Source organism: Amphiura filiformis, chromosome 8 (genome assembly GCF_039555335.1).
Source record: "Amphiura filiformis chromosome 8, Afil_fr2py, whole genome shotgun sequence".
In the NCBI taxonomy this organism is placed as follows: Eukaryota; Metazoa; Echinodermata; class Ophiuroidea; order Amphilepidida; family Amphiuridae; genus Amphiura; species Amphiura filiformis.
This window is the reverse complement of record NC_092635.1, coordinates 36,212,653-36,356,831: the sequence shown is the minus strand read 5'-3', so window position 1 is coordinate 36,356,831 and position 144,179 is coordinate 36,212,653. Positions and strand designations below refer to the sequence as shown.

The window sequence follows — 144,179 nt, the reverse complement described above, 5'->3', positions numbered from 1 at the left end:
GAGAGAAGGATATTGTATGAATATCTCAAATATCTTATCAGGCAAATACAAGTTCTGGTTTTGCATTCAATGCTTATGCCTGTTTAAGAATTAATAATGCTGAAAACCTGGGCTGTAAACTAATCATATTCAGACAAGCAATTCCAGAGATATATTTTGTTGCTGAAAAAAAGAAATGGACCATTTATACCATTCAGCAAATTACAGCGGTGTTCGTCTGCTCTGTCTGATTATCGCGTAAAAAGAACTAGGTCACGCTTTGCTACGCAGCTTGACCAGCGAATGAGGTGCCGATGTGATTCAATTAGCCAATCAGAACCACATTTCCGTATATGCCATAAACTGCGCCAAATTGGCAGATCGCTGAAGTTCTCTGCTGAAAACTATAGTTAGCCTTGTCTTAAAATCAATTTGACATGCATCTATAATTCTGATTGCTTAATCTCACCATATAGTTCTGTGCTACTGTAACGGTGCTCTGATCACTGGTTGATCTGGTTTCAAGTGGAAAATAAGTTGTTTTGTCTTTTGTCTTCTTTTTTTATCCATATTATTGTATTATTAACTGGTAAAATACAGTAGTTGTTGTTCATATGATACTTTTGACCATCTTCGAAAATTACATAAAACCGTGAAAATGTACATTTTAATGATCCTTAATTTGAGGAGCAAATTTTATATTAATAATGTTTTTTGTGAATTTTTGACAAGTGCCCTGATTACTTGTGTTGGGTCACAAGGAACAGATTAAAAATATTTTTGTGTAAATCAAAACTTTTGTTGGTTATTATGAAGTGGATGAACAACAATAACAGTACCAGTTTTATTGTAATATTAAAGTGTATACAACTTCAAACTGATAATATGAGGTATATATTGTTCAGTTGATAACAGACGATCAAGAGTGCATGCACATTGTTTTTATGTTACGAAAAATGTTGCAAAGTGCAGTGATCATGGAATATTATAAGAGCTGTTTGCTGCCCTCTGGATTTAATGTGTAAAGTTTGGACAGTCAAATGTTTTACAATCTGGCTGCATGTACATATTTAGCGCCCTCACTGAAGTGCAATATATATTTTAAAGGAGTATTTTCAACCGAGAATACTTCCAATAATGTAAAAAAAAAGAAGCTTGTAATGGTGCCTTTGAAGACTGAATATTGGACTCTTCTAAGGAATTTTCTTGAATATGCTATGTTTTGTTAAAGTATTCATGCATGTACGAATTTTGGACATAATATGTAATCTATCTGTATATAATACAAATATGTATAACCATGAAATTATTGTACATTGAGTGTACATACTAATATACTTATAAAAAATGCACATTTTTATTTTTCACACTGTACAGATTTAAAATCTCTCTCTTTCTCTGTGTGTTATCTATCTTCCGATTTCTCTGCCACTATTTTGGGCATTTATATGTGATAAAGATAGTATTTTCTAGGATAAATATGCTTGTTTGTGAATTTGCATTTGTAATGTTGATGTGTGATGCTAAATAGTGCCTTCCCCTTATTGTATGCAAAACATGTATGCCTTGGATAGCTATGATTCTAGTATTTTAGATGGAAAAATGTGCCTTTTTCTGGAGATAGAATGTGGGAAACAAGTTTATAAAATGCACACTTCACTGCCATATGCTTGGACCGATACAGTCCAGTGCATGTTGTAGGCTGTTGTAAAACACCTAGTTATCAGATATTTATACAAAGATCTTGACATGTCAGTGGAAACAATTATGTAATTGGGCTATTCCAGTTGAAATTCATACATGTACACCCCATATGGAAGATTTGACCTTGATTGCCCAAACAGGGGTGTAGATTTCAAATGGAGTCACCCATTCAGGTAACCCCATTTGAAATTTACAATCTCACTGCATGGAAGATTAAGGTCATGTCTTCCATAGGGGGTGTATGGATTTCAACTGGAATATCCTATTTAGAGTGATTGACTAATGAATCAAAAAGTGAAGTTGCAGAGCGATATCATTGTGCTACTTTGTCAGTGAATACTTCATGACTCCTGTTAAGCTGCAGAGGGCAGTATTATGGTTGGTGGTTCAATCTGATCAGTATTCTCAAATTCAATATTGATGGCTTGCTGCACATCTCCATTATGCAGCCCAATTTTATTGATCAATATTAGGGACCTTAGATTGGATTCAAAATCTACCATTGTGCACTATTAATGTTTGTGTGTACCATGCACAATGTTAGATTTTGTATCCACTTCTAGGGTCTTTGATATCGATCAATGGGCCGCATTAGAGAAATGTTATTCATAAGCATTTATGCGCAGGGAGCTAATGGACACAAGTTTGCACACCAAGTTTTGACCTGTTGTCTCGAGATTGACATTGCTCGTACAAACTGTCACCCTCCTGTATAGATGATTCGTCTATGTAAAATGGTAGGTCAATGCATTTAGGTTTTATCGCCTTACATGGACATACAAACATATTGGAGCTTTATTTATCTTACCGTGGACTGTTTACTACCAAGTTTGGACTTGACATACAATTGCAGACATTGTTTACAATGCAATCTTATGCTATTTTCTATCTAGTAACACCGTCCAACAAACATAAGTTGTTGTGCATCCACTGTTACAGCAATTTTTCGTAGGTGTCCTCGTTTAAGGATGTTTATACACATACTTTACTTTTATCCAATCCCAGATGAGTGTCATTAGACAATGTTATATAGAAACAACATTTCTCTGTATTGGCTCGAGAGAACAATAGTGAAAATACCTTTCCATAGGCTACGATTCTTACATGCAAACATGCTTATAAAACAAATAACATTTCAGGCAGGATCAAGTTGAGAAATATTGGGATATTCCAGTTGAAATCCATATGGAAGACATGACCTTAATTTTTCAAAGTGAATGAATTGGGAAGGTCGTGTCTTTCACAGGGGGTGTATATGTATGGATTTCAAATGGCCCATTGCTTACTTCGGACACAAGTATTCATTAACATTTGATAACTTCACAAAAATCACATTTGGACAGTGGGTACCGATATTTGTCCACCTGCAAACTATTGTTTTAATTGGTTATATGGTAATTATATGGTACAAAATGAGATTGTGGGGGATGTAGAATTGTCACTTCTAGGCAATTTAAACATTTCCATGGTCAAAGTTCAGGGGTCAAAATTCAAAAATTTTAATACCCATACCAAAATGTTCCTCTGATCCTAAGGATTCAGAAAATTATAGTTTGACCCACCTCCAACTTATCAACGGTAAACTTTGAAGAGGCACAGGGGCTGAAAGAGATAAAATGCTCCAATTTTGATGAAATGTGGCTCTGTTATCTCAATCGAATTAAGAAGTAAACTGTCGTGACTTGTTACCTAGGTAACCATTCAAAGTACCAGTAGGTCAACATCAGTAGGACTCAATTGATAGTAACCTATTTTGATGTGTTACCTAGGCAACGAGTCATTCTAGGTGGTTCAAACTATTCTTTATTCGAGTTGTTGTACAGAAAGACCCATTTGAGACCATTTTCATCAAAATTGGAGCATTTTGCAATTTAAAACCCTGTGGAGTTCTCTAAACTTCACAACGATAAGTTGTAGATATGTGAAACTATATTTTCTGAATCCTTATGACGAAAGGAATAATTTGACATGTTTGGACAAAATTTTGACCTTGGATATCTCGAATTGCCCAGGGGTGACAATTTTACACCCTTCGGAATCTGATTTTGTACCACCCGTAGAACAATAATTCAGAAACAGAAACTGGCAAAACCAACCTACCTTGGTCTGTCACCAGACTATATACTGCAAGATTTCACTGTGCCAGTGGTGAATAAAAAAACTCCCTTTCAAGACACATTAGGTGGAAAATTTACTGCATGGATCATGTTTATGCCAGAATTTGAACCAATTTTTTTTAAAAACACTGGTTTATTTGTATGTCAAGTGTATTTCTCTCTTCATATTTTGATATGGTTAAAATACTTTGGGTCAAAACATTTACCATCTGCTTTGCAGGGGATTTGTTTAATCTGGAGTGGGTTGTTAGGCAATTATTATTTTGTTATTTACTGTATTGTTTTGATTGTCTAATCCAGCATTGTATTGTATTGTCATTGAATAAAATATTTACTTTACCACAGAAAAAACGTTTTATCTTGTTTCTTATTGAATAACTAATTCAATCCTGCCCGCCAACCTTGGTCGACTTCGACGAGCTTGATACAAAAGCCTAAAATCATTTCATAAATTAATATTCTGAAAGAAAAAATAAATTCAGTTGGTTTTATAGCCATGGATATTGAAACCCATTACGTAATAAGCATTGAAACATATTTCATCCGTATCAAGTGTGTTGCCTGTTTATTTAGCTAATTCAAATCAAGGCATGGGCAGTTATTGGAATGAGTACGGTAATTATACTTCATTTCAATCGGTATCAAAAACGATTTCCTTCAATATGACCAGTGTCAATAACAAATGGATATCAACTTTGTAGATCAGAAAAAATGCATAGAAAACTATGCTAAAAAAAATTCAAAAAATTTAAAAATTGTTAAAAAACCATGCCAAAGTATTCCTCTGGTCATAACAATTCAGTTCAACCTATCTGCGACATACCGTTCTTGAGTTCTAAGCACTACTGAAATATCAAAATTAGGGGATCAATATTTTTGGCCACAGGTCAAAACTAAAAGTGCTCCGATTTGAACTCAAATAAGGAATAATTCCCACCAGGCAAAAAAAAAGGGTGTTTGTTTGCCCAGACATGACCAACCCTACAAATCAAAAAACAACATACACTTTTTTTATATTTTTTTAAACAATGACAATAAAGAAAAGGATGCTTTTTCCTATAAATATGCCAAGTGATACTTGAAAGTTAATATTCCAGGCAAATGTGAGGCAATTACAGCTTTCATTTAGCCCTCCCCAACAATATACAATATTTTACCATATAGAGAACCAAGGATGTTAAGTATGGTCTGGGATTTTGTATTACAGGCTTCCAGCCGTCACCCTTGTAACAAGCATGTATTTCTACTGAATTTATACTGAATCTTTATCAAGATTTTGTTGCCAAGGAGATTAAACTTTATATGATAAGGTTGAAATATATTAAAGTTTACATTAAATACACTTGTACAAAACTGTGACCAGTGTCCCCGACGCAAAACTGTGGTGTTCCAAGGTCGGGGTTCCATCAATTACTTGTTAGTGTGCTATACAGAATTGTACACAACAGTGAGTTTCAATACACAATCATGAATTGATGAATAGAGGGCCAAATACAGTAAACGCTTCTCGGATTGGTGCATATATTTTCTCTTACCCCACATGTAGGCCTACAGATCTAAGGAAAAAAAAAGGAAATCGACCTACCGACTCACCCCTTTCTACCCCATGTCTGGGCAAACAAAAACTTTTTTTTTTTGGCCCCATCTAGGATGTTTCATTAGCTAGGAAACATAAAATAGGTCATCGTCAATAGGCCCTATGGGCTGCAATGAGGGTTAACCTTTATTGCTCAATTTTGGCAATAAAAGAACATACTAGACAGTGCAAACTATTCCTTATTTGACTACATTTTCATTGCAATAGGAGCACTTATAGTTTTTGACCCCTGTATGGCCAAGACAAATGACTGCCCCCCCATTTTGACCTTCAATAATTAACGAAATGACAGGGTGGCATAAAGCATCCAATTTTGTCATTATTATGTTTTGGATCCAATACTTGGATTCAGCATAATAATGCTGCATATTGATACTGAAATGACGAGATGTCTACAACTTTCACAAAAGAGAAGTTAGGCCTAAAAAAAATTTGTTTGATTGGCGTAACGCGACCGAACCTAAAAATAGGCCCGACCGGACCCTAGACTTTTTTTCTTGCAAAAAATGAATAAAAAAATAATAAAAAGATTGAAATTTAAAAAAAGGAAAAATGCACAATTTTCAGCTTAAAATGCATGTAAAAAAAAATTGCCAACTGACCTACCCTAATTATTTTTTACGCCTATCAAACAATTTTTTTTGTAGGCCTTATCTACAACTTCGCAAATCAAAATTTGCTGCATAATGACAAGACTTGTGTTCCCTACAACTCAGTCATAAAAAAAGGGACTATATCAGTTGAAATCCATACACCCCTGGGGAAGACATAACCTCAACACACAAGTGTAGATTTCAAATATAGTTACTACTTTCAGGTAACTCCAATTGAAATTCACACTCCCTGAGTAGTAGATAAAGGCCAGGTCTTCCATGTATGGATTTTAACTGGAATAGTTTTGATGCAAGATAACGAGTTTCCAAGAAAAGAAATCAAAAAATAGTTACAACTTACAAGATAATAACATGTTGCCAGACATGTTGCATGTCCCTTGTATGTTTCTATAAATAATACTCAATACAAATAACACTATTCAAAACACTTGTATTGTTTCAAAAGAATCATGTATTTCCTATAGTTGATTAAAAAACAATGTCATAGTTACATCAGAAAGCATAAAGTATGCAGTTTGCAAGCTGGCTCCAGTATTTCTAGTATATTTTAAGATTATTTAATCAAGTAGCAGGACCAGAAATACCCATTAAGTCTTCCTCTAGACAGTGACAATAAAGATTTGTTAAACACACACACAGATTTTTTTAAGAACCAATACGTGATACGATCAAGCAAAATCAGTCAAAAGTCAGATATTGATTTTCAGATATAGCCAAACAAAGACAATAATTTTCTTTTGTTGCATACTGTTTTGGAAACACTTCAACTGTTCATATCTTTGGAACTAAATGTTAAATTTCAATGGGGTTTTCTGCAAAATGCAGCTTTGTAAATGCTTTATACAATCATGTAAAAACCTGATAATTGAATATGCCCGACTTCAGACTGATTTAGCTTGAGCACATCACATGTACACAAATGTACACAGAAGAAAATGCTTGCATTCAGCAGGTAAATGATGAGTCAATCTCCTCTACACAGGCAGTCACCAATGGGTTATGCCAGTTGAAAATCACACCCCCTATGGAAGACATGTCCTTAATCTCCCCCACAGAGGGTGTACATTTCAAATGGAGTCACCCATTCAAATAACCCCATTTGAAAGTCACACTCCCTGTGTGCAAGATTAAGGTCATTATCTTCCATAGGGGGTGTATAGATTTCAACTGGAATAGCCCAAACTCCAATCATGTGACTAACAAATTACACTGATCACACTCAATCTGGGCCATTTGTATTCAACCCAAAATACACATGCTAACTTCTATTCCCTTGATAATGACATTCATGCCAAATACTACACTTTGCAGTAGTTTAATCGAGACGAATAACCTCCACCAATTACCCCATCAAATAATTAGCTAACCTATTAACTCTTGCATCATTAAAGTGATCCCCGATGTGTTTGTTTATCCTGCTTCATGATGCATAACTTAATTTTCTACTGACAAATAATACTTACTTTCCATTGCACAATTCATCTGTTCCATAAACTTGGCAAAAATTTTAATTGGAACAGAAAAGATCAAAATATGACTGATTTAAAAGCATCTATTGGCAATTGGCTCATCACTTAACTAGTCTTTACTGTGTGTGGTTTAACATTGTGACACATGTACTTTTGTCACTGGCCTGAAGAACAGGAAAACACTTTAGAGTGTCCACTTGTTATGCTTGTAATGAATGACCAATGAACAGAAACTAACAGTACTTTTTATCATGCGCTACCAAATGACTCCCACAAATTTCATTATTATTTCCATGAATATTAGGGAACAAAAACAGAGATCAAATGAGTGGGAAAACAAGGCGGTTCTCGAACCACGAGTCTCGCCTGCTTTCGCAACCGCCTGCTTTTGTGATTACTTTTGGTAGAGGTAAATGAATTTGGCGGTTATTGGCTAGGCACGATTATCTGGCTGATGGTGACTGTGCCCACCAAGTCTCATGCCCATGCAACAGTTGTTACTAATTTGACCCCTGGTGACCCTGAAATGACCTTCCAAAACTTTGGCTCTAAATGTTGACTGTATCCACTAAGTTTCATACCCACACGACAGTTTTTACTTATTTGTCCTCAGATGACCCCTGGTGGCCTCGAAATGATCTTCCAAAAATTTGGCTTTAAATGTTGACTGTACCCACCAAGTTTCATGCCCATCGACAGTTTTTACTAATTTGACCTCAGATGACCCCTGGTGACCTCGAAATGACCTTCCAAAAATTTGGCTTTAAATGTTGACTGTACCCACCAAGTTTCATGCACATCCGATAGTTTTTACTAAGTTGACCTCAGATGACCCCTGGTGACCCGAAATGACCTTCCAAAAATTTGGCTTTAAATGTTGACTGTACCCACTAAGTTTCATGCCCATCCAACAGTTTTTACTAATTTGACCTCAGATGACCCCTGGTGACCTCGAAATGACCTTCCAAAAATGTGGCTTTAAATGTTGACTGTACCCACCAAGTTTCATGCACATCCGATAGTTTTTACTAAGTTGACCTCAGATGACCCCTGGTGACCCCGAAATGACCTTCCAAAAATTTGGCTTTAAATGTTGACTGTACCCACCAAGTTTCATGCCCATCCGACAGTTTTTACTAATTTGACCTCAGATGACCCCTGGTGACCTTGAAATGACCTTCTAAAAATTTGGCTTGAAATGTTGACTGTACCTACCAAGTTTCATGCCCATACGACAGTTTTTACTAATGTGACCTCAGATGACCTCTAGAGGACCTCAGTGACCTTGACCCACTAACCAATACAAACCGGTTTTGTCTCGGGTCAAGATGCACCCACCCACCAAGTTTGAGAAACGTGCGACTCCTAGTCTCCGAGAAAAACCAAAACTTTAATCAAATTTGTCACACACACACACACACCCCCACACACGCACGCACGCACACCCCTACATACGGAAAAGTGATTATATAGTCTCCTGCCTTATCAGGCGAGACAAAAAATGAAATGTCATGATAATCTGTCTGTCTAAATTGAAAAATAATTATAATAACAATTTCTTTAGCAGATTAATTTATGATTAAAATATTTGTTATAATAAATTAATGTGCTTTATTTCCCGTGGCTATTTATGTAAGCAGTGAAATCAGAGCTGGTCCTTGACACCTGTTGAAGACCTGGTAAAATGGCGATTTCCCTGGTAGGTAAGCCAAATATCCCACTATTACTTATATAAGCCTACCAGGGAGGTAAACTTTCCCTTACAATTCCATATATTCCTAGGAAGATGCTTTCTTATCAATTTAGCCATTATATTTGTTCAGGTCTCATAAACATGAGTAGCAAACAACTTTGTTGGACAAGTAAAACAACATATCTACATCCCTATATAAACTTCCTTTCACCATGACACAGTGCTTTTACAGGACTTGTGTGCTGACAAACCATACATGTACGTATGTGTATAATCAAGGGTGAAAATAAGAGAGCTTGAACCAGGGGCCACTTTGGCAAAAAAGTGGCCCCTGGTTCACCAAGATTTGAAGAACCAGGGGCCATTTCCAATATACCAAGGGGCCAATAAAAATAAAGATGTGTTGGATGAGTTAAATAAGCACTATTTGCTTGTAATTTGATATTTTTGGTTCACTATCCAGGGGGCCAGTTTTGGGAGGAAAGTGTCCCCTGGTCAACTAAAATTGAGATGGAACCAGGGGTCGTTTCAGAGTTTCTGGGGGCCAAACGGCTCCTGTCACCCACTTAATTTCACCCCTGTGTATAATACACTGTGCTTGCGGTGTTAAGTCAGCATGTGTGATTTGGTGCTACGACCAGTAAAAAACTCGAGGTGGAACAAAGTTAGTATACTATAGCATAACAGGAATAATTTATGGATTAATCTCTCTCAGTGAACTTGTCAATGGTGTATGCTTCTTTACCAGCAGGTGCCAACGGTCAAGCAATATCTACTTTTTGAAGTAACCAGCTCAATTGGCTAGAGTCAAATAAAATCAATGGCCAGCTCTGAAGATTTATTATGCTTTATGTTGGAATTACATTCCAAGGGATCAAAGCTTACATTGATTCGTTAATAGATTAATTAAAAAAATACCCTTCATACTTTCTACATTGTGAGCACCCCTATACCAGTGCAACACCACACAAAGTAAATAAAAGTTCAGGTTAATATAATAATACTATTTATAATATGTACACATTGCTAGCACAGATAATCCTATTATGAAAAGGGTGTATTCTAATTCTTCTGGCAAAGTTATAAACGGAAGGACATCAACTCACTCCCACTGGAACAACAAAACAAAAATATGTTAAATTATTTACATATCAACTAGGGTTCCAATGCCAATGCATTGCATTTACACAAAGAAGACTAACAATTTGCGATTTACACAAACTTTGCCATAAGAATGAGAATACATACATATGTTCATTAATATTTAACATGATTTTACAAGAATATTGACCCGGAACCACAAAAGCCTTCCATCAAGTTTCAAATACACGTTGGAGATTAAACCCCTTGCAACTTGCCTTGCATGTGTTGTAAAGTGGGTATTGGAACTCGCAATTCAAGGTTTTTGTGGAACCTGGCTTAGTTCAAAAGAAAAACAATTGTTATCGCACCATGCAGTGATGTCTCCAAGTCTCCATCCACTGAACGCAATCTTATTACATCACTGCTCACACTAAAGTTCACTTCCTTTGGAAATGTCTCACATTTTCATCCATCAATAGCTCCTGCTCCGCTTTGGCATTAATTCATCGCGACTATAATCACACAAGATTGACTTGCATGGCTGGAAAGTGGCAACCCACTTATGTAATATCCCTATCAAACAAAAATATGATGTTGGCACAAACAGTTGATGACTTCAAGTAGTGTTTCATGCTATATACACATGACATCTGTTTAGCAGGCATTCTGGATATTGTCCGTTCTATGAAAGCAGGAAAGTGTCTATCTATAATAGAAAAAGGCAACTTAACATGCCTATATCTATTGACGAGAATACGCACACACGCTTGTCCTGTACGACCTCAAGAAGACCACATCTCATACATTAAAATAAGTTAAACAATCTCATCATCGGTGATGGTGTGCATCATTCTGAAGTAGAAACACTAGAATTCACCCAAGTAAATAAGGTTGTTGCTATTCTTCACAGTTACCTTTATAATGATAAACAACTTGAAGTGCATTTGATCAAAATTGAATGGGTCTGTGTATTTCATTGAGCACCAATTTACCAATTTCAGTCTACCACCACTAAATGTACAACTACCTAAGACTCAAATATTTGTAACAAAACATGCTTGGTGTATCACAGGTCTTGGTATGACTATGACCTTCATGTAAGTATACTCAAGAGTTGGTCTAGTATCAAGACATGGATTATATAGCTTGCACAATAAAGCTGTATAATCAATCAATGAAGTCTTGACAATAGGCTAATTCTGTATACTTACATGAAGGACAAACCCAAGCCTCTTGTCATACACCATTCAAATTAAAGGTACTCCCATTCCATTGCCTGCTTCATTCAGCAAACATTTGGTTCCATTCAGCAAGCAATATATTGGAGAACCTTTTACACAGAAACGTTTCCCCATTCTGAACTAGGCACCAGAGTATGGGGATAGCTAACCATTCATACTGCCTATGAATAACCCTGAACCTTTGTTTTGAATCCTGTGTCACAACCACTTGTTTATAAGTGCAGAAGAAATAAAATGGAATGTTTACTCAACAAGGCCTAACTTTCAACCTTTCAACTCACACAAAGACTTACCATTGCACTAAACATCCATTTGCATATCATGAGTATTTCTTGTATATAGGGGCATCATTTACCTCTTCATATCCTAATTGCTATATTACATGAAATCTGTGTCAAGATATAATTTACTTGAAACGTACATTTGCACATAGTAACTACTTACATACATGTACTACACTCAAAGTCCTCAATATAACCCTGTTCAGACCAAAATCACTGCCACAAAACATTTTTATACCAATATGTCAGCACCCTTGTCATGATAGTCATGATTTTGTGGGCCCAGATTAACTCATATTTTATGTCCTGATATAAGCAACCAATCAGGTCCAGTTTGCATTAACATGCAATTCATTGACAACAATTTCCTGACATTTTGCGGCAGCAATTTTAGCCATTTTGTGGTATCAATTTGGAACTACAATACAGATAGGCTTCAGTCTTGGTCAACCTCACACCTTTCACATACATTAGATTTACCTTGGATTTCCTATCTTCCAAATGTACGATGCATTTCTTATTACAAGCATCTTCTGCCTTAAAAATTATTGTTCATTCAAACCAAGGACAAAGCAGTCTTGAGTAAGGTAGGGTAATTAATATAAATATACATATCAAATAACACAACTCAGCTACTGTATTTTTGTTACACATTTTACCTCATGAATTTGACAGATCAACAACTCCACATTATAATGACCTTTTTCCAGAGACATTGTTGCATACCAAAAACTGATATTGGGACAATTGGAACATAAAACATGTGCACTTAAGGTGACAATAGAGAATACTCTGAACTGCCAAGTTGGTAGTTCTTGATTTTGTCTACGGTACTTTGACCTCCCTTTGCTCAACACTACTGTCGACACAGGCACTGTATTGTTTTGATTCTGCAAATACGAAAGACATGAAAAAAAGGCCAAAGATGCGATGCTTCTTTGCAAGTCAATCTTTGTTTACATTATTTCCATTTGTTGATGCAGGGATGCAGTGTATCACAGTAGTGATCACACACATGTATCCGTGAAGCATTTTGTGGTCCCACATGAAGCTTTCTCATACCAGTCCTAACATTAATTGATTGAGACATCTGGGTCTATACAGTCAGGAAGAATTAGATTTTTGTCTGTATACATGGTAATTGTACAATGACATCAATTTGATCTTTATGTGACCAATTAGCATGCTTGAATGACATCAAATTGGTATTACATAATACATTTACAAGCTTCATGTACATGGACAAAATTCTAAACCCATAAAAAAACTACATATTTATCCTCCACATACACACCCTATCTGATCATTCTATGACCCTTAAACACTGACAAGAATGACCCTTTCATACTACTTCTAGTTCTTGTTGCATAAACCACAGATTAACTTGCAACTTCTTGATACAATAATTTTGTTCTCTTATACAAACAGTTACACACAGCTCAGTTGAGATGGATCAGAAAATTGAAAGCCATGACTTGAAAATTCTTATTGAATTCTCGGAACACAACATATAAAGTGCATCCCACAAGCTTATGACATACAATACTAGAAAAAGTACACCAATCACACTATGCAATGTTGTTAGTAAACAGCCAGTCATTAAAGGTCTGCACAATCCATACACCAATGTCCCGAGAATTATACCAACAGCCAGGGTCTTGGGCAGGATTTGAAGGTTTGGGTGTGTTAATTCAAAGAACTGGGTGTGTAAATTAAAGTATTGGCCATGTGGGCAAAAACCGGGTGCATATTTACAAATTTGGGTGTGTAAAACACTCCCTTCACGGCTGGCTGCCTAAGCCCTTGCCAACAGCAGTGTTTCAAGTAGAAGCTTTAGAAAATATACACATCCTTTTATTTGAACCCACAATTTCAATATCGCTACACTCTAAATTTTGCAACGGATAATGTACAATTACAATAATGTTACAATTACGAGCCCTTTACCAAAAGATTAATTTTGACACATCTGGCCATTTACTGGTAATAATATCATACACAGGTTGTTTATTCAAAGTACGTAGCATCAAGAGAGTGTACCGAACGGTTTAACCATATGTTCACAACTACATTAACTGTTGCAAAATTTAAGTGTAGACAATAAGCACATCAATTGTGTGCCTGATCCCAGCTGCATGTTGTTGTAAGTCATAACATATTGCAACATAAACATGTCACCCTGATATGCAGGGTAACACACCAAGTGAAGTTAGTATGTGAAAGTGCTACATATACCCCAATTTAGGCTAATTGACAAATGTTATGCTGCAAATGCTTCAATACAACACATCATAAGAGGAAAAAATTCAAGGACTTTTAGCTATCATCATATAAATCTGGCCATTAAACTCCCCACTCCAGAGGGTGAATTAGATTGATTCCTAGTTCGTCTTGATGATGCTAACGAGTATTGCACAATTTGAATTGTGTCCCTAACACCACTCTTTCTACACAAATCTTGATATATCATCCAGCAATTTGTGTAGTCCAGCTGCAAATTTAACCCCATGCATTGTTAAATCCTCAAACCAAGAAGTTCTTTTATTGGGGAGGTTTGAAACTTATCGTGATGGGTTTGGGTACTTATGATGTGTTGCAAGTTTTTGCAAGACCTACCCCCGAATTATACACACATACGTGTCCACTAGTACCCTACTACATACTATGGCTGGCTTCAATACTACTGATCAAACCTAGAACAGGCATCAACTGATCTCGATACACAAGATAGTTTGATGTTACAGGTGTGTCAGATACAAGCTTAAGAATAACCAATCCTCTCGTAGGGGGACCACCGATATCCAAGGTAACTGTGAAGAATTCCATTTGAAATTGTTGAGTATGTCTGATGTGTGCACACATGCACACCCCTACATACATACATACACACAAATATAAGCAGTAGATACTGTCACTTGTATTTATTTGATGAATGCCGATATTACTGCCCACATGACTTCATTAGCGCCACCCTTTTGTGATTGCTCGTCAGGATCAAGGTCTAGAAGTTCTCGTACACGCTTCATTGCAAGCTGTAAAATAAGCAAAGAGAGATATGTAGGTTAATGATATGTCACAAGGAATTTTGAACTATGATTTCATGTTTAACTACCCTTCAGCTATTGCCAAATTCCAAAAACAAATTTCAACTTTGTAAAGGGTTCTCATTCCATCTCTGCTTTCATTTCCACGCAGTGATGTAACTAAATATGTGCCGAATTACATTTGAAATAAAAAATATTTCAGGGTAGCATTTTGTAGCTGTATTGAGGAACTTAAGATTTAATTTAAATCTGGTCAACCAGACATACCTATTTTTGATGGACGAACCGACGTTGCGACTGAAACCTTCAGTCTTCAGCTGGGTTGTGATGCAAATGACCTTGAGTACCGGACACTTCCGGTAAAGATGACAATCGGCGAGGAATGTCCTTTATGATTTTGTCCCAGCTGTGTGAAAGTTTGGCCCGGACGCCTCCTCCACGGTTGAGTGATGGTTGCTCGGCCCTCACCCAGATCACAACCCAGCTGAAGACTGAAGGTTTCAGTCGCAACGTCGGTTCGTCCGTCAAAAATAGGTATGTCTGGTTGACCAGATTTAAATTAAATCTTAATTTCAACATACCCAGATGAATGAAAGTCTACACAGTTTGTATTGAGGAACAATATATTGTATTTCATTTTCTAATTTAATTTTGTGCCGGTCCGACCGGTCGACACAATTCCCTTGAGTGCTGGTTGGTCAGTATGAGTGCTGGTTACTGTGACCAGTGCTGATCAATAGTACTGGTTAGTAAGTAGTATGTCCTGACATTAAGACTTAACAAGATATTACATTTACACAAGTCAAGCTACCACTAACAGAATTGTTATTGGCTTTTTTGTTTTTTACTTGTATTCTAGTATCTTACAGATGGGTGATCTAGGCAGCCACAATGACCTTACTTTATCCCCACCAAAATTTTGACATCTGAAAAATGTTCATATTTTTTAACCCTCACTCCCTCAGTCAAATTTAGGCCCGAGATGTTTCCTTTTGATGGTAGCCTCCCATGGTGCCGTACACACATGTCCCATCAGTATGTGCTTATAATATATTCAAACCACTGGAGCAATTTACATTTTTTTGGTAACCCAAACTCATATTAGATTGTTTTGTCAACAAGCCTCTATGTACATTGCAAGGTAGAAGCCAACACACAAAAGAAACATGTGCCCACCCACCTTGAGTTGACCCATTCATCATCGGCGTGTAGAAGGGGAGGAAACCTTGCCTCTTTAACATGATCAATCACCACCATCGTGTTTCCATACCACAGAAGTATTAACAAATTTACTTTAGTACCAGATATCATACTTGACAAGTTACAACACTGATAAACCTTGATCATACCTCATATTCTTCGTCTGTTAGTGGGGCAAATGCATTTTCCAAGACATCTGATGAATGTGCTAAGTATATAAGTGACAGCATTCTCTTATCCATCCTATGGGGGTCATTGGTCCAGCGGGTCAGCACAGCATCTTGAACACGCTTTATAAGACGCTGCTTGGAGACGGAATCTACTACGGGATGTGTGGTCATATCAAATAACAGGAAGTTGGTTTTCTCGGTGGTCAGAACCCCCTTTTCTACCAGATTTTTGGCCAGGCGTTCTCGGACATTTCTGAGTTGGTAGTGTAATCTCAATGGGTTCCATGTTTCTCCTGCAAAGTAATGATAATAAAAGGTGAGACAGCTAAAGAATATACCAAATATATGCAGGTTTTTTGCATCATTCTGATTCTTTAACCTCAGCAACTCAAAATGTAAAACTACATGAGGAGCCACAAGAAAAGCCTGCCCAAAGACTTGACCCCCAGTGGCTTTCTATTTACCATTTCTCGTCCGTTTCTCGCATTACAACGTATCATAACACTATGTACAGTGGAAACTCATTAACACGAAGTTGTGCGGAATTCAAATTTTGCTCCTTGTTATCAGGAGTTTGTGTTATCCAGTTCTAATAACATGTGAAATGTATGCTTAGGAATGTATAACATACTTCTTGTAATGTTATCAGGAACTTCATGTTAAGGTAGAAACATCGGCTACGGTGTCATGCACAGATTTGGTATAAAATGATACAGGATGTGTAGTTGGGTGAGAAAAACTTGCCTGCCAAGTTTTAATTTTTGCCAACAAAGCGTTTTTGAGTTATGCCATTTTTTATCATCGGAAAGCCCCATTGACTTTGCACATAAAGTGGTTTTGACACTAAGCCTCGTTCACTAAAATTGGTAAAAGTTTGAAAATGGATACTATGTTTAAATATTATTTTTTACCTAGCCGGGACACCGGCTAGGTCTTGTGATGCTATCGGATCTTTCTTCTTTCTGGCAACACGTGCGTGACTTGCCACGTTTCGCCCCTAGCTCTGTTATGCTTTGACAGTTTTTGACCATACTTGGTCACAAACACCACTGACCATGTCCCCATATGTGACATGACATTGAACTCCATTTGACCTTTGACCTGCTCACAATGGCAAAAATGTGATTTTTTTTTTTTTTTTCTTCTTCTTCCACAAATAACATGTGATGGTGACATGCTTAGGTCATGTGACTTGACTTTGGTCGGTGTCTATAATTTATTCACAGAATTTGGGTCAAAGGTCATTAAGGGGGTCATTTCGGTCTGAGAGCTAAAAATATTCCAAAAATCACTGTTTTTACAAATTACATAGCAGAGTGCTGTCATTAGCACACATGCATTGCTACTAACCAGGGTATTTGGGGTGTCTACAGTTTTGGGGTCAAAGGTCATTAAGGGGTCGCTTCCAAAAAAAAACCAAAAATCATCAAATATGTTCATTTTTTTTATCTCAAAACGTAACCAGACCAGAGTGACATAAACTTCATATATGCATTAGTGTTACCCGATGTATGCACAGTATTTTTATTTTTTTTTTCAAAGGTCATTTAGACGTCATTTCCGGTTTTAAGCTAAATAACTTCAAGAATTTTTATCTCCATAACTAAACATAGTAGATTTTTTTAATTTAAACTATAACAATGCATTTTCTCGGTGTAAATGAGGTTTTTTTATATTGGGGTCAAAGGTCATTAAGGAGGTCAAAACGTCAAATTTGCAAAAAATGTTTAAAATTACGGAAAAGTAGCTGTATCTCAGCCTATGGAAAACGGATAAAGCCCCTACATGCTACAGTGATGCACCATTAATGGTGTGAGATGTCCATAATAGCCGGTCAAAGGTCAAACTTTAAGTTAAGACTGGCATTTCCGGCCCCGGCTAGGTCCAGATCTGTAACCAGATCTAGTTCTCCTTTCTATCCCATTTATAGAACTGCTTTTTGGATCTTTTTATTACAAAAATGTTACCAAATAATATTAGTGACTTTTTTCCAATGTATTGGTCAGTAATATAGGGGATATTTGAAGGTAATGTTAGTACTTGCTCAAATTTTCTTGATTTGATCTAGAAACACTGAATGACCCAATTTCATAATTATTGTCTGAGCTAACCATAGGGCCAATTTTAACAAACAAGGTGTCATATGAAAGGTTATTAAATTTAAAAACTTTTCTCGCCAGCTTTTTTTAATAAAGTGTTTCTATTTTAAGTTATGGGTGTTTCTAGATTTCCCTAATTTAAAAATAGAAAAAATTATTTTTCTCAAAAAATAAACACTTTATCCAAAAAATCTGGCGAGAGAATTTAGATATTAGGCTTATTAACCACCCCACAAACTATGGAGACCATATCACATTCCCTCCAGGCTAGCAATAATTATTAGTAGAAAAAAATTAGGAATTTTCAAAAAATAAAGAAAAACACAGGAATTGTTTAAATTTTCATGAAACATTAAAAATCAGTGGAGTAAAGACTTATCTTCAATTGGTTATATATTTGAAATGGATACATAATTCTGATTTGAAATAGTGGCTATTTTCCTGCATGGGTCTATTATCCGATGCTCCTACCTTAAGAGGGTTTGTGTATGTACATGCATGAAATGGGTGATTACAATTGCTTGCAGGAAGAACAGCACTTTATACAGTACTTTATACAGTAAATACAAATGTGGGGTTCTGATTGGCTGACTGAATCACCTTGCATAACAAGCTCTGAAACATCAATACCTCATTCGCTAACCAAGCTGCATAGCATCGCATGTCAGATCCTGGTGTGACTTTGTCTTTTTTGTGCGCTAAACAGGGTGCACATGTCAGTCAGTGCTGTTCTTCCTTGGTAGCAACTGTAGTACAATAAAAGACAGTAGCTATTCGGCTGCTGTGGAGCCAGATAAGTTTTTACCTTTATTCAAAGACATGTGAATCATGACCCTGCAGGCAATACATGCGCAGACTCCATACTGCACCATGCCCATTGTGGCATCAGTAAATTAGCCTTTTAGAGATATGGTGGACACAATAGGATGGCGCTGCACTAAGTGGGTCAAGGCTTTTGAATTTTGAATTTGCCAGGTTTTGCCCTCCTATTGTGTGCAATATATGGTACTTCGAAAAGGATAATGGGAAGGGATGAAGCCAACAATCATCTACACTCTTCGTCTAAAACAGTAACTAGAAGCATCTGGATATATTCTGGATTGTGATGTTGTACAGTGATTCAAATGTTACATGTGAACTTACCACTAAGCAGCTCGATCCAGGTTTGTACTGTTTCTGGTGCCGGCGTTTCTTTAACATGTTTAAGTCCTTCGTCTAGTAATACATCGCCTGTAGGGGAATCTGATTTGTACAGAAGTTTGCGATTTGCTAGACTACGTCGCCGCATGCCACATTTTTCAAGTTCTACACGTCCTTTGAGACCTAGTTCTATGAGCATGCAGCCACGGAGACCCGATGATATGCAGTCGTTCCAAAATGATGTGTAACCCTGGAATAATGAAAATAAAAGTCAAAAATACATGTATCAGGTTTCAGTTAAAACCACTGAGACATATTACCGGTAAATAATTACACAATGTGAAAACTCAAGTAGCTGTAATTTTTCAGAATGGTTTCTGCTGATTCCTATCACATCGTCGGGTGCATCACATACTGGTCTATCTTGAATTTTGACTTTTTTGAGAAAATTGGAATATAGTTCATTTTTACGGAGCTCGTCCAATACAACAAATTACAGACCTCAATTTTTCCTAGATAATTAGTTATAAAATGTTTAATTTAAACTATCTATGATTTTTTCAAAATACGTATTTTCACTTACTGATCTATCTCGAAAAAAAACCACGCATTTCGAGAAAATGCAATTGAAAATCTTAAGTATTAAGTTGACCTTTCTATAATTTAATTAGACTATGGATTTTCTAGAAGTGGTTTTAAATTAAAGCATATACTTAGCAGATTTATTTAAGTGGAATCTTTAATTATATTTACGTATGTAATATTGCTTAAAACTACACTTAAGTTGTAGTTCTGTATGTGAAATCGTTAATTTCCCGATATCGTATTGAAAGTGCATTACATACTGGTCTATCTCGAGATAGACCAGTATGTGATGCGTCTAAAGTCACATCGTTGTTCGCGAAATCGAGAGAGCCCCCAAGATAGACCAGTATGAAACACACTTTAAATACGATATCGGAAATTAACTATTTCACATACAGAACTACAACTTTAGTGTAGTTTTAAGCAATACTGCATACATAAATATAATTCAAGATTCCACTTAAATAAATTTGTTAAGTATATGCTTTAATTTAAAACCACTTTCATTAAAATCCATAGTTTAATTAAATTATAGAAAGGTTAACTTAAATCGAAGATTTTCAATTGCGATTTTCTCGAAATGCGTGTTTTTAGAGATAGACCAGTATGTGATGCGTCCGACGACATATATTTTATTCACCCAATCCTCAAAATATATTCAAATTCACTGGGCGACAAAGGGTCGCGCTAGGCTGCGTTTTTGCGTACCGGACCCACCAAAACCCGAATCTCATGCATGAATATTGCAAAAGCAGCGAGTTATTGCATCCCGTCGTACGCAACCAAAATTCCCACATGCACTGAAATGTTGTTTTCTAAATCCAGGTTTCATAAAACTAGGCTCAAAAGTTTCCTCAACTTGCATTGTGCACATCATTTTCGAAGCAACTGAACCCCTGAAACATATGGCCTAATTTACTTCAATAATTAATATTATGCAGAGTAATACTGCTTTTTGGGTGAAAATTTTGACAGCAAAACAGCCGTGATATCAAGAAAATACGGCGAGATCTCTGGCTGCCAATGTGTTTACATCATGGTTGGAACTACTTGACAATAGAGGGCAGTATTAAACAATGTTAAAATTATTATTGGCCAGGCAGCGGCAGCCGGTAAATATTAGGTAATTATACTAATTTGATTGAAATAAAAAAAAAATTAAAAAAAAAAAAAAAAAAAAAAAAAAAAAAAGAAAAAAAAAAAAAAAGAAAAAAGAAAAAAAAGAAAGAAAGAAAAAAGAAAAAAAAAAAAGAAAGAAAGAAGAAAAGAAAAAAAAAAAAAAAAGAAAAAGAAAAAAAAAGAAAGAAAAAAAAAAAGAAAAAAGAAAGAAAGAAAGAAAGAATGAAAGAAAGAACAAAACAAATACAATAATATTTAATAAACCCCTGCCCCCCCAAAAAAAATAGTATGGTATCACACAAATAGACTGAATTTGCTCAGCAATTATGAATAGTTGGGACCCCCAATATTTCCTTAGGGACCCCCCATTTTTGCATTTTCTGTTAGCTCAGGGGTCCCAAGGGACCCCTGAGCTTTTGGACCTAGCGCTACCCTTGGACAAGATAACTCGAAAAATATGTAAGCAAAAGGAAAACTTTTAGCACTATTGTTTAGAGTACCGGTATGTACATCAAAGTCTAGGGAAGGTTTTCTCATTTTTTCAAAATATTTGTTTTAAACAAAAATATACACCATTATGTGCAATTTTTAGCTTAATAATAATAGAGTGACAAAATTGCTTTTTTCACATGTTTTTTCAATATTTCGTAAAAAGAGATGGATTTCAAAAAAACCTTCCCTAAGTTCCTGTCTCTTCTTCATGAAAAGCTAACTGAATTTTTTTTTTCTCTGAATGGATTTTTTGTCACAAAAAAATTGAGGTAAAAAAGTGAATTTTTGTGATTTTTTCAAAAACTCGAGATTTTTGAACAAATCTGACGTCACCATGGGATTCCTTGACTCATTTCCTTTCCAAAAATGTATAGTTTTATATACTTTGGACATACAATTCAGAAATGATGATGCTCGAAAAGGTCCATGTTCTCTCCCATTCTAAGGCACTTGAAACTTGATTCTGAGTTTAGCGTCCACCGCCCGCGTTATGAATTTTGTGCCGCCTTTGAGATGTAAAATCTGAAAATAATTCATTATTTTGCAAATTACTACTAAACCAGAAAGAAAATTTGTTCTGCAAAATTTTTAAACCCTTTTTTTTTGTATTTGAACCCTTCAAAAACTATAGAAAGCCTTGAGAACTATTAGATGAATCCATCTAAATATTTTAGCATTAAAAATATACAGGTTTTTGACCCTTGCTCTATCCAATTATTTCAATTATACCTTTGGGATACCAGAGTAGACTACCTAGTTTTGACAAATTGGTGCCAAAAATTTATTTCATAATGTTCTGCATGATTATTATTTTCCTCAATTTCCCTCTATCCTCAAATGTATACGGAGAGGTTAGTACAAATTGGAGTGAAGAAGACTGGCATGGTATACTTCGGAATACATTTAGTTTGTTTTAAAACTTGAAAAACAAAAAGCAAGATAATTATACTTTTATAAATGTTTATGTGTGTTTGTGACATTATATTGCGACTGGCGATACCCAATTAGAATTAGGGGGGTCACATCATTCTTTTATCTACAATATAAATGTTTGGCATTAAGTTTTTCAGAAGCATCTTGCAAAATGATGAAGATAGCAATTTAAATGGTTCAAATTGGATAAAGCGTTTTGAAGTTACGCCAATTTAAAAGTTCGAAAAATGGCTGTTTTTCAGCATGATTTTGATAAAACGCATGTTTTCAACAATATGGCATGTTTGAAGACTAAAAAAATCAAAATTATATGCTTCCTATGTCCGATTTGCACTTAAAGTTGCTGTATAACTGAGTCTTTCAACATAGATATGTCAAGAGGTACATCATTTGCTTCAGTTTTTGAAAAAGATTACTCCAAATATGGACTAAAACACCAAAATCAAGGATCGTCGCACTCTCATTTTAACCCCTTGCAGAATAAAATTGCAGATTTACGACAATCTCAGATTAAAAATATGAATTGTGAATGGCTGCATTTACACTAAGCCAACTCTAACCCTTGGGTTGAAACACAAAAACAACAACAAAAGCTTCATGTGCATCAAAATATTGTGAGAAATTGCCTCCAAAGTGGGAAAAATCTAGAAAATCAAGGAAATTGCCGCTCAATGTAAAAAAAGTGCTACAGAATGAAACAGCAAGTTACGGACACCCTCGGAATAAAAATATCAACTTTGTACATCCATATTCAAGGTAAAACAACTCTAGGACTTCAAGTTGGACCACTGCAGTAGATAAAAACAACAAGTTGGTCATAATATGTTGATAACTACACTCCAGAAATGGAAAAATATGAAAACTTCACAAGTAAGGTCAACAATTTCTATGGGAAAATACACAGGAAAATGGCCAAAAAACAAATGTTTCAATATATTGCCATTTTTAACCCAACATCCTAGAAATTTCTTGTTTACGCTCAAAAGAAAGATATTTTTGTGGAGATTCAGGAAAAAGGAGTCTCAATTTGATTGCACATGTGGCACACAGTAGGGTAACTCATCATCTACAGTCATCATATCAAAATTTCACCCTTGGACAGCGTTTCCTATGGGAAAATACACACGTTTCGAGAAAAAAAAACATCAAATTTTCAAAAAAAAAGAAGAAAAAAACAAGTTGTGCCAAAATAAAGATACATTTCTCATGGTTCAGAAAAAGTAACTTTAAAATTCACTACATCGTTGGCACCGGGTGAAAAACTCACTTTCTAAAGGCAATTTCTTAATTTCTTCTGGATCCAGACACTGGTCTTTGCTGATAAATAATCTGGTGCTTTCACAGAGCCGCCGTGTAAAATTCAAAAGGTCAATAGACCTAAAAATATTTTTTTTGTAACTACACATATGGCCCATTTCACGGTTAGGCGCCACTTTTTGATTTTCAACGTATCTGGCCTGGTGTGTAAAAAATAATGGGGTTACAGAATTGACTGTTGGTGATTTTTCATTGTCTCTGTATAGCCTACCTCCACTAGCTTAATCGGCCTTTCTGCTTTTATCTTTCAGGGTGCACAGGGGTCAGAAGGGGTCAAAAACCACATTTTACTAGCAACCTAAAAACAGACATTTATTTTCCAATGCTGCCACTTTTAACTATGTTGAGCCTACCAGCTGCTTTTGTTGTTTTTATGTAATGAAGAAGTTGCACTATACAGCCATACATGAACAAAGTAGTAGTTGTCAGTTAAACTAGCATGAGAACCATTTAAATTTCTGAATTCGGATGTGACATTTTCCGTTCACATCTATGTACCTTATTCAATGTGGAATAGATCGACTAATACTTTTACATGAATGGCAAACTAGTGTGTTTTAGTAAAGTTCAGAGTCTTGTTACTATTTGTTGAACAAATTACACTTGTTGCTCTTAATACGTAGATACAGCGATATTTTGAATTTTTGCCAACAAATTCCGTTCACAATTTTGTCACATCCGATTAATTTTCCAAATAGTATAATTTATTAACAAATAAGTGGCAGAATTTGTTCTCCTTGATTTTTAAAAATCTCCTGCTATGAGCTATCTAATGACACCATTTAATGAAAACTCCTTCATCAACTTAGCTTGCAGATGTCATTTCAAAGTTTCCGTTCACATGTGTCACATCCATGGTACCTGTCACATCCAAAATAGTTTCTTCAAAGAACTAAGACAGGTATGGGACTAGGATGCCAGTTTGAAGTTATTTCATTACAAGTTTGTGGGGGATCAAAAGGCACAATAAGTTTTTAATTCAGCATGCCTTCTTTAATTGTGACAGGAGATTCAAAAAGCTTCAATTTCCGTTCACATGTCACATCCTCAAAATTAGTAGTTTTTAGGCCAAAATACTTTAACAACATGATATTTGCCTTTCTAAAATAGGTTTATTTCATACATGTCACATATGATTATTTCATGGCTTTGTTGTTGTCTTTTAGGGGACAGTTTTGTATACAATTTACAGAAGCGGATGTGACATTTTCAATTGTGAACGGAATATTTCAGTATTATAAACATTTTGCTTGGCAAAAATATAAAGGGTCAGGAAAAACATTTTAGCATTGCTCAATTTAATAGAATCTATCAAAATATACGTGTTAGAAGTGCTTTATAGCTTATATTTTGACAAGCAAACTGTTTATAATAATGAAATATTCTGTTCACAATTAAAAATGTCACATCCACCTCTATAAATTGTAAACAATGTTTTAAAATGAACACTAACACAGGTTAATATGTTTCAATATATCCCATTTAATTTACTGAGTGTGTGAAAACTCTTTGAATCATTATTTTCTAAAACATACTCTACTTTACAGTGTGTGGTTTCCGTTCACATTGACATCAGTCACATCCAAAATTGCACAAACATAAGAATCTTGAATTTGACCTGTGCTTTCAAACTGGCTGATATTATTTGTGAACATTCATTGATTATTAAAATTGTTGAGTAAACCTTTTCATGTTAATTTCCCTTTTTTACCACAAAAATTACATGTAAGTGGCCATAAATTTGTCATTACACAACAAAATTTGCCCAAATTTGGTCAGAAGAGAGCCTATGACATACTTGTTTATTTTAAATATCTATTATATATGTATTGGACAGTAAAAGTATAAATATTCACTACTCAATATTTATCAAATTTGTTAAAAAATTACATAACATGAGATAATAAATTATAATTTTCTTCAAGAAGTAGAGAGATTTAAGCTGGGAAATGATATTTTTATGAAAATCTGGTCTTATGTGGAAAAGAAAACCCCAATTAAATGAAATTTAATCCATTTTGAAAATTTCAAGTTTTTTTCACCAAAAGTGGCGCCTAACCGTGAAATGGGCCATATACACCTTGGTCTGGGGCGGACATTTTAAAAATGAATTTAGAAGAGCAGCAACGACATCACTTGCATTACATTCCAGATGTTAAATCTACATCATATGCAAAATTTGAGGAAATTCGCACGAGTCCGTTTTATTTTAGGGCCATTTGTCTATAACTGGTCTTTACATGTAGCCCTATGGAGAGAGTGCCCGTTGAGGGCGCTTATAACCCCATTTTAGGAACAAAAATGTGTTTTAACAAAATCGGTCTCGTGCGTATTTTCTAAAATTTTCAGAGTATGTAGTATGAACATGTAGAAATATAATCAAGTAGTTGTCCTACCTGCTCTTCTCCGAAAAAATAAAAAGTCCTATACCTCAATGATAATGAAACCTAGGTGTATACTAAATAAATATTTGAAAATGTTTAGGTCTCTAGATGAAGAAAACAATTTGATATTTTTTTATGCTCAAAACATGCCATTGTTCATTTATGGGACGTATGCAGACACCTAATGAGCTAATGTGTGACCCCCCTATTAGAATGAACAAAAGCGCATTTAAGCATTGGTAAAAGGCCGCTGATAATGAAACCTTGAAAATAATGAATAATGAAATAGTTGCCTCATTATGAGCTGAAAAAAATGGGACGCTAAACTCAACATCAAGTTTCAATAGCCTTACTCTGCTCTCTGGCCTAAATTAAGACTGTCCTTTTTCACATAACGCAGACAGAGTAGGGCCAACTTGCCTAGAAATGGTCAAATTTTGGCAAGAAATATCTCGGTGTAATCCTATGTACATGGCTCATTCTTGTATTATGGGGTCCAATGGTGTGACATACAGTCAAATTTTCAAAATTGAATATTAATGTCAAAAGTTAGCTTAAATTGAGTGGAATTATATGTCTACACTTTCAAAATCTGCAAAATATTTTCAGCGATGATTGCCCAGAAATCTGTACGAAGCACATAACTGTGGAGAAATCACTCTAAAATGTCGCGCATAACCGGACACCAAACATGTTTTAACCCCTGCTAATCAAAAAATATAAATGCCAAAATGGCTAAAAAGTTGCAAGTTAAATGTGGTTTAGGAGCTTTTATAATGTAAAAATAAAATAACATTATAAGAAGTTGCTGTAACCTTCAAAACAGCATATTTGCATTTTGGTCAAAATACATGGTCAAAAATTGACCCAAAAGTTAATTATTGGGCCTGTTTTGTACAATTTCTGTCAGTTTAGATTAAAAGTTGCCATTTTTATGTGGGGCCAGCACAAGTGTGGCATAATAGATAAGTGGATGACTTTCTATAACATCAATTTTGTGCACATGAGAGAATTTAAGGTGCCCAGTGGTGAAAGCAGATAACTGGACACCAAAATATTTGGTGTCCAGTTATGACTGACAATAACAAGCTATCTGTAATTATGTCATACTTTGAAAAGTGTATTTGACCTGCAAATTTATCTAAACATATCACACTGTTGTTTTAAGTATTCATTGTTTATCAGATACCCAATTTTTAAAAATTATGACATATTATTCATTTTCATGTGTCGGTCATAACTCGGTGTCCAGTTTGTCGTACAATATCCAGCTTTAACTTTAATTCAACTTATTTTGCAATTTCCATTTGTCAGTCATATATTTAAACATGTCATAATATATCATTTGAAGTATTTGTTGTTTACAAATTACCCCATTTTCAAAAAATATAGCACATTTTGCATTTTTACATGTCGGTCATAACGTTGCGCATAACGCGGACACCAAAATATGTACTTTGCATAAGCGCTGTCTTTGTTAACAGATGTTTTGTCGCTAACATTTCTTTCATAATACAATTTTAGTATACATCCTATTCACTCAATAAGACCAAAAAAAATAAGCAATGGTCATATATAAATGAAACTAACAGGCAACCAGATGTAGATGATCTTTTTTGTCACAAGTGGTGTCCATGATTTTCGAAACCTTACATGTAATAAAAATTAAAAATAGCTGTTAACAATTATTTCTTTTTTGAAAGTTTTTAGTAATAACCCACTTGTTTTGTATAAAAAATTACATGTAGGCCAAATACCTGTTACAGTTTTCAAAATTCAGGGCAAATTATGTGTCGGTCATAACCGGACACCATTGGACCCCATAATACAAGAATGAGCCACATGCAAGTCCAACATCACATCGTTATCGGCGATCATGTTTTTTTTCCCTGAAGTTTGGCTGGTACCCACCAGTGTCATGCATGTGACGTGACACAGCTAAAATAATCGACCGGAAATCGGGGATCAATAAATTAACGTCAACAAATTTCAAAACACAGAAATCCGTCAACTTAATGGCGAGCGGTCCAAATTTTGAGCCACACAAGTTTACGTGGTGAACTAATAAATACCACTTCCTACCATTCCTCAACATATTTGGTGCATGTTTGTAAATTTTGAGCACATTTGAGGATGTAAAAGACCAGACTTGTGACTGTTAAGGTGGCTGTGTACTCTCAGACATGCATGTAGTAAAAGTGCAATAACTTTGTAATTATTCGCGCAAAACATATAAAAGTGTACATTTTTATGAAGGCAAGACATCAATAAATCTTAATATAAATACAGATTTGGGGTAAAAACAACAATTTTGAAGAAAAGAAAAAAAAGGTGAGTTTTGGGCAATATTTCTTTCCAAAATATTTTATTTTGTTTTTAGCTCAATCTTGAGGCTCCATTCCAAAAACGGTTTTTTTATTTTTTTGATATTGGCCTTATTTTTTGAGATATTGACCATATAAGGCATCAAAATGAACTTTTTAAAATTCAAAACGCCTATTTGCACAAAATGATGCCCAAATTCGGAAATAGACCAAAATATAAAAAATGAGAAAACCGTTTCTTGAGTTGATCATACTTTTTACGATGATCATATTTGCTTACCTATAGATGCTGTATTTATTGAGTTATCGTGTACCTAAATCGTCATTTTACCGAGAAAATGAACATTGAAATAATGGCCGTTGAAGTTTAAAGTGGTCACATTTTGCACTTTCATCGAATCTCACAGGAGAATGCGACAGTTTTCGTTTTTGTAACTTATATTGCGTGAACATCGGGTAAATTCACAGCCCTTGAGAAGTTTGAGCGAAATCCATTCATAACTTGATATTTAAATCGGGGAAAGAACTTGAAAAAACCCACATTTTATCAGCTAAAACGGAGCCATTTGACCACTAGGTTTTGTGTGAAATCATTGCTTCCGTGGTGTTTCCATAAGATGCGCCAGCGTGCAGATAAGCGTCGCGTATTTAAAGTTAACAAATTGCGCGACATAACGGGATGAGTTGTTGCGCGTGTGTACCTTGCTGGTCAACAAAGATTTTCTTTCCTTTTCAATTTCAAACACGAGTGGAATAGTGAAATAAAATCCTTAAAATATTGCAGTTGAGCTTACAAATCTGGATTTTCATTCCTTGTATTTATAAAAAACATAACAAGGTACAAACATATCATAAAACCTCAATTTTGAGAAAGAAACAATGGCTAGAGTACACAGCCGCATTAATAGTGACTGTTATCGTCGCTGTGTTTTGAATTTTTATAAAAATTTATACTAAGGCCTAATAAAAAATAAAACATGTTTCACGCCCCCCCGCTTCCTTTTTGAGGTTTCTTCAATTTTATTTTATTTTTGAAATTCAGTTATAACTTTTCAAAAAATATGTCTAGGAAGTAGAGATGCTTTCTATAGCCTTGCTAATATACAAGAAACACTTTTATAAGGTTTTTGTGATAGTTAGAGGGAGCCTATCTCTCAGAACAACAAATAAAAAGAGGCCTCCTCCTTTTTCCAGGCATTATTGTATACGCTAAAACAGCTCTAATTATGGGTATTTACACCGATTTTGCGATAAAAAATAAAAAATAAAAAGCCCCCTCTTCCTCCTTTTTTTCAAAAATCCGGACGTGAAACATGTTTTTTATTTTACTTGGCCTAAAATAGATGCCGTCAGTGTGACGTCATCACACTGCGACATGAGTTCAGGGTGCCCCGTTTCTACGTACGTACGGCATTCGTGGCCCTATGGTGAGGAAGGAACAACTAGGGCCATGAATGATGACTGATGTTTCGGGCTATAAATGCATCATTGACAAATTTATCATGTTTATATCTGCACACACACACTGCACAAACAAAGTCAGTGCACATGCACACTGCACATACCTCCATGATACATTTACCCCATTTCCGCATAATAGTACTCGAAATGTTGAACTGTTCAAAAAACGTTTAATCAGATGTAATAAAGACTACTATGACTACAAAATATACCTCTTTATCTTTAAGCCCCAACAACAACACTTCTTCCATGAGAGTCAGTCTGGTTTCTTTTGAGTCCATGTCCATTTCTTCTTCGTCGATCTGTGGTTCGTCATCTTCAACCTGGTTTCTACCACCATCTGCACCTTTTGAAGCGGCATTGTGTCGCTGGGTCAATGTCGCTCCTCTGTGTGTGAGGGTTGACATTTTGATATTTTGATAATTTTATAAATTAAAGCCTAAATTGTCACCGTTTCGTAGTAAAAATTTCACCGTCAGATAGAAAATGGCTGATTCTGGTCAGTGACGTAATTAATATGGCCGTCTAAATACGCAAACTCTTCAGCGAAATATAATTGACAACAGCCAGATATCATTACACGCAAAGCGACAACATCTATATTGCCGCAGAGGCTAAAGTGAACGTGGCTCCATATTGGTGGCGCTATTTTACTTAAAAATTAGTTTAGCAGACAGCTTTTTTTTCCTAAAAGTGAATTTTTCATTCATTCAACTATTCATTCAACAATTATTCATTCATTAGCTTTCATTCATTCATTCAACAATTTCAACAATTCATTCATTCCAGTCATTCAACAATTCATTCAGAGCTATTTTTAAAAGGAGTTGGTAGGGGGCTTTCCCCAGGTTTCCCTCAAATTTTTCGCTCGAAAACTTTTTTGAACCCCCCTCGATGGACCGCTAAACTTTTGAGCCCCCCTTTTGACAGACAAAACTTTTTGACCTCCCCCATAACATAGGCCTACTTAAAGTCCCAAAATTAAAATTGTTTGTAAATTACTTAAAAGTGAAAGATAAGTCATTCAAATTGTCATTTGGTATTTTTAAAATGCAAAATTTGGTAAAACAACAAAGAAAACAGCAGTAGGCCTATATAATTGACTAAGGGAATAATTCAATTTGACCTTTCTAGTGGGTATTTTGGATAGTTCCACCTTAATAACATTTTGTTTAAATCTTCCAGATCATTTCACAGAATTGACATATCCGAGGGGAATATGAACTAGGCCTATTGGTTGAAGCAAGATGACTTATTCTCATAGAGTTCTTAAGGCCCCTAACAGTCAATTTTGAGTTTCCCGTCACATAATTTCTGAAAACAAGTGAGGTAACTTTTTCATTATTCATTATTTGTCTGCCTTTCATTATATGCCCAACACGCATGTAAAATGTGTTGTTATTTGCCGCTCACTCACTTGAAGATGGATGTTTAGCCCAAATGAGATTCAAAAGTATATTACAAAGAGTCTGCAAGGTTGACAGCAAAAAATAAAGGGATATTCATAATTTTTTTGCAAATATAACCAGTTTTCATTGGTATTTTTTGGAAAATCACAATAATGAATTCAAGTGAGGGTCAGAAAATGAAGTGAGGGCAGGTGACGGGAAACTCAAAATCGACTTTCCTTGGCCTAAACAGGGACGTGAGAGATTCTCTTTTAGCCGATATCCTCCTTTTTGGTTGGCGAAATTTACGCATTTTCCTTTATTTCCAGCCCATATTTGGCGTTTTTACCCTGATTGTACAAAATGTTTTACGCTGTTTTTCAGCGTTTAGTAATTCCTCTTTTTGGTCTGTGACCTCTCAAACCCAGCGCAAGTGTGAAAAAATTAAAATTGTTTATAAATTGCTTAAAAGTGAAGGATAAGTCATTCAAATTGCCATTTGGAATTTTTGAAATTTTTTTTTTGGCAAAAAACAGAGAAAACAGCAGTACTGAAGAAGTTGAAGCCCCATTCAAATACATGTAGCCTAGCTAATTTAGATACTGTCAGTCAGGGGTGCAAATTGTGATTTCTTCCTCAGGAGCAAGGTTTTTAGACTCAAGATTTCCTCAATCGCGTAACTTGCATAAAATAGCTTTATTCTGCACTTCAAAAGATGGGAATGTTAACATTGTGTATTTTTAGAGCGACTCAATGTTTTAAAAGTCTTCAAGTTTCCAAAAAAGGCTTTATATGAGAAAAATGTGCGCGCGTAGTGCGCAAAAAAAGTGGTATTTTACACTCGTTTGGGGTCAATTTTGGTGGGACAGAAGCTCCTTTCCCCTTTTATTTTCCTTTACCCCCATTTCCTCTTTCATTTTTTGTCAGAGGGAGCACAACTTGTTCAGTACTTTATGGTTCTTCTTGTTAAATTTCCTCAATTTTTTCCAGTTTGTCTCTTAGTGACATTAGTATTTAACTTTTGTGCCCATATCCTCATTGTTGCCTCTCTATAAATTTCCTCAGATATGATTGCCACCTCGGTAAATTTCCTCAGATATGTGCCCTGTTTCCACCTGCCTTCATCCAATTTCTTTTTTTTCCTGTTAAATTACATTGAATACCTCCTATGGTGATGAATTGTAAATTTCCTCATTATCCCATTTCCATATTCTAACACCAACACCTTCTGCTCTTATTTCTTGAACTATGAATTTCTCCAAATTTTGCACAACCAGTGTCTTTAAAGATTTCCTCTCCATTCAGTAGCTTCACTGCCTCACAGCCCTCCCTAAGTTGTACCTCACTCCTCTTCTTTTTCTTTCCTCTTTCCCCCTTCCTCTCCTCTTTTCTTTTCTCTCCCCTCCTTTTCCTCTCTCTTCTTTTTTTCTTCCCATGGCACTATTTCCTCAATTTTGACTCTCATTTCCTAAGAGCGGTGCTCCCCGCTCCCGCACAATTTGCATCCCTGCGTCAGTATCTAAATTACAGATTTGTGTAAAATGTCTTATTTTGTCTTAAATACACAGCTTTCGGCTGAACCACTCGCAGGCTACGTTAGCACATCTATGACAATGACAAAGGTACCAAAATCTGAATTTTGATGATTTTTACGATCGTCCGGATGAGCAAATCACTGAATGGGCCTTTAAATGATGGTGTTTCTGCATAGTTTATCGGTACGGGTGAATCCCAGACCTTTGGCCTGGGATCTTTGGACAGGTTTAGGACAATAGGTCATTTGATAGCAGATACCGGTAATAGTCAGTGGCGTAACTAGGGTTGGTAGCGCCCGGGGCAAGAAACCCGAGAATATCTTAGACGCAGGCAGTGGCGTAGCTATGGGTTGTGGCACAGAGCTAAGGATACATAATGGCCCCCCCCCCCAAAAAAAAATTTGACTTTCATCACTTGGAGGGGCGCAGAATTGATGCTGAATTGGTCAATTTGGCGCCCCATAAGGGTGGCGTCCGGGGAACGTTGCTCCCTGCCCCGTAGTTACGTCACTGATAATAGTCCCAATTATGTTGATTGGTCATTTAACAGAGCAATGTGTCTTGTTTATTTATAGTGTAACTATAATAGGCACTGGTTCTAAATAACATTTCTCGAGTCCATGGACATGTACCTTGTGTGATCTGATTTTTAAACGTTTCCTGCAAGCAATTCTGAGCGAATGGAGGGGGGGGGGGGTGCAGAGTGAAATTGGAAGTTGAAAAAAAAAAACAGCTTTCCTTTTTAATATTTTATTTCAATAATGGACATAATACATGTAGGTATTAAATAGCACAATAAGTTTCAACACTTACATTTGTACAATCCAATATTTTACTAGAACAAGCAAAATGAAGACAGGTAGAATCCACACTGTTATACTAACTTATTAAAATGTGAACTATATGGCATATGTAATAACAAAGCTGTACCACAAGATGTTTAGGATTTGAAATAATTAATTCTGGTTCTTGGACCAATATGTCCTCAACCCTCTTCAAGTGGGTGTTGATTGCTGATGACAAGTTTTTCTTTACTTCAAAAATATAAATTTTTAATAATTTGCCATAAAATTTGTATTATATCGTGAATTTAAAAAAAAATCTAAATTATTTGATATCTGAAGGACATTCCTCATATTCACAATTTAATTTGATGTGCTCAAACGAAAAAAAATACTGTGCAAACATTGCTATCCGGTCCCTTAAGGTGGCTGTGTACTCTCAGACATGCATGTAGTAAAAGTGCAATAACTTTGTAATTATTCATAAAACATATAAAAGTATACATTTTATGAAGGCAAGACATCAATAAATCTTAATATAAATACAGATTTGGGGTAAAAACAACAATTTTGAAGAAAATCACAAAAAGTGAGTTTTTGGCAATATTTGTTAGGTACATCATAACAAAAAAACACTCTTTCCAAAATATTTTATTTTGTTTTTAGCTCAATCTTGAGGCTCCATTCCAAAAACGGTTTTTTTATTTTTTTGATATTGGCCTTATTTTTTGAGGTATTGACCATATAAGGCATCAAAATGAACTTTTTAAAATTCAAAAACGCCTATTTGCACAAAATGATGCCCAAAATCGGAAATAGACCAACATATAAAAAAATGAGAAAACCGTTTCTTGAGTCGATCATGCTTTTTACGATGATCATATTTGCTTACCTATAGATGCTGTATTTATTGAGTTATCGTGTACCTAAATCGTCATTTTACCGAGAAAATGAACATTGAAATAATGGCCGTTGAAGTTTAAAGTGGTCACATTTTGCACTTTCATCGAATCTCACAGGAGAATGCGACAGTTTTCGTTTTTGTAACTTATATTACGTGAACATCGGGTAAATCCACAGCCCCTTGAGAAGTTTGAGCGAAATCCATTCATAACTTGATATTTAAATCGGGGAAAGAACTTGAAAAAACCCACATTTTATCAGCTAAAACGGAGCCATTTGACCACTAGGTTTTTGTGAAATCAGTGCTTCCGTGGTGTTTCCATAAGATGCGCCAGCGACGCAGATAAGGGTCAGCGTGATGCGTCGGCGTATTTGTGCGTTAACAAATTGCGCGATACGCAACGCGATGAGTTGTTGCGCGCGTGTACCTTGCTGGTACAACAAAGATTTTCTTTCCTTTTCAATTTCAAACGCGAGTGGAATAGTGAAATAAAATCCTTAAAATATTGCAGTTGGAGTTTACAAATCTGGATTTTCATTCCTTGTATTTATAAAAAACATAACAAGGTACAAACATATCATAAAAACTCAATTTTGAGAAAGAAACAATGGCTAGAGTACACAGCCGCGTTAAGAACAGACATTTATTCTGCCATTGAATATTAATCTGAAGTCCAACCTAAACTTGAAATTTGGAGCACTTGTACAATATGGTCCGACGCTACTCCTGTCAGACACCCACCAATCCTTTTGATGATATATTATACAGAATAATGTGCAGCTCATGGGTGGCCTACCATATTGTACAACTTAGCCTTGAATTCTGAGAGCCCTTAAATTTGACATTCAGACCTCATATAGCCCAAATGGTACTTCAACATTGTAGCATACTTCAAATTCTAACAATGAAGGTGGTTCAAACAAAGAAATATAAGTATTTGATATCTTAACTTGCCCTCATGTCCTCATTTCGTTTTATTAGGTCACATTTCATTTTAAATGCCAAGAACCAAAACATATTTCTTTCATAAAACATGCCCAGACACATAACCAGTAATGTTTCAGAACAAATGAGTGATGGCATGAAGCAGCGAGTCTTCTGAAGTAAGTGTCTCAAGTTGAGAGTAACACCATGTTAGATGTCACTGTGGCAGCTAACGTGTATTTATAACATAATCCTGCAAGACGTACACACATGTAGAAGCGTGGTTTCCCTATATGCTGGTGACACGCTTTCGTATTATATGCACAGCCACTGTGATATCCAACAACTTGAGACGAGACACACTATACACAGTGTTTGACAAAAATAATCATGGATATCTTGCACTAGGTCAGGATACAACTACAGTGCACTACCTTAAACGGTGTTGTCCTATTCGGATGACCATATAAGGCTGTGGTATAAGGGATGCCATTATATACACCATTTCTATGTACTTCCCAACTCCCGGTCACAACTGAAAGTCTGAAGAATATGAATGACTCAAAAGTCAAAACACTGTTTCTGTTTGAATGTATGTGAACATTGCCATTCATCCATTTATTTGAGTAGCAACATTTCACATCCTATCCTGGATGCCTTGTCTTCGGGCATTAAACTCTGGCAAAGCGCATGTACCAATATAGATGAGCCAGCACCGATTGTGGATGCTTAGCTGTTTACATGCACTTGGTTAGCTCAAACCTTCACACATAAGAGGAGATGGGCTATGTCATGACATGGCAAGGGCCTGTGATGCACAATCTGCTTCACAGGTCAACAAACCTTTGCCAGTAGAAAATCAGTTGGCGTGATGATGCATACATGATACAATGTGAAATATTGCCACTCAAAACAGATTTTTATGTGTAATCCGTGTGGAAACACCTGTGCTCAGCGTCATACCTGGGTCTGGTAGCTGATGAGCCTCCGTTAGTCCTGTTCAGACATTGCTACAAACGCCTATTCTTAAAACCAGCAGCCCCTGAGAGCCTTTATCCTATCTATACATTCCAACTCCACCCCTCACACACAAGAACATTTTGGTAAACCAACATTGCCTATTATACTTTTTTACCTATTCACTTTATGTACTACAATAGGAACTATGCTGGTGTCTATGCTCAACCCGAAAATTTTGACTGGGGAAACTCAGATCCTGTATAGGATAACCTGGGAAATCCAACATATTGGATTGCCATACATGAGGCCTAAAATAGTGCAGTATCTCTTGCATGCATTTAATATATTGACTAAAGCTTGAAATGAATGATTAGAATCTTAAAGATAGTGTATTACAAATGTATATGCATGTACTTACATAGCAAGGCATTATCAGCACATAGTACTATATATTACATTACATGCAGAGAGCAAACATGCATAGCTTGCTATGGCCCGTCTTGTCTCAAGTTGAGAGTAAAGCTGTGTTGGATTTTGCAGTGGCAGCTTCGAATCATGTGCCAACCTAGTCCCACTACAAGGCATATACACAAGCGTAGATAGGTGATTTATTCATACACTAGCGACGCAAGCATGTAAACGCACTGATTCAAACCTGTAACTTTGAAATCCAACACACTCTAAACTTGAGATGATAGAGACAGACTAGTATTATAGGTGCACGGTGAAACAATCTGGATGTACACATTTTTCCCATCCCAAGCGACATACAAACATGGCCGAGTCTGAGTTTTCCCTGTCAAATTCAGTTGCTGTATCAGAAGTATGTACCGGGCATCGTGTCAATGCATGTGCCTACTGCGCAGAAGCTCCGACCTTATGGGTACATGCCACTAAATAGCTTTCCATAGACTTTACGTGCAAAATAGGGGTCACGTTTTAGGCTATAAGTCGAGTTACGTCTTACTTTGAAATATATATTTGATATCATCTTAATCAGAACGAAATTCTGCATAACATATCTGAAAATGACACCATATTTTAGGTCTACTTTTTGAGAAAAATAGCGCTATATAAAAATTTCCCGATTTTCCCGTGTTTACGTCCGACTGCTAACCGCGTTTTGACCTTGTGTGTTCATGCGCTCATCATCGTAAACATCACTCAAATTTTCGCGTTTTCTGTTCAAATTAGTAGAGATCACATTCACAAGTTCTAGCAAAACACGATTTGCAACACTAAAATTGTTAATATTGTACCGATTTTGCACAATTTTTATGCAAAGTTGGGACTATAGTCGTGATAAACTTTTACCGGAAACTGCTTCACATGCGGATTTAGTGGTATGAACCCTTATAACAGCGACCGGCTTCTTACTTAACATAACAACACGGTGTACCATGATCAGTTTAACTTTTTCCGAGTCGTTTACAATGCAACATCCTTTCAAATGTACATGATATATCCAACAATTAAATAGAGTAACTGTAATGTGACTGGGTTCATACATAGCATTCCATATTTCCATTCAAAATACACAATATTACTAACTTATATTATTTGCAGGTAGTTAGGATACAATATTGGAAAATAAATAGTTTAGTATCTATCCACTTTTATAAACTTTATTCATTATGTTTCTTGTTATGCAATAGTTTTATTTTTTACATCGTATTTAAAAATATTTAAAAATCACAAAATACAGGATCAATTTAAGGGTGAACTAATATATGACCGTAAATGTGATAATATATACTATATTGTTATCTCTATATACAAGAAATAATATTGCAAATATAAACAGTATAGGGGTCATTTAAACATGAAAGGTTTCACAGCATTAACCAAAAAAAGGACATTTATATACAAAATGAAATTGCAATATTTGTTATTTCATATACAAATACATATATGCAGCATTATTGTATAAAAGTTGAAATAATACATTTGTGCGTTTGCAAATAAGAGCAATGTGGTTTGTAAGACAAACTCCTTGGTGATCAGTTAAGGTGGGTTGGAGGGGAGCATGGACTAGTGGTGTTTGCACTAACATAGTGAGACAAATAAAGCTGACACACAAGGAATGGTATTTTGTATGGGTTATATAATGGGGATCCCAAGGCTTGATTATAAAGGTGTAATTTCTGCTCCATGTGCATGATTTTTTCTCGGGAAGGGGAAAATGCTCAAAACTTTCATTTTGATATTGGGTTTAACTCAAGAACCGCAAGATTTATGGAATTAAAAATGTGACTCTTGGATTCCCTGATCATTTCTTATAGGATCAATGTGTTGATCTTAAGTGCAGAATTTTATTTAATGGCTAAAACTGGAATGATATGGCTCCTGCTATCTATCCCACTTGCCTTAACATGCTGAATTGTGCACTATAAAGCATATCAAAGTCAAGGGTAAGAGTCCTGTGTTTATACATTTATTCTGACACTGATTTGATATTGACAACATATAACTCAATCAGCACACTTGACTATGTCAAATGACATCATAAAAACAAGCACTTGTGTTCAATTTAATACATACATGTATCTGACACGATCTGGTCCATGGGGGCCAAAGGAGGCATTTTTGAAAATTGAGTAACTGTAATGATTACATTAACATACAATAGGCAGGCTATCATTTACTGAAAGCACCAAAGGTCTAGTATACTTGGTTCTTAAGTTATGAAGGTTTTGATGTCTATTTTCTTATGTAGTTTATTGTTTTTTACTCCTTATTTTTACCTTTATCTCAGTTTCAAATTTGCCGCCTTTGGCCCCATGGACCAGATCGTGTCACATATACTTATCTTTTTCATTTCGCTTGTGTGTGCTTAAAGCTTGTAATTTTATATCAATTGATGTCATTTTTAGCATTGCCAATTAGCACCTGCCCTTAATATAAGCATACACAACATTAGCCAATTGTCAAGACTTCATTGAGGGATTCTGTAAGCTTTATAATCCCTATCATTTACCAACTCATCATGCCCTCTACGATGCTTCCTGTTGTCCATAAAATGAAACAGTCTGATGTGATGAGTTGCCAGTCTGATGAAACCACTAGTGTAGTGGTGAAACATCACTAAAACTTAAGTAAATCACCTTCGTTTTTAGTTGGAATTGTGCAAAACAAACAAAATTCACAGGCTAAGAACCCGTCTACATAGAGAGAAGTCAACTTCAATTGTGACATCGAATTCAGATTGCGATTAAAGATTAGCATAAATTATATCTGTGTTTACACTGTAGTCGACTTCAAAACAAATTGTGAATTCAACTTTTATGCCATCACTTGCTCATGCTTCAAATAACCAATGTGAAATCTACTTCTAATTATGTGTTCGTTTACACTGCAAAAGCCGAGTTTGAAATCAACTTTGAATTCGACAAATGTTGCTCTGGTCATCATTTGAAGTCGACTTCTGAAGTTGAGTTCAAAACACGACCACCCTGTTAACGCACAAATGAAGTCAAGTTCAAAGTCGACTTCAGGCTGTGTGTAAACGGGGTCATACTCTGTGTATGCTTACATGAAGGTCATACCCAAATTGGTTACCTAAATAAATACAGTTACATGACATATAATGGATGTCACACATACAGTAGTCATGTTCATATGGTCATAAAATTCTCAAGGATTGGCGTGCTCAAGAATTACGATACCCAAGTCGATCCCCGAGTGAATTCCGACAGAATCCTCAAGTTTCACAATGCCTGATGATGTCAGCTCTGGAATTACAACTGGAAGCTTACTGTGACCCATCTAGTGGCATGCCGAATTGAGCCGTATTAAATATAATTACTACAAGGTCATAGGTTATGCTCAACACTCAAGAATTCCAAAATGTATCGTTCACACAGCGGTAGCACTCAAGGACCACTCAGGCGTCATTCAGGGAAATAGTAAAATCCCCTAAATTTCTTTAGAATAAATTTGGGGATAAAATTTGGGGCAAACTTAGGGATTGGAATGCTACAAAGGAAAATATAATCCCATTGTATTCATGCATCATTCCTGACTATGACAGGTTCTATATAGAATCCATGCAAACTTTTGTTTAAGACTTGCTCCATGGGGTGATTATTAAATATACATTGTATATGTGTATTACTTTATATTAAAGTTAAACCAGGATTATGTGTATATATAAGAAAACCTGTAATGTCCATAAATACTAGTAAATAATAATAATTAATATGATGTCATAAAGAGAAATAAATATGTCATAAACTTTGAAGTGTTATCATTTTGTGTAAAAATCCCTGTCTTAAAAAGTTATGCAGCATGCATCTTATAATCTTCCACTCAAATCGGCTAAGATTGTTTTGGGGGAAAGCAGTAATATGAAAATAGTACTATAACTATTTATTTTTATTTTTATATAAGTCAAATGTCACAGCACCATCTGTTGATAATGACATGCAGTCAGGGAAACTATAGTTCGGGACAGTAATGTTCATATAACGAATTCAAAAGCGAGCCCTTACATATCTGTTCTTATTGCTTTGGGCTATTCCAGACCATACACCACCCCCTATGGAAGACATGACCTTAATCTCACACACAGGGAGTGTGAATTTCAAATGAGTTTCCCTGAATGGGTGACTACATTTGAAATCTACAAGGTCTACACCCCCTTTGTGGGAGATGAAGTTCATGCCTTCCATAGGGGGTGTATGGATCTCAACAGGAATAGCCCAATTTTTACATATACCATGAACACATATTTTTGTTAAGGATAATAAGCATGATGGATTATCGTATGAAAAGTATAAATATTTCAAAAAGTAATGAGTAATGAAAAAAAAAACTTTCATAATTGACGGACGGCCAGGTGAGAAGAATCAGCAGCATTTCTCATGTATAAAGGTGCATTCAAATTCAATGGAAAGGTGCATTCAAATTCAATGGAAAATAATGCATAGCAACTGAACTATTCTTTCTGTGCAAGCTGAAAAATTACTCAATTTCCACTTACAAGTTACTACACATTACCATTGTTACAAGAAGCTCATCAAATGATGCGATGGACTAATTACATATTACAATAAATGAATATTGAATAGAAGTTTCCAAGTGTAAAATGAACTCACAAGAAAATGATGGCTTATCACTACAGGATTACAGGAAATATAATCCGATTCAATTTCCAGGTCAGGGTTCGCACTAGGGTTTGAAAGTGAGGGGCTTTGAAACCCCTTAACCCCCCTGATTCTCTAAAAATAAGGGGTTTTCTTAAAGATGTAAGGGTTTTTAGTAACGATGACAAATTCTGCAACCCTAAAATAGCATCAATAATCTGCACACACAATGCAGAATGCATTTTATGGTATTCCACCTGAACACAATTCTTGATGTATAGTTGCATTTGTTTGTTTTTTTCCTCTTTATTTTGAAGATTTATTAAGCTGATCATACGATCAAATTTATAAACACAACGGTGGTGATGACATAAGCAAAGGTTTTTCGCAAATAGGCCAAACCTAGCCAAACTGATTTCCGGTTTTGTGATCTCTCTAGATCACTCTCTAAATGTGATTTAGTGAGATCGATCTCGCTAGACCACGCTCTAGGTGTGATTTAGTGAGATCGATCTCGTTAGACCACGCTCTAGGTGTGATTTAGTGAGATCGATCTCGCTAGACCACGCTCTAGGTGTGATTTAGTGAGATCGATTTCGAAAGACCACGCTCTAGGTGTGATTTAATGAGATCGATCTCGCTAGACCACGCTTTAGGTGTGATTTAATGAGATCGATTTCGCTAGACCACGCTTTAGGTGTGATTTAATGAGATCGATCTCGCTAGACCACGCTTTAGGTGTGATTTAATGAGATCGATTTCGCTAGACCACACACTGTGTTGCAACAGCATATGTAACTGGCATATGGCATGGATAACAATAAATCGAGGAACTGAGAGTCCCGAAAATGTTACGCGCCAGAAATCACCTTTATATAATCAATCAATGCAAAAATTTCATGCGTGAAATTTTACGAAAATGCGCAAAATAGCAAGTTAGCGAGAACCCTGGTCAAGTTCACCTTTAAAAACATTTTATCAACAAACTTATTCCCCATTAGAAGATAATGAACCGTTCATCTCCCTGAAATCATAGCAGCAATGAGCAATTTCTCAATAATCCACAATTATTACAAATTATCCCAGCAAAAGCCACAATTCCACAAGTGCAACATCAAGATACAATATACAGAAGAATCCAATTACATCTGTTGATGTTTGCGTTGTGTTTACAATCGTATGTATCATTTGGAGACGAGCAGTTTTACCATGTCATTTCCATGTTAAAATTTGACAGGGAGGAACAGTCATGTCCAACTTTTCTTAATTGCAGTGATACATTCATGTATGATCTGTAGCTGAGGAATTCAGGAATAGAACATTACGCATGTCTCACTCTACCCAATCAAACCGCTCAAGATCAGTGCTGTGAATGTAACGGTAGTATGAATTTTAGGTTTTAAATGGCAATTACAAATTACAGCCAACACTAAATTGCCAATCCACCAGTGGCATAGCTAGGCGTTGTGGCACCTGGGGGCAAGGATAGAGAATGGTACCCCCCTCATTTCCATAAAATTTGCACATACCACTATTTATGTTGCAAATAGCTTGAAAAGTTTTGACTTTCACCGCTCGAAAGAGGTGCATTAATGAACTAGGGGCCACTGAATTGGTTGATTTGGCATTCCCGAAGATGACTCCCAGGACACATGCCCTCCATTTCCCCCGAGCTATGCCACTGCAATCCATATGATCATAAGTTGTGTTGTATGAGACAAGTTGTGATTGCTCTATTGCCTTCATTCCTCAGACTACATGTATTGGGGTTGACAAGTCACCTAAGGGCTCATATTGAAATACCCTACCACGTTTTCACACAGAAAGAAGGCAGGATTCCCCTCGCTAAGCGCGCGCCTCAGGAAAGCTCGGTCATAAACGGATAGATTATATGCATCAGTGATACACCCTGCCCAGGATTTTAACAAAAGAAGGCTAGCACAGGAAAGCTGCAGGATGGCGCACACCTTCCTGTGTAAGGGAATTTCAATATGAGCCCTAATATGATGTCAACTTTGGCCACTGGCAAATACTACCTGTTTCTTTATACAGAAAATCACAGTTCTATGAAGATGGACCACTTTTCATAACATGCACTTTATTTCAATGTGGTTTTTTTTCTGCCTAATAACACATTTATAGTCCTAAACCAGTAGGACAAAAAACATTTCTGAAAACATAGATTACATGTAGTGTCTAAATACAAGGTGTTTCATAAATTAGAATTGCTACAACCCAACCTTAAGCAGTTGTTCAGATTTTAAATTTATTAAGAATATTTGCACATATTTTGTTATTTCACTGAAGAACTAATATAAAAAGAGCTTACTGCAACTGCCGAGTTTAAGATTACTTTACCCTTTATGTTGTTCAAACTTGGGTTGTAGTATTTACTAATAGTAGTAGTAATTAGAAACCAACCTGTTGCCACATGCATTATCATAAAGACATAGACTCAAGTAAACTGTTCACTTTTCACCCGGCCACCAAGAATTGATAAGCCCCATCCCATAACCACTCAAACGTGACATAGTACCCCCGCTTGCCGTCGATTGATCACTTGAAGCTGGCTCATTTTCAAGACTAGTCAGCTCAGACTGGTCAAGCATCTCAAACTGGTCTACAAGTTCAGCTGAATCACTGGGTGCGAGTTGTCGATGTCTGATGTCGTCTTGGACATTGTCATCGTGTGTTTTGTTGTCTGAGATGTTGGGATGTGGAAGTTGTTCAGCTTGTGGTTTGTTTTGTACTGTATCATTGTCTGGATAATCTGTTTGTACTAACTGTCCTACTGTTGATAAGGCATCCTCCATAATAGATGCTACTGTGTTTGTTAGAAGCTGTGCCGCTGCTGGTGGCAGGGTTCCCGATATCGGACCACCGGACAAGTGACGATCTCTCTCTCTTCTATCGAAAGTGTCATAGTTTGGGATTCGCACATCTTCCGATAACCCATATTCTTCGTCTTCGCTCGATGTCTCCTCAAAATGTGTAGACACAAACTGGATTTTATCAGGCGGTGTCGATGTGATTCTAGGTGGTGGTGGCGGTTCCTGAGTTGATGGTGGGCGTGAATCTCGAGGCAGCTCTATGTCTAATTCATCGGCACTGTGATCAAGAAGGCCATCGTCATGAGCAGGCATGCTGGACAGACCACCCATAAAACTTGTTCCTTCTGTATCTGTTGCGTGGCTTTCTGTATGTAAAAGAGAAAATGCCAATACAAAGGTAGATTAGTAAGTTTTCCAACACTTTGCATCATTCTGAAGTTTAAAAATCTTGTTTTCTTTTGATATTGAAGAAAGTTCTACGACTATACCAATGACAAATAGCCCAGGGGGTTCTTTGTGGAAATGAGGGTATAGGGTGTGCAGCAGATTCAGGATGCATTTTTAGCCATTTAGTTTAGACTCAGGGTGCATTTTCAGCCATTTTGGTTTATTGATTGCCTTCAATTTCATGAAAATTTGGTTTAAGAAAAGGTGTTTTTTAAAAATGTTTTCAAAAGAGTGCCAATTTTTCATTTTTTTAAACAAAATTTGCTACAATTTTCTAAAAATTTATATAATTTCAGGTCAGTTTTTCGTCAGATTTGGTTTAAAGTCGGGTAGTTTTTTGGAGCACCAAGCAAATCTTACCATCATCTAGTGACAATCCACGTGGCATAATGCCCACACTGAACATGGTGACAGGTGTTGCTCTCAGGCTACCAACAGAGGGCGTCATAGTGGCTGCTTGAGCTAATGCCGCATCACGAGCAGGGTTTGGAGTGGGGCAGAAATCCTCTAGTTCACTGTCACTTTCACCCAGGAGCTCACGTCTGCCTGCAATATGTAATGGATGACCTCGTCTGCCAGAACCTGCTGAGATACAATGAATTTGTAGAGTTGGTAATAATCTCATAAACACTATAAAAGCAAGGTCCGGGAACAGAATGGGTGTGACTGTTGCTCCTTAATCCAACTTAAAGTCGATATGAACAGGGCTGGATTTACCATTGGCCCAGGGCCTCCAAAATTTGGGGGCCCCAATTTGGCATGTGCATGTTTCTTTTTAGCCCGAAAACACCATATTTTGGACCAAAATATGCTAACATTGCAAAATGTTTTGCACTTCATGCGCACTGGCCATTTACATAGCAAAATTCACCTTCATTTTGGGCTGAAATTGTCAGAAATTGAAAAATTTTAGCGCGCTTCTCGCACAAATGTCTAAGTAAAACCCATCGTATTGTAGGCCCCCTATTTGTAAACCAAAACTTGGTTACTTGAGTGCACATGCCTTCCTCACAGTGAGTTTGGGGCCTCCAAATTTTGACCTGGCCCAGGGCCCCCAAAAATGTAAATCCGGCCCTGGATTTGAACACTGAACACTACAATTGATAAGCCAAAAATTAATCAGAAATGTTGTTGAACATTATTGCAAATCTTGTCTTCTCACCTCTTGGTTTTCGAGTCTTATAGGTGCTTTGTTCCACACTATGTTCAAACTGCTTGAATAGAGGCTTCAGCTTCTGGTGAATTTGTTTGGTGAATTCGTGATACTCTAAACAAGGCCACAGAAGAAGGCCCATTACTAGAGACAATCAAAAGAGGAAAGAAACACAAAAATAAATGTGTTGTACCAAAGATGTTTAGCAATTTGGAGTAGGGTATGATCCCCCCTCCCCCATTGAAAATAAGTTATACTTTCATTACAATTGTGAAGATTGTCATTCATATTGATAACTATGATTTTGAGATTATAATCTGATCTGATTTGAGATAATAATCTGATCTGCTGGACTTATGTTTTATGAGTAAACAGGTGAACTGATGTTAAAGCTTTTTGACCTGTGAAGCGGATGTTGTGTCACACGTCGAAGATGAGCCAAACCTCTGATGGACCTACTTGATAGCACTTAAGGGTTTACCGTCGTAACTAAACCTATCGATCAAATTTTTTTAAATTGACATATTTTGTACATTAATATGTGTAGATAATAAATCAGTAAAAAAACAGGGGGTGCCGGACCTTACTTTTGAGCTACAGCCGTTTTAAAAGAGGTGTACATTTCCAAAAATATCTGTACACTTCAATGGCAAAATCAGCAATTTTCTTAAAATAGACAACCTTTTGCGTTGTAGAAAAAAATTGTATCGATCAAATTTGTTAAATTTTATATATGTTATGAAAAAGAAAAAGCTCTGTAAATCGCGCAAAAAAAATTGGGGGTACCGGACCTTGTTTTCACGTAAATTGACCAAAATAGGTCAAAAATGCATTTTTTCTGCGACACCATGCGTAGTTAATTGCGTACATGGATATTTTAGTGCGTACCAACACGCTGGTATACACGCAGCGATCTGATGCCGGATAAGCGTTCATTTACGCATATGGCCACAAAAAAGGAATTGTCTGTTTACGCAGGAAAGTTTTCACTGTAAAAAAAGTTACCTAAGAAGTTACCATAATAGGAACAATTATTCTAATGATGTCGATTATTAAGACTTCATGCCTTAATGTTCCTACTAATTTGGTGTATTTTGGTCATAAACGGGTGTAAGAAAGACGCTCATTCTGTAATCTGCAAAGATATTGGACCAAAGGGTTATCAAAATACACAAAGTGAGGAATTTTCAGCCTTCACCAGGTTCACCTGACTCGATCGACCAAAAAGAGGATTTATTAAACATGTTAAAGCTTAAACGTTTGACACCATGGCGGAAGTGTTTGACTATAATAGGCCTACAATTATTATAGGCATAGGCCTACTTAGCATGCTTAGTGCTGTTTACCGAGAGGAAAACTTTTTTGGTCACAAAAATATATAATACGGAATTATCTCGAGGTGGATTCATATCACATCGCAGTTCAATTAAAGCAAAGTTAAACACTGGGTTGCCTATAGCTGTAGAAAAACGTTTGGCTTATTAGGCCAAAAAAAAAAAAGGTTTGTCTCAAAGCTCATGGCGCATTTGTAAAATCGTGAGATTTGGAAAAAAAGAAATGCGGAATTTTTTTTTATTTCAATTTTTTTATTTTTAAACTTTTTCCAGAAAAATTCGGCGAAAATCAGATTTTTTTCTCCAAATAGGGCCCTACCATGAAAAAAGTCGGGAATAAAAATTAAAAAAATCGCATTTCGCATTTGTTTTCAAACAACTCGTGAGCTTTGAGACAAACCTTTTTTTTTTGCCTTAGGCTATGATATTATTTTTGTAAATGTATGACACATTTGTTTGAAATTGAATAGTTTTGATGGTGTTGTCTATGTAGCATGCATTATGAATTCAGTGCACGTATAGGCCTAGGTCTTTACCCAATAACACAAAATGCTTTAAACATTTAAATGTTGGATTATAAACTTTTAAAAGTTGCCGTGTGGTGCGTTTTATTATGAAACGTTCTATCATAACCTTTAATAGGCCTATAATATACCGGTAGCTGTTACCCAACATTTAGGCCAAAATATTATTAAAACGAATTAACCAATTTAACCAACACTCGTTTAGGCCTAATGTTTACAAAAACCACTTGATTCTGTGTTTGTTGGGTAGGCCTATAACTTCATACCATACTGTCGAAAGCCTACTTTGGGGAGGGGTCCAGGTCTCCGTTATCAGTGGAAGCACGCTGGCAAAATTTGGTTTGTAGGCCTACATGTTATATTTAAGCGCCACCTTTCTTGCACTCAGCAAACATTGTTTTCTTTATTTTGGGGCCCTGGTTATCGCCGGTGAGCAAAAATAGCATTGACACGCACAACACGCATCGTTCTCTGCGATGTCTGCAAGCATAACGCCGAGCGAAGCGGCGGAGCATACGCACGCGTTGAAAAGAGGCGCAATAGTCGAGTCGAATCGGGTGACGACGGAAAACCCTTAAACAGTGCTTATCATTTGTTTGACAATACATCGTACAACCCGCAATCGGCAAGGCATAGGTGTTTTCATTGGTGGTTGTACGATGATCAGGCTGCCCATTTGCTGTCAATCTTGCGGTCTAGACAGGTTGTTGTTTTTCGAAACAGCTGGGCTGCACATTTACGAGCATACACCATGTGTGTGAGTGTTTACGTTTGTGGTCAAAGAATAAATGACAAACAAGATCTCGGTGCATGATAGGATGGCTAAAGTCATGAATATTCAGTAGCATCTCATTATTTTCTATATTTGGTAGTCTACATAAAATCCAGAGCACAAATGTTTTTGAATCAAGACTAAACGAGAGGAGCCTTCAATTAACAAAGTAGACGGGCTATGTCACAACTTGGCAGGTGCCTACTGTTCAGCTATCAAGAAGATCCCTCAAAGGTTTGGCTCATCTTTGACCTGTGACACAACATCTGCTTCACAGGTCAACAAACTTTGCCGCTTTAACATCAGTTGGCCTGATGATGCAACCCAGATAGGATGTGAAATACTGCCACTCATAAAACGCAAGTCCAGTAGATCAGATTATAATCTCAAATTCATAGTTATACTTTCATTAACAAAGTGGATTTCAATCAGCCTAAACTCTCCAATTTCTCGTCTATTTCCAAAAGACATGCTTTAGATGACAAAAAAGTTAGTTTGTAAGTAGTAATTTATGTACCCAGATGAAGAACAGATGTCATGCAAGCAGCAAAAGCATTAAACAACCTCAGTTACTATACACACCAGTTTGTTCTACTAAAAACTAATTGCATCACAGATTGATCACAATGTTCTACTGAGAAAGACCATGTGACAGTATTTGTATGCTTTAAATTACTCAGGTAACATACATGATGATTGTCAATATATCCAATACACTTTTTAAAATAATAGTACTTACATTTAATTTGAAATTACTTGGTACTCTAGGTCGGTAAACATGAGTAAGATTTATTCTTTCTCCTAGAGAAGTCCTTTTCAGGGCTGAGCTTTCCGAACTCTAGCTAGTGACATCTTCAGAGCAACAAAATAATAATGATGATGCACCTTATATACACTTGGGGACTGTCAAAAGACAGTTTACATGGTCAACTGGTGAATATAAGGTGCATCATCATATTTCTTTAGTCGCTCTGAAGATGGCACCAGAGTTCTGAAAGCTTAGCTCTCTGAAACAGACTTCTCTATGGAAAGAATAAATCTTACTCAGTCCTTATATTTGGTCTTTACTTTTCTGCTTGAATTATGCAACTTTTGCTTGATACGTTGTAAAGAGAAGTCAGATATGCTGAATTGTGATACATGTTTCTGCATGTTTGTGGTCAGGAACTAAAAGACATGCTTTTACCGATTCAATAACTTACATATGAAATATGTGAGAATGAGTCCAGAAATTTGTTGTCCAATTCCAGCTAGTATCAAGCAGGCACTGCATATATACAGACAAAACTGTTGACAAAGAAACCAAAAAAATATGATTAATTTAATAGTTTACAATTTTGTTATAAAGTTCACATACTATGTTAGTGTTACCATTTTTCTTTAGACACAAACACATGTACCTTCTCTATGTCAATGTGTCTGTTTGTCCATCTGTCTCCCTTGCTTACAAACTGCTTAATTCGACTGGTGTCCTCAAACTGTAATGGCTTTCAACAACTTTTTGTCCTACATTACCATCCTGAAGTCTGCTGCCACCAGTCCCCAGTGTCATCTTTCAGAATGTCTATGTACGCCAGGGCAGGTCTTCCAGGTTTCCGCCTCTCATGCTTGGGTATCCAATGAACCATATTTAATATCTCCATTTGTTATTAACACCATTAACTCCTAATCTTTTTTTTTTTTTTCATTTTGCATCAACTTAACCCATTAATCACTGAACATGTATAGTCAAAATAGTAATTACACATAGCTTCAATGTCAAGGCTAATTTAGGCTGGGCATTAAAAGCAATTCTCGCGTTTCACAATACGATGCGCCTCCAGCAGTCGCTGGGTCAAGGCCAAAATATGCAGTGCATCATGGGAAAATGTCGACATTCAAAGCCCGCATAATACAAATACAATACAGGAACATACATCATTGTGGGTTTAAATTTCATTATAATGATGTTACATGCGAATGCACACTAAAACAACAACTATAGTAGATCCATTTTCTATCTATTGATCACAGGGAATCCTTCATGGAGCTGTTTTCAACATATTTATTATCACACTCGCATGAAAATTCAATACCAGCTAAAACGGCAATGTCGACTCTGGAGTAAAAAATTTGACTGCCAAAAGCAACCGCTGGCAGTCAAATTATCTATTAAATTATCTATTCAGTTAACAATATTGGTTCAAACTAGTGTTCTCTGTATCACAAGTGCAGTACTCGACCCACTGAGCTCTTGAACCCACCAATGTTACCACTATTTTCAGTTACCAATAAATTTACCTTGGAAGGTTGTATCTGACGAAGCTGCCACAACCGTAGCCAGTAGTCCTCTAGCTGGACCCATATTTTACCCAGATACTGGCACAGTTCAGGTAGGCTCAGTAGATTTGGATGAACAGGGTCCATCTGAAGAGAAAGAAAAAGTTTTGATTTATTCAGATTCTTTGGAATGCATTAGTACTATTAGGATTCACAATTTCAGGCAACTCTCAACTCAATGTACTCAAATGTACTTCAAATATGAAAATTAGCACTAAATTGCCACACATCCCATACATGTGTTCACCAACAAATGTGGACCCTAAGTAGTTTACAGCGTAATCATAGACCTCTACGCACTGATATTTCACTATTGAAAGTGTGGACCTTTGTGGTAAGATATATTTAACCGCCAAATCGTGGACCTGGTATTACACCTCCCAAATGCATCGTCAGGGGTAGCACTAGGTTTTAAAACCAGGGGTTCTCAGAACCCCTGAACCCCTTGAAAGTGTTAAAAATATGCGCTCAAATCCTAAAATGAGGGGTTCTCTAGTCAAGTATTGAATGCCCGTTTCAATATCAGTATCAGATTTTGTGATTTTGGTTATGATGTGTAAATAGTTAAGGCCTGGCAAAAACGCGATCTCCCTTTCACGCTGCGATTCTCACTATTAACCAACTATCTGGCTTTTAAAGAAAGTTCCCATGCAGTGTACTTGCTATAAAAGTGTTGCTTTATGCCATAAAAGTTAGCGAATTCCATAAAATGCAGTTCAACTTGCAAAGTGCAGAATTCAACAGCATTGCAAGTCACATGTCACGAGTGAAAAAGCCATGATTTACTCAATAAAAAATGACATTTCATTGCAAGTGAGTTCAAGTTTAGGCCAAATATCATGATATTTATTGAATTACTGGAGTATTTTGACTATAAAACATAATTCAAGGGCAAATTTTGGTCACTTTTTTCTTCTACGGCCTCGTATTTCACCGCTGGCATATCTCTACACACCACCCTTGAAGCATTTCTTACCGATCCCTAGAATTAGAAATTACCAGCTCACGTACGTGTCGTCATTCAGTACTGCAATAAAACTCATCAGTGATTCTAGACAATATCACAATCTGTGTTAAATTACGCTGGAGGTGTATATTTTATATTTATTTTTAAATTATGTTACAATGCTACGGCGACTTCACTTCAACATTTATGTTATTGCATTTTATGTTACATAATTTCTGGACAGGTCGTAAATATTGGAGATCGAAGCTTTTATTTTTCTTTCACATGTTTTCATTTTTCTGCGCGCATGAAAACCCCTGAACTGGTAGCAAAAATGAATAGATGCGCTCAAACTTAAAAATATGCGCTGTACGCGCAGAAACGCAGGTTAGCGCGACCCCTGTGCATCGTTACGGAGCTTACAACCGTGGACGTCCTGTGGGTCCGCACTTTATGAGTGAAATGTCATTAGTGGGTTCACATTTGTCGGTGAAAACAAACACACCCACACACACCCACACACACCCATAAAATGCAACATTCACTTGGAGAGATGACTTTCACTGACACAGGATTGTATCCCCCAGTGTAGCTATCAGAATATTGTATTTAAGGAAAACCCACAAAAACTTAAACTAAACCTTCCAAGGACATTGGTTGAACCCTTCTATTCTGTTTCAGTTCAAAAAGATAATTGATAGATTCAACCCATTCAGTCTACAAGTGGTGATCGAGATCTCGTTAAGGTTACACAAAGAGACGTATAAAAAACGTATAAAAGACGTATAAAGTTGTTCTCTAAAACAGAGTTTTCTCAGTAATCAAATATCGCAGCGAGTGAAATGTTGGTGCATTGGATGTAGCTTAACATTTTTGTGTGTGTTATATACAAATTATTAGAATAAATTTGAAAATCCTTCGTTTAAAGCATTTTTACCCACCATGTACACAAGATCAAAAACACGTTCCATGAGGTTTTTTTCAAATGTGCGCTCCGTATAAATCCACACCGAAGCGATTGTTTTCTTCTTTTTCAGTATTGTATTACAAATCGATCAAAGAAATAATGTTGCCATGGGGAAGAACCAAATACAGTACCGATTAAATTTTAAAAGCCCGTTTTGGGGGAAAATTTTGGAGAATTTGCTTGAGAAAAAGCTGGTTTGTGAAATTATCGATATCTTGATTACGAGATGTTAATTTAGACATCTGAATACCTACATTATTTCTCAACATTCTGCCAATTGCTATTCCATTTGATTTTCACTCCAAATTGAAGCTAGTTTTGCAAAAAACGAGGTTTTCCTCCATCAGTTCGTTCAAAATTTCAGCGCCGACATGCGTGTTTATTCTAAGAGCCATAATGCGGACGCGATTGTAATCATATGTAATTGCATCCAATTACAGTAATATCATCCGCTTTGAGAACAGTCAATTGCGTAAGCTGAGCTATGGCTCAGTGGATAGAGCGTTGGACTGGGAATCTAATATGAACTATTTTTGTGGGTTCGAGTCTCCGTGTGGCTGAATTTTCTTTTTTTTTCTCTTTTCTCATTTTTACTTCCTTTCTTTCCTCTTTTCTTTCTCCCTTTCTTTTTTCATTTCTTTTTTTTTTTTTTTCTTTCTTTCTTTCTTTCTTTTTCGTTCATTTTCTTTCTCTCTCTTTCTTTCTCTTTTTCACTATTTCTTTATTCTTTCTTGCTCCTTTCTTTTTAGTTTTATTTGATTGATTCGCTGAGTGCAGTGAATCGTGAATTTCGTGATTGATTGTTTTTCACTTTATATAATTCAGAAATTTGTAGGCCTGCTAAGTCTGTCTTGTTGATTTTCATCCCAAATTCGATTTACAAATAATTGCTTTTTGATATTGTTGTTGTTGCCTACCCTTACATTGTAATCAGGGGAATAGCAGCATTGATTTCATCAAAGATATCAAGGCTATAAATTCAAAATGCCCCAATCAATTTTAAAATTTATAAAATCCTTGTGAAAATTGTTTAAAACGGCTTGTGCCACCCTCCCCGGCATCCGAGCTCCGGGCACGAGCTAAGCCAAGTTTCATAGCGTTTTCATGTCTTGACCGTGGATCGATATTCTATTGTAAGTAGGCCTCACGTCCCGCACGCTTGTTCATTTTCTGCATGGCTGTTTCTGTTATGAACTTACGCCCTCTGAAATCAAGCGCATGAAAAACTCTCGGCTAACCTTAAATCTTAATTTCCTTCAATTCTGAGCGATACTCACAATTTTACGAAATTAAATTTATGGAAAAGATGAAAAATACTTGCCAAGAAACCCAAGATCATGTGAGAATCTGTGAAACTTCCCATGAAAAATAAAAATAAGTAAAGTAACCCAATCTATTATTGAAACCAGAATGTGACATTTTATATATGATTCTAAATGTTAGATCCATTAAGGGGGTACTACACCCCTGCCCAATTTTGTGCCTATTTTTGCATTTTTCTCAAAAATTATAGCACATTAGTAACAAGTAAGATATGTATATTATAGGGGCAAGGACTACAACTACTGCACTGAAAATTCAGCAACTCAAGGCAAGTATGTTATTGATTTATTGATCAAATATTGGTTTTCCCTCATTTTTGACTGTAACCCCACAACTGTTGTCTGTGCTGAAATAAACTTTACAGTGCAGTAGTTGTAGTCCTTGCTCCTATAATATACATATCTTACTTGTCACCAATGCGCTATAATTTTTAAGAACTAGATGGACCGCGGTTCTCGGATGTCGCGGTTTTCGACGCAAAGCGTCGACCGTGATGCCTCCACCAAAGGGAGTGATGTGGCATGTACTCACAAGTTGATACAAAGCTGGGTGACCCCGGATGACCCCAAAATGACCTTCCAAATATTTGGCTCTATATATTGACTGTACCAACCAAATTTCATGCCCATACGACAGTTTTTACTAATTTGACCTCAGATGACCCCTGGGTGACCCTGGATGACCCCAAAATGACCGTCCAAAAATTAGGCTCTAAACATTGACTGTACCCACCAAGTTTCATTCCCATACGACAGTTTTTACTAATTTGACCTCAGATGACCCCTGGGTGACCCCAAATGACCCTCAAATGACCTTCCAAAAATTTGGCTCTAAATGTTGACTGTACCTACCAAGTTTCATGGCCATATGACAGTTTTTGCTAATTTGACCTCAAATGACCCCTGCATGACCTCAGGTGACCTTGACCCACTAACCAGTACAAACTTATTCTGCCTGGGGTCAAGATGCACCCACCCACCAAGTTTGAGGAACATGCGACCCCTAGTCTCCGAGAAAAGAGGTAAATAAGGAAAATGAGCCCCCTGACCTCAAATGACCTTTTACCTCAGTATATGACCTTGAACCTCACCCAAAAAAAGTAGCCAGAGTTTTTGACCATGACCCACCTATCCTGAAAATATGAAGTCAATCCGCCCATCCATGCCCAAGATATGGCATCCGGACAGAAGCACGGAAGGACGGAAGCACGGAAGGACAGACATTGCTAAAACAGTATGCCTCGCGGTGGAGACATAAAAATGCAAAAATAGGCACGAATTTGGGCAGGGGTGTAGTACCCCCTTAATTATATCAAAATAGCATATGTTATAATTGATATGCTTCACTGGTAATTAATTAGTTTCCTGTTTTCCTTGTCATGTTTTCTAAGTCCAAACTACATTTATTTTTAGATACTAATTAGTACTGAGACTAGAATACTAGTCTCAGATTAGTAGGGCTTGTTTAGATGAGAGTACACATATTGTATGGAATTACCAAAAGTAATTATCAAGTCACTCTCTATTTACAGCCATATAATAACATTTTCATACAAAATAGATTAGCATTTCTTTGTCATAAAATGTTAGCTTTTACTGTCAGATATATTCCCTTTTATTTTTGAGCCGAACAACTAAGGCAAAGCAAAGAAAATTGGAATTTACTACCAGTGCCAATGTCGCCAATACATATCACTCCTTCGGTCGTGTTATGAATGGGTCCTTTTTTTCAGTTTGGGAAAATTTGTAAAAACTAAGACAATTTGGGTTAAATTCAGCTAAAATTTTGACTTTTGGTATATCAATGGGTCCAAATTTCTTGAAAAATTGGTATATTTATGGGTCCACTTTCAAATTCTCAGCGTGCACGTCCCTACCAAAACCAAACTTGAGTACCCCCGGTTATAATATGGCTTTAAGTCACGCCCCATGACAAACAATGAACAGACATGTTCAATAACATGTATCTTCAGTTGTTCATTTGCAATTTGCAGCTTTCAAAGCAAATAATATACACTAAGCCAAAAAGAAACTTATAATTTTTCACAAGGTCGTATCTTAAAATCCTGTCCATCAAAATTAACCAAAATTACACACAGTATTGCCTCAATACTCTACCCTAAACACATGTCATTAATCAAGCAGTTGTCCAACTGGCACAATAGCAAAATGCACTGATATGGAACAGCTTCCTGGACCACATTCACAGCCCTATTGGCACCCAACAAACGAAATCTGTGAGAACGGCATCTTGAATCACCAGGATCAACATGTCAAATGTCCAAACAAAATAATGAAGTCCATTAGTAACGGTATGTCCACCGTGCGCTTGCACGCATGCTGTGCACCTGCTTCTCATGCTTCCAACCAAGTTCCTGATGATATCCTGGGGATTGCCCCATGCTTCTCGTTACTAAAGGACTTCATTATTTGTTTGGACATGTGACATAATGATCCTGGTAAGTTTGTTTTGACTCTCTTTAATGTTTTTAACTTAATGTTGTTAAAATTGGTTGCTGTTACCTGTGATTCAAGATGCCATTCTCACAGATTTCTTTTGCTGGGTGCCAATAGGGCTGTGAATGTGGTCCAGGAATTTGTCCCATATCAGTGCATTTTGCTGTTGTGTCAGTTGGTCAACTGATTGGTTACTGACATGTGTTTAGAGTAGAGTATTGAGGCAATCCTGTGTGCAATTTTGGTTAATTTTGATAGACAGGATTTTAAGATATGGCCTGGTGAAAAATTATAAGTTTCTTTTTTGGCTTAGTGTATTTGTGGTATTTTTATATATGAAGAGCTTTGTTGCAAAACCCCTTACATCCACTTTTGACTTTTTGAGAAAAACAGCTTTTTTTAATTGTACAAGTATTATCAAGTTGATTTAAATTAAATCTAGTCAACTGGACTTACTATTTATTGACTGGCTGACGTTTCACATCCTATCCTGGATGCTTCCTCAAGCCGCCTGATTTTTCGGGCGGCGATTGGTCAGTGACCGTGACGGGTCACAGAACGCCAGTCAATAAATAGTAAGTCCAGTTGACTAGATTTAATTTAAATCAACTTGATATTTTATTTACCTGGATGACTGAGAATATACACAAATATGTACAAGTATTACTTGTTCGATTTGATCCAATTTGGGTTTGGATAAAGTGTTGATGAATAGAAACTAAAAGAATAGGTTTGGTACAATTTTCAAGCCTTCCTATTTATTTTATTATTTATTTTATATCGCACCTTTTGTGGATGTAAGGGGTTTTCCAACAAAATAAAATTACCCCTTTTCTAGAAACCACCTTTGCAATCAAATTTGAGCCCATTTGTTTGCACTACTTTGTGTAACTTGACTAATGCTTTCAAAATCAAAAAGAAAAATTGAAATATCTCATTTACTTTTTTAATTGTGAATTTTTAATTAAATTCGGGAAAATGGCATTTTTTTGGTATTTTCGAAGCTACACCTTTTGTTAATTAAAATGATTTTTTTCAAACATAGTGACCCCAAAATATTTCCTTTTGGTTTTAATACTAGTAAAGAACATTCCAGGCTACTATTATACCTCAAAAAATTAAAAAAAAACACAATTCTATATTCATTTTAAGTTCAGATTTCCGGAAATTCCCTAAGATTTCCCAAACAGGAAATATACGATATTTCCGGAAGGGAAGGTGGTATGAAGGTCAAACAACCACCAAAATGTGTATTTTTACCCACACTATAATGTCATGTCAATAACTCATTTCGGCCGAAAGTGGATGTAAGGGGTTTTGAAACAAAGCTCTTCATATGTGAAAAGGGTTATGCTTGATTGAGAATAATGTGACATTTATTAACCCGAGTAACATCATTACATGAAGCCTCAGTAGCAGTTGAGATTGGATTACGACTTCCCTTTCTGTTGATGCAAATGCCGACAGTAACATTGATCACTTGATGAGTGGGCTTCTTTGCCTTAATCTTTATCTTCAAATCTATTTCTCTCTTTTATTCCCATTATAGCCAATAGGCCAGAATGCTATAAGTTACATGTGGTCGCATGTCATAAGTTGGGTACGGTATGCAAAAAGGGTGGAGGGATTACATTTTTCGGAAAATTGCGTTACAAATTTGATTGGCTTTCCATAACCCCATATCCTACAGCAGTGGTTGATACCTCATTTTAAGCCTAATTTTATACTCTTTCAGTCTACTGAAGCATATAATTATACATTATTCAACAAAAAAATCACATCAGTTGAAACGAAAAATGCCAGGGGTGGAGGAGCAGGCGGATGTGGAGCAGGCGGATGCTTGGGAGTGTGCAATAGGGCCTATGTGAAAATTCACATGTCAGCATGTCAAAACTACTGGTTACTTTTTCAAATCTAGTGAGGGTATGATGTATTGACAGCTTTGAATGTTGAATTTGTACAACTAAAACAATTACTGACTACTTAAGGTGGTACTACACCCCCTGATAAATTTTTTGACTAATTTTGCATTTTTCTCAAAAAGTAACTACACACTGGTAACAAAAGTTATGTATATTATAGGGGTAAGGACTCCAATTACTTCACTGAAATTTCAGTGATTCAAGACAAGGGGTTCATATGTTAAGAAATGAGGTACATTCTAGCGGTACCTCTTTTCTTATCATAAATAACATGCCGCTTGTCTTGAGTCACTGGAATTCAAGTGTAGTAACTGGATTCCTTACCCCTATGGCTGTGTAAAATTAATATTTTGGTTCTCGTCCCCTCCCTCCTCAATTTCTGGGATTTGTCAGATTTTTTTATTTTTTTTAGATTTTTTATTTTTTTTAGACTGTGGGATGATTTATGAAATCTACATACATGGTCGCATGTCATAAGTTGGGTACAATTTCCATTACATGGTAAAAAATGACAAAAAATGTATTCTTTGATATGTTGTATATATTGACAATCTCTAATAATTAACACCATTTTTAACCTTAACACCTGCTTAATTTTTGAGATAATGCTTAATTACTAATTAATTAAATACACAGGCGTCTATGTAAATCTCAATTTTCAAATGCGTTTTTCTCAAATCGGACCTCAATTACAAAAATGACTGTAGAATTTTTATTTTATGCAAGAATGTCATCAGATTTGGAGGATATGTTCTCAAAACATTAATGCTTCAAATGAACTATTTAAAATAATTGTATGTATGTTAATTACATTGTAAAGGTCAATGACCTTTTTATGAGTAATTAGCGAGATGGTTATTCTATTATTGAGGAAATGAATATCAAGAAGAGAATTGTACATTAGCATATTGCTGAAAATACTGAAATTCAACTAGGATTTCATTAAAAATGAAAAAATGGAACATATAACCCTTTTAAGGTGGTACTAAACACCTTGATAAATTTGTGACTATTTTTGCATTTTTCTCAAAAAATAATATCACACTGGCAACAAAAGTCATGTATATTTATAGGGTAAGGAATCTAGTTACTACACTGGAATTTCAGTGACTCAATCCAAGCTGCACGTTATTTATGATAAGAAAAGAGGTACCGCTAGAATGTACCTGACTTCTTAACATATATAATGAATCCCTTGTCTTGAATCACTGAAATTTCAGTGAAGTAATTGGATTCCTTGCCCCTATAATATACATAAAACTTTTGTTACCAGTGTGTAGCTACTTCTTGAGAAAAATGCAAAATTTGTCACAAAATTTATCAGAGGGTGTAGCGCCACCTTAAGTAGTCGGTAATTGTTTTAGTTGTACAAATTCAAAATTCAAAGCTGTCAATACATCATACCCTCCCTAGATTTGAAAAAGTAACCAGTAGTTTTGACATGCTGACATGTGAATTTTCACATACATGTATGCCCTATTGCACACTCCCGCATCCGCCTGCTCCACATCCGCCTGCTCCTCCACCCCTGGCATTTTTTATTTCAACTGATGTGATCTTTTTACTGAATAATTTATAATTATATGCTTCAGTAGACTGAAAGAGTATAATATTAGGCTTAAAATGAGGTATCAACCACTGCTGTAGGATATGGGGTTACGGAAAGCCAATCAAATTTGTATCGCAATTTTCAGAAAAGTGTAATCCCTCCACCCTTTTAGCATACCCAACTTATGACATGCGACCACATATAAATAAGTTTATTAGAGAACAAGCATCATTTCCAAGTCTTTTTGTGGTACTCTAGGGGTTTATCCCTCAGAATCTCACATTTGAAAAAAAAAAAAAAAAAAAAAAAGGGCCTCATCGTTTCCTCGAGCACTGTTGGAGAAGACCGAAAACTACTGACAATGCTAATTTTACATTGAAAAAAAAAAAAAAAAAAAAAAAAAAAAACCTCCCTCCCTCATCAATTCATGAAAATCCTCTGGACGAGAACCAAAACATTAATTTTATTCGCCTATAATATACATAACTTTTGTTACCAGTGTGTTATTATTTTTTTGAGAAAAATGCAAAAATAGTCACAAATTTATCAACAGGTGTAGCGCCACCTTAAAGGGTTATATGTTCCATTTTTTTCCATTTTTGATGAAATCCTAGTTGAATTTCAGTATTTTTAGCAACATGCTAATGTACATTTCTCTTCTTGATATTCATTTCCTCAATAATAGAATAACCGTCTCGCTAATTACTCGTAAAAAGGTCATTGAACTTCACAATGTAATTAACATACGTACAATTATTTTAAATAGTTCATTTGAAGCATTAATTTATTGAGAACATATCCTCCAAATCTGATGACATTCTTGCATAAAATAAAAAATTTACTGTCATTTTTGTAATTGAGGTCCGATTTGAGAAAAATGCATTTGAAAATTGAGATTTACATAGACGCCTGTGTATTAATTAAAAGTAATTAAGCATTATCTCATTAATTAAGCATGTGTTATGGTTTAAAATGGTGTTAATTATTAGAGGTTGTCAATATGTACAACATATCAAAAAATACATTTTTTGTCATTTTTGACCATGTAATTGAAATTGTACCCAACTTATGACATGCGACCATGTACATGCAACAGGACCCAAGCATGTATCCACACAGAGCGACCGTATAATAAATAAGTATTGATAATGATACCTACCCTTCTTCATCTTCAGGATCTGTTGGCGGAACTGTAGATGGAGATAAAAATGTTATGGAATTTTGATCAGAAAATGTCAAAGGCTTAAAAAAATGTGAACCATCTTTCTCAAAACTTATTTGGTATCTTATTATTATGCCATCAATAATTCAAGATCGGAAATTTGCTAATTTATGAGATGATAAAAGGCCTATTATGTATTTTTGGCAGAGACTCTTGACCAGGGGTTCTCAAGTCAAGTATCTGAAGTTCGACTTTTAGAAAACAGAATTGTTCAAGCTCCACTATCCTAGCGAGCGAAGCGTCGTGGGCTCAAAAGCATGGTGTCCATGGTGGGGTCGATGGGGCAGAGCTTTTTTTTTTTCGGATTTTTCAATTTAATTTTTTTTTAAATTTAATTTTCTTTTTAAGCGACACTTGGCTTGTATCGATCGCATAAGTGGTGCGCGCATCGCAAGTTGAAAATCCCTGCTATAGATAATGTCTTTAATATTTTAACTCACCCCTTATTTCTGGCCAAACTTTACTGTAAATGGTTTCCACACACACATAGATGATAGAACACACAGCCACTAGGAAGACAATGCGATATTGGGTGCTAGAGGCAAGCCTGAAATTAGACATGACGGAGAGAAAACAGTTTGAACAAGATTGATAAACAAATGTCCTGTAGACGATAGAACACAAAGCCACTAGGAAGTAGTTCCAAGGAGCTATGTGTATGTGTCGCCGCGATTTAGCGTGCATTCATCACCATATTCACATGTACATAGTCGTGGAGTGGACTTTTCGCTGCTCATAAAAATCACTCAAAAATCATCTTTTTAAATATTTCTTTGGACAAAAGCTGATGCGTAAAATAAGTTGAGCAATCACAGATGACATACATCAGTGACACAGGTTTCTAAAGTGAGTATTTTACTAGATATACTAATGCAAATTTGTGAAAATAAAATGCTGGAGGCACCCCACGGGAGTACCTACAACTTGAGAACAAGTCCTCAAAAGTTCGAAATTTGTAGTTACTACAACTACAAATGCGATATTGGGTGCTAGAGGCAAGCCTGAAATTAAACATGACGGAGAGAAAAAAGTTTGAACAAGGTTGATAAACATTATGCCCTGTAGGTCAGTGGCGTAACTACCGGGGGGCAGAGGGGGGCAACGTGCCTCGGGCGCTACCCTTAGGGGGGCGCCAAATTGACCAATTCAGCATCGATTCTGCGCCCCTCCAAGCGATGAAAGTCAAAATTTTCAGCACAAAATCAATTGGAAGAACATTTTAAGACCGATATTCAACTTCTACCAAAATTAATTAGTGGTAGGCCATATTTGTCCAAAATTTTGTGCGTCCCGCGCGCAAATGTTTCAAAAATTGCCCGCGTCTAAGATATTCTGGGGGGGTGTAGGGGCGCAAATTTTGTTTCTTGCCCCAGGCGCTACCAAACCTAGTTACGCTACTGCTGTAGGTTCCACCACCTTGGGGTCAAAACTCAAAGAATATGGGATATAATTTATGTAAAAATAGACAATTGGGTAACTTCCATTTGTAATATACTCACTCCAGTTGTGGAAGATATAGGTAAAGCTATAATATAGGGAGAGTATGGGTTTCAAAATAATTAACTCTGACCAATTAAATTTGAAAAACATACTCTCCCTGTGGAAGATATTTCCAAAATCTTCCACAGGGGGAGTGTGGATTTCGACTGGAACAGCTCATTCAACAGTATAGCCAAAACCCAGTCAGGATCTTCTGACTGTGACTCATCAAAAGGTTACATGTGTGCCAAGGCAAGATTCATCATTATGCATTTGGTGGCACCGGTATTAATAATTATTAGCAGGTACCTGGGACTTGAATACGGTACATACTTCAATTTCAATTTTGTTCCTCAAAAGAGGATTTTATTTACAGTATTTATAGGCCACCGGCCCCAAAATACATTGATAATAACAGGAAATAATTTATTTTAATTCGCTTAAACATTTATCTCTTTTCTTACATGCGAGTAACACAAATTTTCCCAAATTATTTTAAAATATACTTATTTGTAGTTTGCATTAGTATACAAAATTTAAAAGTGGTAGGGTTTTGATAAAAATACTTCTTTATAACCCCTCCCCTTTGTAAACCCTAAAATGTGATTGATTCTGTCTGCCCCTTCCTACATGAAGGATACAACTTTATTGACCTCCCCCTTGTCCTTTCAAAGTAATGGTTGCTGGTGTATTATGTAAGTCCCAGAGTGTTTTGAGAAACTTTTTAAAATATGCAATATAAATGTGTACCAAAAATCTTTTGCCCCTCAATCTGCCGGCAATGAGTAACTATCGTACATGTGTAAATTCTTGAGAATTCTTGAGCAACGATGCTCATGAAGATAATACAAAGCCCGGCCTATATCACTTATTAACAGGATATGCACGTAAATCAGAGCTTCTCTAGAAGTCAATTTGTTCTATAAAGATTTATTACTGTACTTCACAACAACCATTAATTTTCAAACAATGCCCAACAACTAGAGAAGTACAAGTCATCTTTTGATTGTAAATTTGATCGATAGCATTGTGATACTTGGCTATGCACTTTTGTCAGTGTGTTTGATACATTTTATAGCGAGGTTGTAACTTGTAATCACTATTTTCACATTTAAAGGGCATTTCGTGATCCACAGCCTCATCCCCCACTTTTCTCAAAAAAGTTGAGATTTTTATATCACTGGAAACCTCTGGCTACATAATGTTTATGTACAAAATATTTCTTGCAGATTAATTAGTTTTGCAAAGATATCATGAAATTTGAATTTCGTTCTGGTGCACCAGAACGAAATTACAACGCATTGTCTATGGAGCAGTGTAATACACATAATCATGCATAACTCGCAAAGCGCAAAATCGGAATCAACTGAAATTTTGGGAATAGGCTTTTTCGTGGATATGTACTGAAAAATGTCATAAAAAGAGGATGCTAGGATCACGAGATACTCCTTTAAAACAACTTGATTTATAATATTCACCACAGAAACTGAATAAATAATAAATAACAATTACTGAAACAAACAGTGATTTGGATTAAGACTGTTTGCTAAATATTAATCTCGAACAAATTCATAGTGTATAAAATATAGCAGCTTGAAAAGCCGTCCATAATTAATGCTAGTCGCAGAAGACTACTGTAGAGCCGGGATTTTTCAACTGGAAAATTGTGAATTTTCGGGCACTGTTAAGAGCAAATACATATACTTTGAACAGGCGAGAACAAATTAAATATTTCCTCGCTATCTGGTTTTTCATTTATTGTTATTCAATCAGAAATTATAGTAAGCTTTCAGATTGTAATTGCCGACTTTCAAACCCACCCTTTTTATCAGTGACCACGCTTTATATTTGGACACACATTTTAACCAGAAATTTTCCAAATCCACCCTTTTAGGCACTTTGCTGACCCTTCAAACCCACGCTTTCTAAAGCGTGGGTTACCAACTATGAGTCCAGAGACCATGTTGGAATGCTGTATGTGTTGGGATCTGAACTAGGTAGACTGGAAGTAGATTCCTACATCTAACTGTCCTGGGGAAGTATGAAAACTGATACATATTGGTGCTACTTTGGATGTTGATATAGGACTGGCTGTGCTGACCATGAACCATCCTGCTTGGCTTTTGGATGTATTCTGGGATGTTTACAGCTGAATGGTTGTTTTGAGTCTTGTGAAACATGGTGAGCCTGGCAACGCATCTTCTTTGCTGTAAGGTTGGCCATTTTAGTTTCTCTCGCATTGATGTGACGCTTGCTGTCCTGTCGTAAGGGGAATTACCACTCAAACTTTAAATTTTAATTATAATAATATCACTCGAACTTATCACTCAAATTATCACTCAAGCTATCTGTTCTATACTAAAATGCAGCAAACCTTTGACGAGCGCGATTACCGTGATGTTGCAAATTCGGCGCTAACAACGCGTACGGCGCACAGTTCATTCATTAATTTCCACTCGGCAACAACATATCGCCTCAGCAGCCAATCAGAGACAAGTGCGTGCAACGCAGTAAATACGCGATGTATCCTTACAATACGCGCTCGTCAAAAGTTTACTGCATTTAAAATTATATCTACTGTTTTTGTTCAGTTTTATTTTTTAAACAATGCAAATGAATGCCTCGGCCCTGTAATCATGCTTGTCTGTTGTTGTTTTCTTTATAAATAATTATTATACATTGTAATGGATTGTAATACATGCATATCTGATATATCAACCATTGCAACTCACCAAAATACAACATTGACAACGATGAACATCAGCGCACTGCGCCTCGGTTTCTCCCATACTAATAGGCTTTGTAGTTGTAAAATATACCCTTCAAACGGACTCAGAATTTCCCGAAATCTCTTTTCTCTATATTTCACTCTTGCTTGAAGTTCAAGAGCCTTCAAAGATAGAGTTGTTGATGGCTGGTTTTTGCTGTCACTTCCAACTTCAGGCTCCATTTTTAATGTTTTGGTTATTTAAAACAGTGTTTCTAGTAGTATTCATACATTTCCCACGATTCCTAATTCAAATACAACTACAATAAAAATTAGCATATTCTTAATTTACTTTTGAACAATATCAAAATTATCTTACTATTTTATTTGACAAATTTTATATAGGTAGTGAATTTTCAACTTTTTTGATGCAGTACATATTAAATCGGTGTACTTTTTGTTTTAAAAACGCCGATACACCACAGATTTTCTTGTTTTGATTTGACGTCACAGTTCACGTGCTTGAGTTGAAGGTCAATGAATTTCCGGAGTCCAGTTGCACTCGGCCAATACCAATAGTATTTGTTTTAACCTGAGACCATGGTCTCAGGTTTTAACCTAGACATTTTTTGTAACAAGCTGATTTTTTCAGGAATAGGTCCAGAAAAGGTGTTAGTCCGTAGTCAAAGTTTAATATAAACTTCGGCATCAAAAATAAATGAATTACCGTAAAATGGGGTAACTTTAGCCACTTTTCAGAGTTTTTAAACCACTGCTTCCAAACAAAACCAATTATATTTCTAATTATCTCTTTTTTTTATGACATTAGGCTTCCCTTCTACACCTTGAAGTTGAAAAAGACTTTTAAATAATTTTGTGAGGGTGCCCTAGGGGTTAAAAATAGCCTGACCCCTTGCAAAATTAATCAAGGCTCAAGCACACATCCTTGCTCACAAATATCGATTTTATTTTTTCTGAAAAAATGTAAAAAATGCTCATTTTGGTTTAAAATCCTGATTCTTTCGTTAATTTCGAGGAAATTGGACATGAGCGACTATTATTTCTTCCAAATATATTTCTTAACAAATTGACACCAAATAGGCCTATGACTAAAAACAATATTGCTGTATGAAGTATGACCATTAAAAAAATATATTTGACCGACCAAAGTTACCCCGTTTTAGTACGGTAAGGGAACGGGCCTGGGGGGGGGGCTGGAACTTTGATTTCGGTATGTCAAAACTTTTTGACGCCCCCTCTGTCTGTATGTAGGCCTACCTTTTCACATGTCAAAAACTTTCTGGACCCCCCCCTTTTTTGGAAGGTCAAAACTTTTTGACCCCTCCATGGAATTTTCCAGCCCCCCCCCGCCAGGTAGGCCCTATTTATGAACGTTCTTTAAATAAAATTATGCGGTATAGACGAATGCCCTTTTCTTTAACGCACAATGCGTCAGGAAAGTATTCGGATTTTACTATTTTGATATTTCATGCTTATTTGCTAGTAGGGCCTACTGAAAGGCTACTGAAGAAGATGACATTTTAAGCGTCTCATCCCGATTTATCACCTTTTTTTTCTACTGTAGGCATTTATTTTTCAGTGTTCAGAAATACTTTGGAGCTACATGATAAAGTAAAATTTAGAGAAAATAATGTAAAACATTACTTCTAGAGTAGAAAGATGCAATGAATCGGGATGAGATTCTAAATGCTATCTTCAGTAGATAGGCAATAGCGAAAAAAAATCCTAAAACTCGCGTGGCTACTCTGCGCGAATTAAAAATCGGCATTCGGCCTAATCAAATGCCGCGCTGTTAAAAAAAAAAGGGGGGGAAGAGATAACAATAGAGAAACATGCAGATGCGGAAAGTGATGAGTCTGTAATATCGCTTTAAATTTTCTGATCAGGACTGATCTATTAGAAAGAAAATATTCGCCGCTACATGATGAAGTAAACATTTAGAGAAAATAATGTAAAACATTACTTCTAGAGTAGAAAGATGCACTGAATCGGGATGAGATTCTATAGGCCTATAAATGCTATCTTCAGTATATACGCTATATTGAAAAAAATCCTAAAACGCGCACGGCTACTCATAATGCGCGAATTAAAAAATCGGCAATCGGTCTAATCATTGCTAATGCCGCGCTATTAAAAAAAAAAGGAAAAAAGAGGTAAAAATAGAGAAACATGCAGATGCGGAAAGTGATGAGTTTGAAATATCGCTTTAAACTTTCTGATCGGGACTAATGTATTAGGAAGAAAAAAAAAATCGCCGCTACATGATGAAATAAAAATTTAGAGAAAATAATGTAAAACATATACTTCTATAGTAGAAAGATGCAATGAATCGGGATGTGATTCTGAATGATATCTTCAGTAGATAGGCTATAGCGAAAAAAATCCTAAAACGCGCACGGCTACTCTGCACGAATTTAAAAAATCGGCATTCGGCCTAATGCCGCGCTATTTAAAAAAAAAAAAAAGTGGGAAAAGAGGTAAAAATAGAGAAACAGGCAGATGTGGAAATTGATGAATCTGCAATATCGCTTTAAACTTTCTGATCAGGGGCTGATGTGTTAGAAAGAAAAAAATCGCCGCTACTACATGATGAAGTAAAAATTTAGAGAAACTAATGTAAAAAATTACTTCTAGAGTAGAGTGATGCAATGAATCGGGATGAGATTCTAATTGCTATCTTCAGGATAGGCTATAGCGAAAAAAAAAATCCTAAAACGCGCATGAATGGCTACTCTGCGCGAATTAAAAAATAGGCATTCGGTCTAATGCCTGCCGCGCTATTTAAAAAAAGGAGAAAAAAAGAGGTAAAAATAGAGAAACATGCAGATGCGAAATTGATGAGTCTGTAATATCACTTTAAATTTTCTGATCGGGACTGATGTATTAGAAAGAGAAAATTCGCCGCTACATGATGAAGTAAAAATATTAAAAAAATAATGTAAAACATATACTTCTAGAGTAGAAAGATGCAATGAATCGGGATGAGATTCTGAATGCTATCTTCAGTAGATAGGCTATAGCGAAAAAAATCCTAAAATGCCCACGGCTACTCTGTGCGAATTACAAAAATCGGCATTCGGTCTAATGCCGCGCTATTTATAAAAAAAAAAGGAGAAAAAAGAGGTAAAAATATATACCGGTAGAGAAACGTAGAAAAAATTCGCCGCTACATGATGAAGTAAAATTTAGAGAAAATAATGTTAAACATTACTTCTAGAATAGAAAGATGCAATGAATCTGGATGAGATTCTAAATGTTATCTTCAGTAGATAGGCTATAGCAAAAAAAAATCATAAAACGCGCACGGCTACTCTAGGCCGTATGTCACATGGGAGAAAATGGAAAATCACACTGAAGCTATTTTTCTTTTTAATCATTTGAAAATGTTTTTCATTTTGTTAATGTACATATTTGCTATATTTCCACTTTTATTTTTCTAAATGTGTTGCTGTTTTAAATTTTTTTCTGGTGATTTTATTTTAAAAAATATATTTTTGAAGCGATTTTTGAATATTTTCTGCGATTTTACTAATTGTTTGCCAATTTTGAAATATTTACTGTGATTTCACAATTTTTGGGACATTTTAAAAATATATCCCAGAATGCTACAAATTTTAGGGTGTTTTTAGATTATTTCCTGTGATTTTACAATTGGTAGTAATTTAAACAAATGTTTCCTGCGATTTAACAACTTTTTTGGCATTTTTGTAAATTTCTTACAATTGTGTTAATTTTTCACTTCACCCGTAGACATTCCAGCATGTAAATTGTATAAATTCCGGCTATGTATTCCATAGGAGTTTTTTGATAAGGTGTGAAGCTGTCCATTTCATGTGTCTGACTAAATTAAAACTCCAAAATTCCTGCAGGTAAATGATTCCTGCAGGTAAATAAATTGTATAAATTCCGGCTGTGTCTTCCATGTGGTAAATTCGCAAGCGATATTGAGAAATTGCAGGAAATGATTAGAACTGACCAAAAAACGTTACACAATTGTAAGATTTTTTAATCCAGAGACGGAAAGTTCTATTTTGCTGATTCTGTATGTGTGATAAATCCAGGGGCAGGAAAGTCCACCTTGTTGATTCTTTATGCTTGCTAAGTAATAGATAAAAAAAAAGGCAGGTGTACCTTCTTGATTCGTCATGTGTGGTAATCTGAGGACAGGAAAGTCTACATTGCTGATTGTTTGCGTGTGGTGAAAAGGCTACTTTAGTGATTATTATGAGGTAATCAGAGGACCGAAGAATCAACTCTGTTGATATTATGTTCTGTAATATAATCCGAGGATATATGTTTCCCAGTGGGCACAATTGATGTTGAAATGATGTCGAAATCAGGTTGAAATCACGTTTTATTTGCAAATGGACTTCAACCTGATTTCAACCTCCTTAATTTTTTGCATTGAAAGTTGGTTGAAATCAGGTTGAAATTTCAATGTTGAAATTTCAACCCGATTTCAATTAAACTCTAGGTTGAAATCAGGTTAGGTTGAAAATTTGACGTTATCAACGTTTATTCAACGTCGAAATCCTAACCTGTGCCCACTGGGTTGGTACCGGTAATTCAGGGACAGGAAAGTTTACGTTGAATAGATTCATTAGGTTTGTTGATTATAATAAATATCCATTTTGCTTTGCAAAACCAAGTGAATTTCTTTACTAGTGCTACAATATTTCGTCCTTCACATCGGAGGACTTCATCAGGTAGGGGCCTATGACTGATATGGTCATCGGATCTACTTTCATCAGAACAAGAATAGACAAAATCGGCTATTTCAGCTCACGTCCCAGAGAAAATCATGTGATAAACTGGGACGAATCCATGCATATGATCCTTGGGCGGGAGCATAAAAAGTCTATAGAGAAGTGCGGGCAGCTATGGAATAAGGAAAAGAAGGAGCAAGACCATGAACAGAGAGGAGGGGACATATATCTTAAGTATTACGGGAAAGTGAATCAGATGACCATATCAGTCATACCTGATGAAGTCTTTCGATGTGAAGGACGAAATATTGTATCAAGTAAAAAAATCATTTGGTTTTGACAAGCAAAATGGAAATAATGGAAAAACTAGGGCCTATATATAACTTGGTGATTCTTTATGTTTGATAATCCGAGGACTGGAAAGTCTACCTAATTGGTGAATCTTTATGTTTGATATAAATCCGAGGACAGGAAAGTCTACCTTACCGATTCTTTATGTTTGGTAATCCGAGGATAGGAAAGTCTACCTTGGTGATTCTTTATGTTTGGTAATCCAGGGGCAGAAGGTCTATTTTGCTGATTCTTTATGTGTATAGCAATCATGGGACAGGAAAGTATCTTGCAGATCATATATGGGGACAGGAAATTCCAGGGACAGGAAAGGCCACCTTGGTGATTCTTTATAGTAATCCGAGGAGTGGAAAATCTCAGTTATTGCAATACGATAAACGAGTTGCCGGTGACGGATTAAGGATCCAGGATCTGAATAGGGATCATAAAAGTGATACCCTTGCCTTTTCTGGGCGTCCTCATTGCAAAAAACAGCAGAGCAACACTTAATAAACACTTTAATGGTTAGAAGGTTTGTACAAGGTATCGGAGTGTTCATTTATTAACACTAAAACGTGTGAAAATATGAATATGTTTATGTTATTATTAACACAAGATAGTGTTAAAAAGCACACTTTTAACACTATCTTGTGTTAAAAACCTAAACATCTTCATATTTTTGTTACATGTTCTAGTGTTTACAAATACCAATTTAAGTGTTCATGTGTTTATAAAGTGTTGCTCTGCTGTTTTTGCAGGGGAGCCTTTTGTGAGGTTTTGTACCTTTTACCATCTACGGATGTGCACATAAATAAATAATGATGACACACAATTCAAGTAGTATTATGTATTAGGCTACCAAGAGATTGGTCGTCGTTATGGGGGGGGGGAGAGAAGGAGGGTACAAACACAACACGCACCCGCATTCAAGGGAAAATAAAACAATAATTGTCCGGCACATCTTAAATTAGATTCCTTTATAGCCTACGAAACACTGTGCACCAACCGAGGACGTATCTGAACGAGCCACGAGGACATTATAATGCAACTGCCGGAATGTGCTTAACTGTGGACCCCTATTTCAGTTTGCTATATTTGACTGAGTACTTCACATTATTTGCAGCATGCTGGCGAGGGAAAGAGACCAAAGACGTTCTTGAATTGAGGGTGTGCACTGTTCCCACATGTCCAGGAGGGAATCCTCGTTTGCAGAAAATACCAACCACCCTACCCCACCCCATGCACATACACCCACACACCCCACCCACGGTGATAAAATGTTGACGATATGGTTTGCCACTACGTGCACAAGTTTAAAATAATTATACTTGGTTCTCTGGATTGAAAGGATGAGCAAACTTGAATCTTTACACAGGCCTCACAGCTCAGGGCAGCGCACATAAACGTTGAAAAAAGACACAGTGCATCTGGCCGGATTTGAACCGAGGACCTTTGTAATACTATGACGACGGCGCTCTAACCAACTGAGCCACAGAGGCACGTTGCAAAAGGACGGAAGATTTCAATTCATACTGCAGTTACTGTCCGTTTTCCTATACACAATACACAGTGCTCTCACCATTGACGCGTGACCTCTACAAATGATGTATGTTGGAAGAATGGGCACTTGCCTAGTTAACATCACTGTGTGAAAAATAACCAGCCAATATTTAACTTATTCTCCAAACTTCTAGCAATATATTTCTCTAACATGACCAAAATTACAGCTAGGTTAGATGTTCAGAAATAGTCGCACTTTTGTAAAATATGAGTGAGGGCAAGGCATAGCTAGCCAACTCCCCGTGTTAATTGAATGGAGATTTGGCCGAAAATATTGGTATCGGACCGCTCACTTCTGAAGGATGCCACAACAAAACGGTACAAGATACATTTAAACTATTCTCTGGCAATCATTATGATGAGTTTCTTATATAGTATGCCGAAATTGGGTACTGTATATAGGTGATTGACAAAGGGTCGCACTTTTGTGTTTTAGGAAGGACATGTAAACGACAGATAACACCAATAATATGAAGAAATTATTTCCAAACCGCGTTAAGTCAACAATCATGCATTATGTTGCTCATTTTCAAGAATGCTGGTTAACAAAAAGCAGGCCATTGTCTCATTTCGTGAACAAAGGTCTACTACCATTGTTTCCTTGCGTTTCCTTTATAATCGGTTACCCAACTGAAGCTGTATTATAGCAGCTCATTGCTATATCGCACATATAAAACAGACACATGTGCACAGCCAGAGAAGATCCGATTTAATCAGTTGAGCTGTTTCAATGAGTGTTATCTTGGTTTAATAGCTTTTAATGGGGTTTAAGTCCTGCAAAGGTCGAGGTGAATTCTACTTAAGACATGACTGCATCATGTCACATGTTTTTGGTTCAAAAATGATTGAGTTCATATAGACCTGCAAATCTTCCGTTCTCCCGCATCGTGCCTCTGTTGTTCAGTTGGTCAGAGCGTCGTGTTCTAGTATTACGAAGGTCGCCGGTTCGTATTCGACCAGGTGCACTGTCATTTTGTATTTCTTTTTTCCCAATGTTTATGTGCGCTGACTGCTCTGGGTAAAGATTATAATGTTTTCGTATCTATACATGCGCTTTTGGTGTGCAGTTAAACGTTAAAGACATTGTTTTTTCACTATAAAAGAAAATGATTGACGACGAAATAAAGTGCATAGTGTCATTTTATTGTTTTAAATTGATGATCGTGTTGTTTATAGTTTAATAAAGCTAATGTTTTACAGTGCCCGTGTCATCGCTTACGTCATAATTGTCATTTTCCCTTTTGCCATCTTTCGGACAGCTTCCTTGGATTTCAGATAAAACGTCTTCATCATAGCCATCTTCTTTTAACTCGTCATCTTTTGGGCAGTTTCCGTGAACTTCCAGCAATACGTCTTTATCATCAGTGTGACCTTGTAACACGCTATCTTTTGGATGTCTTGGGACATCCGCTAACGGTATTATATTTTCGTCATGGCCGTCTTCTTCTAACTCGCCATCCCTTGAACAGTCTTGAACTTCTGGTAATATGTTTTCGTCATCGTCATTTTCTTCTTCTAACTCGCTATCTTTTGGAAAGTGTCCGTGAAAATCCGACACCGATAATATACCTTCATCACGACTGTCTTCATCTAACTCACCGTCTTTTGGACATTGCCCTTGGACTGCCGGTAATATGTCTTCATCAATGGCGTGATCTTGTAACTCGCCATCTTTTGGAAAGTGTCCTTGAACATCTGATACCATTATATCTTCATCATGGCAGTCTTCTTCGAACTCATCTTTTGGACAGTGTCTTTGATCTTCCGGTAATACGTCTCCGTCATCGCCGTCTTCTTCTAACTCACCAACTTTTCGAAAGTGTCCTTGAAAGTCCGATACCGATAACATGTCTTTATCATCGCCATCTTCAGCTTCTTCTGACTCGCCATCTTTTGAACAGGTTCCTTCGATTTCCGATAATGTTAGGTCTTCACCATCGCTGTCTTCTTTTAACTCGCCATCTTTTGGACAGTTCATGTCTTCATCATCGGCGTGATCTTGCAACTTGCTATATTTTGGATAGTGTCCTTGAACATCTGACACCGGTAATATATCTTCATCAAGACCGTCGTTTTCTAACTCGCCATCATATGGGCAGTATCCTTGTACTTCCGATAAAATTAAATCTTCATCTTCGGAGTGATCTTGTAAGTCGTCATCTTTCAGACAGGTACCTTTGATATCAGACTTATCTAAATTCCGATTAATTTCATCTTCGTACGATGTAACGGCATCGTCACCATTTTTATCTGTAGATGTAGTTTGTGCATCATCATCGTTAATATTTTCTTTATCCGTGTTTCCTTGGCTGTCATTCTGGACATCACCATCGAGGTCTTCTTCCTTTGTGCTACTTCCTTCACAATTTGTTTCTTTGCATTGAAGGCTCAAGTTAATATCTAGAATATCTTCAGACAAATCGGAAGTAGTTTCCACAACTGGTACATTGTCATGTCCATGTTGTCCTACACTGATCGAAACACTAGATTCAGGTTCAGCCGTATCTTCGTGTGTTTCGCCAACACAAACGCCTAGTTTTTTATCTCCTTCATCTTCATCTGTTGTTTGTTGCGTCTGTGATTGATCACATACTGACGGTGTGTCCCTCTCAATAGTTGTCTTTTGGTACGTATTATCAGTGGGTCTAGCATCTTCTTTTATTATTTGTGGTGGGACAGAGTCTAAAGTTGTTTTTTCCTCAGCCAAGTTCGAAGCGGGATCAAGTGGAGGTGAAGAAATACCAACACCATCGGGAAAGGGCCTCTCTCTGCGTAAAGAAAGAAAGAAACAAACAAAAAACAATATTAGTCTTAAACTTAGAAAAGATGGATTAACCAAGGAGGTGATAATTGTTAATGTTGTACATGCATTAAGGCTACATGCTCTTTTTGGTTGAAATTTTTGGCGGGAAATAATCCCGCACAAATATAAAGTAATCTTTTCCCACAACTAAATATCATAGTCAGGAAATTAATGATGCATCTGGTAGCTTAGATCATAACTTTCATATACTTTAGTTGCAATTATCCCAGAAAATTCTTGAATTATTTTTACAGAGTCTTGAATTGACGAGGTTTATGATCAAAAAACGTCACTCGGTGTATTTTGAAATTCGAGGCCATAACTCTTCTCAAATTAGCCCCAAATCATAATTTATTATATACACGTGTAGCAAACCCCAATGGGAATAATTGGATGTTGTTTGCGGAGCCTAAATTTGATTTGATTTTATTTCACAATATTTCTAGTGTGAGAATTTTGACCTGTCAATCCCTTTTCGGATTTCGCATCTGAATTCATTAAAATGTGATATATTGAATTAATAATGAGTACGCTTACCTTTCTGCAACACTTCCCGGTACCATTGCGCATCTGGTGACAGCCAATATTTTGGCTTAAAACAGTCCCTTCCTATCATTTTTGAACAAAATATTCCTCGAAATTACGTACGTGACACGTATATATTGGGACAGCGAGGAAATGAACAGTCAGAACAGAGCCATTTACGGTGGGGTAGGCTATATTGGAAGCTATTATGTACCAGGCATGTCAAGCAGATGCATACATAAGGGCGGTATATTCAAATGCTATTGTCTGGATCATTGAGACAGTATCGATCGCGCAAGTAGGCTTATACACGTAGAGGTATGTTGTCGCTCCCCTGGTTTTGACATAAATTACAAGGACGTCTTGAATGACCCAGCGTTTTTATTATATTTATTAGAAAATTAATCGTCGTTTATTACGAGTCCTAAGAGTCATACCAGTTCAATTCATCAAAATTAATTTATATTAAATAAAAAACAAACAAACAAGTAGAGTCCAATGTCTTACTATGACTGTATTACTACCAAAATCTGCTTTTAATACACTAGAAACGTGTTGATATGTATATCTTTGAAAATCGTCAGACATTAACCACAGGTACCGCCGTGGCACAGTGGCATCGTTCACTGTTCAGCATAGTGTATCGGCAGTGGTTCGAACCCTGGTGTAAATTTTAGTATTTTTTATTCTTTTTACTAATACGCTGTGCCGTTTTTCAAACGCGCCCCTGAATGAACTTCATGGGCAAGTACCCTTAAGGGGGTACTACACCCCTGGCAAATTTTGTGCCTATTTTTGCATTTTTCTAAAAATTTATAACACATTGGTGACAAGTTAGATATGTATATTATAGGGGCAAGGACTACAACTACTGTACTGAAAATTCAGCAACTCAAAGCAAGTAGTTATTGATTTATTGATCAAATATTGGTTTTCCCTCATTTTTGACTGTAACTCCACAACTGTTGTCTGTGCTGAAATAAAATTTCCAGTGCAGTAGCTGTAGTTCTTGCCCCTATAATATACATATCTTACTTATCCCCAATGCGCTATAATTTTGGAGAAAACTGCAAAAATAGGCACAAAATTGGGTAGGGGTGTAGTACCCCCTTAAGAACATTGCTACACGTACCGGGCACTCTTTGTAGCCTATTAGGGACCGTTCAATATTTACGTCAGGGGGAGTAGGAGTTTTGACAAAAAATCATTCGCACTCCCCCTCAAGACTAAAAAATCATTTCCCCCGGCCCCTTAAAATTCCACTTCCTAACAATCCCTTAGGCAGGTGTGAAGATTACATAAATTGGGCGCACTTTGAGGAAATAACGAGAGAGCGCAGAATCAAATGAAAACAAGCAACACAAAACAACACACACTGCAAAAAATATTTTACTCAACACTGAGTAAAAGGTCAGAGCTCAACAGTTGAGTAAAAAAATACTCAACATTGAGCTCATGTCACAACTCAACAAATGGGCAGAAAACTATTTTTGCAGTGTAGTTTTAATACTATATCATCAATTAATTTATAAACGGAAAGCGCGTAGGCCTATAGACCTTTTTCTCAGACGTCACCAATCAATCGATATTGGGGTCCAGCATTCGAGTCATCAGCACCCAAACGCAATTACCGCGCCGGCGCGCGCGATCAACTTTGCGCCACTCTAGGCGTCCTGCGCGGAATTGCCAGCTCGCAGTACGCGTTTAGTTCTTCATGGTGTAAAAAGTAAACAAAATTGTGAAACAAAACAAAGATTGAATTTTAAATAGCATCGCGTTTTTTCCGTATCTGTTGTAGGCCTATTTTATGGCATCAAAACTAACTGGAACAAAGGTAACTAGTATACAGTTCCCATAAACAATTATTTTATGGAAGCTAACGTGAAATATGACAAAACAGAGGAGAAAATACGCAATATTTGGTGTTTTTACATCGTGGACACGTGAGAAACGCACGTGTTGTTTGTTTACATCTCAGACCCCAATATCGATTAGGTGACGTCATCAGAAAAAGGTCTATACTTTTTTCTGGCCGTACGCTATGCGTTATGCATCGCGTTTGACAACTCGCGCTCGCGCCACGCACTTGCAGGCTTTCAATTCCAAGATGGCAAATTGGTTAAAGTCGTAAATTTATCCATTCATTTCTCCCACTAAATTGCTATTTTCACCAACTGGACAGTTTTGCGTCACCTAATAACTAATCACCTAATAACTAATAATATCATTTAGGTAGGTCTACATATTATGTTCTACGCTTTCCCGATTAATACTTGATATTTGCACTGTATTTCTTGATTAGTTGATTTACCCAATAGGCCTATATGCCCAATTTCTCTCATTTATCGAACAAAGGATCCATGCACTCCTTCCCAAATATAAACAAATATAAACTGCATATGCCCTAAACATTGTTCTGAAGCGAAGATAATGGAAAATATATTGAACCTAATCATATCCGACCCGCAATAGAAAGACGCCTGAATTTGTACCAAAACAGAGCACCGACAGAACCTTGATTTTAATAATTTCAACTCTAGTAAAACAAAATTTGGCGATGGTAGGCCTATGACTATTACAGTTGAAGCTCCCGACTTAACCAGATCCAGAAGGAAGAATGATGGCACGCAGAAAGCCAAGAAAGATCCCGTGATTTTGACGGTTGGCAGCTCCAAAAGACCCACTTTATGACTTTGCAGTGGTGTTGTCGGAATTTTTTTTTTCGGGACGCATGGGGCCTGTGAATCTCAAGGGGAGACAAAATCAACGAATTTTACACAAGGTTGAGGCAAAAAGTGGCAAATTTCGTAATTTTTTGGTTTTACTGGGGAAACTGGGGGGCAAGAGTAGGCCTACTGGGGACATTTCCCCCCATTCCCCGTTGCGCCGTGCATATTCGCGATCGCTGCCAAAAGACCCCCTTTTACACGTTTACCACCGTCAGCTCCCAACGACCCACCACCTCAAATTCCGAGGGAGCATCCACCAAAAATTATGATGTGCCCCTCCCACCGGTGCGCGCACCGGGACCTTCTAATCTCCAACAAACTTACAAAGCACTCACCCAACTTCCTGAGCTGTGTAAGTTGATTCAGCAAAGCTCCATATTGTCAATGTCACCAATAATAGAAGTTTCAACGGCATCCTTAAGAAATAGATAAAAGAATTTCTCGCAGGTAATGACGCCGGTTCTATTCAATACTAGTTAAATTCTATAGTAACGATGGAATTAGAAATGTTATCTTTATTTTCTCCGTACACTTGAAAAACATACACGAATTTGACGGTTATAAATCTTGAATCAATGGTGCTGCCGATCACTGAAGTTCCAGATTTTGGAAGATACGCGACACGCGGCGCGTACGCTAGGCCAACGTGCGCCTCGGTGACGTGCGCGCAACTGGTACCGGTAGTTGGCGAGAACAAGATCAATCAAACATTATTTTAATACATTCATTTCGTTTTATTGATTGGATTTCATATGTTTGTTACAAATTTATTAAACAGGAATGGATCGACATTTAATAGAAACTACCAGTGATTGTCGTATTTAGTTTTTGCTTCTCATTTTATTATTTATCATGAATAATATGCTCCCACCAAAATAATCATGCTAGGTTTAATCAGTTCCAAGTCGACCCAACATGTACAGTTTGTGGTGAAGAACCAGAGGACAGGCATCACTTCATCCTTAGATGCAAGAATCTCGAAGGCAGTCGAGATGTACATATGAAGAAGATCAAAATCTACCTCCACAAGATATACAAGGATGATATTGTAGATGCCATTCTGAATGATGAGCAGACTCTACTTCAGATCATACTTGACTGTACGCACAAATCACTTGATGATGACGCCATTGCTCCTCAACTGAGCACACTGAGTGACGACATTGAACCCCGCATTGAACCTATGACCAGGCGCTTATGTTTCAGTCTACATGCGAAGAGAGCATCGCTTCTGAACATCTACATTGGTTAAGGCTAGCCTTATTAACTTTTGGCATTTTGGCATTTTTTTCCCTGCATGCTTATATTTATGCATGCTTTTATTTGTGTGGCATTTTTGAGCACTAACGGGCACTTTTTTGTATTTTTCGCGGTGACGGGAAAACGTATTGTCTTCGTGGCTACATGTTTGAATGGACAAAAGTTTTATTGTGACGGAAGACTGATATTAATCAGTCTTCAATGCTGATGGTGGCGGGACGCTATTTGTGTATTTCTACGTGTCTACATGTTTCCTAATGGACATATTTTTTATGAACTAGACACAGCTATATCTGTGGTGCGCCTGTATTAAAGGCGGAAAATCCTACCAACCTACCAACCAACCAACCATAGCAAGCCTTTTGTAGCTTTCGGGATTCTGAACCAGGGTCGATTGAAATATTCGAATTTGTTTTCGTTCGGTATTATTATGATGTTAAATGCCAAAAGAGGAAACCGAGATCAAACACAAAATAACTAGTTGAAACCAATAAATTAATTTCTTTGCAATGTATTTAATTCTGATTTCAAGTTACTACAAATCAAATTGATAATGTTTAAAATGTACTCACTAATTAAAGACGTGTTGTCGACCGACCAGCTCGCAATCAACCGACCCAACAAGGGAGTCTTTGCCGAGCTGGTTTAGTCGTCAATGCGCCGACTCATAAATATAATAGATAAAAAGGTTAGGTTAATGACGTCATGGAGTTGCCATCCGATTATAATAAAATCGGGCACGGAGCTCCATAACATCATTTTTGGGAACGCAATTTGTTTGTCCATGTGACATGTTGCTCCACATTCTAGAAAAATACAGCATTAATTTGTGAGGATTAAAAAATATTATCCTGTTTTGCCAAATGATCCCTAGCTAAATCCTAATCCTTTGGCTAGTCCTAACTAGCAATAAAAGTCAAATTTTAACATTTGGCCAACTTTGATAAACAAATTTGATGGTTTGAACCCAAAACACAAATTTATTGGTTGAGCTATGAGTTTTAAAATAATTATTGGACGAGACGAAACTCATAGCGAGACCAATAAATTTTGTATTGGGTGAAAAAACCATCCAATTTTATCATTATTATGTTTTCAGAATCTTTTCTTGGCCAAAACCATGACTTTTGGTAAATGTGAGTTTTTGTCAAAAATGTGATTTTTTGGTCAAAAACATGATTTTTAGTCAAAAATGTGATTTTTGGTCAAAAATGTGATTTTTGGTCAAAAATGTGATATTTGGTCAAAAATGTGATTTTTGATCAAAAATGTGCAAGTCAAAAATGAATTTTGGTCAAAAAATTGTAGAAAACTAAATTTTTGGGGAAAAAGTGAGCCTATCCAACACAGTGCAAGTTTTGAGTCCAAGTGTTGATTATATTGGACTCTTCAACTCTGTACAAAGTATAGGAAGGAAGATTCTGAGAACATAATAATTGGAAATATGGGCCATAAACATGCGTTTTTAGGGTGTTTTTCGTATGCTGTGACAATCAAGCCCAAAGACTTTTACTAAGACTAAATAATTTCAGTTTATGCATTCTAATTTTTGGAAAAGACATTTTTCATTCTTATAACCAACCATTTAATTAAAGTAACACAAAACACTAAAAAAATTAAAATTACAGTAAAATTTCTGCATATACTTAAGATTTTGAATGCTTAGAATTCTCGCGATTCCAAATACAGCGCGCCACCTACGATCACGCCTGGCTGATCTACTTCGCGCAGAGCATCATGGGTAAAAGTCGACATCCATGACGCGTCGACGATGAACCATCGACCCTGGAAACGGAAACGAGTGTTGCTATCGATTACTTTTGTTTATTTACGTTGATGATGATTAGCTGTTTCTGCCTCCTTTTTAAAGTTAATTTCGACAGTCATGGTTTAGGCCTACCTCTGTGAATGTTCAGAGTGTTAGGCCTATTCCCACACAAGATAATGGGCATCAATTAAACCCTTATTTTCAAACTTTTCCGAACTTTCCGAGGCGCTTGGGAAAATACTTTAGGCTCTCGTTTACAAGAAGAGAAAACACTGTCAGGTCTTTAAGCTTTGATGTAAGTAGGCCTATAATAGACTTGATTTAAAAAAAAAATTATTGGGGATAGGCCTACTTAGACCCTCATGCATATTTCCTTAAAAAACACAATTTTTAAACCTTGTTTGTTTTCATAAAGCAAGCCTAATTCTCAATAGAATAACGAAAATATTCAATATATTTTTGTATATATTTTGTTTCTTTGTAAAGTGCTTTGATCAGGTTGGAAAAGCGCTATATTAAGTGCTGTTATTATTATTATTATTATTTTAACAGCATGGACAGCGTAAAGCATTTTTTTTTTTATGTGTTTGTTTTCTGCCTCCTTTTTAAAGTTAATTTCGACAGTCATGGTTTAGGCCTACCTCTGTGAATGTTCAGAGTTTTAGGCCTATTCCCACACAAAATAATGGGCATCAATTAGGCCTAAACCCTTATTTTCAAACTTTTCCGAACCCGATCCGAGGCGCTTGGGAAAATACTTTAGGCTCACCAGTCGTTTACAAGAAAAGAAAACACTGAAAAATATGATTGGGGATAGGCCTAATTTTCAAAAAAACAATTTGTAAACCTTGTTTGTTTTAAGTAAAGTATGCCTAATTCTCAATATTTAGAATAACGAAATATTCAATAGGGCCTACATATTTTAACAGCATGGACAACGTAAAGCATTTTTTTTTTTTAATACGATGTCTCTGATCGACCATCTAGGCCTATAAACCCGATGTCAAAATGTCAATTTTCGAGTTTGGGTAGGCCTATAATAGCAAATGCTTTTGATGCAAGACAATTTCAAACAGGAAATTTAATCTAAAACGCAAATTCGTGCCTTTTTTATTTCTTGTTTGGATAACCTTTCCCATAATTATTACCATGCGTGATACATATTAAGATAAAAGCTTTTGGTATTCATAAATTATTTTTCCTAACCTTGGCCTGTAGATGTTTTACATTTATAACCTTTTTACAAACATGAATAGATATGAATTAATTGTTTTAAAGCATTTTTCGTGTGACGTTTTGAAATGCTCTTTGTAGCATGATGTAGGCCTACTGTATGATCACGAAAGGTCGTAAATTTAGAAGCCATTTCCTTCTATATAGCCCGATAATAAACAAAACACTTTGGCCCCAAATGTATAATATCGAGAGAAAATATATACTTGCACTAAACGAATAAACCTGTTAATTTTAAAATAAACTCTCGTGGTGCAATTCTGTCAACAAAATTACATAGGCTTATGAACCGGGGCTGGGGCCGGGCTCAGCCCCTCAATAAATTTGCGGTGGCTTGAATAGGCCTACCCTTCTGTATGAATAGGCACGTTTTCATTTTCATTTAGGCCTATATATAGGCCCTAATGGCCTCCAAACTACATTGTTAAGCATGTTAAGTTATCTTGTTTTTGTCAAAAACATCAACTGTTAATTGTCCCTTATTTTACAGTATATCCTTCACCGTAAATCGGTGTGTGTGTGGGTGGGGTGGGGGGGTGTCCTGGTTCGTCCCTTATGTCTCAAATGAAGCAGGCCTAAACAATGCGTTCACTGTACCGGTCCTCCAATAAAGTCCATCCCCAGATTTGACCTCTTTACTTTGTAGATTGAGTCCTTGATCCATGAGCCTGATCCATTATTTAATATGCAAGAAATGTTGTCCCTCCAAATTTCAAATTTGGCCAAAGTCCACAATGCCGTAAAAGTTGGGCTACACTTCAGTTCTTTTTTTTCAAAGAAAATGGGAAAGATTTTCATCTTTCCCATTTTCTTTTTCTTTAGAAAAAAAACATGTATAGGCCTAGGTGTTTAAAATTGTCCAATTGAATATTAAGTCGAAAAAGTTTTTGATTTTTCAATGTTGTGCCGACCGATAATATGACTAAAAAGAAACTCATTCCAACCAATGTGTGCTATTTGGGAGTAGGCCTAGGCCTACATTAAGAGTAAAATTTCCTTGGGTTATGAATTATTAAAGGGGAAAGATGAAATAAAGATGGTCTGACATGCAAGAAAGCGGAAGTAAAAATAAAAATATGAAAAAGAAACATGAATTAATATTAAAATCGGGCATGACAATTGTCAAATTCAAACCTTAATTGTGACACGATCTAGTTCATGGGGGCCAAAGGAGGCATTTTTTTAAATTGTGTTGTTCAATTCATGTAGGCCTACTCTTTTGCAGTTTGAAACTTTCTTCATCTTTATTATAGTGCTAGAACTCTATGAGGTAGGCCTATTGTTGAACTTATGCAATAATAACAAAAACGGCAAACCAATGTGATGCATGTTTATAATATTAAATGAGACATTAAGAATCTTTTTAAAATGTACTTGAATTTCTTTGCTGTAGGCCTATCCCGCGCGGCGGGCCGTTATAAGCGCCTTCGTGCAAAAAAAACCCCCATTTTTAGAAATGCAGGCCGATTACAAAAACGCAACACCTATAGTATGGATGTTCTTAAGTATGCTGGTGTTATATTATTATCGTATTGAACAAACAATAAATTCAGAAAGAATTAAAACAATTTATTCTAATAACCAAAATAAAACCTATGCGTTTTCCATTGAAAAAGGACAGGCCTAGGCCTACTTCGCATTGACTAGGCTCGCGCGTATCGGGCTGAAAAGCATCGTAAAGTTTAAAAACAAATAAGGGCGGTTTTAGAAAATGTATATAACAAAAAGGAAACACCTAGTATCAACATCACGTTTGCGGGTTTTAGAAAAGGACATCTGTGAATATCAAACTGCAATATTTCACTTCAACACAGAAAATCTCAAAAAAATTCAAAAAGTACTATAAAACATTGTGTTTTTAGAGTAATAATCATTTACATGTTCCGCTATGGTTGATGAAAAAGGATGTCGACCCTAGACACGGGAATTTCTAATTTTTACTGCCGTCGTTGGTGGCGCGCTGTATTTGGAATCGCGAGAATTGTTCCAAGTCTGTGATTTTTGTGACTCGATTGTCAAAAAACATGCCGAAAATGCATGTCTTTTCTTTTCTTTCTTTCGCTCTTTCGCTCTTTCTTTTGCTCTTTCGCTCTTTCTTTCGCTCTTTCTTTCGCTCTTTCTTCCGCTCTTTCGCTCTTTCTTTCGCTTCTTTCTTTCTTTTCGCTCTTTCTTTTCGCTCTTTCTTTTGCTCTTCTTTCTTTCCTTCTTTCTTTCTTTCTTTCTTTCTTTCTTTCTTTCTTTCTTTCTTTCTTTCTTTCTTTCTTTCTTTCTTTCTTTCTTTCTTTCTTTCTTTCTTTCTTTCTTTCTTTCTTTCTTTCTTTCTTTCTTTCTTTCTTTCTTTCTTTCTTTCTTTCTTTCTTTCTTTCTTTCTTTCTTTCTTTCTTTTTCTTTCTTTTTCTTTCTTTCTTTCTTTCTTTCTTTTCTTTCTTTCTTTCTTTCGCTCGCTCGCTCGCTCGCTCGCTCGCTTTTGAGGCTCGCTCGCTTTTGAGACCCCTCGACTTCGCCCACCCTGTCCTCCCGCATGCTACGCCCCATGCCTGACTGTACCGTGTTTCAGTTCATCAGTACGCGAGATTCATTAATATAATAGCAATTCATTCATCTATTCTCATTAGCTTCCGATAAGTGTTTTCGTCATTATCCAACCACGGTCTCCACACTCCACCATGTAAGGCGGGATTGGCATTCAAATCCGGGTATCTTGGGTAATAGGCAGGTTTAGCCTCCAAAAAGTATCTTTGCAGTCGTTGTAACAGATCTATGACGATGTGGAGATTTTCAGGTCTTTGAGCAACGTTACATGTTTCTTTCGGATCAGCTGTGATATTATATAATTTGATTACTTGGTTAGTTATTGGGCGTCCACATTTGGATGATGTATTTAGTAGGTCCTGCTCCCGTTGTCCTGATTCTTGAGGAGGTAACCATTTACCTGAAAGTAAACCAATAAAAAAAACCATACACTACACGTATAAGGCCAACAAAAAAAAAGGTTTGTCTCAAAGCTCACGAGTGGTTTGAAAACAAATGCGAAATGCGATTTATTTTTTTATTCCGGACTTGGTATTTTTATGGTATTTTGAGAGAAAAAAATCTGATTTTCGCCAAATTTTTCTGGAAAAAATGAAAAAAAAAATTGAAAAAAAAAGTCTGCCTCTCTTTTTTTCAAATCTCGTGATTTTACAAATGTGCGCGCAAGCTTTGAGACAAACCTTTTTTTTTTTGTCTAATGAAGCTGGAACGTGAACACACTTAACTTGAGTTTAAGATGGCCGAGCAGCATTTTTGGACAAAGCTTCTATAATCTGATAATGGCCCCTAACATTTCATAGATTTGTATGTGGACATTAAGGGCGAGTTTCCCGACAGGAGTCTTATTAAGCCGTAGTCTTAAGGTGGCCTTGAGGCTACTAAGCCTAGCCCGCTCTCGAAGCCCGAGTCTTAACTCTAGCCGGATTTCTTCAACGCAAATTCAACCTAGTCTTAGTGGCCTTGTAGGCTTAACGCTTGACAACCTCGTCCCTTTCAACCAGCGACTTAATTGTATAGGCTGTTGGAGGTAGATGTACATAAGCTGTGGTCCTCACGGTTTACCGTACTAACAAGGTTGCCGTCTCATTATCGCAATGTTCCCGGCGCAAAGACTATAGCCTGGACCCGCGGTCTTGTGCTTGGGCTTATACCGTACACAACTTGATGCAAGAATATTGTGTCTGTTTTTGTGTCTTTTATGTATTATTTTATTTCCACTTGACTTTTTATGAGTCCAACTTGTATGAATGATACGTCTATGCTTTATACTCGTGATTTTTTCTTTGCATCCCAAAAAGGGTAAAACTGTAAGCCTAATGGAAAGGAATCTGTGATTCCCCTAAAAAGGAAAGCAACCAACGTGCTATATACTGCTGATATCAGTAGTCTTCTCAGATCTCACATGAAGTTATCTGTTGGTACAATATTTATAATTATTTAAGTAGAAGATATAGCAATATTATATGCATCTTATCCGTAAATTCAGTTTTAATACTGCATGCATTATTGTTTCGTGTCAAATATTTACTATATCTTAACCAATTTTGTCCTTCTTCTATTGTATTAAATTGATGTCCAACCTGGTATAATATAGGCATTCCAAAATAATATTGTAATAGGCCTACTTATGAAAAGTACGAGTATGACACTATTAAGGCTTGGATAGGGACAGGTGGTATCATATAGGTCTTCATGATGATGATGATGATGATGATGATGATAATGATGATGATGATGATGATGATGATGATGATGATGATGATGATCATGATGATGATCATGATGATCATGATGATGATGAAAGAATTTTTTTAAATTATATTCGTTGTTAAAAAACCATCATTCAAAATGAGTAGGTCTTATGATAGCAACAGCTACTTAAAAAAAATTCAACTAACTCAAATGAACACTAAAATAAAATGCTGAAATGTTCAACTAAATCGAACAATTACTTACCCACAGTGGCGTAACTAGACATTTTCATTTGGGGGTGGGGTGGGGAAAGGGGCAAACATAATAAATGAGGGGCAGGCATCGTTCATGCTGTTTGGGTTTGTAAGGGTGGAGTGGGTCTGAGGAGTTATGGGATCTGCTTGGCATGTGTCCCCGGAACATTGGCGTAGATTTCTTTTGACATGGGGGGGGGTGGGATTGAAAAATAATGGTACAAATGCCATATTTAAGGTATTAAGCTGGTGACATATAGGCCAATGGTACAAAGGTGGGATAAATGCAATTTATTTAAGGTTAAAATGACCAAATAATGAGGTTAATTAATAACTCTCAGAAGTAGGCCTAATTTACCTTTTTTTTTTTCATGGGGGGGCAAGAGCTCCCCGCTTCCCTCCCCTAGTTACGCGACTGCTTACTCATGTTAATTGAAAGACCGTCAAAAATATGAAAGATAAACTTTGCGTTACAATTTAAATAATTTGTAAATTGAAATAGACCAAGGCTTACGACCTAAGACCTGCTCTGAGGCAGGGCCAGGAAAAGCCGCTGTAAGCCTGGTCTAACAGGCTTGCGTAGACTACGGCTACAGAAGACTGATTTCGAGAAATGCACATTTTACTGAACCCCGGGGCTAATCCTACAAGCCTGGCCCACGGGCTAACGAAGCCTCGAGGCTATGTAGCCGTGCTTCGGGAAATACGTTTTCAGTTAAGCCTGGTCTTACGACCTCTTAAGCCTTGAGGCTAGACAAGCCAATTGCTAAGCCACCCGTCGAGAAATTCGCCCTGTAAGTCAATCGAAGGACACCATAAAATGCATGTTTTTAGCAGTTTTTGCCATTTTTGGCAAAAATATGCGGTTTTTTTAAAATTGATTTTTAGAGTTTGAATGCATTATGAATTGTTCTTGCCATCAATGGGTGGGTGCTACAATAAGGATAGTTGCTGAATGGGCCAGTTTATACCATAGCATAGCAAACATAATTCCCGCCATTTTTCAGTCGATGTTGATGGCACTCATTACATAAATAGCCAAAAATGGATGGAAATGGTCGTGGCCACGATAACTGTCACACATGTGTCTTCTACAACTATAATACCCTCAAGTGAAAGTACCCGTTCATATAAATAGTAAGAATATATTATAATAATATATTATTTGATGGTACCTGTCTTCCTAGAGCTGGACCTGGCCAGAGAGTAGGCTTAAGGGATCTGGAATGAGCGTTTTGAGCGTTTCGGCAGTATTTTTGTGGGACATGAGAGCACATCAGACATATCGAATTGCATTCTGAATACGAAGAATGTCTTTCTGATATCAAATAATTTTCATTTTTGAAATTCACGATATAATAAAATTTTATGACAAATTATTAAAATTTGATATTTTTCACATTTTGATATATAACAGTCCTCGAAGTAATTTTATCAATCTAATGATATATTCTTAAAGTGTATGTAGCTGGGAGGAAAAGCCGACGATTAATGGACAATTTTGACCTTTTATATTGAAGATATGGATTTTTTCTCCCAAAAGACCTATTTTTTTTGGTGTTTTGGGGAAAAAATTCATATCTTCAATACGAAGGGTCAAAATTTTCAATTGATCGTCGGCTTTTCATCCCACCTTACATACACTTTAAGTATAAATCATCAGATTTATAAAGTTCTGTTCAGTATCAAAAATATCAATTTTTAATCATTTGCCATAAAATGTGTATTACATTGCGAATTTCAAAAAATTACAATTATTTGATATCAGAAGGACATTCTTCGTATTCAGAATGCATTTCGATATGTCTGATGTGCTCTAATGTCCCACAATAAATACTGTCCAAACGTTCATACCCCAGGCACTGGCAGGCCTTAATAAAATTCAATACTATAGGTGCAATAGAATTAGATCAGGTAAGTTTTCAGGCCAGCTTATCAATCTTATGTATGCGGGGGTGCGTGTGTAAGTGTGTACACATAATGTGATTTTATGCTATGAAATGTCCACATGATCCTACTTTTACTCTGGTTGGGAACTAGGGTCCAGGGCCGGATTTACCATAGGGCCAGATGAGCCCGGGCCCAGGGCCCCCAAATTTTGGGCCCCCCCCCCCCAAATTGCCCTGTGCAGTGTGCATCTTCCATTTTAGCTAAAAACCCCATGTTTTGGGCCACAATAACCTACAAAAATTGAAAAATTTTGCACGCTTCGCACGCACTGGCCTGTTATATAGCCAAATTCAGCTCCAATTTGGGTTAAAATAGTCTAAAATTGAAAACTTTTCGCGCGCTTCCCGCGCAAATGTCCTAAAGACTTGGCCATTTGTGTGCACATGCCTTCCTCACGGTGCGTTTGGGGCCTCCAAATTTTGACCTGGCCCAGGGCCCCCAAAAAAGGAAATCCGGCCCTGCTAGGGTCTCCTTACGTTGTCCGCCAGATATGCCGAAGGTTTGATATGTCGACAAAAATCAAGTTTGTCATGTCGAATATAAAAGAAGGTTCGTTGTGAATATGAAGATACGGTTAGCTATAGGGCTAGGATTATGACTAGGGTTCGGGTAATGGGTAGTACCCATTACCCGAAGCCTAGTCGTAGGGTTAACTTGAGTTATTAAGGGCAGACGAGGTATTGTTGGTCGAAGCAGCCAAAAAAAAAATCGGATTTTCATTATCTAAATCAATATATTATTGAAAAATAACAATTTGATGTTTTGCAAAAGTTCATTCTACAAATCATGTACTTTGAAAACTTGCTTGATTTATTGTTGTTAATGAGTTATGTACGTTTTACAAAAGTGTTGTTGTTTTAGCCCTCTTTGTAACATAACCATGATAACCAAAGAACCACAGGACTATTCTTCTACACACTCGCAATGAAATGTTTCATGCGATTTTTGCCAAAGCTCCCTACCATTCGACATAGCGAACCTAATTTCCTGTCTTTTTTCGGCATGGCGCAGTTGACATAGCGAACATTCGACAACGCGGGATGTAACCCTACTTACTATATGCCCAACGGGTTGCACTTGGTCCTGTCAGTAATTTCCAATCGCCTAGTCTGATTCCAGCGTGAATCAAAGGCCAAAGGGTGTCACTTCTACCTCCCAGGTGATTCTGCCAATATTGTATTTTTAGATACTGCATCTGAGAAGATCGTCGCATACTGTCCACATTAAGTAAAAGCTCCTCACGTGGCGACGGTACTCCTTTACTGAAACCGAAATAGACCATCCGTTACCATGTTGTTGCTGTGTCAGCAGTAGCATATTTTGTAGTATACAAATACTATAATTAGGGATGACCAATGAACCATCAACTTGATTAGAACACTCCCATAGACATGCAGGGAGCTCAACTGTGCACTGCTTGCATAGACATTTCTAAATTGAGCTCATTCTTTTATTTTTCATAATTTGTCTGTAAAAATTGGGGATGTTAATGCCAATTATGTTTTGTAACTATCTTGCAAATTACAGCAATATAACTTATTTCATTTTCCTGTAAGTGCGAGTCAAAATTGGTCCATCGCCACAGTGCGGTTAATTGCCAGTGGCTGAGTTCAGCACTGCTCAAGAATGGCACAAAATATTCATGTCAATAAGATCAGGTGAACAACGTGGCCTACTGAGCTGTAATTTGGCAGAGTTGCCAGTAATACCTCTATCATACCCTCTGTAAAAAGGTTAAAAAATTGAACAAGTAGATCTCGAGTTACAAATTAAATCACCAGCTTCCCTTTGGAATTTCCATACTCCTTTCGAATCATGCTAAGAAGACACCTTTCTGAACATAAATGTGAAGTTTCGTGCTCATTCGATGTATTGTTCACCTGATTTCAACCCTAAACGTTTTCTTATATTTTGTGCCGTTTTTGTTAGATCCCTTCATTTTGTAACAGGTTGGTCAGTGTGTGATTTTCAATGAAACGGCAACGTACTAACTCGAAATCAGCGATCTGTATTTATCTATGTCTTACCTGATCGTCTGCCACATGTTTACTCCGTCCAATGGCTTACTCAAAAGTGACGTATTTCCGCCCCCTAAACCATCTACAAAGGTAGGAAACCAATCGCTGATATGCATCAGTTCTTTGTTGACTGTGCCACGGACATCTGAGGAAAGTAACGGACTGTTGACGAAAGCTACTGCCCTCACACCGCCTTCATACAATGTCCATTTGCCACCTCGAAGAGGCCAGTTATTTCCACCTCCGAGATAATCTACATGGCCACCATTATCTGGAAAATGGAAAAGCAGTAGGATCATTATTTTAAAGAGTTTCTTTAACAGACATTCTTATGTTTAGCGCAATAAGTGGCAAGGTCTAAAGCACTTTAAAAAGAAAGAAGAGATGAAGAGAAGAAGAAATACAAAGAAGAAGTCAATGATGCTACGAAGTTGACGACAACGATGATGATCACGATGATGATGCTCATTACTATAATGTTAAAGCCATATTGTAACATTTCTGTAAAAAAATAAGATTAGTATCTATTTTCCATAAAATGTTAGCTTTTACTGTCAGATATGTCCCCTTTTAATTTTGAGCCGAACAAGTGAGGCAAAGCAAAGAAAATTGGAATTTACTACTACTAGCGCCAATGCATGTTACTCCAGCGGTTGTAACACGGTACGATCCTCTGATGGTGGTGTGTGTATTATGTGTGTCCCGCACTCCGTGTGTACGTACTCTGCTATCGCATACGTGTTTGACTAGTAATAATAAAACGACGGTTCCTGCGTTTTATTCAAAATCTCGGAATTTGACAAAACTACAGCACCTAAAGTCTTGATTTTGGTAGAGTATCTTTGTTTACTAAAGTACATTACAATCGTTTAAAAATTTTTTTGTTTTGTTGAGGGCGTTCTCTTGGATCTTGGATGCTATACCTCCAAATACTCCCTGCAGAAGTTTTAACTGGAGGTGTGATTGTGAGGTCTATTTTTGGAGTCGGGGTCCTACGTCGCTACATTCAGCCAGGGCAGACTTGAAAGCTGAATTTGTTTGATGAGTAATGGTGGATGCAGGCAAGTTGTTCCACTCTCTGGTCGTTCGTGGGAAAAATGAGTTGATGAAAGCGTCGGTGTTGGTCTGGTAAATTTGGTATTGGTTGTCGTGTCCTCTTCTGGTCCGTTCTGTCTTTGGGGCGATGTATTTGGTGTGGTCAATGTCCATGATGGCATTCAGGATCTTGTGAAAGCAGGAGATTCTGTTTCTTCTGCGACGTTCTTGAAGTGGCAGCCAGTCTAAAGATTTTTTCAGTGCGGTGACACTTGTGTCTCTCCCATAAGTACTGGTAACAAATCTAGCTGCAGCATTCTGGACTTTTTCAAGATCAGTAATGTTTTTGACAGTGTACGGATCCCACGCTGCAGATGCGTAGTCCAAGTGTGGGCGGACAAGAGAAGTGTAGAGTTTTTCTTTGGTAGTAGTTGAGGTATGGTGGAAGTTCCTTCTAAGAAAGTTCAATACTCTGAAGGCTTTGTTTTTTGCATTGTTGACTTGGGCATTCCATCTCAGGTCGTTTTGGATGAAAATACCCAGATATTTGCTATTATTTGTCTCTTCAAGCTTGACTCCCATCATGTTGTAGGAAGTTACGCCTGGATTCCTCTTCCTGGTGATGCGCATGGTAGTGCATTTCGACGGGTTAAACCTCATGCCCCATGTTTCGGCCCAGTTCACCATGGTGTTAAGATCAGACTGAAGTTGGTTTTCGTCTTCGGGGGACTTGATGGTGTTGTAAACAAGACAGTCGTCCGCGAAGAGTCTGGTGGTGCTGGTCACTCCACATTCTTAGTCAGTGGGAGTGGTCTAGTTCGTAGACACATTTCTGATTGGACAATCGCATGATTTCGGGTGCCGTCTATCAGGCCGTAGATGACCCCACGTCATCATGCGTCTTGATAATGCGTAACACACGTGTAGAGGTGCGCGTATGTATCGCGCTGGATGCGTAGACTAGTGCGGAATACGCGAACGCGCTAGCAGTACGCGCACCAGAATACGTGAAGTTGTAAACAAGTTTCGTTCATTTTATAATGAGGGGAGTTTTTATGACGGTGGGGGCTTAGTTTTTGCTTTAAAAAATTGTTTACAGTTATTAAAATAGGCCTAATATTTAACTGACTAAGAATGAGAATAAACGATAGGAATTTTTATTTTGCCTATCCTCTACCTATGATAGACGACAGGCAGGTCCAATATTTTTATCGTAGTGGATACCGGCTGCGCCGGCATCCACTACTCAAAATATTGGACCTGCCTGTCGTCTATCACACGGTAGAGGATAGGCAAAATAAAAATTCCTATCGTTTATTCTCTAAATGGATGTTGTTTATGTGAAGGAGGAAAAGGTGGGGACCAAGAAAGAAGAGGAGACGAAAATTAATACAAAGAAGAAGCTGATGATGACGATGACGATGGTGATAATTACTATTGCGTTGCTATTGCGTGCTAGTCATAAACATCAACATAAGAATTGGATACCAGGACTAGACTGACCTCAACCCACAACAAGTCACTGACTTACTCAGCACTTGCCCCGGGCACTTGCCTCAAGACCACGTATTTTATCTACGATGGCAAATACTACATTCAACGAGAGGGAGCCGCGATGGGTTCACCGTTGAGTCCCATAATCGTCAACCTATTTATGGAGAACTTTGAGGAGAAAGCCATCACCTCCTTTTCCCCGCTATTTCGGGAGATATGTTCATGATAACATGGTGATTATTAAGCGTTCTCAGGTAGACAGTTTCACTCACCATCTTAATTCCATTCACGACTCTATCAAGTTCACTGTTGAACATGAATCCAACAACTCCATTGCCATGTTAGACACCCTCATCTCGCGTAACGCGGACGGCTCGCTATCCTTCAGTGTGTATAGGAAGAGCACACACACAGACCAATATCTGAACTTTGCGAGTCACCAGCCACTTGAACACAAGTCAGGGGTTATACGAACTTTAAACCACCGCGCTAAAACCATATCCTCTGATAGTGAACGCCTGGAACGGGAAATGGACCACGTCAAGAAATCGCTTGCCATCTGCGGTTACACCAATTGGGCGCGGAGTTATCCTTCCAGCAAGCATCATGAGCCTAAACCCAAACAACGGACCGACCGCCCCAAGGGGCACATCACTCTCCGTCTCTCCCCTACGTACGCGGTGTCACTGAGTCCATCAACAGGAAGATACGCAAAGCTGGCTTGACGGTTCATGTGAAACCAACGAACACCATCCGTAGCATGGTTGTGTCGCCCAAAGACAAACCAAACACTCTGGATCGCACTGGGACAATATATAACATCAAGTGCCAGGATTGCCCATCAGAGTATGTCGGTGAAACTGAGCATCCACTGTCCAAGCGTGTATCTGAGCACAAACGCGAAGCGTCACCTGTTGGTGCCCATATGAAAGCTGCTAAACAAACCTTTGATCCTCAAGAAGTGCAAATCTTAGACTCGGACCCCAGATGGTATCAGAGGGGAGTGAAGGAGGCCATTTATATCGGCGCCGCTAATCCAGACCTCAACAAAGACATGGGTCGGCAGACCCCCACGCCTACAAGAAGCTTATCGGGTCATGTGACTTGGGATCAATACCCAGGTCACGTGATCCGATTCGCGCAACAATGTCTAGTACCAGCAATCCACCAGTGCTGAAGAAGCGATGAGCCACGAAAATTACACTTGAGTGTTAATTCAATTGCTTGTGTGAATTGGTCAAAATTTACGCTAATAATTATTATCAACATAAGAAGTTTTGAGATATTTTCTGAAAATATCGAGCTATCTGAAGAAATACTAAACCAATACAAGGCTTGTTTGTACTCATTTTAATGCATTTTTCATGCTGATTCCAAATATAGTTGACATAATTTCAGTTAACACACACTTAATCCGCACCATCCCCCAAAACTAGAACAAGTAATGTTTATCACAAACCTGAGGAGAATACAAATACGGTGTTTTCCCATAATCCTTCTTGACGTAGGGCGTCTGTAATGCTTTTGATCTGGTCATCAAGACAAGCCACCATTGCAGCAAGTGTACGTCTCTTGGTATTGCTTATATGCTGAAACTTCTTTATGTACTTTAACGGAGCTTGGAGAGGTCGGTGAACACTTTTATAGGCTAGATAAAGAAATAAAGGCTACATAAAAAGATCAATTTACCTAATGTTAAGATACTGATATTCACAAACGAGGAATAATTATTATTTCTGGAATAAAATTCTGTATTATGTGGCATATTCTTAATGCGACTATACTGGGAATCTGAAAAGATCAACAGACATGCACGTGGAGTAAGTAAACATTTCAAAACAGCCCGCCAATCATGCCAATGCACTCAAGGGAAGTCGAGATCACGCATAGTCTCGGTCCTATCCGATTCGTGCTCTTCGCCACTAAACAAACCGTCTAGCAACAACCTTAGAATGGCCATAGTGCAGTTATACTGCAGAGCAATTTGTCAGCAAACATGATTCAACCTTTGCAGTACTTAAACCTGATTAACAGGAAACTACTCCAGCAAAATCAATCGATAAAGTCTAGTCTATCCTCCACATTGAATGGTGGACTGCACTTATGCCCAAATATGGCACTTGCCAATCAATAATCAACCACTTGAAATCCCCTGTCTCCCTGCACTGACCAAAGTTATGGACAGATATGGGAGCTGTTTTTGCTGTTATCTGTCATTTACATATCAGGGAGGTACGAACATTTGCAGATGCCCCACATGCTCAATATTTAGTCTAGATGTAATATATACATTATTTTTGATTGACAGCAAGTACCAAAAATATCCGTCAAGTGGTTTAGCTTTAATGCCCTTCGGAAGAGAGCGGTCTACAAGTGAGTGATAGTCGCAAAAAGTTGCATTCGATTTACACAAGGAATTTTGCAGGCCATGCCGTGCCCTACTTACTAAAACACCAAAGTGCGAATATTTCCAAATATATATCTAAATTAGCTAAAAATTTAGGACATGTTACAAAACTATATTGCCGTGAATTTCAGAGAGTACAACAAATATTGGCCTGTTATTTTTCACACAGTGATGTTAACTAGGAAATGCCCTATACCTCTAACATACACTGTTTGTAGAGGTCACATCCTCAATGGTGAGAGCACTGTGTATTGTGTATAGGAAAATGAACAGTAACTTCAGTATGCCTTTCTGATTATATTGGCCGCAAAAATTCAAAGCGCATTACACTTTATATTCCGTTGTTGTTAAAATATGTCAGCTGCCATACAATGCCCAAGGCATGATCATACATTTGGGGGGGCGCTCAATGGACAATATTCATAACAGTTCCCCATTTCATCCCTGAGTAGAGAGAGGCAAGCAAGGTCAAGCGCCTTGCTCAAGTGCACAATCCTCTGGTTGCGAGGCAGAGCCTGTACCGCTGCCCCAATAGCTGTGCCACCGTTCCGTGCCATCACAAAGTGCAGATAGTCTGACAATTTACAGTCAGTCTAGAAGTGAATAGGGTGATAATAGGGCCCTGACTGTCCGAATAAGTTTCGGTATATGTATGTACTTAAACTGCACCCGAGTCTGCGATCCTGGGGTCCGGCCCGGGAGGCTCATGAAATAGAGTTATGCAAAAATGTTGTAATTAATAATAATAAAAAAATGTTCAGTTATTTGATTTGCCAAAACAATTTCAATCTTACGCTTTTATTTTATTTATTTATTTCATTATTTCAACATTAAAATACATAAGATATGACATATATAAAAAAGAAGTAGAGGCGGCAGAAGTGGAAAAGGGTCAGACGGAACAGCCATATGATAGCAGACACCCGGCTACATGCGGGCCACAGGACCCCAAACTGGTCCACGGGGCCACGGGAGGGGGCAAGGCACTAGTAAGGAACCGGGCTGATGAGAGTGCAGCTAGGGCTATAACAACGACAAGTGGTCCTCGCCCAGTCCCTAACAAGTCACAAGCCCCGACAGTACCCCATCCAGGGAGAAAGATCCAGCTTAAACAGTCTCTCTCAATTACGTTGAAAAACGTACAATATGGTATTAACTTGAGACAATCAACTTACTCTATCTTTGTCATGCTGGCGGATAATATCGCGAGCCTTCCTTGTAAATACTTTGGTACTGTGTTTTCTGCCGTATTTCAACACTGGTGTTTCATCTTCCCAAAGGTCAATCCCTGTCCACTTGTCTTTGAAAGAGGGAAACCTAATAGTTTTATTCCCGGAAAAGTAATTACTACCTTCAAGGAGATATCCTGTTAAATGATGAAATTAAAGATTCAATGGAGCATCTGAATTGCAAAAGAATGCTTCTCTCGAAGCTATTAACTATCATTGTCTCATGCTCAAATCAATATACCATTGAAAAGTCTTCTTTGAGCTGCAAAGCAGGTCAAATGCAATTTACCGTACACTTACATTAATATTACTGTATCGACTTCGAACAACTTTCCTCAGACCATTGTTTAAATAATTTGCTCTTTGGAAAACGTTTTGCTCTACAGCACTTAATACACTACCGATTCCTATTGTTGCCAACCTCAGAGGTACACTGCTGCTAGCTTCTTCATTGGATTGGAATCACACGTACGTACAGTACTCACCCAGGTACTGGATACTACACTGGTTCTCTAGAGTAGTCACAAAGTACCTGGGCAGCAGTGTACATTTGAGGTTGGAACAGCAATAGGAGCGATAAGATATACTGGACCAGAATGTATGTCACGAAAGAGATATAATTAGATATTGTATACCAACCCCTTCGCTTTCGATATCATGCCAGATGTCCTGAGTAACACTATTTTAGAAGGTTCATTGAAGGATAAAAACCTACCAAAGAATGAGTCGAACCCACGACGTGTGGGTAGACATTCGGTCCTGCACATTCCCAGATGCCATTTCCCTATTGCATGCGTAGCATAGCCTAACTCACGGAGCTTTTTTGGAAGAATGATCTCATTTAGAGGCAGACACGTAGGCTGTGCTGCGCGGAAAACATTATGCTGCAGCCCGTATCTAATCTAGATGGAAAATTTAAGAAACATTGTGTCAATTTTGAAATTATTTGAAACTGATGTTATTTGGAATGTTCATCACCTAAATCATGCTTTTACTTTTCAGATGATTGCTTACGTTTAGTCATGTTTTTTTTTTTAAATCGTGGCAATATTTTACTTTCTTCTATATAAACAAAGACTGAAGCTTACCAAATATCTCCCCGTCATGAGGACACTCCTCGATGGTGAACAAATAGGTTGCACATAATAATTCTCCAGTTTGACACCTTCTGAAGCCAGTGTATCCAAGTGCGGTGTTTTGACTGCAGACATGCCATGAACAGCATGGTATCCGATGTCATTGTAGCCTAAGTCATCCGCCAGGACAAACACAATATGGGGGCGTTGTATCGTATTATTCTGTCTCCCTGAATTGCCTAATTCTTCAAGTACGTTGATATTGTACTCGTTACTGGAGTCATAGCTCTCAGACATTTGATTGTCATTCGCTTTTGATAAAACAGTCAATATTAAACACACGACAACCACTACCACAACCATTTTGTATACTAATTGATGTACGGTGTCAACGTTCCATTATGATGACCTATAAAGGTCCAGGTTTCTGCCCCATATAGCAGGATGGAAAGAACAAGTACTTAATACAGTTCAACTTTGGTTGTGCGGCGAATATCCTTTGCACTACAGATTGGCTGTAGTCTTTGAACCGCATCTAACGCTCTACCAATGCTGTGTTTGACACCCTCCTTGCATGTTCCTCTGCCAGATATTTTACCCCGAGGTAGATGAACTCATTTACTTGATTTAGATTTTGTCCATTGGTATTGATGTTGAGTTTGATTTCTTGTCTACTAATGACTTGAACTTCTGTTCTGGAAACGTTGATCTTGAGCACTAGGTTGGCCGTTGGAGCTATTTTTGATTACTTTGCCCACAAAAGTTTGTCCCTGGGTGTTTTTGCTATGGGAACAATGTCGTCGGCGAAGCCGGGCGGCGAAGCGGGGGTTTGAATTAAACTGACCTTGGGTATGTGCTCCTATGGCGATGTTGTGAGCATGTTGCCTTCATTATACATTAATAATGTCTTCTTGAACTTAATCAAAAGTAAATTTAACCTTTACATAAAATGCAGCGGGGCTTGATCATGTTAATTGGCGGATCTAATTTTATTTTTTAACAAGAGTTGTCTTTAAAAAAGACAACGCCATAGATGAATACCATGGTGTTGCATCTATAATTACTGGAATACTGATAATGATATTAAATATGTTTTGTGTTTGGAATAATTAAGCGGGTGGGAAATACCTGTATTTCTTGGCAAATACCTCCAAGGACATCATGGGAAATACCATGAAATTAACTCAAGAATTTCCATGTTGAAAGCTGATTTACTTTTAAAATGTGTGTCACATGCATCATTCGTAAATAAATTCATCATGATTGTCCATAATTCATAATTTACAAAATTTATTGTATGTACATCCAAAAGTATTTCGGTATAGATGTCAAACATACCTCATTGAGGTAGGCCTCTGTTTAACATTTTTATACCGAAATACTTTTGGATTTGTATACAAGAACTTTTGCAAATTATAACTCATAATTGTAACAAAAAGCTCAATGGATATCACATCCAAGACTGACAATCCAATAATCTATATTCAGTTGACCTTAAAATGACCTTGAAAATGTTAACTTCTCGAAGGTGACCACCTAAGTTTCACTACATTGTGAATAGAGGTTATCCGTGTTCTATAAGCTACATATCCTACCAGCGATTCCTATACCTTGTTTAGGACTTTCAAAAGAAGTACCTGCATGTGCAACCATGACTATTTCAAAATAGCCCGCCCAAGTCATGCAGGTAACTCCGAGGTCGTGCATTGAATTAGTTTGAATGAGGAATACTACGGGAACCAGCGCCTTTTGTTAGAAGTCAAGCATGAGTAAAGTGGATAACCTCTATACACAGTTGATCATGGATGACCTTGAACTGAACTTTTCCCGTGCTTACATCCATCACGTTTTATGACACATCATCAATGACGAGAACATTCACCCTTAAGGTTAGCAACTATTTTAAACTGTTGCGATTTGGTAGTTCACAGCATCTTGCGAATGGTAGTGAGCTTTGGCAAAATTTGCATTAATCATTTCATAGCGAGTGTGTAGAAGAATTCGAATATCACAGATATATTGTTAGGGCCTGTGGTTCTTGAGTTATGTGGTAAAGAGGGCTGAAACAACTCATTAAGAACAATAAATCAAGCAAGTTTTCAAAGTATATGATTTGCAGAAAGAACTTTTTAATACTTAATAGTTCTCATTCGAACCTACTTATAGATTTAATCTTCCGCTCTTCTCCAATGTGCCTCTTTAGCTCACTTGGTTAGAGTGTCGTGCTATTTACGAATGTCGCTGGTTCAAATCCGACCGGATACACTGGGTTTTGTTTGTTTGTTTTTGTTTTTTGTTTTTTTCCTCAACGTTTATGTGCACTGGCTACTCTGGGGCAAGATTAAAATGTGTTTAAGATTGAAGCATTTTCATTTATTTTACCCCCTGTGTGGCCTATCGTGACCTCTAGCAAAAAAAAGTACCCTACAATATGAGTCCACTACCCTCTAGCAGTGATCCAGAGGATCTATCCTAACACCTCATGGTAACAAACATTGGTAGACATGGGTGTTGAAGACAATCCTTATAAGGCCCCTATGAGATTTAGCTACTAGACTAGGCCTATGTTTGTTAGAATAATTTTAGATAGATTACGAAATCCCCTGACTGCAGGTACGCAACAAGAGACTCGGGGCGCCATGGACAAGAAGCAGTGCGATCCTTTTAACAGCCTTTGTCCACCCGCTTGCTACGCCCCTGTCTGACTGTACAGTTTCATATCAGTAGTTCGCGAGATTCATTAATATAAGAATTTCACCTCCTGCCATATAGCAATTCATTCATCTATTCTCATTAGCCTCCGATAAGTGTTTTCGTCATTATCCAACCACGGTCTCCACACTCCACCATGTAAGGCAGGATGGGCATTCAAATCCGGGTATCTCGGGGAATAGGCAGGTTTAGCCTCCAAAAAGTATCTTTGCAGTCGTTGTAACAGATCTATGACGATGTGAAGATTTTCAGGTCTTTGAGCAACGTTACACGTTTCTTTCGGATCAGCTGTGATATTATATAATTTGATTACTTGGTTTGTTATTGGGCGTCCACATTTGGATGATATATTTAGTAGGTCCTGTTCCCGTTGTCCTGATTCTTGAGGAGGCAACCACTTACCTGAAAGCAAACCAAAAAAACCAAAAAAACATACACTACACGTATGAAGCTGGAGCACACTGACTTTAAGATTCCCGTGCAGAATGTTTCGACAAAGCTTCTATAATGGCCCCTAACATTTCATCGATTTGAATGTCCACATTAAAAGTCAGTCGGCAAAACTTTTTGAGAACAACACATTGAAAGTCAAAGGATACCATAAAATGCATGTTTTTAGCAGTTTTTGCCAATTTGTGCAAAAATGTGCGTTTTTAGGATAAAAGTTTTTACTGCATTATGAAGTGTTCTTGTCATTAACAATAGTTGCAGAAGTTACAGGTAATTCTGTGTACAGATGGGTCAGTTACCATAGCATAGCAACTGGGCATAGCAATCACATTTCCCGCCATTTTGCAGTCGATGTTGATGGCACCCATTACACAAATAGCCAAGATGGGTGAAAATGGTTGTTGCCACGATGAGCTGGCGAGGGAGTATAATAGTAGGCTAAATAAAATTAAGTCCGCCCGCTATGTCAAATAAGGTTTGCTATGAAATAAAGTTTGTCATGTCGAATTTAAAATAAGGTTTGATGTGAATATGAAAGAAGGCTATATAGGGTCAGGATTATGACTAGGGTTAGGGTAATGTTTAGGGTTAACTTGACGCCTTGAGTCGAACATAGCGAACCTTATTTCTCGCCAGTATAGCGCAGTTGACATAGCGAACCTTCGCTAACGCGGACTGTAACCCTACTTACTATATCCCCAATGGATTGCATGACTTGGTCCTGTCAGTAATTTCCAATCGCCTCGTCTGATTCCAGCGCGAATCAAAGGCCAAAGGGTGTCACTTCTACCTCCCAGGTGCTTCCGCCAGTATTGTATTTCTAGATAATGCATCTGAGAAGATCGCCACATATTGTCCACATTAAGTAAAAGCTCCTCACGTGGCGACGGTACTCCTTTACTGAAAAAGAAAAGGAAATTCCGTTATCATGTTGGAGCTACGACTGCAGTAGCTACATTATGGACCAATCAATCCGAGCCCGGAGGGTAAGGGGTTAATAGGCCCGTAGCCAGTACCGACGCGAGGGGGAAATTACCCTATGCGGGCAACATTGTGGGAATTTGCGACTTCGATGGGCTAACGCGGTCCGTAAAGCTGAATTTGTTTGACTACTCAAGTTAATATGATACTAATCATTGTTTCACTCCTCTTGATTTAGGCAGCACTTCACAATTCCGCCACTGACTCTGGTGGTAGCCACTAGGATTGGCCACTATTGTTGAGGTCTCCAGCTTAATTCTAGCGGTCACGCATAGAATTTGGCGCGGCCACGAGCTAGTTGTTAATGCTTTGTTGTGGCCCACGGAAGTCGGTGACGAAATTATGCAGTAGGCTAGTGCCTTACCTGATTGTTTGCCACATGTTTACTCCGTCTAATGGCTTACTTAAAAGTGACGTATTTCCGCCCCCTAAACCATCTACAAAGGTCGGAAACCAATCGCTGATATGCATCAGTTCTTTGTTAACTGTGCCACGGACATCCGAGGAAAGTAACGGACTGTTGACAAAAGCTACTGCCCTTACACCGCCTTCATACAATGTCCATTTGCCGCCTCGAAGAGGCCAGTTATTTCCACCTCCGAGATAATCTACATGGCCACCATTGTCTATAAAATGCAAAAGCAGTAGGATCATTATTTTAAAGAGTTTCTTTAAAAGACATTCTTATGTTTAGCGCAATAAGTGGCAAGGCCTAAGCACATCAAAAAGAAAGAAGAGATGAAGAGAAGAAGAAATACAAAGAAGAAGACAACGATGCTACGAAGTTGACGATGACGATGATGATCACGATGATGATGATCATTTCTATAATGTTAAAATACATTGTACAGGGTGAGTAAAAAAAAAGTGCAATAGAGCAAAAAATCGATATTTATGTAAGAACCAAGAATCCGCCTATAAAGTTGTATGTTTTTGATAGAGAATGAACATCTTTAAAGTAAAGGTAAAATGAAATTAACAACAAATAATGTTTCTTCTCCTCAGACAAGACCACGGGCAATGACACTTTGGGTGCTTCATTTTATTTCATTGCTAATAAGGTTAAGAAAATGGCAGTTGTTCCAAGTCTGCCTTAATCAGAGTGGGCTGACATTCAAATTTTAGATGTCTTTTGGACAAACATTAAACTTGGGTATCGCTATAAAATGTATCATAAAAACAAAACGCTGAATGCTAATGCCTAGATTTTTGCACACAAGGTCACTAATGGATATATCATTTATAAAATGTTTTAAAAAAAGGTTAAACTCGGTTCTAAAATAAAATACTTTTCTCTATTGCACTTTTTTTTACTCACCCTGTATCTCCATCTAGGCATTTAGAAAAGTAAACGTAATAACTGTTATGTCAATTCCCTTACTCATAGTTGACATGATTTCGACATTTTTGAATTCAGTTAAGGGTGTACTACACCCATATATTGGTTTGATTGGTCTAAATAAATATTTTTTCATTTATAGCTAGGCGATATATGCACGGATCATGTGAAATAAAAAAAATATGAAAAAAGAAGAAAAAAGTGCTTTTAAACAATTGTAGTAAGTCATTTTAGCCCTATATATATTTTGTTTACTGTATCCTAGTTACTCAGATGCGTGTTTCATAACAAACCATGATTTATTCTATTCAGCATGTTCAAGTAGGGTACATGAATAGAATACATTAAATCCTTTGTTATACTCTCTATAGAAAATCTAGTGGTGCATGCAAAATATATAAACACTTACACAATGGATGTATAGTCATTAGTCAATAATATTATAATGTGTTGTTAGGAGAAGAAAAGGCTATTAGGTCACCGTATGTCAGGTTATAGGTCAATTGGTTCAGGTCAAATTTAAGCATCAATTTTGAATACACATGTGAGAGTTTGTGATATCATAATGAGGAATAATTTTGATATTCTGTCTTTAACTGGATATATATCGAGAAGTGCAAGGTGGATATACTAATATACCTTGGGATGTAAATGGTGAGTACAATTTAGAATGCCTAGTTGCGATGGATTTCACAAATAAATATAAAATAGTTACCAAAATCACAAACGTTAACCTTACGGAAAACTACCCAATATGGTGGTATAGGTGACAAGAAATACAATTTTTTTCAACATTGCTGTAGTATGGTTGTGGTAACCTGTTACCTGTGGCTTAATTAAGTTTCAGTGAAATAATGTCGCAAGTTAAAAATACAAAATATAGCTCAACATTGAAAATAGAAGCATTTTAACCAGTTCCTTTTTTGATAGTTGTGGAGCACCAAGTTCATGAAGTCATAAAAGAAATCAGGAACCACTTATTCCCATTTTACATATCCACTTTATTTCCCTAACGTGTTAGCAACACATATCCAAAATTTTTACGAAATCCGTTGATAGTAAGCTTTCCAAAATGAAGTGAATTTAAATCATCAGTGATGTACCACCTTTTGGCTTCTACTTTTAAAAGCATGTAAGCTACGTTGATACCGATGCCACCAATAAAACGAGAAGATTTGCCCTTCATTTTGCATACCACTTTGTCCATTTTTTTTTTTTTTTTCTTCACAAAATGCAAAAAAATGCAAAAAAAATCAATGGGTGTAGTACCCCCTTAACACGCGCTTAATTCGCATCAGCCCCAATACTGAAAATTTATATAGAACAAGTAATGTTTATCACAAACCTGACGAGAATACAAATACGGTGTTTTCCCATAATCCTTCTTGACGTAGGGCGTCTGTAATGCTTTTGATCTGGTCATCAAGACAAGCCACCATTGCAGCAAGTGTACGTCTTTTGGTATTGGTTATATGCTGAAACTTCTTTATGTACTTTAACGGAGCTTGGAGAGGTCGGTGAACATTTTTATAGGCTAGATAAAGAAATAAAGGCTACACAAAAAAGATCAATTTACCTAATTTTAAGATCATACTGCAGTTACTGTCCGTTTTCCTATACACAATACACAGTGCTCTCACCATTGACGCGTGACCTCTACAAATGATGTATGTTGGAAGAATGGGCACTTGCCTAGTTAACGTCACTGTGTGAAAAATAACCAGCCAATATTTAACTTATTCTCCAAACTTTTAGCAAATATATTTCTCTAACATGACCTAAAATTACAGCTAGGTTAGATGTTCAGAAATAGTCGCACTTTTTGTAAAATATGAGTGAGGGCAAGGCATAGCTAGCCAACTCCCCGTGGAGATTTGACCGAAAATATTGGTATCGGACCGCTCACTTCTGAAGGATGCCACAAAAAAACGATACAAGCTACATTTAAACTATTCTCTGGCAATCATCATGATGAGTTTCTGATATAGTATGCCGAAATTGGGTACTGTAGGTGATTGACAAAGGGTCGCACTTTTGTGTTTTAGGAAGGATATGTAAACGACAGACAACACCAAAAATATGAAGAAATTATTTCCAAACCGTGTTAAGTCAACAATCATTATGTTGCTCATTTTCAAGAATGCTGGTTAACAAATAGCAGGCCATTGTTTCATTTCGTGAACAAAGGTCTACATACCATTGTTTCCTTGCGTTTCCTTTATAATCGGTTACCCAACTGAAGCTGTATTATAGCAGCTCATTGCTATATCGCACATATAAAACAGACACATGTGCACAGCCAGAGAAGATCCGATTTAATCAGTTGAGCTGTTTCAATGAGTGTTATCTTGGTTTAATAGCTTTTAATGGGGTTTAAGTCCTGCAAAGGTCGAGGTGAATTCTACTGTAGACATGACTGCATCATGTACTGATATTCACAAACGAGGAATAATTTTTATTTCTGGAATAGAATTTTGTATTATGTGACATATTCTTAATGCGACTATACTGTTTGTGACTTTGCAAAGAGCAACAGACATGCACGTGGAGTAAGTAAACGTTTCAAAATAGCCCGCCAATGCACTCAAGGGAATTCGAGATCACGCATAGTCTCGGTCCTATTCGATTCGTGCTCTTCGCCCCTAAACAAACCGTCTAGCAACAACCTAAGAATGACTTTTCTGATTGTATTGGCCGCAAAAATTCAAAGCGCATTACACTTTATATTCTGTTGTTGTTAAAATATGTCAGCTGCCATACAATACCCAAGGCATGCTCATACAGTTGGGCGGCGCTCAATGGACAATATTCATAACAGTTCCCCATTTCATCCCTGGGTAGAGAGAGGCAAATAAGGTCAAGCGCCTTGCCCAAGTTAGTGCACAACACGTGTACCACCGGGTTCGAATTCTCAATCTGCGCCACAGTTCGGTGCCCTCCCAAAGTGCAGACAGTCTGACAATTTGCAGTCAGTCTGAAAGAGAGGGCAGGGCGATAACAACGAGAAGTGGTCCTCGCCCAGCCCCTAACCAGTCAGAAGCCCCAACAGTACCCAAATCCAGGGAGAAAGGTCCAGCTTTATAAACATTTTCTCTCAATTGCATTGAACAGGGCCGGATTGATTGATTGATTGATTGATTGATTGATTGATTGATTGATTGATTGATTGATTGATTGATTGATTTTTTAAAATTATTTAGTTAGTTAGTTAGTTAGTTAGTTATTCCATTCGGCCCATAGGCCTGGCACAGCCCAATATTGCAAAAGCAAAGGGAGGCGAAAACATCAAAACAGCACAAATAAAACTTAAACCAAAAACACAGAAAAAAAAACCACCAAACAAAAACAAGGGAACTGGCTAGCCAAGATGGGGCTGACTTAAAGGACTGCAGAGAATTATATACATGAGATAATGTCTTCAGGGAGGTACATGTAGTTCCAGAGTGTCGGAGCATACGGGTAAGGATTTTTGGCACAAGGTCAGACGACGGAAAGGAGGAACAATAGCTTGGGAGTTCAGATTACGGAGTGAGGGCCGGGGGTGAGGGTTGTAAGGGTTAGGAGAGGAGGAAAGATGATGGAGGATCTTATATGTGACAGAGAGTAGCATAGTCCCTGCGTTTGGAGAGCAAGGGAAGGTCAGACTTCAGGAGAAGTCTTTTTTGGGGGCCCTGGGCCAGGCCAAAATTTGGAGGCCCCCAAACGCACCGCGAGGAATGGACCTGCACTCAAGTTTTGGTTTAGATAGAAGATCGACGGTGTCGGGAGCATTACAATATAAGCATATATTTTACTAGGACATTTGCACCCGAAGCGCGCGAAAAAATTCCAATTCAAGACTATTTTAACCCAAATTGAAGCTAAATTTTGCTATATAACAGGCCAGTGCGCGCGTTCGCGCGCAAAATTTGCAATTTTGTACCCTATTTTGGCCCCAAGCATGTGTTTTTCGGCTAAAATGGAAGATCCACAGGGCAATTTTGTGGGCCCCCATAAATCCGGCCCTGACATTGAAAAAAGTACAATATGGTATTACAGGCCCATTCAGTGATCGCAGCGTAAGTGTAAAAAATTAAAATTGTTTAGCCTATATTAAATTGCATATAAGTAACAGAATATGTCATTGAAATTGTCATTTGGTGTGTTTGAAATGAAAATTTTGGCAAAAAAACCACACCAAACAAACAAAAAACGAAGAAAATAGCAGTATTGACGAAGTTGAAGCGCCATTCAAATATATGTAGTTAATTTATATAATGCCAGTATATTCAGTTAATTAGATTCATACTTTGTCTTTTTATATACGGCTTTCGGCCAAATAACTAGCATGCTATGTTAGCACATCTATGTCAATGACAAAAATACCAAAATCTGAATTTTGATGAATTTTATGATCGTCCGGATTAGTAAATCACTGAATAGGCTTTTAACCTGAGACGATCAACTTCATTTACTTACTCTTTCTTTGCCATGCTGGCGGATTATATCGCGAGCCTTCCTTGTAAATACTTTGGTACTGTGTTTTCTGCCGTATGTCGACACTGGCGTTTCATTTTCCCAAAGGTCATTTCCTGTCCATTTGTCGTTGAAATAGGGAAAACTAATAGTTTTATTCCCGGAAAAGTAATTACTACCTCCAAGGAGATATCCTGAAAGTGATGAAATTAAACATTCAATGGAGCATCTGAATTGCAAAAGAATACTTCTCTGGTCCCATGCTCAAATATTAATATACCATTGAAAATTCGTCTTTGAGGTAGCTGGAACGCAAGCAGGCCATTGTTTAAATAATTCGCTCGTTAGAAACGTTTTGCTCTACAACGGTTGATACACTACCAGATCCCTATTGTTGCCACCCTCAGAGGTTCATTGCTGCCCAGCTTCTTCATTGGTACTCAAGAGTACACACCAGGAATCTCACGGACATGTGTACACACGCTGGTAGTGGATTGATACTGCACTGGTAATAAAGAGTAGCCACAAAGTACATGGACTCTCTGGGCTTGGCAGCAATGGGAATCTGGTAATGATAATTCATCGCTTGTTTGTTATATGTTTTGGATGTCGATCTCTCAAGAATCCATATGATATAGAGATTATTGCAGTGAGCGATAATATTCTGGACCAGAATGTATGTCACGAAAGAGATATAATTATGATAATAGTAAAGGACTTACCAAAGAATGAGTCGAACCCACGACGTGTTGGTAGACATTCGGTCCTGCACATTCCCAGATGCCATTTCCCTATTGCATGCGTAGCATAGCCTAACTCACGAAGCTTTTCTGGAAGAATTGTCTCATTTAGAGGCAGACACGTAGGCTGTGCTGCGCGGAAAACATCATGCTGCAGCCCGTATCTAATCTAGATGGAAAATTTAAGACAATTGCGTCAATGTTGATATTATTTGAAACTGATTTTATTCGGTTATTTTCATCACCTAAACATCATTTTAAATTATGCTTTTACTTTTTAATCGTGGCAATATTTTAGTTTCTTCTATATAAACAACGACTGAAGCTTACCAAATATCTCCCCGTCATGAGGACACTCCTCGATGGTGAACAAATAGGTTGCACATAATAATTCTCCAGTTTGACACCTTCTGAAGCCAGTGTATCCAAATGCGGTGTTTTGACTGCAGACATGCCATGGACAGCATGGTATCCGATGTCATTGTAGCCTAAGTCATCCGCCAGGACAAACACAATATGGGGCCGTTGAATGGTATTAGCTTGTCTCCCCGAATTGCCGACATCTTCAAATACGTTGATATTGTACTCGTTACTGGAGTCATAGCTCTCAGACATTTGATTGTCATTCGCTTTTGATAAAACAGTCAATATTAAACACACAACAACCACGGCCACAACCATTTTGTATACTAATTGACGTACGGTGACAATGTTCCAACATGATGACCTATTATAGCACTTATCAGTACGGCGCAATTGGTTGTCGACAAAGACGGATATGACAACTGGTTTAATTAATTATTTTTTTTAATTAATTAATTAAATTAATATCGTGTCCACTATAACATGATAAGCTGTATGAACCTCAACTGAAGTTAATAGCCACAACATTCAGTGCCATCATTTGGATGTTAATAAAAACACAAAAGATCGAATTCCACTTACCGAACGCATATTCCCTTCACTATATGGAAATAATGACATCTTGGAACTTAAGGGCTGGGGTATGAACGTTTGGACAGTATTTATTTTGGGACATTAGAGCACATCAGACATATCGAATTGCATTCTGAATACGAAGAATGCCATTCTGATATCAAATAATTTTGATGTTTTTGAAATTCGCAATTGAATACACATTTTATGGCAAATCATTAAAAATTGATATTTTTGATATTTAACAGTACTTGAAGTAAAATTTATAAATCTGATGATTTATACTTAAAGTGTATGTAGGTGGGATGAAAAGCCGACGATCAATTGAAAATTTTGACCTTTCGTATTGAAGATATGGATTTTTTTTCCCAAAACACCAACAAAAATTAGGTCTTTTTGGGAAAAAAATCCATATCTTCAATATGAAAGGTCAAAATTTTCAATTGTCCGTCGGCTTTTCCTCCTGCTACATACACTTTAAGAATATATCATTAGATTTATATAATTTACTTCGAGGACTGTTATATATCAAAAATTTGAAAAATATCAAATTTTTATAATTTGTCATAAAATTTGTATTATATTGTGATTTTCAAAAATGAAAATTATTTGATATCAGAAAGACATGCTTCGTATTCAGAATGCAATTCGATAGGTCTGAGGTGCTCTCATGTCCCACAAAAAATACTGTCGAAACGCAATAAACGCTCATTTTAGATCCCTTAATCAAAAGTAAATTAAACCTTTATATTGTTGTGTTTCTTAACTGGACAACTTATGAGTCACTCTCTTGAAGACAGTTATGTGTTAATATTTCATTTATTGCCGTCATATAAATTGGGCTCAAAAATAAACTTATAAAGGTGATATCTTAAAATCCTGTCCATAAAAATGAACTGAAATTGCACACATGATTACTTCAATACTCTACTCTGGTCAGTAACCAAACAGTTGTCCAACCGACACAACAGCAAAATGCACTGACATGGAACAGATTCCTGGACAACAATCACAGCCCAATAATCTGCGAGTAGGTGGAATAGTGTGGAACAAGACCTGTTTCTTGACGAAAGTGTGTGAAAAGCAGAAGCAGTCCCGTTCCACACTATTCCACTTACAAATTAATTGTCTACACTACATCTATGTCAAAAGCATGATAGGACTTGGGTATTCATGCAATTAATTTAGTTTTCAATTTGAACTCCTTTTTGGCAAAGTTAATAAGATGGTTATTCAAAGAAAACATATGTTTGTACAAGCTTGTACAAAAACATCTTTTTAAAAGATGTTGCTCCAAAAATATGCATGCTTTTGAAAGTCACAAACTTTCAACACTGTGATTATACCCAGCATAATATATTACTGACTGGGTTGATATGACATGTAGCCATGCACTTAATTTATACAGATGTCACCAATATAGCTACAAAGCTAGTACAGTTTTGTTATTTACTATCTATCAAAGATGATAGAACACAAACTCTGATCAGTGATGCCTGATGCTGTAGTTTATCTCCCAAAATGAGCTACATTCACACATAAAACTGTTGCTTCAAAGTTTAAACAGGGCTGCTTAACATGTGAAATGAATTTCTGGAGTTAGTTTGTTTGTAAGAAATAATAATAAAGCTACAGCGAGGTGTGAAAATTTGAATTCGTTCAAACGTGCGGTTCATACGTGCAGATTGGCCATTGCAATGTGTATGAGATCTGCCGTAAGAGGTTTTTTTTGACAAACCGAGACGTTCCGACTGTTGGGTTGCTGTTCTTTATTTTGAGGACTCCTGTATTGACAGTGGTATGTCATTTGTGAATGAGGTCAGAATTGAATACAGAGTACAGCAAATTATGTCCCCATTCACACGTGTCTTCAAAGGAAGAACAAAAACTCAACAATTGGAATGTCTCAAAACCACCACCTTGAGACTTTACGGTCATTTCATGGGTTTTACTCCTAGATCCTTTTTGCCACCTTTTGTCATTGTTTCATGTGAAAAATACTTATAATGAGGCATTATTATTTATATTATAAAATTATATTCTTCAGTGTGCAGACGAGCCGGGGCATTACATATTTTTTTCAATTTTGCCTAAATAGTACAGTTTATTATTGCAGAGCAATACATTGACCTAATAAAAAATGAGTCTTGGAAGCCACTGGTCACATTCATTTTTTTTAAGGTTACAGTAACAAGAACAGTTTATTACTTTGACATTGCGCCTATAAGTTGTTTTATTATATCTCATAAATATTCATGAACTAATGTTGCCAATTCACTGGCTAATTCCTGTCACATGTGCTATTTCCCTGCAACTTCATCCCTAGAGTCACAGTGAGGATTAATAAAACAAATACATGGTTTATATCAAGAAAATAGGGCACACTCGGTACCCTCGGTACTGGCTACTGGCCTACCACCCCTCACCCTTAGCGTTCGGAGTGATAGGCCCTTAGCCAGTGACATCGGGAAAATGCATGTGCGCCCTATTTTCCCTCTAACCATGTAGTATTCGTATAATATCATCAACATTGTGCTCTAAGACATCACTCATTGCTATCTATCGTACATATCAGGTATAGACGAATCCAACGAGCCAAGTCACATTCATATTGTCATGTATATTGCGGTCATTGCCGGGGTCATTGAGTATGTTGAGTTATAACAAATAAAAGGTCAAAACGGCAGTTTTCGCTATTTCTTCCCTCCCAGCATGCCCAGTGAAAATCATGCACATGGGGAAAAATAAATTCCATTACAATGAGCCTTTGGATCTCGTGTTTTGAATCCACACCTTTTCATATGAGCATGGGCTTAATTTTTTTGAGCACAAACACCGCTTATTATAAAATTATAATAATAATCATATTTTTTCCGGTGATCACCGGTATAGCCTTTACAAGAACCATTGGTTTGGTATCATTAATAATACTGTATATACTATTGTCGAAACGGGTATATTTTCAATAACGTCTCCAGATCATTGTCCAACCACGGTGTCCAAGCTCCTCCTCTTAATGCAGGATTCGCCATTGGGTCATTTGGAGGATAGTATGCCGGAACGGCTTGGTTGGCATATTTCTCTAATTTTCTAAAAAGTTCTTTCACTATAGGTAAAAATTTCGGATTTCTTGCAATATTGCATGTTTCAGATGGATCAAATCTAATGTTATATAATTTAACCACAGATCCTTTTGGGTCGCATTCAGACGATGTATCCCATAGTGCCTGTTCACCTATTCCAGACTCGGGTGGAGGAAGCCATATTTCTGGAGGAAAGAATAACAACAAACAAATATATTTGAGAAGTTATCAGTTAAAGGTAGGTGGTCAGATTTTTTCGTATTGTGTTTTATACCTCACATTGAGGCCTGTATCAAAATAATCCAATTCCTAAGTTTTGAGGTAAATAGCATTGATACTAGAAGTAAAAACGTGTTTCACAATGGCCCTATAACTGTATGTGTGGTATATACCACAATTGGGGATGGGGCTGTTACTTTTTTGTTCATAACATCTATAAGGACATTGATTTCTTTCCTTTTTCCTGGTTATTTTCACTACTTATGTTTCTGAGAATCCACTGAGAACTAAAAACTTAATTTGGCCGCCTTTAAAAAAAAAAAAAAAAAAGAAATATGGCATACCGCTTTAGGCAGTTACTATCATTGAGAGTAAAATACATGTATCTCATTTCTGTCAGATATGGATAAGAAAATGATTCTAAACATCTTAAAGTAGTGCAACAACATTGTTTAAGGAGAATATAGATGCATTTCACCTTTAAAAATTGCCGCCAAAGTGTCTTGAAATTGACTAAGATTAATCTTTCAGCATTTATGCAATGAAATGCAGAAAATCAGGGTTTTAAAAGTTGAAATTTCAATATTGTACTTCAACTTTAGACACTTATGATAGATCTGACCATGAGGCATTTAAATGTCTAGTTTTCATCATCTATGTTATCATTATGATGCTGTTGGTCGGGTTACGGACCTTTAAAGTTGAAAATTGATACATGTCTGGTTCACTAATGTATTTCACTAATTGATTAAATTGGCTTGTCATTATTTTTAATTACCTACAGCTCCAAAAAAGTACACACTAGGATCATTAATGTCATTAAGTTTATGGTTGATGGTATTGATATGCAAAAATGAATACAAACTCTGCAAAAATGCATAAAATGCACACAGGTGCCTACAATTGCACGAAATTAATACCTGTAAAATGTAATAATAATAAAAAAGAATCCGTGTGATTTACTTAGAAGGGTAGGTTTCATTTAAAATGTCATTCTTTTCCATAAAAGTACACAGAACCTCTTTATTAATTGTTGAAAGAAATGCTCACGTGTCTCTACCATCTCTTAACCTGTCGCACAGTAGCGTTAAGTTCTCAAAATGTGATAAGATTGCTGCAACTTAAAAGGGCATTTTGAGATTTTTATATCACTGGAATACTCTGGCTACATAATGTTTATGTACAAAATATTTCTTGCAGATTAATTCGTTTAGCAAAGATATCGCGAAATTTGAATTTCGTTCTGGTGCACCAGAACGAAATTACAACGTATTGTCTATGGAGCAGTGTAATACACATGATCATGCATAACTCGCAAACGCAAAATCGGAATCAAGTGAAATTTTGGGAATATGCTTTTTTCGTGGATATGTACTGAAAAATGTCATAAAAAGAGGATGCTAGGATCACGAAATACTCCTTTAAGTGATGCAAAGGTGCATAAGTTGTCGGCAAATTGCATAAAAATTTCATTACAAAAGATTAAACACACTCAGTCCATAAACGAGGTGTTTATTTTCGACAAGCAATATACAGGGTGAGTAAAAACTGCAATAGTGCAAAGATTCCATCTTTATTTTATCAGATTTTAACCAGATTGAACTTTTAGGATTTAACACACATGATAATTCATTATTGGCCTCGTGTGAAAAAACCAAGTAGCACTTTAACCGTTCTGTTGTTATGACACATTTGCCAGATAAAAAACATTAAACGTACAGTAAAACACATACAATGATTGCACAATATTAAAAGCATTTAACATTTTCAATTGACCAGCAATTAAATGTCTAAATTCTGGACAATTTCTGACCGGTAAATGGAGCTGCTCACGCCTGTTGCGGATTTTCTCGTCCAGAGGCTTTCCCCCACGAGTGACCGAAAAATTGGGAGGAAAGGGCATTACCGGAGGCGTTGTGAGGCAATATTTGCTTGATTTCCCCTATCAATTGAATGTTTGACTAATCACCACAAACTATACAATATAGGATATAGGATTTCGCGACTATAGATTAGTCTTACTTTGTGGAGGAACTTCTTTAATTTCTTAGTCATTTTTCGGGCTGAAACTAGTATAGAAATATTTGAAAGCACGGATTTTTAATTCTCACTGCACGGATTTCTATTCTCACTGCACGAACGTGCCAGGAGGCACGTTAAAATAGCCCCTGGTGGATGGAAACATCAAACCGTGGCTGGCACAGCAATGGCATAAATAAACCCTGGGGAGGAGAGATTATCAGCACATCACTCTCAGCAAGAATAATATCGTGAAGATTCATTATTGTGAAACGTAATCCATAGTTCTAAATTGCTGCTAATTGAATAGGTGTTTCAACTACTCACCCGTGCCCGTGGTACCGGTCAGTAACTTCCAATCACCACTCCTGATACCAGCTCGTATCAATGGATTCAATGTTTCCTTTCTATTCAGGTTAGCTTGCCAATAGTTATACTCTGTATACGTCATCTGAGGAAACTCTTCTAGTTCATCAATGTTTAATAGAATCTCACTTCTGTTGGAGGCGCCACTTTCGCTGGAAATTTACCCCAAAAATACAGTAAGGTAATGATGGGACATTGATATTGTACATGTAGTTGGTATTCATTTTGTTACGGTGTGCAGAATATAAAAGAACCAAGATATGGACACATCAAATTAGTCCGACGGGTTATTAGTCTGAAAAGGGTTCAAGTTTTATAGGGCATTCATTGAAGATTAGAATAAGGCATAGGGGTAATGCTCTGCGTGCTAGCCAACCTTCAACATAAAAAATCCAAGTTTCGAGATATTTTCTCAAAATATAAGGAGCTATCTAAAGAACCACTGAACCAATACTAGGCTTGTTTGTACTCATTTTCTTTCATTTTTCATGCTGATTCCAAACATGGTAATGAAAAAATACAATTCTGAAATTTTTGAAAATTTATTATTTTTTTTAAATTTGTCGTCTGCAGTCGACAACCGCGTGGCGAGAGTTAAGGTAACGGCAAGCATTATAGGGTTAGCGTTGTTAGGGCCAGTGTCATGTTTAAGGTAAGGACTATGGCTAAGGTTATTGGTTAGAGTTAAGGTGAAGTTTAGAGGTATGGTCTATTCAAGTTATTTGGTAATTAACGGTTGACGCGGATCCTGGGTTGCTCTACCGCAAGACAGTTTGACCAAAATTCCTTCCCACAATCATGCCAATACAATAATGCGGGTTTAAAAGCGTGTCCATCAGCACCCCATACACACGAACAGCAGAGCATACAGTACGCGTTCCCGACGTACGGGTTGATCCAATATACGCAATGACAGGGTAATTTCGATAAAACTGACTTCCGGTATACCATTTTCACCCTGATGTGGCAGTGACGTCAACTTCGCTCGCGCATCTATGTTAGCGATTTGAAGGTGCGCCCAATGAAATGCGCACTGACATCACTGCCACACCAGTGTGAAAATGGTATGGAGAAACCCAGGCCGCGTATTAGACAATACGCTGGTGAACGAACGTGAACGCGGTACTCAAACGCGCGATGTCATGTGATGTTGCTATAACCAATCGGCACCCTTGAATGGCACGCAAATTGACACCGCTCGTTCACGCACCGTGTTCACATACGTTCCCATATAACGCTGTCGGTATCTTTAGGTACCTAATCATTTTCCATTGATTAACTCCGTCTAGTGGTTTCTTCATTTGTGCGGTACTTCCACCTGCGACACCATCTACTAACGTAGGGAACCAATCGCTGATGTGCATCAGTTCTTTGTTAACTGTGCCTTTAACGCGATTGGAAAGTAACGGACTGTTGACGAATCCTGCTGCCCGTATTCCTCCTTCCAATAAGCCCCATTTTCCCCCATTCAGGGGCCAGTTGTTTCCTGCATGACTAAGCATACCGCCATTATCTGTGATGGAGCAAAAAAGACAGGAATGCCGTTTTTACACTACTTTATTTCTTATTATAAAGCGACTGGAACATTCTTTTAGGAGCCGACTCCATGACCCAAATCGCCACTTTAACGTTATGGCTATGAAAATTGGAGTTCTAAGCGAGCTCAAATCAAAGAGTCCAAGAGTAACCAGAGTGACGAATACTCTCCTTCAAAAAAAAACCAACCCAACAACCTTTGTTAACTGATAGTCCCTTATACGTTCAAGGCTTCTCAGAGAAATTCAAAGGAGTGTTTGTTAACAAAACATGCAAAATGTATAACTCTCTGCTAGAAATACCATCTGAAAGAGAGTTAAAGAACATCAACAACGTCCGGAAGAAGTACAGTAAAGATGTTTGACATCTCCTTCAGATGTTTACTGTTAACACGTATAAATCATTTCATTTCATTCATTTCATTCGGCTGCGAAGCAGGCGACTACAAAGTTTCTCCATGTTGATTGATTGTTGATGCGCCTGTCTGGCTGCACTACTCTTTTGCTCTCCCAACTTTTTATATTTTGGGCTGTTTCTGCTGTGCTTTTTGTCTTCTACCATACACCATTGGAGAGATTAAACTGTCGTGATCAAACTGATCTACTTTATTTGGTCTCTTTTGACTGAATTTTGATGAATTTTGATGAAATTCATATTTCATATTTTCTGTGGTTGTGATAACATACATCATTCACATTGCACCGGAATCCATAGTTTTCTACTTCATTAGTTCATAGACACTTGGTTGCACATGGCATGCTTAGCATTGTGGATTGTTTATATCACCATTTTGGTTCAAGGGGACTTGATCATCATGTCTCCATTGATTTCCTACTCCAGATTGAATTTATTGGGATTGATGCCAGAAAAGTGTCAATTACCCCTTTCAACTTATGAAACTTTGAAGGAGCTCAACATTTGTGGTGTTCAGCGGACTCAGCGTGGTTGCAGTGGTGGTAGATCTAATCACTTCACGCCCAACAAGCTACCAACTGTTGCAAGTGATAATCCACCTGTACTCAACAACACAAAATCAGCACCCAGTGGAAATGAAAATCTAAACTTGAGCCTATGGAATGCCCAGTCCGTGGGTAATAAATCAAATGACATTTGTGAGTATGTAATCACCCATGATATAGATGTACTGTGTCTTACAGAGACTTGGATGAAACCAGACGACCCTGTCATTATCAGGGAAATGTCACCTCCTGGTTACACTTTTATAAATACTCCTCGTGTTTATGCATCTGGTGACACTCATGGCGGAATTGGGATCCTCTTTAAACAACAAATTGGACTCTGTCATCTTACGAACATTGACATACCTACATTCACAACATTTGAATATACTGTTGTGTCCAACATGTCTCGCTCAGTTTACATCATCATTGTATATAGACCATCGCCATCTGCTGTCAATAAGTTCAAATTGTCATCTTTCCTTCTTGAAATAGAGGATTTCATTGACTGTGTGAACTTACTGCCTGGCAAAGTCCTACTTGTTGGAGATTGGAATGTGCACTTTGATTTGCCTGCCAAGAGTGATGTTAAACATGTGTCTATTTGCCTGTCATCAGTTGGAATGAGTCAACATGTGACCGAGCCAACACATAGAAGTGGCCATATCCTTGACGTTGTTGTAACCAGAGTTTCTGACAACTTAATTCATGATATCTGTGTTGATTGTGTCACTTTCACCATAGATCACTTTATGGTAAACTGCTCCATTAACTTATCCAAACAGCGCCCATCTGTTCGGACCTTTCGCAGATATAGCAGCATTGATCATCAACGCTTCTCAGAAGATCTTTCTATGAAAATGCTGGCTATCTCGCAGAAGTGTTATGCCAACGTGGACGATTTGTTCAATGAATATAACCGCTCTTGCCTAGAAGTTCTTGACAGCCATGCTCCGTCAATAACAAGGAGGTCAAGTATGTCACACCAACCGGGTTGGTTTGGTGATAAAGTTAATGAAACCATCAGAGAACGCAGGCGCTGTGAGCGGAAATGGAGGAAGTCGTGGTCATCTATTCATCGTGAAGAATTCCTCACCTCAAAACAGACAGTCAAGGACCTTGTAGCTGAACCAAAAACTATAAGAACAAATTTGAGAAGTCTTGTAGTGTTAAGGACATGTACAATGTTGTTAACGAGCTCCTCAACAAGGACTCAAATCCTATCCCTGATACAGAGAATCCTGTTGATCTTGTAAATGCTTTTGGTAAATATTTTATTGGCAAGGTCAACAAGATCAGGGACGAGGTTGACAAATCTGTGGTTAATGATGATGTGAATGTTTTTAATATATCAGTAGTGTAAGTGCTAACATTGCATTCAATCATTTTACACATGTGTCAGATGACGAGTTGTTACAGGTTATAACAAAGTGTCCAAACAAACAGTGTGTTCTGGATGTTCTTCCCACATGGCTCATAAAACAACATGTCAATATCTTGCTCCCTACACTCACAAAAATTGTGAATATGTCTTTGTCCACAGGAACCGTCCCAGAAGATCTGCACAGAGCGGTCATTACTCCTGTATTGAAAAAGCTATCGCTCAATAAAAATGAACCGCCCCGTTGCCAATCTCCAGTTAACATCTAAGATCATTGAAAAATGTGCTGTTTCCCAACTTAAAAATCATATTGATGAACATGATCTTGCTGAGCCAATGCAATCGGCATACAGGACCCATCACAGCACTGAGACTGCTCTTGCCCGTGTTCACAATAATTTTTCCCATGCCCTGGACAGTCAACAGGCTGTTCTCCTCATTATACTCGACCTCTCTGCAGCGTTCGACACTGTCGATCGTAAAATTCTGCTGCAGAGGGTCGCTGATGAGTTTGGTATCACTGGTGTTGCACAACAGTGGCTCTCATCCTATCTCGAGAATAGATCTTGCCGTGTTGCTGTAAGCGGTGCATATTCAAATGACATCTTGCTTCAGCATGGCCTACCTCAAGTGTCGGTTATCGGACCACTTGGGTTTGTTCTATACACTCACAATGTTGGTCGCATCATTCGCCATCACCATCTGATGTACCATGTATATGCTGACGATATACAAATATATTTACCCGTTGATCCTACAATTCCTGGTGATATTTCATGTGCTATTTTCAAGATTTCTCAGTGTGTTAGGGATATTAACGCATGGATGATAACAAACAAACTTAAGTTAAATCCCGATAAAACAAGAGTTTTTTGTTATGTCATCTGCTCATCATAAATCCCGGTTACAGGATATTGACTTTAATATTGGTGATGATATCATTCCTCAATCATCCAATGTGCGAAACTTGGGTTTTGTTTTCGACCAACAACTGAATATGGACAAACATATAACTAACCTGAGCCAAACCATCAACTGGCAAATACGCAATTTATACAGAATCCGGAAGTATATCGATCAAGACACCTGCGCCAATATTATCAGAGCCATGATTTTATCCCGCCTGGACTACTGTAATGTTTTGTTCAACAATATTGCGCAAAAGGACATTGATCGATTACAACGGCTCCAGAATAAATGTGCCCGCTTAGTCTTCTTGTCGCCGAGACGCACTTCCATCAGTCCCCTGTTGAAAGAACTCCATTGGCTTCGTATAAAGGAACGCATTACTTTCAAAACTCTTGCCTAACTGTTAAACGTCCTCATGAGGGCTCAGTCACCACACGTTCGGACCATGGTCTTAATCTTCGTGTACCAAGGACGAACAAGGGTGCCGGGGACAGGGCCTTTTCAGTGGTTGCTCCTTACAAATGGAACTCAATCCCCCTAAATATCCGCAGTGCCCAAACTGTCACCGGGTTCAAATCCCTTCTCAAAATATACCTTTTCTCATGATGTTGCTTTTGTTTGTTTTGTTTTGTTTTCTGTGTTTCTGCGCTTTGTATCCTCTGGCATTAGGCGCATTATAAATGCCGTGTTACTTACTTACTTACTTACTTACTATGTAATACGATCTGAAGCCAAAGTGGCAATGGCATCTGGCAGTAGAAAGTTGTCGAAATCTTCCAACAGTTTTTGCACATAAGACAAGTAGGATGTTCTTTGCCTTCCAGGTCTTCTTTTACCATGTAATGGGGTGTAGAGAGCATATCTTCTGCATGGTTCATCTTCCTGGATCCTCAGGATATCGTAGTTGTCGCGGGTGTGTTTCAACACCACTGTCAGTCACCTCGGTAGCCATCTTCATCAAATAGTCGATGAGAACAATGAATAGGAATGGGGCTAGAACATCCCCCTGCAATACTCCAGTAGTCACTAGGAAGGGATCCGAGATGTTGCCATCTACCAATACGACACTTTGTGAATTAGTATACAGTACACGTATTGCCCTTGCAATGCTCTCTGGGATACCATAGTGCCGCAAAACAGAAAACATCATCTTCCTGTTGATTGAATCAAAGGCTTTCTGGAAGTCAATGAATGTTATAGTTAGTGGAAGTTGGTAACTATGGAAAGCCTCCATGATTCTACGGAGGATATGCGTTTGCTGTGCACAGCTTGTGCCTGGTCTAAATCCGGCCTGGTTACTTCTTATTACAGGATCAACGTGGTCCCTAATTCTATTCAGTAGGATCCTATTATACACATTAGCTGCAACTGAAATCAGTGTGATTCATCTATATTTGTTCATGAGGCTGACCCCGGCTGAGGTCTCCTTTCTTTGGAAGGGAACAATAACATGGGTAATCCACTGTTCCGGTAAAGTAAGCTTTGTAAAAACTTCCACACAGAAATTATGGATGATGTCTACCATAGCTTCACCAACACCCTGGAGTGCCTCAGTGGTAATCGCACAGTCCAGTCCAGCAGCTTTGTTTGTTTTCATTGCTTGAATGGCTTTTCTGGTCTCTTCCAGGGTAGGGGGATCAGCACAAATAGGCAAGTCCATCTCGGCGGGTGGTGGGAGATCAGATGTTGGTGGCCCATTGTCATTGTTCAGCAAAGCACAGAAGTAGTCTTTCCACTCAGCAAGTAGTTCTTTGTCACTCCAGGGGACTGTCCCATCTCTCTTCTTCACTTTGGGATTTGATCTCTTCTTCTTCCCCGAGATGTCATGGATTATTTTCCATGTGGTGTTGTAATTGCCATTTTCAGTTGCTACTTGCAGGTCTTACATCTGCCTGTGTATAGAGGCAAGTTCACCAGCCCAATGTGACTCGTTGAGCTGGGTGTTTTCTCCACACTGGCGTGGCGAGTTCTATCAAGTAGATATGTCTTCTTGGCCGCATCTCTTTCTGATCTCAACTTGAGGGTCTTGTCTGTCACCCAGCTGGGTATTCCACAAGGGCTTCATTTTCCGCGATTTCTTCTACTACTTTCTCAAACATTTCATACCTCTCAGAAATTGGTGACTGGTTGTTGTCGTCACACTGGAGGATCTGGAATCTGTTTGAAAGTTCAATCTGGAAACGGTTCTTAATAGGAGCATGAAGCAGCTTCTTCCAGTTGTACTTAGGCCTCTTACAAGGAAGTACAACTCGCGTATAAATCACGTTAGGTAAAAGTGTAAGTTGTAAATTCTACGGCAAATTGTATGAAGCCTAAATGATTATAGCAGATTCAACCCATCGTGGAACGGTTTTCAAACAAGTTCAGGTTATCGGGCGATCATGCATATCACGTGAAAGATGAGGTACAGATGAACAGGGGCGTAGCCAGCTTTCTTGGTCGCGGGGGGGGGGCAAAATAAAATGTTGGGGCACAGACGAAAAAAAATTGCAGTTGCATCATACAATACATAGAGAATGTATGTCTTCGAGCTTCCCGAAAAGGGCCTTATTGGGATGATGTGCGCGCGTAGCGCGAAAAAAAAGGTATTTTACACTATTTTTGCCCATTATCCGGCTAAAAAGGGCTTTATTGTTACAATGTGCGCGCGTAGCGCGAACATTTTTTGTATTTTACACTATTTTGGCCCTGAATTTAGCTAGAAAAGGGGCTCCTTGCCCTTTTTCTTTTCCTTTGCCCTCCTGATTTTCTCTTTCATTTTTTGTCAGAAGGGCACTTTTTCTTTCATTTTTTTGTCAGGGGGGGCACTCTGCCCCCCCTGCCCCCCCGCTGGCTACGCTACTGCAGATAAATGACTGGCAGCTTCGATTTGTTGGAAAAACGTCCCACTATGGATTGAATCGGCTATAACAAGAACAAATATGATACAATGAAGCAGTAAAAATGTATAGATTAAGTCGGGTGTAAAACACAGTAACTGATCTAGACAGATGATCAAACATAAACCATTGGCATTGAAAGGTATCATCCATTTTCTGTATCTGGGCTTCCGGTGACTTAAAAGTTCTTAAATAATTACCTGATGAAAATATGAAGACTGTATTATCCCACATTCCAGTTTTCTTGAGTATATCAGTAACATTTTTGACTCCTTCGTCAAGGATGTAAGCCATTGCAGCAAGAGAACGCCGCCCGTAGTCCTCGATGTGTGTAAACATGTCCATGTATCGCTGGGGAGCCTGGAGAGGGCTATGTACGTTTTTATATGCGAGGTAGAGAAACATGGGCTTCACGAGCAAATAGAGGAGCAGGAGGGAAAAGAAAATCGTAAAAAAGAGATAAATTACATTGCTGCTCAGAGTATACATCCACTCCACAGTCCACACATAATTTTATTGTTGATCTGTTTGAGAATGAGAACACAAATATTGTTTGAGACCCTGTCGCCTGACGATATAACACATTAGATACCATTATTACTAGAGAACTTCACCGAATCAAATCCAGGTTCCCTCAATCAGTGGTGATGTTATATGAAACTTTACTGCTGGTTACTTCTTTTTGACCGTGCTGTATCCAGTACACTAGCACTTGCCGTCTTAGCTGAATAGCTCTGAATATACATTTAGCCAGTTGATTTTTCCTGGATTCACTTATTGTATGCATGACTGAGAAAATAGCTGAGCCCCCTCGTTGTTCATAGCTTTTTCGTCACGCCTCCAAATTGACCCCCCTCCTATTCACCTTGTGGATTCTTCACTTTTTTGATGAAGAATTTAGGCCCCTCCCAGTTTATGATGTAGTTATGTTCTGCCTCGTGATCTAAAAATAATGGTAGACTGAGAATAATGTAGACAATCCTGACGAATATCTTCAATAATTTCATTACATGTATTATCACGTAAACAACTTGCATGGCATTTTGCCTCGTTGTTCCACTTATTAAAAAAGGGTAGAATAATGGTATACCGTGTTATATTATATATATCAGGCGATAAATACACGACTGGTCTCAATACTTTCATTCTCTAAGAATAACAAAAGAGGATGAATTGAATTATTACCTCTTTCGGATCATGCCTCTCAATGGTTTCCTGTGCTTTATGTGTAAATAAAGTCGTAGAATAAACCCCTTCATATTTCCATTCCATTGTCTCATTTGCCCTCAAATCTTTCCCGGTCCATATTTCTTTCACTCCGTTGCGAACATAACCCAGAAGACCCCTCTGTTGCAAATCATCAAAAGCAAAGTCGCTGCTCTCTTCCAAATCATCAATGTCAAACTCCAGAAGTCTTGATTCTTCCACATCATCAATGGCAATGTTCAAATTGTTACCAATAGGACTGTTCGTGTGATAAGTGAATGTCTTGTTGTGATCATAGTGATCTTTACCTCCTACACCGTATCCTTTCATTAAATGAAAATAGGAAACAAATATATTTGATAGTTTGTAGATATTTTTTCAAAATATCGATAGCTGTATCTTAAGAATCTGTATCTTAAGGGATCTGGAATGAGCGTTTTGAGCGTTTCGACATTATTTTTTGTGGGACATGAGAGCACATCAGACGTATCGAATTGCATTCTGAATACGAAGAATGTCTTTCTGATATCAAATAATTTTCATTTTTGAAATTCACGATATAATACAAATTTTATGACAAATTATTAAAATTTGATATTTTTCACATTTTTGATATATAACAGTCCTCGAAGTAAATTTTATAAATCTAATGATATCTTAAAGTGTATGTAGCTGAGAGGAAAAGCCGACGATCAGTTGAAAATTTTGACCTTTCATATTGAAGATATGGAGTTTTTTCCCCAAAAGACCTAATTTTTTTGGGTGTTTTGGGGAAAAAAATCCATATCTTCAATACGAAAGGTCAACATTTTCAATTGATCGTCGGCGTTTCACCCCACCTACATACACTTTAAGTATAAATCATCAGATTTATAAAGTTTACTTCGAGTACTGTTAAATATCAAAAATATCAATTTTAATCATTTGCCATAAAATGTGTATTACATTGCGAATTTCAAAAATCAAAATTATTTGATATCAGAAGGACATTCTTCGTATTCAGAATGCAATTCGATATGTCTGATGTGCTCTAATGTCCCATTAATAAATACTGTCCAAACGTTCATACCCCATCCCTTAAGAACCACTGAACCAAATACAAGGCTTGTTTGTACTCATTTTAATGCAGGTTCATGCTGGTACCAGATATTGGGCTATTGGACTTTTGGACTTTGGAACGAAAGTCACGTCTTCGAAATTGAAACTTGTCGTCTGCCGTCGAGAGTGAATTTTCTTTTTTTCTCTTAAATTAATCGAAAAACTACACCAATAAATTATAAATTTCACATTTTTATATTGATCACTACTAGACTACCACTATAATCCAATACATTTACATCAATGTGCTCATTTTATTGATCAGGGTAACTGCGCAACTTACCGAAAAAAGAGTCGAACCCGCGACGCGTTGGTAGACACTCTGTTCTACAATAACCAAGATGCCATTTTCCTATTGCGTGTGTCATATAACCCAACTCTTTTAGTTTCTCCGGTAAGGTGGTTTCACTTAGAGGCAAACAGGTTGGCTGAGCTGCTTTAAATAGCCGATGTTGTAAACCATACCGGATCTAATGGTATTAACACGAAATACATGAAATAAGAGCACGTTTGATACGGCATATTGAGTTATGTATGGTAAGCAGATATCATGAATTAAATTATTAATCGACAATGTGAAACCAACCAGGAATTAGTGGTTGTTATTGATGAACACTACACTGCAAAAAAGTTGGGCGAAATTTTGCCCAACGTTGTGGAAATATGCATCCCTACACCAACTGTTGGGCAAATCCAAACCGCCAAACGTTTTAGAATTTACCTCCGTTTCAATTCACCCGGTTCAGTATCATCAATTATGTATTTCTCAACGTTGGGCTCTTAGATGTCAGAAATTTTGTTGAATATTATTTGAACAACAAGTTAATATGTCGCCCGATGTGGTTCTAACCAAACTTTTTTTTTTTTTCAGTGTATACGTAAAAAGCTGTGAGGTTGTATTTTGGCTCCGATTGCCACAATTCAGCAGCACAGATGATGGACATTGAGTGTTTAAATTATAAATGGCTTTAAGGTGGTATTACACCCCTGATAAATTGTGTGACTAATTCAGCATTTTTCTCAAAAAATAACTACACACTGGTAACAAAATGTATATTATAGGGGCAAGGAATCCAATTACTTCACTGAAATTTCAGTGATTCAAGACAAGTGGTTCATTATAAGAAATGAGGTACATTCTAGCGCTACCTCCTTTCTTATCATAAATAACGTACTGCTTGTCTTGAGTCACTGAAATTCCAGTTTAGTAACGGGATCCTTTGCCCCTATAATATACATAAGTTTTGTTACCAGTGTGTTATTATTTTTTGAGAAAAATGCAAAAATAGTCAAAAATTTATCAAGGAGTGCAGTCCCCCCTTAATGAAATCAACTCCGATAAGCTACAATGTATGGCCGGAAAGTATATTAAATTTACTTTTGTTACACTCTGCTCTGCATTCATATAATTTTTAAGCTGTATTTCCACGTGATAGTTTTATATATAAATACGCTCAAATAAAGGGCCTGTTAACAACACAAGTGACACAACTGTCCATACACACTCTCGAAATGAAATAATATGATTAATAAACTTCCTATATTAAAATATTAAAAAAATCCATTGGTTTTGAAGTCACTATGAAGTAGCTACTATTATTGGATACATTTCTTTATTCCGATACTAGTATCCGAAGCGGATGCTCTTCCGATATCCGAAAGTATCTTTTGAATAGAGCCAATTTTACATCGTATGTGGCTCGGTTCGATTCCCATGTTGGCCCATTCTTTGATTTTTTTTATCTGAAGTTTGCACTGACACTTTTTTAATTTCGTTTGTGTTCCAGTTTTAATAGCATGGTGAAGAGTAACATGATTATCTTCATAAAAGTCTCTTTTTTTGTAATTTTGAGAAGAAAGAAAGTACAAAATATGGTTCATGCATGCATCAGTTACGTAATCACCCTAATTATTTCTGATTATTCCCTTAGTGAATTAATATTTAGTGAATTATAAGATTAGTGAATTATATATTTACATTTAAGTATCACTTCAGCAATTCGGTAGAGTTCTAAAATATTATAGTTTGCACCCTAATTTATTAAGGGAGGTGCAATGAGCGTGAACCTGGTTTGGATGCAGAGGGAGTGTGCCTGTAACAGACACAGCCACCAGAAAAGGACCAGCTCAGATCGCGCGCCAAATAAGTTTGCAGTCCAGAAATTTCATTTTTTTCTCAGCCTTGCAAAAAGTAGGCAGAGGTGGGAATCGAACCCGGGACCTCCGTGATGTAAAACCTACTGCGTTACCACTGAGCCAACTGACAATTAGCTATGAGAAGTTTGATAGTAATCCTTGATATTGCTGAATAGAATAAATCAATACTGATGGGTCTATTTATCTAATGTACGATGCTATTCAAATTGGCCTATAAACTAGGAATATAATGTGAAATGACTATCAATCGATCAATCAATCAAGTTGTCAAGTTATCAACAATCAATAATAAACCGACGTAGGCCTATCATGGAATATTACTAACTAGGCCTACTAACTAATATACCAAATAAATAAAATAAATAAATAAATAAGTCAGTAAATAAATAAATAGGCATAGGCCTAAATAAATAAATAAATACATAATGCAGAATGCAGTTAGTATTTTAGTTGCAAAATTCCAAACATTCTATTCACACATTCTATTATAATTTTCTGCTATACACGCAAAGGACCTGTGCCTTTAATATGTCCGCGCCTAATCAATAATGAGTCTTTCACCATGCTCACACACCATGTTAAACTATTGTATCCCTGGAGTATTATCTACTGACCAAGTCCTAACAAGTCAATGAAATGGATGCTATAACGTACCCAATCAAGCGAACATATCAAGGTCATATCAGGGCGTTATACAAAGAATGGTCAAAGGTCAACGTTTCCAAAGAAGTATAGTAATAGATGTAGACACAAGCTTTCGTGCGGGAAACATAAACACATAGTCGTCAGTCGTGTGGTTTTCATGAGATTTGATACGGCGCTGAAGTCTAATGGCTGTCCCAAAATCAGTACCAGACCCGGTTTCCAGACGGCAATGTGTGTGTTGTTACAAGGAATGCAAACTCATGTTATCAATAAGTGAACCACATAGAGGAATACGACATCTATCGTGAGCCAATCTGCATTCTGTTGCCTGCAAAAGCCGACGATCAGGTAAAAATTCTAAAAGCAGCGTGACTAGATATTTGCGTTAATTTCATGATACGTGTAAAACGCATTGAAAACGCCAAATTGCAGTCATAAAATATATAATATTAGTAAATCACCCAATCGAATGTTAACGTAGGTATGTGGAAAAGAACTGCAATAACAATAACAAACTATGTGCCCAAAGAGTTGTCTATGGCATGTCGCTTTTTTGAAATATCACCAAAAATATCAAATTTGGGAAAAACGCCCCAAAATTTAAAACAAACACGAACCTTCCAAAATAATTATATATTAGCACTCGGCGGCCCAGTCACTACCTGCCGCTGTGATTTGGGGTAACTCATTGCTTCCCCTCTCCAGATACCGGTACTTCAAGGTCGCTCATACCCCAGCCCTTAAACTGTACTTACCAGATATCTCCCCGTCATGAGGACACTCCTCGATGGTGAACAAATAGGTTGTACATAATAATTCTCCAGTTTGACACCTTCTGAAGCCAGTGTATCCAAGTGCGGTGTTTTGACTGCAGACATACCATGGACAGCATGGTATCCGATGTCATTGTAGCCTAAGTCATCCGCCAGGACAAATACAATATGGGGCCGTGGTGGTTTGTGCTGTTGATACTCCTTGATGAACGAAAACATCGACGCGAATATGAGGAAAGTTGTCCACTGCATCGCCATTTCGTGGGGTGGGTGTGTGTGGGGAGGGTGTATGGGGTGGATGTGTGTTTTTTGGGTGGGGTTGAGTTAAAAAATGAGGCAATCACATAAACACGCGGAGGTTTGCTGTTGTAATGGCCTATAGATATTCCAGCTGTCTTGATTGCCATATACTAGCGCATAATGTAGAGATTCGATTACTTTCCTTCTCTTAATACAAAGCTGCGGCTGCTGGACTGCGAAAGTCGGTGGTCCTCAATATTATTTAGTTATTTATAATGTTGACAGTTATACCATCATATCATATTAGCCTCATATTTCTTTGGTTGAATCTATTATAATGTCACTGGTTTGTGTGTTTGTTCTGTATTCGTATAAATAATTATGAATTATTTATGAAAACACACAGATTAAGTTGTAGGCCTACATATCCCTACACTACCTGCACAATTTTTACATTGGCGTACGCGTCATACTTAATCTTTCTGTTTCTGTTCAGTAAAAACAGTGGTAAAAAGCTGCCTAGAGGCAAATCACACTACGTCCACATCATCTGACTTCACCAGAAGTTTTAACATCCGCTTGAAAAATCTTCGCCAGAAGTTTATTCAAATGATAGTCATCAAAATGACCAACAAATAAATGACGTATCATCGAAAGTATCTTAGACAGAGTTCCGCATGTGCACCAGAAGTTATAATATCAGATTGGCTACTTAAAAAGTAAATTTATTAGCATGTTTAATGTCATGGATGTGCCATCAGGATCTATAATGCTGTCCAAACCATCGAGATGTAGACCAAACAGACTTCAAGTTGTCCCGTCATAATATATCCCGTATTAATATACCCAATGCTACAAATTTACAATAGGTCTGTGTAGAACATGTAGAAATGTTGACTGTCCTTGCACAAATTACCCATGCATGGAGTCCTATTAAAAATGGTGAATTTTAATACTACCGATTCTATAAATTTATGTAAATCTGTGGGCATGCATTATAAAAGGTTTATGAACCATGTCAAATCCAAATCAATAAACTTAGGGTAATAAGAATTGTATTTTATTAATATTTGAATAACAGAATGCTGTGATAAATAATCATAATTGGGCCAAAAATTGTTTGGAAGTCCTCGACCGGGGTACGTCTTCAACCGCCCGCACATTAATTTTTCAGGCCGCTCTTATATATTTTTTGTTTCATTTTTAAACGTTTTTTTTTACAGAAAAGCGAGGTTGTCCTAACCTTGCACAATTATACAACCCCGGCAGCCTAACTACCAACTAACCTTTAAACCAGAACCCTTGCCCTAACCCTAAAAAAACTTGAGAAAGAAAAAAAAGGTGGGGGAGGGGTAGGCTATTGATTTCACCTGCTATTTTAGTTGCGTTCTTCACTGAGCCCCATTTCATAAAATCGTTATCACTAATAAATAAAAGAGAAGCCTTTCAAAAAAATTTGGATATACAAAACAAAACAAACACCTTTCATTCTTTTTCTTGAGTGCAAGAGCGTTTTTCTTGAGTGTCTGAAATTTTAGTTTTGCGTGCAAAAGCTTTTTCCCGGTGTGTTAGAAATTTGATAAATAGGTCATCATAATACAAAGTTAATGCTTGGACCTATTTTACACATTTTAAACACACAAGAAAAAAAAGGTCTTACATGCAAATCTAAAATTTAAACACGCAAGATAAAAGCTCTTGCACTCAAGAAAAACGAAACAAAATTTGGATACACAAAACAACACAAAAACCTTTCATTCTTTTTCTTGAGTGTCTGAATTTTAGTTTTGCGCAGGAGCTTTTTTCCTTGTGTGTTAGAAATTTGATAAATTAGGTCATCATAATACAAAATTAATGCTTGGACCCATTCTACACATTTTAAACACACAAGAAAAAAGCTCTTACATGCAATAAATAAATAAAAGAATTTGTTTGGTATTTCCAATTTTCCTTTTAGGTTTCTCCTTTATTTTAGGCCTAAAAATTGTCTGATTGGCGTAACATGAAAAAAAAAAAATTAGGGTAGGTAATTTTTTTAAATTGTAATCTTTTTTTATTTTTTTATTCATTTTTTGCTAAAAAATGTCTAGGGTCGGGCCTATTTTTAGGGTCGGTCGGGTTACGCCAATCAAACAATTTTTGTTTTAGGCCTTATCATTAGGATTAAGGGCTCTGGTAGCAACGTTTGGACAGTATTGTTTGTGGGACATGCGAGGACATCAGACATATCGAATTGCATTCTAAATACGAAGAATGTCTTTCTGATATCAAATAATTTTGAAGTAAAATTTATAAATCTAACGACATGTAAAGTGTATGTGGCTGGGATGAAAAGCCGACGATCAATTGAAAATTTTGACCTTTCGTATTGAAGATATGGATTTTTTCCCCAAAACACCAAAAAAAATATATATCTTCAATATGAAAGGTCAAAATTATCTATTGATCATCGGCTTTTCATTCCAGTTACATACACTTTAAGTACATATCGTTAGATTTATAAAGTTTACTTCGAGGACTGTTGAATATCAAAATTTAAGAAATATCAAATTTTATAATTTGTCGTAAAATTTGTATTATATCGTGAATTGAACAAATATCAAAATGCAACTCGATATGTCTGGTGTACTCTCAGGTCCCACAAAAATAATGTCCAAACGTTAATACCAGAGCCCTTAACGACAGCAATTTTGATGAAATGATGATGAATAAAGGTTAATATCCGCCAACATATTTTTGGCACTTTGGTTGCCCATATGTTATGGATTATTTTCTTTTCGGATATGATGTTCAGGTACCCAAGTTATGCTAAAATCCCGGATATTAACAATTTTGCTCCCTTCCCATGGCAACATCGGTCCACAAAAAATCGTTGGTTTCCACCAAATTCTGACCTGGGAATGATGTTGGGTTTTCTAAACTTTTTGTTTATAGATAAAGGGTCCAATCACCTTGCAAATTCCAACTGATTTGAATGGTCAAGATGTGAGCCTTTCTCAAAGTCAACGGTGAGAAAAAAAACTTAGAATCCCGACAAAGTGGCGCAAATCAGCGGCTCGTTGATACGGACTTGTCAGAAAACTGGACAATGAAATGGGGCTTCGGAGGCCTAATATTATAATCATACCTGAGAGTTGTTAAAATTTGCCACGGTTATGGTCAGGTATGATGATTTAGCAAGTCCTACTCTCTAAATTCCTAAGATTTAAAAATAAGTCTAAGAGACTTGTTAGAATGACAAAACCTTTCAGAGACTTAAAATTCAAATCTTTATTAGAGTAAAATTTAAATCCATTAGATTTGAATTTTAAGTCTTTTCAAGGTTTTGTCCTTCTAATAAGTCCCTGGAATTTAGAGAGTAACGCTTGAAATAAATCGCACCCGTTTCCATGGTAACGTGAGTAAATATTGAAAATGACAATAATGTAGGATTTACTCCTGTGCTACCTTGTCGCATTTGCAAGCTGAAAAATTATTTTTATGGTCAGTTTGGAGGCATGCATATTGATCATTTTGTTCTGCGCAATTTCATTTCTGTAGAACACAATGCTTTTCGGGTTGCTGAGTATTCTGTTAACATTTTGAAACTTTTCTGAAGTTATACATAGCTATTGTGTTTACAGCATAAAACTTCGTAGCCATGACCAGGGACAGGCGATTTGCGCGGAACTTTTTTTCCGCGCAATTCCGCGCAATTGGCTATTTTTTTTCCTATGGGCAGGTATATACATGATTTGCACTGAAAAAAGAGTTCCGCGCAATTCCACGCAATTTGCTATTTTTTTCCGCGCAAATCGCCTGTCCCTGGCCATGACCATGAACACGATAAGCTGTAATTACGCGAAAAATCTAATCATGATATGACAACTCTGAAGCTAGTTTTAGGAACAAATGGCATATTAGTGTGAAGGTAGTTTTAGGAAACATGTATAATTTGGTTCATATGCTTGTCAGCCATTAGAGTAAGTTTTAATAGCCATAAACACCGAGTCGATTTGACAACACCGTTTTTCCCAATTTCATGGCCTGATAGTATGACAGAATGTAACGTGTAGAAAATATTTTGTCGTCTATAGTAATTACTTTCTGTCATAGTGAATCGAAAATCCTGGAGAGAACTTGGAGAGTATTGCATCAACCCACAGTTGTGTTTATAAGCACTTGCCAAAGCACCTCCCATATACCGTAAAACCCCGTCTACAAGCATATATAGTGTTTTTTATAAAAGCTTAATTAATTCGAAGCAAGCGTTAATATACCAATACAATTGATCGGTCTTAAAATAATACTTGTTTGTATATGCTTGGATCCGTAATTTATTTGCTCGAACTCCATAATGGCGACTGGATTAATGTAGCTTTCATCAGAAGCACACTATATGCTTGTAGACGGGGTTTTACGGTATAAGCACTTCCCAGTGTTTTCCTTCCCAGTAGAAGAGGGAAGCAGACAGAGCAGAGTCTTCTGTAGCACATCACTAGCCAAGTGCCAAAGCCAATTCTAGACATTGCCTCCAAAACAGCTCTGAGAGCCAGCTGCATCATCTATGCAAGAACACCAAGACATTCCGACTATAGACTTATACGTAGTCCACTTGCCCATTGTGCATACTCTGGCTATCACATTTAAGCTTAAAACTCTGATTTAATTAATTTGGTCAAACACTGGTCAAAATTCAAAAAAATGAAGAAACGATCCCTAGATATTTTTATCTAGTTTTTAAAAATTAATAAAAAAAATTTTTTGGCCAAACAATTTTTTTGTTACGTTGCACGAAAAAATTTGGGCCAAAAAACCCGTTTTTTGGGATTTTCTCCAAAATGAGCATTTTGGCCCAAATTGGACCTCACAGATGAATTCATCAAGTCATTTCCATTCTAAAAATGTATACTTTTAAATTCTTTAGACTAATAATTTAGCAGTTATGAGGCCCGAAAGTTTTCATAATTCCAGGGTTCAGACCAACCTTAAGAAGGGTGAAACTAGACTCCGAAGATGACAGCGCTGGTGATCTACCAACGAACTACCCCCCCCCCCCTGTTCTCCATCATGAGGACCAACATCCTCTCAGGGGTGCTAGAGAAGTAAATTGCCCCCCCCTCCCGAAAATTTTCAGGGGTAAAATATGGATGGCAAAGAGTAAATTGCAGGGACTAAAAACGGAACAAAAAATTAACAAACGAAAATTTAGCTTGCCCCCTCACACTAACATCCTGGCTATGCCACGGCTTCTATGGCTACTAGCATGACTAGATAGGGGCATTTTTATTGCATTTTTATATGACTGTGTTTGCAGACAACTGTATTAAATAAATAATTAATATAAATGTTTGCTTAATTATTTGTCATGTTGTTATTTATTTATGAGAATAGTGTTTTCTTTGCGTGTATTTTCGCCAGCCCATAGGGCTGGTACCTAATTCTGAGATGGGGTTTGTGTACACTTAAGATTAGCTAAGATTATAGCCTTCTTCTATTGGTATGAATTATTTTTTTTACTTCTCGTGGTGGAAATGTTTTTGATGTCTGCTAATTCGATTTGCAAGGAAAAGAAAGTATGTTTTGCCGTTTCAACGAACGAAAACGATTAAGTATTGCCAAAGTTATGTTTGAATTAATTATGACTTAAAAAGTTATCATAGGTTAGGCCTACACATATAAACATAAACTTGTTCAGCAATCAGCATATCAAAAAAATGACATGGTCAAAGCAGGGGAATGATCACGAGGTCATATCAGTGGACTACTGAGCATAGCATGATGTTTGGTTGCCTGTGAGTGCATAATTGATATGTTGATAACAGATCTAATAATGTTGTAGAATCAAAATCTTCATTATATGGACCACATTGAAGTCAAAGTAATTATCTATCCTATCCTGTATCGTTTTATGGATAAAATTGACTCAAAATGTTATTGATGATATTATTGCTATCTTTAAGATCAGTTTTGTCTTTTCAACGGGAAAAATCCGATTGAAAATAAAGTTTTTAGGGGCTAGCTATAATATTGAACAATATATCCCATATTTTGACATGCACTTATAGAAAATAAATAAATTATTGTCTTACTTTATAAATTATAAATACTGTAAAATGACACATAACTAAAGTGAGGCCAATTTCTATCTTTTTTATTTGATTCATAAAATTACATTCAACAAAATGATTGAAGACTGAGAAAACACACAATGCAGCCTATTACAGAATGAGGTAGGTAAGATGCCATGTCCATAGCTTTGCAGGAGTTTCGGACTAACAATCAACACATTCAAAAAATACAGTTTAAAAGTGAAGATTGTAGTGAATGATCAGTCCTTTATCATGTGCTTGCCACTATCTACTTTATAGTAAACTATACATTGCGAAATAATATAAAATCATTTTAAAATAAAATGTGCATGTAAGTTGAGTTTACATAGCGAATTAACTAACAACTGCAGTGTATTTCTTGATTTTAATAACAAGCATGGGTAAAAAGCAGTAAAGACAAAAATACAGAACAATTTGGAGTAATGAATTAAAGAGTTGACAGGAGTTATAGGAGTTAATGTTTTTTTTTTTTTCATTGTGCATGTTCTCACCATTGATGGTTTGGTGAACTGTGATGTAACATGGATGTAAGCGTGATCCTAAAAATGCCTTTCACGGTGACCCAAACTATTTACAGGACCGCTTCTGCATTGAGGCTGGCCTTCCCTTTTAAAGGGAATTTTTATTATTATATTTAATTGCATTGGTTTTGTTTGAGGGGCATATGAGGCCCACAGATTGGCACTTGTGCTACATCGGTGGGTCTCTCATGCTTCTTACACAGGCGTCGCCATTCTTTCGATGGAGATGGTTGTGTTTTTTGCTTATTTATTTGACATGTTGTTATTTATTTATGAGTATAGTGTTTTCTTTGCGTGTATATTTTTATTATATATTTAATTGCATTTATTATGCTTGAGAAGCATGTGAGGCCCACAGATTGGCACTTGTGCTACATCGGTGGGTCTCTCATGCTTCTTACACAGGCGTCTCCATTCTTTCGATGGAGATGATTGTGTTTTTTGTTTAATTATTTGACATGTTGTTACTTATTTATGAGAATAGTGTTTTCTTTGCGTGTATTTTTATTATAAATTATATTTAGTTGCATTGGGTATGTTGAGGGGCATGTGAGGCCACGGATTGGCACTTGTGCTACATCGGTGGGTCTCGCATGCTTCTTACACAGGCGTCTCCATCCTTTTGATGGAGATGGTTGTGTTTTTACTGTTTTTGTCCATATTGTTTTGTACTGTACAGCTGGCCTGCCTTTTTATGCATAGTTTTTATTTTATCTATTTAATTTTTAAGTTAAATTCATATTTTGTATATTGATAAGTTTGTAGTTTTATAAATGCTGTATTATGTATTCGGCGCCTAGAGGCCGCTTGGTGTGCAATAGTGCGCTCTTAATAAATGTCTTATTATTATTATTATTATTATTATTATTATTATTATTATTATAAATAAATTGGATGTTTTTGAATTTTTGCGAATTTTTAAGTATCATCAAAAGAGTCAGCTCTTTCAGCTGCAATATGTTTTAAAGTGCAGCGTGAATGGTAGAAATAATAGCAGAGGTGACTTGTAGAAACCTTGAACATGACAATTACGGGACTCAGAACATTTCTCTAACATAGCGTGAGCGATGCAATCATGTGCCTACTAACACTTATCCAGCCTGTAAAAGTAAGCTTAAATATGTGTGACTACTTCTGTTATATTTTTTATCATTATTAAAATGATATGAGGAAGATGCGCTCTGCCTCAATTTTGCCATAAAAGTCGTTTCCCGTCCCCGTTTGTTAATTCTTCACGGGAATTCATCTCGATTAGAAACCGGTTCAGGTATGTCTGTTTGGTTTTGCTATCTTCTTCGTCTACAGCTTTATAAACGCTAATGTTGATCGGAGTAAAAGGTTAGTAATAAATTACACCTTCTCTTTATATTTTTAATTATTTCCTTTCAAAACTGTTGTAAAAATATAAACATGTTCAGATTCAGACTTGCAAATTGAGGTTGAGGTTTGGAGTCAGAATTGAGTCTGCGTTGACTATGGGCCCGCTGGGTAGCGTATCGGCGGGTCCGCAGTGATTTTCACGAAATTGACAAAAGGACCAGCAGCACCCACTTTATTTCAAGTTCAAGTACTGATTCAATAATTAGACCTTATTTTGATACTAGGCATCAGCTGCTGGGTAAGACGTTATGTGGATGACACTGCTAATGTTCAGGTAGTTGTTAAATTTATTTATTCTGTTTTTTTAAATATAATTTACCACTCAAGTGTTTTTTTATTTCATACTTGCAAATTGTGAGCTCGGTATAGCCCATTCAGGTACAACGACTTGAAATGATTTAAATTAACTTCAGTTATTATTTCCTTGCTTCACAGATTGATATTTGATACTACCGTTCGTCTGCTAAGCTAGAAAAATGGCTAGGTCCCCGTTTGATCTGAAATTTGTGGTCATTCTTTCCGTCATTGCGGTTCACAAGGACATCGTATTTAACATCCACACGAGTGCCTTAGCTGCTGCACATTTGCTGGTCACACCTTTGTGGAACCAAACTGATTCATCGGTATGTGGTCTGTATAGCAACATGTCTGAGGGTCACTTTAACTTCCGAGGAGACCAACATCGCCTGTGTAGTATCACTGTTTCCTCTTCACACACGAACATACTGGTAAGATTTCCAGATCATGACTCCAATATGGGATACTTTGAATTCTGGGTTGAACGATTAGGAACTTTAAGTGAATGTCAATTCAAATATGAATTTGTCGGAACGCAGCAGACGACGTGCAATGCTATTTTCCATCATAAATATCTTCTACTAAATCTTCAAGGGAATACAAGCCTTCTTTTGAAAGAGAGTCCAGCGACAGAATCATCTGCAGATTGTGCAAACGACACCCTTTCTCTTCATCATGTTCATCAGGAAACAGTTTGCTCGAAATTAACTGGATTCAATGAGACAATTACTTGTGACTTTCATGAAGATAAAGATTCCATTTATCGACTATACACGCAAACTATTCCGAATATTTGTAGATATGAATTCAACTCCTTGTGTAATACTGCTCTTGAATATAACAGGCAAGTAGCGTTTCAATGTTTCAACAATAAGTCTATTGAAAAACACGTTAAACGTATTGTATACCAAACCAACATTGCTGTAATAGATTTTAGTAAAAACAAACTTGAAACTGTAACTCCCGGTAGCTTAATTGGTTTAACCAATGTAGTTGGTCTTGATTTGAGCTCGAATTCATTAAGCGCTTTGACAACGGGCTCGTTTCAAGGGCTTGATAGTGTGGAAAGTTTATTTCTGGCAAACAATCAGTTAAAATCAGTCGATTCTGAAATTTTCTACGATGTGCCAAAGCTCTCTTATATCTTTCTTGATGACAACAACTTAACACATTTGCCAAACACACTTTTTCATGGTATGATGAATATAAAAGATGTGAACATTAGAAGAAATAAGTTGACTTCTTTAAGTGGTGATATATTTGCCAATTTAACCACACTGGAAGTTATAAATGTAGCTTACAATCAGTTATCAGAATTAGATGAAGATATTTTTCAAGGTCTCACCAACTTGCAATTTTTAGGTTTGGCAGTAAATCAGTTTCAAACCTTACATCGGGATATATTTAAAGGTTTGTTTAATTTACAAATGATGTATATAGGACGAAATCCATTTACATATCTTGACTTTGACATTTTCAGAGATGCAAGAAACCTGTTAATTTGTGACCTTTCTTCTGGCTACTTGCAAACAGTGCCAGATATTCAACATATGAGCAACCTGAAATTGATCGACATTCAGAGAAATCCATTGACACGCATAGATAGTAGCACAATTTCAAAGGCTCCTAGAGGGGCTAGGATTTATGCAAGTCAACAAGAAGTATGCGAGTGTTACATGGTTAAAGAAGCTCTCTGTAGTGCAGTTGATGACAGGTCTCCCTATCTTACGTGCCAAAGATTACTACCAGACAGGGTTTTAGTGGTCATGATGTGGCTTATTGGTTTAAACGCTCTCGTTGGGAATTCCTTTGTGTTAGTTTTGAAACTCCTGACACTAAAATCGGAGAAAACCACCATTCAAGATCGGTTGCTTACTAGCCTGGCTTTGTCGGACTTTCTTATGGGCGTTTACATGGTATCAATTTCAACAGCAGATGTTTATTTTGGAGAGAGCTTTCCAATGAAAGCTGAGTCTTGGAGATCTAGCATTACTTGCAGAGCAAGCGGTGCTATTTCCATAATATCAAGCGAGGCCTCTGTGTTTTTTGTAACCTTAATCAGTATTGACCGATTTGTGCACATACAGTTCCCATATTCTTCCAAACGACTCGGAAGAAAATCTGTTGGTGTCGTAATTGTCTGCACATGGGTACTTGCGTTTGGATTAGGTGTCGTTCCTTCAACTTTAGCGGGAATAAATCATAAATTTTACGACAATTCTCATGTTTGTATCGGTTTGCCTTTGGCGCTGCTTGATGAGTATACAAGTACTATCGTACAGCGCCCAATCAGCATTGGTCGAATACATTTTTTTCATAGAGAAGTGGAATCGGTGTATCAAGGTAAAGTTACCGGTATGTATTTCTCATCAGTTGTTTTTCTGGGTTTGAATGGAATCTGTTACTTCGTCATTCTGTTCTGTTATATTGGTATTTTAAGAGCGGTAAGAAAGTCTTCTAGAAGAGTTAGGCACACACAAGAAATGAAGAACCAATTGAGATTAACGGGAAAGGTAGCGGCTATAGTAGCCACAGATTTCTGTTGCTGGTTTCCAGTCATTATCCTAGGGATCTTGGTACAGTTTAGAGTCTTGACGTTACCTCCATCAGTGTTTGCGTGGTCGGTAGCATTTCTTTTACCGATAAACTCTGCAATTAATCCATATCTGTACACTATTTCAGCTCTTGTAAGCAAATTTAGAAAGCAAAGAAAAGATCGTTCGTTGAGCTTGGTTAGTGAAAATACGAAGAAGACTGGTGCAGATAGTGACGTGAAAACGATTTCGTCTATGATGTAAAATTAATAAATTAGTCCAACATTAACAAATGTTAAGAATAGCTATGTTTGTAATTGTTTTCAGAATACGAATACTTTGTTATATATGGCGAACGGAAACCGTGTTTATTTTAAATTTGTAATCTATTTGTAAAAAATGTACTTCAAAAGTTCATAGAATAAATCTTTTGTCTAAAATAAAGCGGAACCAAGCTAAATTAATAAACGAATAAAATTTCACAATTTTGATCGCAAAAAATAACATATTTAACACAGTGTTCTAGTTTCGCAGTGTTCTAGTTTCGCTAAGGTCATGTTTCGCTTTTCAAAACGTCTTTTCTTTTGAATAGATAATCTTCTAGACGGCGAAGTATAAATGCTGATGTACGGCTTTTCACAAACTTTCATGTATTGTTGCGTCGCCCTCTGGCAAACTTTTCAAAACAAGTTCAAAAAGTCTCCTCAATTAGCTTATACTTTAAGGCGATTTAATACCCTGATTTTCATCAGTACACATCTTCTTTTTTTTGTTGCAAATTTATAAAGTATATAAATATGTTCATCATCTCATGTCCTGAACTTATAAAATATCTCTACTTACAAAGTGGTTTTAAACCATTTTAGAAAATCATTTTAGCCCTATATATTTTTTTGTTTACTGTATCCTGGTAACTGAGATGTGTGTTTCATAACAAACCATAATTTATGCTATTGAACATGTCCAAGTAGAATACATGAATAGAATACATTAAATCCTTTGTTATACTATCTATAGAAATATACTCACTGATTATAACACTGAATAAATTAAATAGGCCTAAATAATCTCTTCCACATAGACAATTTAATACTACACCATGTATGTATCTTCTATAATATGTTGTTAGGAAAAGAGATTAAAAAAGGCTATAAGGTCATCAAAGGTCAGGTTATAGGTCAATTGGTTCAGGTCAAATTCAGGCATCAATTTTGAATACATGTGATAGTCTGTGATATCATACATGTAATAATGAGGCATCAATTTTGATATTTTGTCTGTTACTGGATATATAATGGAAATGTGTGAGGTGGATATACTAAAATACCTTGGGATGTAAATGGTGAGTACAATTTAGATTGCCTAGTTGAGTTGGATTGGGCAAATAAATATAAAATAGTTACCAAAATCACAAAAATGAAGCTTACAGAAAACTACCTAATATGGTGGTATAGGTGACAAAAAATACAATCTTTTTCAACATTGCTGTAGTGTGGTTGTGGTAACCTGTTACGTATGGCTTAATTAAGTTTCAGTGACATAGTGTTGCAAGTTCAAAATACAAAATATAGCTCGACATTGAAAATAGAAGCATTTTAACCGGTTCGTTTTTTGATAGTTGTGGAGCACCAAGTTCATGAAGTCATAAAAGAAATCAGGGACCACTTATTCCCATTTTACATATCAACATTATTTCCCTAATGTGTTAGCAACACATATCCAAAATTTTAACGAAATCCGTTGATAGTAAGCTTTCCAAAATGAAGTGAATTTAAATCATCAGTGATGTACCTCCTTTTGGCTTCTATCTTCAAAAGCATGTAAGCTACATTGATACCGATGCCACCAATAAAACGAGAAGATTTGCCCCTTCATTTTGCATACCACTTTGTCCAATTTTTTTGTAATTTCTTCACAAAATGCAAAAAATGCAAAAAAAAAAAAATCAATGGGTGTAGTACCCCTTAATACAACGGGATCAGCATTTAGCCTTGCTACAAGCTTTAAAAAATGCATTTCAATTTTATGTGTAAAATCAAATTATTTGTTAAGACATACAAGCTGTATCATAATGATTGGTACCTATCAGTTTTTGGTGTTTATTGACAAGCCTGCTTTTTCAATATGCAAGATTCGATCATGGGCAATTCCACACCAAAGTGGACATGAGAAAAAAATTGAAAAATGCTTAGAACTTTGAAACTACAAATGCTACAATGACACATTTGGTATCAGATGAAAGAGTTCAATGTGCTCTGTCATTTGAGCTATCTTACAGATAATTTAAAATATGTCTACAATGAAATTTCTCCAAAAAACCTGTTTTTTGGCCAAATTTTGGGATTTTTTCAAGAAAAACTGCCTCACTTTGGATCCAATTTACACATCCTCATTAAGATGTTGTTACAGGTTTTCTGTACAAAATTGCTCAATGAGAGTTGAAAGTTTTACATACTGTGGTGTTTTTCATGATTTTTGTATTTCTTACGTATTTTATTATCCTCTAAAATTTAGTAAACCTTTTGTCCTTCCGTTACTGTCCTTCCGTTACCATGGCTAATCCACTTAAGACATTGTAATTATATTACCGAAACACATAATTTCAAATGAAAAGTGATATTAAGTAGCTAACACTCAAAGGATTACATTTCCCACCTTGAAAACAATGTTGCCTTACAAAATTCACATAATTTATGCAAAAGAAATTTAGGTAAAAATCCATGTCCGTTTTACCGTCCTTCCGTTACCGAGCTCATTAATATTCATATTTTATACGCGAAAGGTATTTCTGTGAAAAAAAGATGTGGAATTTGAAGGTAGCAGTATTAGTAATGAAATGGTAACATTTGTTTGATATAACTAATAAAGGTGTTTTTGATATCCAAGTTTGAAAAGTCGTTTTAGAGTGCAAATGTCCTTCCGTTACCGTGGAATTGCCCTCATCTTGAAATGACAATGATATACTTTTAGCATAGTTTTATGAACGTATAAAACATAACAAAATTATGCAAGTCAACAATCTATAAAATAAGATACGGCAATTCATATGTTGCATTTGACGTGGCAGTCTTTTCCATAATCACTGAAAGCTGAAATCATTTTGATACAGCCTGTATAAACATAATCTTTTAATGAACTGGGTCTATTTCACTAAACTTTTTACCCTTCGTAACTCAAGTAACCGTTTTTAAAGTTACGAATACCCAACACTAGACGTAACTTTACGAAGGGTTCCTGTAGTATATCCCTATTAGTTACGAAGGGTACCACTTTAGTATGTTTAGTGAAATGGACATTATGACTCGTCGTAAGTTACGACTGATTTTGAGACTTACGAAGCTTCGTGATTGTATTGATACCTTTGAATGTGTTTGAAATGTTTCGTGTGAACATACACACTGACCAATAGCTTACGACTTTAAACCGTCCAGGCGTCCGCACCTTTTGTATTATATCACTCATTCATAAATTCTAGACAGTTCATTGGTTGATTACCATTTATCATTTTTACTATCACCCTCTCCGTGTGATAGTCTTTACCATCATAGTGCTCTGCCGTAGTGCGCCTGCGCCAAGCCGTGCGCTGACTCTTGACTCGCCGATTTAGTTATGGGTGGACCCCAAAATGTGAAGTATATCACGGCAAAACATGGTGTTATGTTGATGAAAAAATGTATTTCCTGCCTTCAATAGTATTTTAGTAATAGAATTTATGCATGAGTGATATAAAACAAATATTAACTGTCTTAAATTCGTGTAATGGTCGAAACATAATCACTCGGTGAAAGATGTATTGTTCCATTCCACTCGCCGTTCCGGCTCGTGGAATGGAACAATCCATCTTTCACCTCGTGATTATATTTCGACCATCACACTCATAGACAGTTAATATTTGTATACTATATTATGACTACAGAGTGCAATGGTTATCGATTTTTTTACAGTGTAAATCTGTATTTGCCCGTTACCCGAGAACTTATGGACGATTTATAATAGTTATCTGGGGTCCATTGCACTCAACTTTACGAAGCTTCGTAAGTTTCGAAATCATTCGTAACTACGAGTCGTAAGTTCCA

At 37.0% G+C, this 144,179-nt stretch overlaps 6 protein-coding genes across 6 annotated transcripts; all 6 read right to left on the bottom strand.

Moving 5' to 3' along the window:
• Positions 1-13,321: 13,321 nt before the first annotated feature.
• LOC140158984 (Golgi phosphoprotein 3-like) lies at positions 13,322-30,568 on the bottom strand. The gene is made up of 4 exons (XM_072182285.1): positions 30,259-30,568; positions 19,435-19,681; positions 16,172-16,485; positions 13,322-14,810 (listed from the first exon to the last, which is right to left on the bottom strand). Exons 1-4 carry the CDS (start codon positions 30,451-30,453, stop codon positions 14,700-14,702), a joined length of 867 nt encoding a protein of 288 aa, XP_072038386.1. The 5' UTR covers positions 30,454-30,568; the 3' UTR covers positions 13,322-14,699.
• Positions 30,569-43,401: 12,833 nt separating this feature from the next.
• On the bottom strand, positions 43,402-65,835 carry LOC140158983 (reticulophagy regulator 1-like). The gene is given in 8 exon segments (XM_072182284.1): positions 43,402-44,819; positions 45,262-45,486; positions 46,064-46,198; positions 49,887-49,971; positions 50,965-51,090; positions 61,322-61,356; positions 61,829-61,935; positions 65,600-65,835. Coding segments are annotated over 8 exon segments (1,659 nt in total). The 5' UTR covers positions 65,818-65,835; the 3' UTR covers positions 43,402-44,091.
• A 19,152-nt stretch (positions 65,836-84,987) lies between these two features.
• LOC140158982 (arylsulfatase B-like) lies at positions 84,988-98,972 on the bottom strand. The gene is made up of 7 exons (XM_072182282.1): positions 98,209-98,972; positions 97,836-98,022; positions 97,067-97,257; positions 94,944-95,151; positions 90,965-91,226; positions 89,994-90,199; positions 84,988-85,441 (listed from the first exon to the last, which is right to left on the bottom strand). The coding sequence occupies exons 1-7, from the start codon at positions 98,557-98,559 to the stop codon at positions 85,104-85,106; spliced, it is 1,743 nt and encodes a 580-aa protein (XP_072038383.1). The 5' UTR covers positions 98,560-98,972; the 3' UTR covers positions 84,988-85,103.
• Positions 98,973-99,759: 787 nt separating this feature from the next.
• LOC140159510 (arylsulfatase I-like) lies at positions 99,760-103,670 on the bottom strand. The gene is made up of 4 exons (XM_072182999.1): positions 103,658-103,670; positions 102,704-102,965; positions 102,050-102,258; positions 99,760-101,310 (listed from the first exon to the last, which is right to left on the bottom strand). Exons 1-4 carry the CDS (start codon positions 103,668-103,670, stop codon positions 100,973-100,975), a joined length of 822 nt encoding a protein of 273 aa, XP_072039100.1. The 3' UTR covers positions 99,760-100,972.
• A 4,454-nt stretch (positions 103,671-108,124) lies between these two features.
• On the bottom strand, positions 108,125-109,577 carry LOC140159509 (arylsulfatase B-like). Its single transcript, XM_072182998.1, has 3 exons — positions 109,204-109,577; positions 108,856-109,042; positions 108,125-108,327 (listed from the first exon to the last, which is right to left on the bottom strand). The coding sequence occupies exons 1-3, from the start codon at positions 109,552-109,554 to the stop codon at positions 108,125-108,127; spliced, it is 741 nt and encodes a 246-aa protein (XP_072039099.1). The 5' UTR covers positions 109,555-109,577.
• Positions 109,578-112,725: 3,148 nt separating this feature from the next.
• Positions 112,726-130,157, bottom strand: LOC140158981 (arylsulfatase B-like). The gene is made up of 7 exons (XM_072182281.1): positions 129,022-130,157; positions 125,748-125,934; positions 124,346-124,689; positions 123,361-123,568; positions 116,754-117,009; positions 115,458-115,648; positions 112,726-113,077 (listed from the first exon to the last, which is right to left on the bottom strand). Exons 1-7 carry the CDS (start codon positions 129,295-129,297, stop codon positions 112,749-112,751), a joined length of 1,791 nt encoding a protein of 596 aa, XP_072038382.1. The 5' UTR covers positions 129,298-130,157; the 3' UTR covers positions 112,726-112,748.
• Between the last annotated feature and the right edge of the window lie 14,022 nt (positions 130,158-144,179).

What these genes read in the sequence shown, in the direction of transcription:
- LOC140158982 (XM_072182282.1), bottom strand. Translation starts at nt 98,559, where the DNA reads ATGGTTGTGGTAGTGGTTGTCGTGTGTTTAATATTGACTGTTTTATCA. An exon ending in TCATGACGGGGAGATATTTG is followed by an intron (nt 98,023 to 98,208) that starts GTAAGCTTCAGT and finishes TTTTCCATCTAG; the next exon opens with ATTAGATACGGGCTGCAGCA. An exon ending in TGGGTTCGACTCATTCTTTG is followed by an intron (nt 97,258 to 97,835) that starts GTAGGTTTTTAT and finishes ATCATTTAACAG; the next exon opens with GATATCTCCTTGAAGGTAGT.
- LOC140158981 (XM_072182281.1), bottom strand. Translation starts at nt 129,297, where the DNA reads ATGGCGATGCAGTGGACAACTTTCCTCATATTCGCGTCGATGTTTTCG. An exon ending in CGGGTTCGACTCTTTTTTCG is followed by an intron (nt 124,690 to 125,747) that starts GTAAGTTGCGCA and finishes ATTTAATGAAAG; the next exon opens with GATACGGTGTAGGAGGTAAA. An exon ending in AATCAATGGAAAATGATTAG is followed by an intron (nt 115,649 to 116,753) that starts GTACCTAAAGAT and finishes GTAAATTTCCAG; the next exon opens with CGAAAGTGGCGCCTCCAACA.
- LOC140158984 (XM_072182285.1), bottom strand. Translation starts at nt 30,453, where the DNA reads ATGTCAACCCTCACACACAGAGGAGCGACATTGACCCAGCGACACAAT. An exon ending in TGGGGCTTAAAGATAAAGAG is followed by an intron (nt 19,682 to 30,258) that starts GTATATTTTGTA and finishes TCATTATTCCAG; the next exon opens with GGTTACACATCATTTTGGAA. An exon ending in CTGGATCGAGCTGCTTAGTG is followed by an intron (nt 16,486 to 19,434) that starts GTAAGTTCACAT and finishes ATTACTTTGCAG; the next exon opens with GAGAAACATGGAACCCATTG.
- LOC140159510 (XM_072182999.1), bottom strand. An exon ending in AACATGTGGCAAACAATCAG is followed by an intron (nt 102,259 to 102,703) that starts GTAAGGCACTAG and finishes TTTCTTTTTCAG; the next exon opens with TAAAGGAGTACCGTCGCCAC. An exon ending in TGCAATCCATTGGGGATATA is followed by an intron (nt 101,311 to 102,049) that starts GTAAGTAGGGTT and finishes GTTTGCTTTCAG; the next exon opens with GTAAGTGGTTGCCTCCTCAA.
- LOC140159509 (XM_072182998.1), bottom strand. Translation starts at nt 109,554, where the DNA reads ATGGTTGTGGCCGTGGTTGTTGTGTGTTTAATATTGACTGTTTTATCA. An exon ending in TCATGACGGGGAGATATTTG is followed by an intron (nt 109,043 to 109,203) that starts GTAAGCTTCAGT and finishes TTTTCCATCTAG; the next exon opens with ATTAGATACGGGCTGCAGCA. An exon ending in TGGGTTCGACTCATTCTTTG is followed by an intron (nt 108,328 to 108,855) that starts GTAAGTCCTTTA and finishes CATCACTTTCAG; the next exon opens with GATATCTCCTTGGAGGTAGT.